This window comes from Ctenopharyngodon idella, chromosome 11, assembly GCF_019924925.1.
Source record: "Ctenopharyngodon idella isolate HZGC_01 chromosome 11, HZGC01, whole genome shotgun sequence".
Classification (NCBI taxonomy): Eukaryota; Metazoa; Chordata; class Actinopteri; order Cypriniformes; family Xenocyprididae; genus Ctenopharyngodon; species Ctenopharyngodon idella.
The window spans coordinates 2,176,767-2,287,309 of NC_067230.1; the positions used below are offsets into that span (position 1 = coordinate 2,176,767).

At 36.6% G+C, this 110,543-nt stretch overlaps 8 protein-coding genes across 11 annotated transcripts; 2 read left to right on the plus strand and 6 right to left on the minus strand.

The window, feature by feature from the left end:
• Nucleotides 1-10,622: 10,622 nt before the first annotated feature.
• On the minus strand, nt 10,623-18,695 carry LOC127522766 (dynein heavy chain domain-containing protein 1). The gene is made up of 10 exons (XM_051913040.1): nt 18,565-18,695; nt 18,358-18,449; nt 18,061-18,250; nt 17,825-17,950; nt 17,638-17,729; nt 14,412-17,550; nt 13,864-13,990; nt 13,495-13,684; nt 13,131-13,398; nt 10,623-12,738 (listed from the first exon to the last, which is right to left on the minus strand). The coding sequence occupies exons 2-10, from the start codon at nt 18,397-18,399 to the stop codon at nt 10,988-10,990; spliced, it is 5,925 nt and encodes a 1,974-aa protein (XP_051769000.1). The 5' UTR covers nt 18,400-18,449; nt 18,565-18,695; the 3' UTR covers nt 10,623-10,987.
• Nucleotides 18,696-19,564: 869 nt separating this feature from the next.
• On the minus strand, nt 19,565-26,932 carry LOC127523034 (dynein heavy chain domain-containing protein 1-like; the record flags this gene model as incomplete). Its single annotated transcript, XM_051913486.1, has 10 exons — nt 19,565-19,770; nt 20,408-20,651; nt 20,790-21,019; nt 21,110-21,185; nt 23,535-23,678; nt 23,796-24,047; nt 25,848-26,004; nt 26,110-26,220; nt 26,317-26,520; nt 26,697-26,932. Coding segments are annotated over 10 exons (1,860 nt in total), but the record flags the coding sequence as incomplete, so codon positions are not given.
• Nucleotides 26,933-28,627: 1,695 nt separating this feature from the next.
• On the minus strand, nt 28,628-35,123 carry zgpat (zinc finger, CCCH-type with G patch domain). Its single transcript, XM_051913041.1, has 7 exons — nt 34,979-35,123; nt 34,042-34,634; nt 33,309-33,442; nt 32,883-33,050; nt 31,254-31,376; nt 30,752-31,157; nt 28,628-28,948 (listed from the first exon to the last, which is right to left on the minus strand). Exons 2-7 carry the CDS (start codon nt 34,587-34,589, stop codon nt 28,810-28,812), a joined length of 1,518 nt encoding a protein of 505 aa, XP_051769001.1. The 5' UTR covers nt 34,590-34,634; nt 34,979-35,123; the 3' UTR covers nt 28,628-28,809.
• Nucleotides 35,124-36,521: 1,398 nt separating this feature from the next.
• On the minus strand, nt 36,522-56,466 carry rtel1 (regulator of telomere elongation helicase 1). Its single transcript, XM_051913141.1, has 33 exons — nt 56,087-56,466; nt 55,499-55,697; nt 55,204-55,297; nt 54,452-54,533; nt 54,285-54,345; nt 54,070-54,145; nt 53,818-53,902; nt 53,183-53,248; nt 52,948-53,101; nt 52,373-52,411; nt 52,169-52,247; nt 51,920-52,017; nt 51,754-51,809; nt 51,600-51,671; nt 50,918-50,999; nt 49,556-49,688; nt 49,365-49,478; nt 49,058-49,098; nt 48,869-48,954; nt 46,600-46,677; nt 46,386-46,463; nt 46,143-46,289; nt 44,578-44,693; nt 44,369-44,492; nt 44,089-44,260; nt 43,570-43,727; nt 40,736-40,831; nt 39,527-39,722; nt 37,654-37,791; nt 37,433-37,555; nt 37,097-37,318; nt 36,879-37,001; nt 36,522-36,777 (listed from the first exon to the last, which is right to left on the minus strand). The coding sequence occupies exons 1-33, from the start codon at nt 56,186-56,188 to the stop codon at nt 36,722-36,724; spliced, it is 3,546 nt and encodes a 1,181-aa protein (XP_051769101.1). The 5' UTR covers nt 56,189-56,466; the 3' UTR covers nt 36,522-36,721.
• A 1,221-nt stretch (nt 56,467-57,687) lies between these two features.
• Nucleotides 57,688-70,598, plus strand: txlng (taxilin gamma). 2 transcript variants are annotated; one of them, XM_051911835.1, is made up of 10 exons: nt 57,688-57,706; nt 57,881-57,945; nt 59,121-59,364; nt 59,540-59,631; nt 61,548-61,718; nt 61,802-61,996; nt 64,381-64,500; nt 64,829-64,996; nt 65,453-65,548; nt 67,604-70,598. In XM_051911835.1, the coding sequence occupies exons 2-10, from the start codon at nt 57,895-57,897 to the stop codon at nt 67,922-67,924; spliced, it is 1,458 nt and encodes a 485-aa protein (XP_051767795.1). In that variant the 5' UTR covers nt 57,688-57,706; nt 57,881-57,894; the 3' UTR covers nt 67,925-70,598. The 2 variants fall into 2 exon arrangements, with proteins under 2 accessions (XP_051767795.1, XP_051767796.1); XM_051911836.1 differs by lacking the exons at nt 57,688-57,706; nt 57,881-57,945 and adding an exon at nt 58,014-58,217.
• Nucleotides 70,599-70,730: 132 nt separating this feature from the next.
• On the minus strand, nt 70,731-81,994 carry rbb4l (retinoblastoma binding protein 4, like). 2 transcript variants are annotated; one of them, XM_051911842.1, is made up of 12 exons: nt 81,819-81,994; nt 81,235-81,379; nt 81,007-81,152; nt 79,956-80,129; nt 78,435-78,550; nt 77,689-77,849; nt 75,831-75,957; nt 73,407-73,484; nt 73,228-73,304; nt 72,988-73,045; nt 71,323-71,433; nt 70,731-71,202 (listed from the first exon to the last, which is right to left on the minus strand). In XM_051911842.1, the coding sequence occupies exons 1-12, from the start codon at nt 81,832-81,834 to the stop codon at nt 71,134-71,136; spliced, it is 1,278 nt and encodes a 425-aa protein (XP_051767802.1). In that variant the 5' UTR covers nt 81,835-81,994; the 3' UTR covers nt 70,731-71,133. The 2 variants fall into 2 exon arrangements, with proteins under 2 accessions (XP_051767802.1, XP_051767801.1); XM_051911841.1 differs by having other exon boundaries at nt 79,956-80,132.
• Nucleotides 81,995-82,545: 551 nt separating this feature from the next.
• zrsr2 (zinc finger (CCCH type), RNA-binding motif and serine/arginine rich 2) lies at nt 82,546-87,840 on the plus strand. The gene is made up of 11 exons (XM_051911828.1): nt 82,546-82,769; nt 82,874-82,953; nt 83,094-83,163; nt 83,250-83,358; nt 83,525-83,611; nt 84,112-84,150; nt 84,253-84,368; nt 84,465-84,678; nt 86,407-86,462; nt 86,556-86,665; nt 86,767-87,840. The coding sequence occupies exons 1-11, from the start codon at nt 82,669-82,671 to the stop codon at nt 87,654-87,656; spliced, it is 1,872 nt and encodes a 623-aa protein (XP_051767788.1). The 5' UTR covers nt 82,546-82,668; the 3' UTR covers nt 87,657-87,840.
• A 4,680-nt stretch (nt 87,841-92,520) lies between these two features.
• Nucleotides 92,521-96,793, minus strand: ap1s2 (adaptor related protein complex 1 subunit sigma 2). Of its 2 annotated transcripts, none has more exons than XM_051911851.1 (5): nt 96,627-96,793; nt 96,075-96,253; nt 94,810-94,918; nt 93,576-93,713; nt 92,521-93,471 (listed from the first exon to the last, which is right to left on the minus strand). In XM_051911851.1, the coding sequence occupies exons 2-5, from the start codon at nt 96,251-96,253 to the stop codon at nt 93,424-93,426; spliced, it is 474 nt and encodes a 157-aa protein (XP_051767811.1). In that variant the 5' UTR covers nt 96,627-96,793; the 3' UTR covers nt 92,521-93,423. The 2 variants fall into 2 exon arrangements, with proteins under 2 accessions (XP_051767811.1, XP_051767810.1); XM_051911850.1 differs by lacking the exon at nt 96,627-96,793 and adding an exon at nt 96,367-96,491.
• Between the last annotated feature and the right edge of the window lie 13,750 nt (nt 96,794-110,543).

Here is a 110,543-nt window from a genome sequence, read left to right on the forward strand (position 1 = left end):
TAAATTATTTGTATCTCCTGCGCTGCATCAAGCCGCTAGTATAGTAGCTGTCAAATTAATGTCAATTAAAACTCAAATTTTTGCACCGTTCATACTAACTGTATGTAATGTGTATAAGGCTACAATAAAATTATGAGATTCCCTCACAAATAAATATCTCAATGAGTAAAACTGGCTTTGTCTATTATTAGAGACTACACAACATTATATATATATTTTTTCCAAATTAATTTTTAAATTCTTATTATTATGTACATATAAACATATTTATATATTTTTTTAACTATTAATTTCCCTGGTTCAATTGGGTGCTCTTGTAAGAACATAGCAGTGGCTGGGACAGACTTTCATCTTTAAAAAGACTCAGTCTAATCTTGTTTACGTGATTTAGGTCTGCTTCTCTTCAGGTTTGAGCTATGGGCCTGTGCTGTGACAGCAACTCCAAGATGAACTTCGAAGAACCTAACAATCCTGGATCATGTCAAATCATCAACAGTAAAATCCAGATAGCCGTAATACATGTATGAAGAATGCCCTGATTTTGTCAAATATAAGTATAATATCATTCAAAAGTCTGAGGTAATTTTTTTTAATGTTTTCGAAGGAAGTCTCTCTTGTGCTCACCAAGGCTGCATTTATTTGATCAAAAATACATTAAAAATTAACATTGTGAAATATTATTACAATTACAAATAATTTTCTATTTGAATATATTTTAAAATGTAATTTATTCCTGTGATGGCAATGCTGAATTTTCAGCATCATTACTCCAGTCGTCAGTGTCACATGATCTTTCAGAAATCATTATAATATGCTGATTTGCTGCTCAAGAAACATTTCATATCTTTCTTTATTATCAATGTTGAAAATAGTTGTGCTGCTTAGTATTTTTGCGGAAACCATGATACTTTTTTTCAGGATTTAATATTTTTACTCTCATTTTTGATAAATTTAATGCATCCTTGCTGAATAAAATAACTAATTTTATACCCCAAAGAACAGTAGTGTAAGCTCAATTATATTATAGTAATTTTCTCCTATATTATAGTAATTTTCTCCTATAGATTTTCCAAACAAGACAAAAACCCAGGAAATTGAAGTAATATCAATACAGGTAAAATTAAATTTAGTTACTTTTGGTTTTTAACATATTAAGATATAAATGACATTAAATTACTGCATTCGCTAATAAAAAGATTTTAGAAAGGCTAGATTACTTACAACAACAGCCTAAACAGGACTGAAAAGATATTTGGCTATACTGGTTATTATTTTCCACATCCTTATGGCCTACGTGACATCAGTTGAAAAGGAAAGTAATTTCAAAAGAGGGTTAAGTTGCATTTCAAAAAAAGGATGCAAAGACAAATTATATTATTTTTATGTATTTTTTAATAACCTTCATTTGTGAATCATTCACACTAATACCTGGAATATGCATTAAAGGGTTAGTTCACCCAAAAATGAAAATGATGTAATTTTTTACTCACCCTCATGTCGTTCCACACCTGTAAGACCTTCGTTCATTTTCAGAAGACAAATTAAGATATTTTTGATGAATCCGATGGCTCAGTGAGGCCTCTATTGCCAGCAAGTTAATTTACACTTTCAGTGCCCAGAAAGGTACTCAAAACATATTTAAAACAGTTCATGTGAGTCGTTATTTTGTCTTTTTGGCACACAAAAAGTATTCTTGTCGCTTTATAATATTATGGTTGAAACACTGTGCTCACATGAACTGCTTTAAATATGTTTTTAGTACCTTTTTGTGAACTGAAAGTGTAAAGTAACTTGCTGGTAATAGAGGCCTCACTGAGCCATCGGATTTCATAAAAAATATCTTAATTCGTGTTCCGAAGATGAACGAAGGTCTTACGGGTGTAGAACGACATGAGGGTGAGTAATTAATGACATTATTTTCATTTTTGGGTGAAATAACCCTTTAAGATAATAAACCTGATTAGTTTTATTTTATGTTGACTTTTTCATTACACCATGGTGCAAACATTTCACTGATTATGATGTGTAATAATGCCTACCTGGGATTGAGTGAGGTCTGTCACCTTTAGTTATGAGCCACAGTCTAAACTGGGGATGCACAAGTCTTCCTGCACTTCCACCGCCATCTGTCTTCAAATCTGTCAAATGCCCAGGTGGTTTAGAATGAGATAATGAAGTCTTGTAGGTGTAGTATGTATGGTTATTAGAGTCACCTTTTGTAGTGCAGGACACTATTTGTGTTAACTTGTTCACAACTCTGACATCCCAACAGTCCAGCAGATGACAGTTGTTCAGGACTAACCACTGGCCATTATGGACAGCGCTGTCCAGTGCTGTGAGTACAGCATTTCGATGGCAACCAGACCCGAAAGAAATAACACTCAGCTTCACCTGTTGACAATAATGACAGGCCGCTACATAATTTAAAGGCAGAGTTATATTCATTATAAAATGATAACCATGATTTAAATTTTTTTTTTAAATAAAAATGATATATATTTTTTTATTTTAGACCTTCAGACCAGTTTTCATCAGCCACTTTTCCACAGTCGGGCCGAACGGTTCTAACAGCAAGGAACGGTTCCAGTTATATTTCCACTTGAGCTTGGTTCCTTACCGGCAGAGCCAGAGCAGCGCGGAATGGAACAGTTAAGCAACAAGATATGTTTGGCCTGACGGTGGAAAAGCGGCTATGGACAGGGAGATAGAAAGGTCAAGAGCTGATGAGGAGAAGAGGGGAAATGTCAGAAGTTGGATTGAGCAGCACAGAGCACATGTGCTAACCACTAGGCCAAAGCTATGACTTTTAAAATGGGATTTTATTTATTTCCACATGACTAGGCCAGTGAATTTTGTTTCCACAACATCCATAGAACATTGTCATGACCTTACTGCATTGACAGTCCCCCTGGAGCAACCTAGGACTAATTACCTTGCTCAAGGACACAGTGGTGGCTCCTTGAAGGAATCGAACCAGCAACCTTTTGGCTATCAGCCATAAGCCTGAACCACTACACCATCCATGGTAATTTCTACTAACCTTTGTGTTATTTTAGTATTATTTATATACTACTATAGCATTTATTAATATTTTGAATTAACTTTTATTTTTATAGTTTCAGTTTTCATTTTCATTTTAGTTTAAGTTTTAAATTATGTTAAATGTTTATTAGTTTTAGTTCTTTTATATATCTATTTATAATTAATTGTGACCCGTGCTAGCAAAATGAGTTGCAATGAGCAAAAAAAAAAAAAAAATAGTTTTGTTATTCTCACATTCTCATAAAAAAACCTTCAAAATGATGTATGATTTGTTGGAATTTGACAAAAAATGACTGAGCTAAACCTCTTTGAAGTCAATTTTGAGAAAAATCGAGTTTTCTGAAGGTTCCAAAACAAAATTACCTAGCAACCATACCTTAAAATGGTAATACCAACAAATTTGGAACAAACCAAGTCAAAACCCATATCTATAGGAAAAATATATATATTTAACTTTTTTCCATGATTCCACAATTGTTTGATTAACATTAATGAAACAGACAGCCTATATTAAGACCTACTGTACCACACGGATCTAATGTTACACATTAGATGTTTTTCCCCAACAGTTAACCAAACGCTCAATTAAGACATAACAGATAATGTTTGTGTGAATACTCGTCAAGACAGATTTTTTTTTTAAATACTGTAATTCTGTGTATATGTGTATATCTGGATCGCACGCCATCTGAGGCGTCTTTGTGCGTGCGCTTTGGATCTGTCAGTCAGCGCGAGTAAGATCGTTTGAAAATTACATTTCATTGGTCCAAACTCGTGACATCGAGAATTCCCTATGAATATTCACAAAGTTGGAATGCTGCACTTTACAACTATACCAAACTAGTGCTGAGGGAAGCGGCAGAAGTCAAGAAGCGAGCAGAGAATAACGTCATTTTTCATGGACAAAGAAAAGGTACTCCTCTCAGAAAACGTACAAATAAAGATACTTTTATTTGTTTAATTGCTATTTGGAGCATTAGGATCGCTAGACGAGGACTTGATGAACTAATTTTTGTGAAAACCTCAATTTCGACCAAAATTTACATTTTTCAATTATTTTTTGCCTGTAGCTCGAAATGAGTCAGTGCGCATTTCGACTCATTTTGCCAGCACGGGTCACAAATGATTTTTATTTTAATTTTAGACATTTTAGTACTTCATCTAAAACTTATTTTATTTCAGTTAGTGGCCTAGACAACATTTTTAGCTTTTGTTTGAGTTTTTTTATCTGATATTTATATTTTATTTAATTTCATTTCACTTTTATTTCAAGTAACTTACCCCTTTGTTGTCTGCTTGGCATTGTGCAACTTGTTTAATCAAGTGGAGAGGGTAGATGCTTACTGGCACGTTTTTATCTGGTAAATGTACAACTACAGGACCTTCATTTTTGGACAAAAGGTTGGAGATCATTTCCACAGAGCCCAGGTCTCCAGTAAATGAATGCAGCATATGTCCTTGCGCACAGGCTGTAAGGTCCTCTTCCACTGCTGCTAGCCATTGAGGACACAGCGTCTTCCACAGAATAGCCCGCTGCATTGTGGACAAATGAGAGTGAGACTGACAAGGGACTGGTCCAATCACTGTGGAGGAAGGAAACCGCAGGTATTCCCGCCATAGCTTGGATGAATTTACCAGAGATGATACAAGACCCCTGAAGGGTGCAATCGTCTCTAACAGATAGACATCATCTTGAGAGTGTGTTTGAATCCAGCTTGGCAGCTTGGGGATAGACTGTGTGGATGGTGATAAAAAACACTCTGAAGATTTCCAGTTGCTTAATCCTCTGAGGAAAGTGACTCGTTCTACTTCAGGGCAGCCCTCATTGTGCACAATAACGGCAACAGATACCAATAATCTGAATAAAGCAGAATGGTTCTGGAACAAGCGAGGCTTATACTGAGAAAAGACATGAGACAAAATTCTGTAGGTAATCTCTGATGCATTGGGCTCCACATCTCTATGAAACTTCATGTCAGGGTTCTCCAGAGCTAAACCTGACTGAAAAGTGAGCAGGAATCCGTGAAGAGTGAAAAGATAACATGGTGAAAGTCGGGCCACGTCCTGCAGAGCGTTGTAGAGGGACGTGGTGAACTCTGCTATTCGATAAAAATCAGCCATCAGGGGTTTGTGCCGATCTATCTCTTGAGATAGCTCCTTGATTGCTGTCTCAAGTTCAAGAGAGACACTCTGACATGTATACACGTGTGGAAGGAACTCGGGGTCCTGGAGAAGTGGTGCGGATGCATTCATGACATACTCCATCAGGGAAACCTGCAATCATAATAAAAAAAATGACATTAAGCTTTTAAGAATATTTCATAAAGCTTTGCTTTCCAAAAAAGACGTAAACTTCTTCACCAGCCAACCTTGTTTTGAAAAAGTTTATGCTGAAGTGTCTGTTTTTGTGTTTGTATTTGGTGATGTTGTTTCCACAGTTCTGAGCACTTAGTCTGCATAAGTTCTGTCAATATAAGTTCCCGAACTTCAGATGTGCTTGGAGAAAGATCAATCATTTGAACCTCCTCCAGGAAAGAAGAGTGAATTTCTAGCAGAAAATGTGGAAAAGGAATGGAAAACATTAGGCAACACCAGGACTTACACACTTACAGCAGGAGTTTTTAAACCAGTTCATTGGAAACCAAATGGGTACTGAGGGTCCATGCAGGGGTGTGTTTACGTTATTGGGGGCCCTAAGCAAATCTCCAGAAGGGGGCCCTGCGATCGCGTCCCAGGGGGAGGGGGGGGGGGTCCCCCTGCAGTAGCCGCGTTCTGCTTTTTGGGAGAAATCGTGGGGGGGGACCCCAAGCCCGCAGGGCCCCACGCAATTGCGTGCTTTGCGTGGTGGGTAAACACGCTACTGGGTCCATGTAAATGTGTGAATGGGGAAAAAAAATAAATAAATTTAGGGCTGTAAAAGTAATCATTTTCACTTAAGATATTAAGATACATATACATACATATATAAGAATCATAGTTATTTAACAGTAAGAAATACATTTTGTGGCAAAAAAAATCTACCAATATATTTCTTAGCATGAATACATTCACGAATACAGTAACTTTACAGTATTCTACAGTAATACAGTAACTACAGTAACAACATATTTATGTTGTATTCGTCTACAAAGTTTCTGTTGCCTTTATCTTGCTCACTGTGGGTTTTCTCTGTAAAACTGCTTTTTGAACTATATTTATTTTGAAAAAAAAAAAAAAAAATATATATATATATATATATATATATATATCTATATATGTCTTCAGCTTTACACATCTAACATTAAAAGTGTTTAAGAAAAAACTATTAAGTAAATATTTTCTAAATAATATTTAATAAATGTAAACAAGTTTAGTACAATAATATAATAATACAGTTCCATATTAATATAATATAATATAATATAATATAATACATTTATTTTAATTTAGATGAGGTACATAAAAATATGTAGATGACCTTATTTTTTAGGAAGGGGTCCTATCATCAGATTTGGGGGTCCATGGTTGGAAACTTTTTTGAAAACCCCTGCTTTAGAGACTTTTAAAAGGATCATATCTTGTAGAATCAACACAAAACACATCCTCAATCACTCACCATGTATCAGAGTTTGGACTGGAAGGGAAGTGCTCAGAACGAGGCGAAATTCAGGATGAGCAGATTTAACTGTGCAACTCCGGCCAGGAGAACTTGCTGGTGTAACAAACTCCTGAAGGATTTGTAGGTTTGATATTGCTTGTTCAATATGCGTCACCAGTACTCTTAGACCTGCAGTGGATAGAAGCAAGGTGAGATTACATCATTCACAGTGTAGATTTAAAAATTAAAACCGAAGATCAAAGCAAGGAAGACTTTGCAGATGACTGACCTTCTTTTGCCCCGTGGTTAAGTTTATCAAGTAACTCTGGATCATCAGCAGAAACTGTAAGTCCATATTTATCCTTCTTATGACCTTTTTCTTCACCTCTTGTATACTGACCTAAAAAGAAATTTAACTATAGCTGAAAGATATTTCTAAGCAGTAAGACATATAAAAAGACAGACTGTCATACTGACCAGGAGGAAACCATGTCTGAGATTCCTCATCTTTATGATGATCTGCTAGTAGAGGGCAGCGCTGAGCCCAAGCAACATTCCCCCAGAGAAGAACACTTCGGACCAGATCAGAGGAATCTCCATGGATTCGATCCAGATCTAGTCCAAGTATTCGATTTAAAGCAATTTGAAATGTCTTACTGATGGGAATGGCCATGTAGTGGTCACAAGTTGTGATTGGAGCATCATCAAAAAGTGCTGCACATGGGTCCTCCCGTTTCATGTTAATTTCACCAGTCAGACAAAGTTTGTGCCACTTCTGGAGCAGCTCTTGTCGAACATCAGGCCTGAACGGACCCAAGTAAGTAACAGCAGCTGCCAAAATCAGGGCGTCACCTGCAATGTGTTGTTTAGCCAACTTTGCTTCCTGTAATACACCAAAATCAAATGTCTTGTCTAGTTACATTTGAACAATATGCACATTGAAAAATTCTGTTGAAACAGCCATTGACAACTTTAGCTACCTTTTCTTCTGATGTCCAATCTTTAATGTGATGTTCAACCAGTTTCAGAGCAGCATATGACTCTCTCTCTTGAGCCTCTGCAGTACTAAGCTGGGCGTTCAGCAACTCCATGTCTCGTCTGTTGAGCTCCTGTTGTCTCTCCAATTCAACTAGTCTTTCCCAATCTGACTCCTCCTGCAACTTCGCAACCTTCAACCTCGCTCGACTCGCTGTAATGAGCTTATCTAAATTGCACTTTTTAGCCTTTTGAGGTGCCATGCGGCGCTGTTCGCAAGCATACTGGTATACTGCTCTCACACAGCGACACAAAGATTCACAAGCCCGGCTCACATCTCGCACAGAGCTTGGCTGAAAGGTTGGTGCCTGTATTATATGACCCAACTTTTGAATCGTCTCATCAGTTAGTTTAGAGAAGTCGAAAAATTCCAGTTCCTGGTGGAGCACGAGGAAAATTATACAAATCTCAAAACAATTATTGCTTCATAGGGTTCAGTATGGGTTTTTTTTTTTACCTGAAAGCTGGACTGCACCAAAAGTTGCTTTCTACTGTCCCAATCACATGGACGGTTGAATAACATGCATATAACGTCCATGACCATGACAACTCCATCAGGTGGCGTCCTGTAGTGTCGCATCTCATCCAAGTCAGACTGGCTCAAAGCCTGCAGTGCCTCCACAGCTGCTTGGTACAGCGGACTCACCTGCACACAAACAGCAACAGTGAAAATCCCATTTCAGTGTGTCCAATGTGTGATCATGCTAATCAAACCAGACCTGACTAAAGGCATCTTGAACTTGTTGCTGAACTCGATGTGACTGGTTCTCTAGTTTGGAAAGCCGTTCTTCTTCCTGCAAACTTTGGTGGCGGGTTTGTTCCCAGATTTTTTGTGCCATATCCACTGATCTCTGCAGCTGGTCTAGACACTGCAACAATAAATGAATGCATACTGTACAATAGTAAAAAAAAAGGACATTAGGATTATTTTGGATCTGAGCTATTGACACAAAGGTTTCAGGTTCAACCTTTGCTCCATTTTCTTTGAGCGCTTGAACAAAGTAAAATAATTTCTGAACATCATTTACAACTATATCCTACTGCTTCTCCATTTAACCATTGCTGCTGAAACGTACCTTCTGTTTATCCTCGCATTTGGCCCTAAAGCTCAGAACTTCCGCAGAACTCTCGGTCATGACCTTCACATCTGCTAGAACCTTTGCTAACCTAACAAGTAAATAAAAAACAAGAAATAAACACAAGAAAAATGTTTATAATATTTAATACACTACTGTTAAAAAAATTTGGTAACACTTTAGTTTAGGGTCCAATTCTCACTATTAACTAGTTGCTTATAGCATGCATATTACTAGGATATTGGCCATTTATTAGTACTTATAAAGCACATATTAATGCCTTATTCAGCATGTTCTACATCCCTAATCCTACCCAATACCTAAACTTAACAATTACCTTACTAACTATTAATAAGCAGTAATTAGGAGTTTATTGAGGCAAAAGTTGTAGTTAATAATTGGACCCTAAACTAAAGCGTGACCAAAGTTTTATAATGGTTTGAAAGAAGTCTTCAAGGCTGCATTAATTTAATAAAAATACTTCATAAATAATTCTGTTTTGGTGCTCAAGATGCATCTTATTTTTCTTTTCTTATTATTATCACAGTTGAAAAGAGTTGTGCTAATATTTTTGTGGAAACCATGATATATTTTTGACAAATAGAAGGTTCAAAAGATCAGCATTTATTTGAAATAGAAATCTGTTGTATCATTATAAATGTCAATTTTGTTCAATTTAATGCAGCCTTGCTGAAGCAAAGTATGAATTTCTTTTTAAGGAAAAAACTAACTGACCCCAAAGTTTTGAAAGGTAGTATATGTGTTTAAATACATCAGCTGTACTAGCAGTCCCCTCACCTGTTGTACTGAACTCCGCTTTGCTCAAAGAGTTGCCGGCAGAGAAAAAAGAACCGATCCATCAACTCTACGTAGGACCGAGGGCCAAATGGTTGAAAATAAAGCAGTGGGACAGCATATTTTGTAGCTAATAGATGTATTCCTGCCATCGCCTTAGAAATATTATAAGCTAAGCTATCCTTGGCAACTAGAAATGCAACAATAAAAAGGTACAAACTCTTTAAAACATGAAAAAAAAAATCACAAAACTCTCCATTTGATAAAATTAGGAATAGGATTATATTCAATAGATTTACCTGTACTATCTGTCTCGGGTATCTGACCACTGGCTTTTAAATGATACAAGGCACTTTCAGCTAAAGCCTCAGAGGTCCAAGGTTGGTACACTTCTACACAACAGCAGAGACTCACAGCCTTGGTGACATGTGTCTCCAAATCTGAATATTTTCTGGTTTGTATTTCACGATTGTCCGGGAGGAGAGGATAAAGCAGGAATACATGCATATTTCTTTGGATGTTTTTGAAATACCTGCACAAAAAGTAAATTATATTACAATATCTTTACTTTCAATTAGGAACAAATGCTCAATATCAGTACTATATTAGTTATCAGACATTATTAGAGATTTTTTAATTTATCGGTGCTTGATACTAAATATTTAATTATGCTTGCTCATTTCCCCTATTTTTACATTAAGATTGCTTTTGCCGTTGTCTAATAATCCATTGAGATTACCTTTGCCATCTACTAACTAAAAGTTAATCTTTGAAAATACTAATTCAAAAATACTGTTAAATGTAATTTTTAGCAGATCTCAATTTTTTTTTTTTCATATTGTACATTATAATGTACGGAGCCCCGGACATGACATGCAATAAAAAAAATTAAATTGTGCACACGATTTACTATTTCGTTCCCTCGATTTATAAATCATGTGCATGATTTATAAATCGAGGGAACGAAATAGTAAATCGTGCACACGTTTTAGTAAATCGAGGGAACGAATTAGTAAATCATGCGCACGATTTAGCCTACTATTTTTTTCCTGCATGTCATGTCCGGGGCTCTGTAATAATGTACTGAATATGTGATGCATAAATTCACCTGTAGCATTTAAAATGGTTGGTTTTAGTGTTTTTATTTATTTTTGTAATTTATTTAGACAAAACAGCATATAATAGTAACTTTAATATCAGTCATTTACTGGTTATCAGCCATAACATTAAAATAATTATTAATTTATCAGTATCTTCCTGAATTTTAATATTGGTGCATCCTTACTTTTAGTGACATGATCTGCTGCAAAAATCCCAAGAAATTCAAGTATGAAAATGCAAAAACATTTCAATAATCAGATACAAAACGATGAACACAAATTAATAAGCTTAATTAAACAATAAATTGAAACAACATCAGTATCTCAAGTAAACGATATGAAATGAAACTGATACTTATACCCTACATTTCAAGAGCTTGGTCATCCTTCAAATGGCACTGTGTATTTTTCATCCTTTTCATCCATGTTTTCATCCTTAGCTTCACATTCTTCAGTTCCTCATCTGAATACAGTCCAGGGATGGTTCCATTCGCCATCATTACCAGCAGTTCATCCTTAACAGCCTGGCTGGTGTCCTCATGAACCAGTAGAACCAAATGTCCAACATCCACTGCAGTTCCGCTCCAAATCTCTTTCATCATTTCCCACAACTTGGTCTCATTTCCATGATGAACCTCAATTAGTTGGTATCCCGTCAGAGCAGCTGCTAGACGTACAGTGGTCTTTCTGCCTGTTTTCTTTGTTGCTCCAAACAGAACCCCGTGTCCACCAGGAATGAGAAAAGCTCGGATGACATGCACAAGCTGATGTATATTCTGGTGATGCACAGCCCATGTAGGACTATAATAAGTGTCATCAGACTTTTGCTTTTTTTTTTCTTCTCTGCTTTTAATGGTATGAACCAGTTGGTCCATCAACATATCTACATCTCTTTCCTGATACACACAGTTGCGTTTAAAATCATGATGCTGAAGAATGTTGTTCAGCGCCTCACAAAGTTCTGGACTAAAGACAACATTCTGGAAGAAAGAAGTTGTTTCCTGTAGAAGCTGCAGAAACTCTTTGTGTGCAGCTGGTTTTTGGTTTATGTATTCATATCTGTTTTCACCAGAATGAGAATGAGAGGAAAACATCATTTGAAATGAACAACTTGAGGATTCAGTTGCAGATTCAGATTTACACTCTGATGTTACTGGTTCACTCTCAACATTTCCATCATCTTCTACTTCATCCTTCATGTATGAGGATCCATCTTCATCAATTCCTGGACTATACAAGCTGGAGTTGCTCTCTACAACATAGCTCTCTTCTCTTTCTGGCTGAACTTCTGCCATTCCAAGCAAAGGAGACACATTCTCTTCCAACTGGGAAGGGGTTGAATCCAGTTGCTGGTTTACATTATGTGTGCTTGATACAGATGATTGATCTGTAGGGCTTGATGTATCTGCTGAAGGTGTCTGGGATTCAGCTGACAATCTAGTGCCAAAATTCTTCTCAGAAACTTCAGCTAAAATTGAGATTAATTTTCGGCATGCCTCCTCTGAAGATAGGCGATCACCAAAAGTGCGCAAACACTCATGCATCCACAGACGGGCAATGTTGAGATCAAGAGCTACATGACCAAGAGCAGATGGAAAAAAGACTTTTTTCTCAGGTGAAGAGAAACTCCTAAAACCCAGACTACTCTGAAGAGCCTGCTGGACACCAAGCCTTGGCCTCCAGAGGTACATCCCTTGAAACACTTTGTGAATATCATGCAAAGAAAAGATGAAGTTTGGACTGTGTGAAGCAGCAGTAAAACATTCACGCACTGAAAAATACACCTCCAGAATTGAGGTTATGATGCAGTTTGCTATATCCACAACTCTCTGCATGGGTTGTATTTCTTTCAACCATGGTTGCAATTTCGAGAAATGAATAGAAAAAAGGATTTCAGAAGTCATGCTTGGGAGAGACAACGTGGTGAAGAGTCGAGAGAGCCGGAGAGACATCCGACTGCTGTTGTCTGCGTTAGGAGCACTGCAAGTGCCTAGATAATTAATGGCTCTTGATTGAAACAGCTTGAAGTGAGAGCCATCCGATGTCAACACTTCACCTCTAGAAATACATTGACGCAATGTCTCTAGAGTCATTGATGTTTTTCCATAAGCATCTGCAAAAAAGAAAAGAGACATAAGCTTAAGTGCATAAATGTTTCCCTTGTCAATGAAATTACTAAAAATATTATGTTAAAGTTTTTGAATATAAATTTTGTCAATGATAATGAAGATGGAAAATGTGCATCATGATGATTAATTTATTTTAATTAAAACATACTGTTGACTAAAAGATGAGAAGTACTACTAATGTTTTTGAAGAAGAAAAATCTTTAAAGAATACAATATATGATATGTTTACCATATTGTACTCATTATAATTTTTTGGGAGCTCAAGTAAATAAATATATGAAGCATAATGAAAGATAAATATGCATGTTTTTATATTTTGGTTTATTAAAACAGACGCCCCAGCAGCTGACTCAATGTAACTTCTTTAAAAACTCACCAAATGGTGCTTCATGAAGGTCATCAATGAACAGAAGTAGGTCTGGCTTCATGTTGTTTAGTTGAGTGTCCTGGTATCTAACTTTCTTGAGTGCCTTGCACAAGTCAGAACGGTGAAGGCCTGGACTGGCAGGTAAATGGATGTGTGGTCTTGCTTGTGATATTAAAGACTTGCACAGCATTGTTTTGCCAGAGCCAGACTCTCCCACAAGAAGTGCTGGCTGTTGAACATCCAGCAGCATGTCCAGTAGATATGCATGTATTTCGTACTATATCAAGGGCAAGAAGTACAATTTAATCACCTGCTGAATGAGGAAAAATATAATGTTGATGTTAATATGAACTCTATGAGATAAAAGGCAAACCTGAGGCACAGATGTGAAGAAGACCTGTGGACTCTTACGCCTACTGCGGTTGATGAAATTGGTTGTGTCTCTCATTTCCTCACTGAATTCAAAGAAATGCTCAAATACTGTGCCTTCTGGTGGAGTCTCAACTTCACAATGGCTCTTATACAGGGCCTCCCGCGCAAAAAGATCAAAATGTGGCCAGTGTCTACAATGAGAACAGGCATATTCTTTTACATACACTGTAACAAAACAAGGATTATTGGAGTATGTTTTACAGGAAAATACTATTTCATTCTTTCACTTCAAGTAAATCCTACACCATTTTTTTAGTGTATATCATAACAACTTCTAGAATTTAATATCTTCACATATGAACATGTATACCTAGGGTGCAAATGTCCTCCAAATCCCCAAATGTAAGCTACAATAAAGAGGTTTCTTGCTTGTAACCCCCATTGAGAAGAGGGAGCCATGGGATCACTGCACGGTGGCTGGAGAACTTGTGCATTATCTGGTGAACAGAGAATGTGGAAGCTACATTTATATGCATTGTTAACAAAAATGATTTATACAAATGTGATTATCAGTGTCTTAATTAAATAAAACATTTCAATAGGTCAAACAATCATATTCTCTGAACCTACAAGGCTGTTCCTTCAACTATGGACACTCTATAGGGAGTTGTCTCTTTAAAAACTTTTGTTATTCTCACTAGTTTAGTTAATTTGATTTTGACAGTTGAAAAGTAATAAAATAAATGAAAGCAAAAAATGTTTCCAAAAATGTTTTAATGTGCTTTATCATATAACAAAGATAAAGTTAAAACCTGTTCCTTTTAATAAAACCCCCCAGCTAAGTGCCCAAAGCTGAAAAATCAGCCATAAATGCATATATTTGTACAACTGATGAGATGGAATTGAGTGGAATTCTACCTGTTGTTTCAGTTTTTCTTGAAGTGTATTTCAAGTCTTCTGCTTTCCCAGAATGCACCAAAAGTGCATGAAGAATCTTAATAAAGGACATTATTTCCTGCAAACCATCTGTAATCCTAGATGAATGTCTGCCTTCACGTCCATCACTGGCCAGCACTGAAGAAAGTGCTTTGTTTTTGAGAAACACTAGTGTGTCAGGGAAAAGGTCTTTAGCAAGGTGACTCCACATTTCCAGAGTAACTTGGTCCACATTATGCTCCCTAGAGAGCACATCCATCTGACACTTCCACACAGATCTCCACATGTTCTCTCCAGAAACATATACCAGACTACAGTGTGTCACTACAGAGGGGGTTGAATCACCAAGGTTTGTGACCTCAGCTAGTATTTTCAGTCTTGATGGCTCAATTTTCTCTCCTGATGAAAGGTAAAGATGAGGATGTTCAAGATCGCAAAGAGTAATCAAAGAGTCCATCCAAGCAGGTCTGCCAAATGGATCACCATCCAGCACAATCCATTTCACTTGCTGCATTTGCACAGTTTTCTTTCTTTTGAAAGGGTCGATGGGCAATGGCTGCTCTGAGTGTCTTAATGCTTTAGTGAAAGCTCCATCAGACCAGGAGTTGCCTATGCCAAAATAACCACCAAAAAACTGTTTGTGGGACAAGGTATTGGGGAATATGACCTCGGTGCTAACAGAGCCCCAACATGACATAGACAAATGACGATAGATGTCTTTAAGATCTCCATTAGGATGACAAGCTGATTCAACCTCCAGATCCCTGGAAAGTTTTTTAAGTGCACTCACAAGGGCTTGATACAAAATTGTTTTGCCACTACCTGCTGGTCCAACGAGCACTACAACATTGGAGAGCTTCAGAGCTTGATGCAAGATCAACACATTTTGAAGCATTTGCGTGTCTGGATAAAATCCTTGTTGTTGTGACTCGTCTTCCACTACATTTCTAAGCATACTTTGTTCCTCTTGATCAATGAACTGTTGTAGACTTGGAAAGTACCTCACTTTTGGAAAGATTTCCTCAAATAATATATGAAACTGTGATGCTCTCTTTGGATCCGAGACAGTATACCGCATGACTGACAGAACTCCTTTGATTGCTGCTTGCTCCTCTAACTTCGCATTCTTAATTGCATTAGACTGATTAACAAACTTGACCTTCTCTGGCATTGTTTCAAGGTTTGTATTTGCAGATCCTGTTTCATTCTGACTAGAAAATGTACCCTTATCAGTTTCTTCCAAATGACGAGATAGATGTAAATGTGTTCCAGAGGCAACAATCACATTTTTGAGAAGGACAAGCCAAGAGGTCTGATATCCACTGACAAAATCAGGGAGGCAATGTGAATCCTTAGCAAGGCTAAAGAGAGAGTCCAGGCGGCGACTTATTGTAGCTGCTTCAGAGAATCCGAATGACACCAACATCGCTTCTGCAATGATTCTGTAGTGTGGCTGCATCATTGCAACAGGCCTCATTGCAGCTCTCAAAATTTCTGGTATCTCAGTTGAGTAGCCATTATCTGAGATTGTGATACATCCATAAGTTAGCTTGGCCCAAATATTTTTTCCAGCAATGTGACATTCCACCTCATTCACTGTACTGTTGTACTTTTTGATGAATTCTCCACTGCTACACTTTCCATCTGTGGAGGACAACTCATGTCCTTCCTTTTGTGCTTGTCTTTGAACTGCTGATAAATGTTGATGAATTTCGGTCAAATGTTGTCCCAGCTCAGACAATGTCCCTTGTCCCAACAACTCCACGGAATCAAGCACAAGCCAAGCTCCAGTTTGAAAAGCACCTAGAAGCATTTGGGAAACAACTGAGGAACCAGTACTTAAACAACACTTCAAGATGACCACTTGTCGTCCCAGTGCATAACCCAATTGCACAGCGGCATGCTGTTTGCCTGACATGTGGGGTCCACTGATGAAAGCACACTTGAAGCTTGATAAGGCAAGAATTATGCCCATGTAAGCTTGCTCAGTTGAAGGGGTAGTCACCATCGTCCAATTCTTAGGTCCAATGTATTCATAGCCATATGGCAATTGTGTGCTCAGAATGTCAACACAGACAGTCTGATCCTCTTGAGATGGAAGTAAATCAGAAGTCGTTGCATCAGCATTTGGGATAATGTAATATTTCATAAGCTTGTGCCATTCAAAAGAGGACTCCAAATCTCCTTTTACTTCAACAAGCCCATCGGTTTGGCCAGAGTGCTTCATGATCATCATAACCAAGGCACGCAAAGCTGTCAAAGTGCGTTGGGATGGTTTTTCATTTGAATTTGCAGCGTGTTCTTTTATAAGCTGGCACAAATAGTGCAGTTTTGCTGCACTTTGGGACTTGATTCTCATCCACATGCCAGTGGTAGTACAATGTGATGACTTCTGGACCATACTGCACCACAAAACTTCCTCTGCCACCAAAAGACATTGCAAAGGAAACTGAGATATGAGTTTCAACAATGAAGGAGATTCATGAGTTACTTCTGAACTGTTCCCCTTGCTATTCCCAATCAGGTCTGGGGTGCCAGGAAGCTTTTCAAGCATTGAATTTTGATGGACAGCTAAGCATTTCAGAAATGTCTGTTTCACTGCTTGATACAATTTTTGCTCAAAGAGATTAAGCCAAGCCACAGGACAGAGGTTTGACTCAAGAGGACAGACGAAGGGAACATGTTCACCAAATTCTCCATGTACACCATGTACCCACATTTGTTCATTACTTAGAGCTGATAAATAATTTTCACTGCAAACATCATCTTCAACTTGAACATCAAGCTGTTTCACTCCCTTGAAGCATTTCTGCACCATAGGTAAAAGGGAGGAAGGTGCTGGGAGCTGTAAAGAGAGAAGTTTTATCACCTCTCCATCACTGAGATAGTAGAGTCTAGGGAACTGGCTTCGTGGTGACTCTAAGACATAGAGTAAATGACTGGAAATCTCCTCCATTGTTGTGAGTCCATTCATAAAGGCAGCACATAGACTCTGTCCTTGTAAACTGTCACTGGCCTCTGTTGATTCACTCAGTTGAACAAAACTGGACACATGTGGGTCATTAACTGTGATCTCAATGATTTCACGAAATACCTTATCCACTGGGTGAAACTTCTCTTGCTACAATAGAAGAAAGTTTGATCAGTTAGAGAAAATTGTTTCACTTAAACTGCATTAAACAAACTAAGCATTACATCAAAAACATACCAACTCAGACTTCCGGAAGCGTATTTCATTGAATGTTCTGCTTAAAAAGATCCATTTCTGCTGATATCGCTCAAATATATCAAGCAATTCACCTATAGTTAAAGGCAAAAGAAAACAAGAAATTAACATTTCTTAACACTCTCTACTGTCCAGATACAAACTGTTGACACATATGTCAGGAATATACCTTGCTCTTGTAAAAGCAGCAGCCAGTGTTCAACATCTTTCTGAAACTCAGCAACATGTTGAGAACGCAGCATATCAGAAAAGGTCAGAACACTTTCCTTAGTCTTAGCCAAAAGCATCTCTAAACCTGAAAGAGATAAAAAAAAAAATAAAAAAAAATGTTATATATGCATGTAACTGTACGATCTGTACTAATAGTTGAGATTAGCTGTATAGATGGGAGAGTATATAACTTACCAATAATGGTGAAGGTTCCACCATCACGAATGTGATGCTTTGGTACATTTTGACTGGATTGTTGTGGGCTCTGCTGTTGCTGGACAGTAATAATGAACCTGGTATGATGGAATTCTGCCCCTTTCCAGTGTCTCTGAAGTGCTCTGAATGTCTGTTCCATGTCTGCCTCAGCTTTGGCATCTAGGCAGATCTGGAAGCCAATGCACATCCATACCCCATAGCTTATAATAACTGAAAAGCAGTTAATGTTAAGTTTTCACATTACATGCTTACAAGTGTGAACAAGTTCTACTGAACCTTGTTGATTTTACTTTGATGCCTCTGTAGCTCTTTGGACATGAGATCAGCCAGCGTTACTTCGCATTCACGGTCATACAGCAGACCAACTCCTACAGAAACAATTATATTGATGGTTGGTCCCTAGTATATATGATATTACAGGTTCCTACTAATTAAAAACTATCTGAAACTAACCTGACACTTATGTATGTTTGTATCATTTACCCTTTGAGATGTTTCTCCAGTGCTTCTCTTTCAGTGTGGGGCTTCTCAGCTTATTCAAAACAGGGAGTAGCTGGTTGAACCCCTGCAAAATCTGTAGGGTTTTCTGTAGCAAAGCATCATGGGAGGGTATAATTTTTGCAAATGCCTCTGCCTGCTGTAGCCATTCGCTAACCTTGTCTTGGGTTTTAGACACCTCAAACTGCAAATGCAAGAGAAGCATTATATGCAGAATCAAAAAAACTGGTTGGTGTTAGTAACTACATACCTTCCTGAACTTCAGTAGCTTCCACTCTTGAATTTTTTTGGACGACATGCTCATCAGCTCCCAGAGCCCTTTCCTTGCTTCAATATTCTGCTGTGCTACAGTCACGAAAGTGAGATCCAGTTGGTGACCTGAAAGAATAAATGAAACCACTGACATGAAACCAGTGCATTAAAACCACTGAAAGAGAGTTGTTTAGGATCCTGAGCACATTGTCTTACCTCTCAGAATTTCACTGGCTCTGCTATGATCATTCAACTGCTCAGCAATCACATAGAATTGACTGCACAATTCTTTCAGCTGGACAGGCATTTCTTTGCCATTCTGGTCAGGGTCAAGATAGTGTCCAGAGGTGGCTCTTGAAACCAGGTTGTCTAATTCGTTTACTAATGAGGAAACATTGCTGTCCAGTGTATCAAGCATAGAAGGAAGCTGCTGGGTAACCACTTCTGCAGCTTTTTTCAGGAGTGGAACAAACTGATTCCACAAGTCAACTACCTGCAGAAATAGCTGACTGTTAGATTTTGCAACTCATTAAAATCAATGAAATAAATGACATATTTTCACATCTACCTGCTTAATTGAGAGAATATCATTTGAAGTCATGTGTGTATAATTCCTTCTCACAGTTTCCTGTAGGGAGTGGAGGTTTTCCAGCCTCTGCTGCATATCTCCTGACATTCTCTCACAGCACTTTACCTGCATAAATATAATAATGTTGAATGATTACTCCACAGTTTACACTGATTGATCAGCACTGACAAAGCAGTATGTCAAAGTCAATACCATGTTTGAAAAAACTGTGAACTTGTGAAAAGTGTTTGGCTCAGATTCCATGACTTCCACGGCTCTTTTCAGCTGAGAAGTGAGATTCTCAGTGCGTATTTGCAAATCTTCACACAGTAGCTTTAGCACATCCTGGTCAATGGTGATTAACATGGAACCTTAACACAAAAACAGGACAAGAAATGAACATACCAATATATATCTCATACCAATGCCTGATACACAAACTTAATAGCTTTGTTTCTAAACTGCACAAGAGACCAACACTTCTGTATAGAAAAATCCCATTCATTTTCTTCATTGAAAAAAAACAAATTCTTCAAATTCTCTTCAAACACTTTGTCGCTACAGATAAAATTTGTGATTGTTGTGCAATTATGTTGTGATGTTAGGATATTTTTAAATCCCTAAGGAGACAATGAATGCAAAAAAATATGAACCAAGAATCAAGAACCAAGGCCTCTGGAAAAAGTGAGTTTTGGTGTTAGCGTGTTGCTAAGCTAATGTAATACACTAGTAATAATTACAAGTGCATACTGTAGGACACAAATGTTGGGTCAAATAGTCCATTTTTAATTATATGCAACTAATGTTACTTGTAGATTTCTGTATTGATTAAAATATAAGTAAGTATATAATCAAATATCTTTTTGAATGTTTTTTTTTTCTTTTCACTGAGCAGTTGCAATGAATCCTGGGATTGCCTATAAAGGCTGGAACTCATTTATCTTTTATTAACAGCCATCCAAGTACTGTAGCTGTTTTATCATGAATTACAAAAAATGGAAAACACACCAATATCCTTTTGGATGTTGGAGAACTCAAGAGTAAACAACTTATTTGATGTAGTGAAGAACTGAGGCATGCTGTGAACTTTGTCCATCCAAAAATGAAGTTTCTTGATTAGCTCCTCATATTTCAGAGGGGAACATCCACGCAAGGTCTCTAGAGAGACTGAACCCCACTGACTGGTGAACAAATGAACGTCTATCAACCAAGAGTGGCTCTCACACAGCTGGTGCACCTCTGTAATGGCGTCCTACACAAGAGAATCAAGGCATCATAACTGCAATGTTTATTTTGTGGTGTAAGCTTCTAGACATATTTGTACTCTTCTAGGCATGGTATTATTTTAATTCAAAGCTTAAACAATGTCCATAAGAAAAAGTCAGAATACCTGTGCAATCTTTTCCTGCTTATTCTGAATCTCTTGTGTTCCAACATGAACTTTTAAGTTCCACTCCAGTAGTCTCCGTGGCAGAGGATGATAATGGCCTCGCACTCTTTGTGCCTGAACCCTGAGAGGGTTCATTTTGACAGGCACTACAGATTGGGGTGACATATCACGCTTCATTTGGGAGGAAACACTGTAACGACCTGTTACTTCACAACCTCTGGCTTTAAATTCTGAAAAGAGAATGCTGAATGTTATGCTGTAAATGCTGATTTTTAAAGAAGAATGTTACTTTTTTATTTAATGGTGCATGCTCTGAGTACCTGCCATGATGTCTTCAACACAACTTGTGGGCAAACAGCCTTTAGAGTCACATGACAAACCGCAGGAGTCAAATACCTGTGTAGATCACATCACTAGTTTAGCATACCCTTGTGAAAAAGACGTGTGCTTAATGTATTGAATATGTACTTGCAGTGTACTTCAAATTATAAAAGATTTTAATAAAAACTGTACTCGCAGATAATACACTGCTCAAAAATTAAAGGAACACTTTTTAATCAGAGAATAGCATCAAGTCAGTTAAACTCCTGAGCTATTGTCAGTTAAGTAGCAGAGTGGGTTGTTAATCAGTTTTCAGCTGCTTTGGTGTTAATGAAATTAACAACAGGTGCACTAGATGGGCAACAATGAGACGACCCCCCAAAAACAGGAATGGTTTTACAGGTGGAGGCCACTGACATTTTTTTCCCTACTCATCTTTTCTGACCGTTTTTCAGTAGTTTTGCATTTGCCTGCTGCATCATTTTTTGACTTTGATTTTCGGGGTGTCTTTGAATTCAATCCTCTGTAGGTTGATAATTTTCATTTCCATAAAATGATGTGGCATCCTTTCGTTCCTAACACATTACCCAGTCCATATCAGTATAGATATCCAGCATGATATTTTTCCCCATTGAGATCTGAAGTGTTTTCAAAGTGTTCCTTTAATTTTTTTTGAGCAGTGTAATTAATAAATAAAAGGCCACTTAAGAGTATTAAAGAGAGTGCACTTTTATGACTATGTAACTTAACACACTAGAGTACACTTTAAAAAAATTGCAGTTGTACAGTAATAATGTCAAATTTAGTTTTCTTTAAATTTAAATTATTCTTTTAATCTTTTTGTCAAGTACACTTATTTTAATTAACATACTAAAGCACATGTAAAGTACTTGATTATAATTATACTTGTAGTGTGTTTTTTCAACATTTAAAGTTAATATGTGATAAACTGCAACATCATCACAAATGTGTAATTACCAATATATTTAAATACATGACATACACGTTTTAATAGAAATTATTTTAAAGTATATTTTAGTTTACAGGTACCTTAAAAGGTTAGTTCATCCAAAAATTAAAATAATGTCATTTATTACTCACCCTCATGTCGTTCTAAAAAAAACATATTTGAAACAGTTCATGTGAGTTCAGTGGTTCTATCTTAATATTATAAAACGACAAGAATACAAAATAATGACTTTTCAATAATATCTAGTGATGGGCTGATTTCAAAACGCTGCTTCATGAAGCTTCGGAGCTTTATGAATCTTTTGTTTCAAATTAGTGATTTGGATCTCCTATCAAATGGCTAAACTACTGAAATCACGTGACTTTAACGCGCTCCGATCCACTGATTCGATTCGTAAAGCTCCGAAGCTTCATGAAGCAGTGTTTTGAAATTGGCCCATCACTATGTATTGTTGTTATTTTGTTTTTCTGGCGAACAAAAAGTATTCTTGACGCTTTATAATATTAAGATAGAACCACTGAACTCACATGAACTGTTTCAAATGTTTTTAGTACCTTTATGGACCTTGAGAGTTTCAATGGCTTTGCTCTTTATAGAGGCCTCACTGAGCCATCAGATTTCATCAAAATATCTTAATTTGTGTTCCGAAGATGAACGAAGGTCTTACAGGTGTAGAACGACATGAGGGTGAATAATAAATAACATTATTTTCATTTTTGGGTGAACTAACCCTTTAAAGTTTACCTGGTTCTTAACCAGGGGGTCAGGGCCCTCTAGGGGGCCTCAACAAAACTTCCAAGGGGGCCTCAAGATGACTTAAAATTATTTAAAATAAGACAAAACAAGCAGGATATACATCTTTCCAGATATGCCAAAGCTCTAAAATATTTTATCGGGTAGAATATTGTTAGTTGGGGGGAGGGGAGGGTCTTCAAATATTGTTATGGACAATGGGGTGGCCTTGAAGTCAAAAAGGTTGAGATCCACTGCAATACTTTTCAGTATATTCGGCAGTACACTTTAACCATATTTCATTGAGGTCATTTTGAACACATATAAAGATGTACTGTACTTACAACCTATTTAAGTGGGTCAAAAACTTTTAAATAAATCTAAACTACAATATATTTTCATTAAATTGCAATTAATATTTATGTCAATTAACTGTACGAAAACATTACATTGAGATGAAACTAAAGAAAATCCTTTTAAAGTATATTTCGTACTTATTTTTTTACATGGATATTCTTGTCAATACTTACATCAATGTGGTGAAAAGAGTCCTTATTTGTATCAGTAGACTAATACTAATAAAAAGGATTAACACAAAGGTGACAAATGAAATAATAAGAATGACTATGAAAACCATCTGCTGAATGAGAAATAAATAATTGTAAAATATGAGTACTTCCCACATTATAGCATTTTTCTTTGACCAGCTGGTGACTTCTCACCTGCAGGACAGAGTCTGCTACTGATAACACCGCTCCAAGCAAAACCTCTTGAAACAAGTGCAATGGAGGAAAAACAGCAAGCTGATCATCTGCTCCAAATATAATCTCTGCCTGGAAGAGACCACCCTGTTGCTCCCGTTCTCTCTGAAAGGTTTAAAAAATAAAACATTTGTAAAAGAGAAAATTAATTCCTACAGTACATAAAAAATAGACTACATTTATTTCTCAAATCAAATCAAGAATTAAAAGCTTGTCCCATACTTTTAAAGCATTGTTTAGGAATGCTGTGATCTCATGCTTTGAGATGGTGACAAGGTTTTGAACAGTCATGTGGTCAGCTAGAGCAGCGAGGTTTCCCAGCGACTGTATGGCTTGCTCTGCCTTACTGAGTTCTTTCTGTAGGTTTCTAAAGTAAGAGAGCTGAAGGTGTAGGAATTGACTGCTCCGGTAGAGCTTTATGTGTTCCACTTTCATTTGGAGCTCCTGATGTGCTTGGTAACTCTTATCCTTAACCTGCAAGAAGATAATGTTAAGTGCAGTGTATATTTATTAATATTAAAGGGTCAATAATGAAAATTATGTCATTATTTACTCACCCTCATGTCGTTCCAAACCCGTAAGACTTTCGTTCATCTTCAGAAGACAAATAAAGATATTTTTAATGAAATCCAAGAGATTTCTGTCCCTCCATTGACAGTCTACGCAACTACCACTTTCAAGCTTCTAAAAGTTCATAAACGGATCATAAAACTAATCCATATGAATTGAACGGTTAAGCTTGATTGTTTTTTATGATGAACATTGAATTTAGGCTTTTATTCACATATAAACATTGAACAGTGCACATAAACAAAAGCTCAACCATACTTGCTTGATGCGCGAGAACAAACCTCATTGGTTGTAGCGGAAGCTCAAACATAGCCGCTTTTCCACCGTCGGGCCGAACGGTTCTCATTGCGTAACCGTTCCATTCCGTGCCGATCCGGACCAGCTGGTACGGTTACGGTTTCATTTTCCACTGTGGGGCTGATAACGGCCGCTTTTTGGAATGTAATATAAAAGCGTCAGTCATTGCCTTGGTAACACAATGGTTTACTTATGATATGAGATGTAATAATGGCCGCGTTATGGAGGATGATTAGAAATTTTATTATTAATTTGTGTTTACGTCATTAAAATAGAGCGCTTCGCCAGCTAGGGAGAAATTGGTAGCCAGGCAATAGACAAGTGAGCAATCCTGTGTGGCGACGTCACTTCACGCATTCTACCAGCACGATTCAGCACGGTTAGACAACCGTGCCGAGAATTCCCGGCTGAGAACGGTTTGTAATCGTGCCGTGCTGTACCAGGCTCCAGTGGAAACACAACTGGAACCGTTCCTTACCATTCTAAGAACCGTTCGGCCCGACGGTGGAAAAGCGGCTCATGTTGTGTAACACACGAGAATGAAACATTGTTGATTCTCACACGTCAAGCATGCATGCTAGAGCTTCCATTTACCACAACTGATGTGTGCATTGATAAATGTTTATATGTAAATTAAAGCTTAAATTAAATATATGGTCATCATTTAAATCGATTGTGTCTCTTTAGAAAATTTGGACTGAACCACTCAATTCATATGGATTAGTTTTATAATCTCTTTTTAAAGCATCAAAGTGGTAGTTGCGCAGACTGTCAATGGAAAGGGGCAGAAATCTCTAAGGCTGCGTTTACACTGCAAGTCTTAATGCATTGCACAGATCTGATCTTTTGACCATATCTGATTTTTTTGCCCCGCCTGTTTACATTCACTTTAGATTTCATTAAAAATATCTTCATTTATGTTCAGAAGATGAGCAAAAGTCTTACGGGTTTGAAACAACATGAAGGTGACTAAATGATAACAGAACTTTAATTTTTGGGTAAACTAACCCTTTAAAGAGATAGCTGACCCAAAAATAAAAATTCTGTCTTCATTTATTCACTTCTGTGTCATTCTGAACCTGTGTGACTTTCTTTCTTCCGTGTAAAGGCATGTTTAGACCAAGAATTATAACTATATTAGTGTCCACACCAAAAGAACGATATTGTTAAGTTTATTCTAAGCACACACTGCAGTTTTGTCATATACCACTTTAAATGTTCAAGCTCTTTAGAGCAGGATGGATTCTGATTGGCTATGGTCAATATTCAACTACATTGTATGGAAAAGAGCAACTTGAACATTCTGCTAAGTAACTCCTTTTGCATTCCATGAAAGGAAGAAAGTCCTAGAGGTTTTGAATGACATGAGGAAGAGTAAATTAGTGAAGTGCAACTGTTATACCATACCATATCAAGTATTGCAGAACGGCAATGTAGGAAACTACGTAAAGAAACTTGAGCTGTCTGATTCTTTTCCAGGAGTGCGCTTTGGAAATCTAAGAGTGTGTAAGTCCTCAAATCATCCTGTGGCAGCCAACTGACTTGCTTTAGCTCCTCAATTAATCTAGAAAAAATATAAGGCTTTTGAGATAAACAAAATGTAAATATTTATAGCAACACAAATCTTTAATTTCAATTTCACTTTTAACATGTCTTGGGGGACAAAAACCTGGAGATATGTAATAAGGCATTCCCGAACTGGGGCACTGCTGTCAGCAGCTGAGATGGAAGGCAGTCAATCCTGCGTTCGACAGTAACATTGTGTACATTTCTGTGCCATCTGAAGAAAATTGTCAATTAGATAACTGCTTGTATAAAGGTCTGTATAATCAGACATTCCAAAGTTAACATAACATTAAAACTAAAGTTAAGTCACCGTTTTAAGGTCTTGCGCAGTAAATAATCTCTGAAAAATGGGATGCTTCTCACAGCTCCCCAAAGCACAGACTCTCGATACCACTCTGCCACGGTACTGATTTCAACGCAGAAGCCATCCTGCGTACGTATTACGGTTGTGGGGGAAAAGCTGTAGTAATCTGTGCCCGCTGCACTGCGTGGGACCACTCGCAAGTCATATGGCCTGAAAAAGAGCATATCATTTTCAAGAGCATATCATTATCAAGTCAAGTCACCTTTATTTATATAGCGCTTTTTACAATGCAGATTGTAAGATTGTACAGATTTTACATATACAGTATGTATAAAACTGAAATACTGTACTGTAAATAAATAATTTAAAATAACTTTGATTGGCACCTGTAAGGACCATCTTCAGAAGCCTTCAAGTAGTAAAATTCACGTTCCCCCAGATGCTTTTTCTTGGCTAATATATTAACTACCTCAGTTCCAGTGAGTGGTTTGTATTTGGGTTTGCACTCTTTCCTTTTTTTAGTCTTTTCCTTTGGGACTGCAGGCTTCTTATGTTCAACACTTGGAAAAACAGACAAGCTATTTACAATCTTCAAAGCAAAACAGAGAATAGCTGAATGAATGGAATAAGTTGGCAATAGTCAATGTACCTGAATTGTCCGACACTTGAGTGCTTAATTTCTTTGACAGGTGTCACAAAACAGGGTCCTTCGTTCCACACAGTCTCTCTGACTGCCAGTCCAGTGCCCATCTGTAATACCAGCTGAGGTAGTTTAACAACAGACAGATCATTTTGTGGTGGAGACAAGGTACTGAAACTGAGGGCGCGAAAAGGTGAGGGTTCACGCTTAAAAGCTGGTGTGGCAATAAGAGATTGACGACTTAGCAGTCGAGGCTGAGAGGCTAAAAGATCAAAACTGCAATCTGATGAGCAGTCAGGCCTGTTTTCTCTTTTGCTTTGGGTAATCGCACGTCCTGTAAAGCCATTTCCTTGAGGTTCTCTCTTGGGTGATGACATGGTGAAGTCAGTTTGCAATAGGCCTATCACTGATTGCACAGTGAACTTGTGAGGAAGTCTTCTTCAAGCCCATCTTCTGACCAAAAAAAAAAAAAAGCATGAATCAACTGTCTAATGACCGTAGATCAGTTTAAACTGACCACGTAATACTGTATTATTAAAAGCAAAATAAAACTTCCACGACTACATTTCAATTAGCCTATTTAGGTCTACAGTTTTGAGAGAAAATTGATAAAATCTAAAATAATTACAGTTTTAGGAACTCGAAGCGACAGTCCATAGGAGCACATTAAATTAACGTAAAACCACACGTATTTAAGTACACTACACTACGTTAATACAAATATGTTCTATTGCTATTTTCAGTTTATAAGTTACTTAACATTACTTTCTATCCTACCGACTAAATGTCTATGCTGCTCGGATACAAAGAACGAGAACAATAGGAAAGTTTGTTGACGAGTCAGACAAAAAGATAACAACGCTGTTGTTTTGCTAGATTGGTGAAGAAAAATAAGCATTCAACATATTTTAAATATAAATACATAAGTAGTGAAGTAAATTCGTCCTACCTGGGATCAAATCTCAGTGCATCGGTGTGTAGGCCTACTCACATTCTGTTCCCATGGAAACAGCAGCAAACTCGATTTTCTGTTTATTAACGGTTACAGTAAATACTGTTCGTCGTAAATTTCTTATTTGGAAAATAAACTATCATGTACGAATATGGAACAGATTCATGCTGCAGGAAAATTAAAACTAACATTCAGAAAAGGCCTATTTAAAGGGACCTTGGAGTCAATCTGTTGACAATAGCCTACATGAATGATTACGTGCTTAGAAATGCTTTAACATTAGAAATGGCAAATAATAATATTAAATAATATATTTAAAATTTTTACAGACTCCAAAGGCTCACCACTAGTTGCAGACAGTTATTATTCCTACGTGAAGAAAAAAAATGGATGGATTGCTGCTCTTACCAAAGTTAGTATTATAAAATAGTGTAATAGTGTTTAGTCTGTTTCACAAGGGATTTCTCTATGAAGGCTTACTGTGGTGTCTGCTCCATTAAGCAGCATTACTGACCTACATTTTAGATGGATTAATAGTTTAACAATAAGACTGTCTTTTTATTGTGGCTTAAGATTTCGGTTCTACATCTAGCTATCTTCCAGAAAATTAAACTCTTCAGAAACTTACATGAACCACATTGTTTTATAGTTGTGCATCCAAATGGACTGAATCCTTAAAATAAACATTGAAATAAAAAAAATAAAAAAAAATCAATGAATCAGAATTTGAATTTCACATGACATTCTTTATGTGAGATCTGATATTAGAGACCAAGATTCTAATGGGCAATGAACATAAAAATACATTTCACACATTCATTATGTAGAATTTTTTAATACCCAATTAATGTTTAAACACACTAAACAAAATCCCAAATAACAGTATAAAAAAAAGACAGTAGTTTTGTCAGAATTCAGTCATTTTCTTGTGTGTGTCTGCTTTCTTTTGCTCTCTCTGGATGGACTGTTCCTGAGCCTTCAGCTGCTCCAGCAACTTGCGGGAAGCAGTAAGCTTCTCTTCTATTCGACTGACCACTGTAGCATCCCTGAGGACAGAGAGGAAGGAAAGACTTAAAGAAACTGAGAAAGAGACAAAAATAACAGTGTTGGGGAGTAAAAAACTAAAAGCAGCAATACGGCTAACTTCACTTTTTCAGTAGCATGACAATGGCTAATTAACAGCAGTTTTCGCAATTTTTGGAAATCTGTATCATATGAGCAACTTTATGGCAGAGCAAACAGAGGTAATCAAACATGCTCTCCAAAAAAATTGTCCTAAAATGTTTGATTAATTTTAATTGTACAACTGTTTGAGATTATTTCTCTAATTCATTCAATATTCGTATATTTATCAATATCTATTCACCCAGTTTGTTCGGACAACTCATTTAAATGGTTTAAATGAAAGAAATGAGTCATCAAAAAGTCTGACTCATCAAATTGGTTCATTAGGACAACTAATTTAAATGGTCTACATTCAAAAATGAGTCGTCAGAAAGTCTTAGGCTGCATCTGAAATCATATACTTCCCTACGAATTCACAGTACTCATAAAATAGTAGGCAAGATGTACCCGGATTACCACCTACTAACAGCAAGATTCTGAAGCATGTATACGATTGACACTTTACTATCCCATGAGGTCAAGGCGGAGGATTTGTGAATGACAGTGAAGCGACGCAACTGACGCTGGTAGGTCACATGATAAATGACCATATGGCCAATGTAGTTTGTCCAGTTTACATTCATACTATATAGAATGTACTGTTTTAACGCTTTTGAAGTAATTACTTATTTTGAATAAGTCGTTATTTTTGTTTTTGCTCACAAAAAGTATTCTCGTCGCTCCATAAAATTAAAAGGGTCCTATAATGCCCCTTTTGCAATATGTAATACAAGTCTGGTGTCCCCAGAACGTGTCTGTGAAGTTTCAGCTCAAAATACCCCACAGATCATTTATTATATCTTGTCAAATTTGCCCCTATTTGGGTGTGAGCAAAGACACGCCGTTTTTGTGTGTCCCTTTAAATTCAAATGAGCTGCTGCTCCCGGCCCCCTTTCCAGAAGAGGGCGGAGCTTTAACAGCTCACGCTTCGGTTGCTCAACAACAACAAAGCTGGAGAATCTCACACAGCCAAAACGATGACTGTCAGTAATGGTGTTCAGCCTTACATTGGTAAAACCGGAGTCGGACACTGATGGAGAGACTCTAGAATGCAACTGGACATTTCTGAATGGTTAGTGGATAAATTTATGTAGTTGCTGTGGAGTTGATGGTGTGGAACGACATGAGGGTGAGTAATTAATGACAGAAATCTTCATTTTTGGGTGAACTAACCCTTTAAATGGTTTAAATGAAAAGAAATGAGTCATCAAAAAGTCTGATTCATCCAACTGGTTCGTTTGGACAACTCATCTAAATGGTTTAAATTAAAAAAATAAGTCGTCAAAAAGTCAGATTCATCCAATTGGTTAGTTCGGACAACTCATTTAAGGGTTTACATTCAAAAATGAGTCTTCAAAAAGTCTGATTCATCCTAACGGTTAGTTCGGACAGCTCATTTAAATTATTTAAATTCAGCTTAATGCTGCTCTTAATCACTCAACTCAATTATATAAATATGGTGATTTGGAATTATTTCAATTCAAACTAAATGATTTGTTCAGTTGAAACGAGGAAAATAATTTGTATGTCCATATGTCCCCAGTCAGCTTAAAATTTACAAAAGAGCAGACAGCAGTTGAACTGCTTCCACAACACTGGTAAGAGTAATATTGAGAAAGAAGGGGTGATGAAAGGGAAAGATAAAAAAAACTGGCCAGGTGCAAAAGAAAATGAGGAAAGCATACCTTCCATTTCGTTTACTAAGAGACTTAGTGAGTTGCTGGATCTCCCTCTCCACTTGAGCGACTTTCTCCGTGGCCTGGAACAGACGAACATTCAATGAACGTTTAATGCTCTTTCCGCCCCTGTAGGCCTCTGCACCAGTGACGGATGAGCTTGATGAATGAGATGCAGGCTGAGCTCCATCACCAAGCTTAGAGTTCAGGAAATCAAAAACATTGTGGCGTGTTGATGTGGAGGCCTTCCTCTTCCTCTGTTTAGCCTTCGGTTTACGTGAGGCTGGATTATTCTTAGCAATAGCGGCTGCAGTCTTTCTCTGAGTGAGCTCAGCACATATGTCCAATGAGCGGCCTTTGGGAAGAACCACTGCCTGAACTGGCTCTACACGACCAGAGAGGGTTTTCCCCAAACCTATGCATACACAAAGACACTTGCTTCAAATGTATGGACAAGACAGAAACATCTGTTCTGATGGTTTTTAGACTGACGTCTGTTATGGTCACCTACCTTTACCAAGCTCATAACCCATTTTCAGCAAGAGCTTGGAGCCAATGCCACGTGTGTGAGCCTCCCAACCGCAAAACTCTGCACGGTTTACCTGGGCCATATCCTCCTCCATTGATGCTAATACTGCAATGAGATACAAAGTCAACTTGATTTCAACAATGCCCTGTAAATGTGTTGAAGAGCTCTACATCTATGCATCTGTATTTGTGTATGGGCAGTGAATTCCAGCAACCTGCACATCTGCTCTAATAACTTAAAAACTGCAGATAGACATGTTAATGTGGAGTTAATTCATCTGACCTTTAAATTGAGCTGACATTTTAAAATTATTTTGAAAAAAGGCCCATGTTGCTTAACTGGAAAGAGTTAACATGCATGCTAACATTCTTTCAATTGTAATCTGATGGGTAAATCTCACAATAATAAATCCAATCCACATTTAAAGGGAACATAATTAGAATGATTATTTTAGTACCATTAAGATTTCTTACATATGCCGGGTTTCCATTAGAGATTTGCGCAAAAAATTTGCAATATTCTCTAAATGTCTATACAAATTTGCCTGAAAAACCACCTCATGCGAGTGTAAGAACTTTTTTGCGATATATATAGGAGTTGAGAAATTGACGTGTTTCCAATGGGTGCATTTTCAATTTGCGCAATTTGAAGGGTAATGGAAATGCAGCTACAGATATTATTTTCTTGACAATTAAGAACATTTTTGGTCCCCAAGATTTACTGTAGTTCACCTGGATGATTTTTTTGTAATTCCCATTATTTTCAATATAGATTCACATTACTGTAACACCTGTTTTTAATACAATAAACACAACCATTCAAAACTTTGGGGTCAGTAAGATTTTTTTTAAAGACATTAATACTTATGCAGCAAGAGTGCATTATATTGATCAAAAGTAACAGTAAAGACATTTACTATTTTGCAAAAGATTTCCATTTCAAATAAATGCTGTTATTTTGAACTTTATATATTTATCAAAGGATCCTGAAAAAAATACATCAGTTTCCACAACAATATTATACAGCAAAACGATTTTCAACTTTATTTCTTCGGCACCAATTAGCAAATTAGAATGATTTCTTAAGGGTCATGTGACACCGAAGACTAGAGTAAAGACCCAGTCACAGTAATCCGTGTGTTGGTGTGGAATAAATTCAGCCTTGGTGAACATAAGACTTTTCAAAAACATTAAAAATAAATAAATAAAAGATTAATAAATAAATAAAAGATTCTTACTGAATCTTTTGACCAAGAACTGACTCCAAACTTTTGAACAGTAGTGTATATTACCATGATGTGTAAAAGCTTTCATTTAAATATAAATTTTTCACATTACAGTAATGATATATATAGAATAATATTGTTTTATATGTTACATTTATGAGAATTGAGGGAAATGTGCTTATTTGTAATGAAAATTAAGCCAAAAATATGCTTTGTTTTTGTTTTGTTTTTTAAGCAAAAATATAATTGATTTATTTTGTTTTTGCAAAGAAATAAGACCTGGACAGTTCTTTCAAGAGATTCACACAGGTATATTTTTCCTCAGACTGTGTGCATTGCAGTATATAATGCACATCCCAGGGAATGGTGTAATTGCGCTTTAGCACCTTTAGCATAGCCGGCATCACACTGATCAGTATCATCCTCAGAGTCCGATGAGGAAGAGGAGGAACCATCATCCTGACGAAGAGGAGGAATGATCCCATCAGCCTCCAGCACAGCCTCTTTCAACAGCAGCGAGTCAAATTTCACCGTGTAAAAACCACCTTCAATCTCTGGAAACAGAGAAGCAAAATGTCTCATGCACACCTTTAATGTCTTGCACTGATTTATCAGATCGAGTGAATGTATTGTTGCATTTTTGTACAGTCTATAATTGAAGCTGCTATTTTCCATGAAATTTCCCCTTGAGGATCAAATATTCTCTCTCTGTTTTGTAAACTGTGGGGAAGGAAACAAACAAATGATATAATGTAGCAATATCTGTTCTTCCTTTTACTTTTTTGTTGGTGGTCAAAAAACTAGTATTGTACCTGATATTCTGGCTGGATACCAGATGCCATCTTCATGCTTGGCCAAACACGCAGAGCCCGACTCCATGTTACTGATGTCAGCCTCCAGGAAGTCTCTGAGCTCTGATACACACACCACCTCACCATGAGAGAACCTGATAAACACACACACTAGTCATGACGGTGTGTCAAAATCAATATGTTTCTTAAAATATCAGATAACTTTTTATGAAAGGTTAAATTAGTTTGTTAAAATGTATGTGGTGCAACTCTGCATAAAAATATAATATTTTTAAATTAAATTATTAAATGTATGATTTTATATATATATATATATATAAAATATTATAAAAAATATTATATTTTTATGCAGAGTTGCACCACATACATTTTAAATAAATTTTTTTTTTAAATACACACACATTATTAAATGCATGCTATTTATATATAAAAATAATTTTTACCTTAAAAATATAATTACATTTTTAATTGAAAAAATAATATTTTTATTTAGGTAATTACTAAATGCATGATAATCATTTTTAATCATATTTTTATGTTTTTACTCAATGTAGGCTCATTTAAACTTTTGTTGAAAATGGTGTACAAGTTTTTCAAACCTCTTTGTTGAAATTTTTAAATCTGGCAGTCAAAAAAAAGAAGTCAAAACTGCCTCCACAAGTTGCGTACCAAGTATAAATTAAACGTGAAAAAAAAAAATGTGGAAAAAAGAAAAACTCATAAAATGAAGCACCTGCAGTTGTCCATGAAACGGCACTTTCCCTCAAGGTAGAAGCCGCAGGGTTTCATAGATTTGTTTGTGGGATGAAGGTAAAGCACCCGGACTCGAGCCTCTTCTCCTTCTGGCTCTTCGGGGCAAACCACCATGGCGTTATGGTACTCTAGGGTTCCCCATGAGGTACGGTAAGGTGCACATACCTTAGTTCCACTAAGTGGAATATCCTCCTCTTCCTCTTCAGGTTCAGTGTTTTGTTTTACCTCAGCAGAGATCTCTGACAGTTCTGCATTGAAAGCAGCAAACTCATCATCCAAAGCTGTTTCTTGAGTAAACGATGTGGGATTTTGGTTTGTCGAGGGCTCCTCCAAAGAGGCCAGCAATTGGCTTTTTCTGACAGACAGCAGGCTGGATTCTGTGAGCTCAATGAGCTGCTGCAGGTCCTCCTTTAGCTTCAGCAGGTCAGCCTGCTCCGCTGAGCCCAAACCAGCAGATAATGCCACCTCCACCTGCTGAAGCTGAGCACTGTAGGTCTTGATGGCTTCTTCCAGACTGCTTTCATCCATAGTGAGGATCAGGCGCTTACATGACAGGAGCTCACTGTGGTAAAACTGCAGAATAGAGCAGGCAAATAAAGGGCTCGTGCAGACGTCACATTGTGCAAAACATACTTTTTACAGATTTCAAAATCAGCTCCTAATTAAAAAAAGAATAATAATCTGTTCTTGTGTTTATATATATATATATATATATATATATATATATATATATATATATATATATATAGGATATCTCGTGAGTGTGGTGTGGAGAATATGTAATGATGCCGGTTAGCTTTAAAGCTACGTTAAACAGCCCAATAGTTAGCATTCTCTAGCTAGTTTCCTCCTATCGTAATTCAAATATATGACTTTACGTTTGTGCCAGGTAAAATTGTTAAAAATCACAGACTTACATTTTAAATCTTCCGATGATCGTGTTCGTAGCATTTTGTTTCAATTTCTCTCACTGCGGCTCACTGGGAGTCAATCAACTTTGACCTCGCTTTCGTCATCATCGGTCAACGCTTCCTACATCCTTTTTCAGTGGTGCATGAATTCCATAAAAAGAAATGGGCTCGTTTCAAACCTTTTTTTTTTTTTTTTTTTTTTACATTTTATAAAGGACTAAAAAAATATACATAACGCTTTTGTAACACATTAAAAACTAAAAAGTGCTGCGGCGAGTTTTAAAAGCACTAAACCTATTTATTCTTTTTTTCTGTTTGGCGGTTTATGTTGTTAATAAATATGACGGTGTAACGCCTTTTGTGGCACTGAATAAAAACAGTAAGTGCATTTAACTTTGGATTCAATATTTTGTATTTAATTGCTCTATACTATACATAATTAGTACTGTGCTTAGTAAAAAGTTCCAATGGGAAACTATTACAAAATATTACTAATTCCCAGACACTCCTTTTATTGTTTTGAGTCTATCATATTTAAATTAATAGTTAAAACACTCAAAACTCAATAGTCTTATAAATCTTTTACTGTACAGCACTGTGCAAAAGTCTTAGGTCACCACCAGCTTTGTTGTTTTAGCAATGTTTTAATGACCATCAATATTTATTTTTTGGTCTTTATTATGATACAAACAGAACATATGTACACAAATGTACAATTAATTCAGAACAAAATGGCTTGTTTAAGCAAAAAAAAAATCAGTATTTAATGTGACCTCCTGGACTTCTTCCATCTTCTCAAAGAAGAAAATCTGAGAAACGTATATTTTGAAAGTTTTCTTGGCCTTCCTTGCTATTGCTCAAGTGTAAGGGGAGGTCACTAAATACTTGCCACTTTAGCCTATAGAAGTTGTTTTTTTCTGGGTTTTTTTGTTTGTCTGTTTTGTTTGTTTGTTTTTTTTTCTTGTTTTTTAATACTGCATATAAATTTCCTGTATGGTCTGGTTATTCTAATAAATAGACTGAGAATTAATTATATATGGTCATTATACCATTGCTAAAACAACATTTGATGGTGGCCTAAGACTTTTGCACAGTACTGTATGTAATATTTTTCTAAGCAAATTTGACAACTATAAGCCTATACTGTTTTTTTTTTTTTTTAGAAAACTAAAATAAAATTGTATATCCAATCAATTTTAACTTCTAAATAGTTAAATGTTTTTATAAAAACTGTTGATTATTAATATTGATATTATCTTAGCATCGTACTTTGCGTTATATAAAAACAGTTCATGATTCATTCATCAATAAATTTTTCCTATGAGCTTTGTTTATATAAATGCATTCAGGAATATATATTTTCTTGTGAGAATATATTTTAATCATTATTTATGATTAAAACTATAGTGCTACTTCATGGTACAGGGAAGAAAGCTGTCAGATGACTAAAAATCACAAACTATTTTTCCATCTAAAAATTAAACACTTAAATTAAACAAAAAAACAAAAAAAAAAAAAAACAAAAAAAAAATTGTAAAACACCATTAAATTGAAGTATAAAAGCCATTTATTTATTTCATGTAAAGAATTTATTGAAAAATGCATATACACGTCAGTTTCATTTAATTCATTTATTTTTAAGTCAGTTAATTCATTTTTTTTAATCACTCTCCTGCATAAATCTCTTCATGCATCGCATATGTAAAAAAATATAGAGATATTGATTCAATATCTCAGTCCTAGCAGCATTCAAGAAAAGAAGGATGATATCTTGCTTTGAGTCTTTCCTGCAGATAACTGAGATGCTGCAAAGAAAAATACAAATTTTTTAAGAATAATTAGCATACTTATCTACTATCCCTGTTACAGAATACAATATTTACATACTTTTATTAAAATAAAATACCTTGATTTGGTGGACTTAATCCCATGTCTGAATCGTGATTTGCTATAGAATCATTTCCAGTCAAGGATTTTAACAGCTCACCGAACTGCTTCCTGTGCTGTGGTCGAATGAGCACAGATAAACCTAGACCAAACAGAACAAGTTCAGTCTCTTTCCCAACAGATACACATTTTGATAAAGTAAAATGGTTATGATGAACCCAAAAGAAATGGACTAACGTTCTAGTAGAGCGATGTCTTCATCCCTCTCAGTCAATAAACTCACAACGGTTGACACCATCTGTTCATAATTGTTTGATGTTTTATACGCCTGCAAGGCTAAAAACATCTGCCGGGTTTTTTCTGCACCGATGGCCTGTTTTATGTCTGACAGCAGAGAGGAACACGATAGACCTTCTTTGATGGATGTTTGGGGCTTCTGGTCTTCACTTTTTGCATTCACTGTAAAAATTCCACAAACTTAATCAGAAAATGTTCTAAATGTACAAGTGTTAGCATCATAAGTGAGGAGCAGGACTTTTTAATAACAGTTAGAATCAATAAGCTCCAATATACCTCCAATTTTACCATCCCCTCCATTAAGTTCTACGGTTCCCAAGTGAGGGCCACCTTGGTTCAGCTGTCGACTCGAATTCAGTTGCTCGTTGGGTGGATTTACAGGTGACATCTCAGCTTTCGCTAGAAAAGTAACAAAACAATGTTATTTATGATTATGGAGAGATAAAATAAGGCCCAAATGTTTCCTGTAACTGCTACCCACTATTTACTAGTGTTACCTGAGTTCTGCCCAAGAGCCTCTCGCTCCTCCCTAGACAGTGAATGCTCTTGTTTATAGCCACAACCTTCACCTGTTAACTCCAAGCAACGCTCATCAAACTCTTTCTTATGGTGTGGTCGGATGAACTGATAAAGACCTTGAGAAAAAGATCAAGGAAAAAAGGCAAAGTTAAATTTTATTCCACCTATTGTTTGTTGGTTTGTTAAAATAACTGATTCATTGAAAGAAGATGATGCTCTTTATCTACCAGTTTTGATTTCAGTCACAATTAGATATCATTGAAGGTATTTAAAAATATGTTAATAGGCATTTTGATTAAAATGTGTACTTCAACGCTGGCAAAATGGCTTTTCAATAAAACTTGGCTGCCTATACAGTAGAAAGGCAAAAGACTTTTTGAAATCTGTGCTACCTGACCAGAGAAAAACATTTTTGTGGTCTTTGCTTTTGCCAAATAGGTCGGAAAATTTCAACACCCATAATGCACTGGGCACATTGTCATCCAAGGCCACTCCCACCAGTCTGCTCTGGATACACTTGACCAGTCAAATACCGCCTTGCTTTAGTAGGAAATACTTCTTAGCAAACTTTTAGTCATAATGGTGTTGACTTATATTGTTCCCGGGTGCAAGAATTCAAAGAGTAAATGTTTAGCGGAAGTGGCTAAAGGCTGCAAAGTAGAGTTGTAAAAAGTACCGACTTTGGTACCAAGTCAGTACTTAAATTTTATATGTATGACTCTTTGAGTGCTGTTGAGCGGATTTGTAAACAGCTCTGATTGGCCACTGTGTTCATGCGCTCATCTGATATGTCTGTGATTGGCTACAATGATCAACGCTTCAAAAACATGTTGTCTTCATGACAACATGAGTGCTAACACAGATACACACGGGAGCATTTGAAAGCAGGCGTCTATCGCAGACTAGTCCGCTGATAGACGCCTGCTTTCAAACGCTCCTGCTTTCAAATTCAAACACTTCCGTGTGCTTTCAAACGCTCCAGTGCGTTGATCATTGTAGCCAATCTCACAGATATATCTGATTAGCGCATGAACACAATGGCCAATCAGAGCTGTTTACAAATCCGCTCAACAGCAGTCAAAGAGTCACATTTTTAAAATTTCAGTACCAACTTGGTACCAAGGTCGGTACTTTTGACAACTCTACTGCAAAGAATCATAAATATGGAGAGAACACTGTGACAGAACATATGGGGGAAAAAAATAAATAAATTAATAAATAAAACAAAAATTATATAAATTATATAAAATAAATAAAAATAACAATACAATAACTGTTCTGTTTATAACCCTCTATCACTCCAACTGTCTGTGGGCAGGGATACAAAAATGCGGAAGTAAAATCTGCACATAAACTTTACAATAAGGTCTCATTTGTTAACATCAGTTAAATGTATTAACCAAAATGAACTAACAGTGAGCAATATATAATATTTGTTAATGTAAGCTAATAAAAATAAAGTTGTTCATGTTAGTTCAGAGCATTAACTAATGTTAACAACTTTTGATTTTAAAAATGTATTAGCAAATGCTGAAATTATTATCAACTAAGATTAAAGTCTTGATGTAAAGTCTTGTTCATTCTTAGTTAATGTTACCTAATTTAGTTAACTAATGTTAACAAATGAAACCTTATTGTAAAGTGTTACCTCTGTAGTTCTGACGAAAGCCCTGGAGCTGGCAAAAGACTTTTGCTGACAAATAAACGTGATTTTCTCGGCCCAGGTAACACAGAGAACAAGTAAATATTGTTCATTTACATATAATACCAACAATGTAACAATACACTTTAAATCAGCAGTGAAAACCTAACTTGCATTACACATGGGATGGATATGCTGAGATTCCACACCTCTGAGCAGACTGTGTGTGTTGTGATCTTGTATGAGAGGTTCAGCCACATTAGCCAGAAGGTTACTCAGGTCATCAGTTGTCTTGTATGACTGTAGCGCTTCCATGATGAGCTTGAAGTTCTCATGACTCAGGCATCGTCTCAGCTCTATCATGAAAGCTTTGCCTGTTTTCGCAGTACAGGAAGCCATTGTTTTCTGAAACACAGCCAGCAGAAGACAAAGAATACATTTACTTTAATCAAAAGGATCAAAAGAGAAGCATGGCCTGTTCCTTTTAATGTCCAAATCCATTTATTTTGGTAATCTACTAAATTAGAAGGTAGTGTCATTTCTGCATCGCCAAATTTTGAACTGCAAAAATAATGAAAGTTTGAGGAAACCTATAAACAGCACTACACTACTGTTCAAAAGTTTGAGGTCTTTAAGATGTTTTTGTCTTAAGAAATTAATACTTCTAAAAAGCGAGGACACATTAAATTAATCAAAAGTGACAGTAAATACATTTATAATGTTAGAAAACATTTCTTTTTCAAATAAATGCTGTTCTTCTCATCATTATATTCATCAAAGAATCAAATGTATCAGTTTCCACAAAAATATTAAGCAGCACAACTGTTTTCAACATAGATGAAGAAATTATTATTGAACAGCAAATCAGCATATTAGAATGATTTCTGAAGGATCATGTGACACTGAAGACTGGAGTAATGGTGCTGAATATTATCTTTGCTACCACAAGAATAAATTACTCTAAAAATAATAATATATTAATCTTATTAATTTTAAATAAAAATGTTTATAATTATTATTATTAAAATATATTAAAATACAAAACAGTTATTTTAAATTGTATATTTCGCAACATAGATGTTTTATGTATGTATGTATGTATATATATATATATATATATATATATATATATATATATATATATATATATATATATATATATACACACACACACACACACACATATATATATATACACACACATATATATATATACACACACACACACACACACAGACATACATACATATTTATACATTTTATATATATATATATATATATATATATATATATATATATATATATATAGTACATTCTGATATTGTAAAAGAATGTGAAATGTTAATGGTAAAACAATCCAGTTTCTGCATAGTCTTGTTAAGCACACAGCTCACAAAACTTCAATCAAGATGCCTCACCCGCTCTTGAACCACTTTAATTTTCCGTTTCCCACCCCTCGATTCATCATCCAGACGTTTGTCATGCTGGAGGGAAAGAGTAGACAAGCGACTCGCCTGCAGGGTCACAGACCAATGAGAGAAGAGGAAAATTAGCAAAAAGATTTCTTCACATAGTTACATTACGGCATATGAGAAATTTTATAGACCTGCACAATGAGCTAATCTGATGAAAGTAGAAAGATTTGAGAAACAGATAATAAGGGATCAAAGGTGTCATTCAAAACCTTGATCATGATTTATGAGGCAATTCTTCACCATTCGTATCTCATTTATTCAGCAAAATTCATTTTCTAGGTTATTCACTTCCAATTTCTCAGAGAAATGTGATGTCTTATGCCTACACAAGTGTTTCTCACAGTAAACTATGAATATGAATTCAGAAGATCGGAAAATGGCGCAAACTTCACATGGGACTTTTTTTTTTTGGGACCATGGCAGTATACATCACCATTATTATTTGGAAAAAAGCAGCTCTGACAATGTAAAGAGAAAATAACACTGGTTCGGAAAAAGTGCAACAAAGGCCCTGTTTACACCTGATATTAAAGGGTTAGTTCACCGAAAAATGAAAATAATGTCATTTATTACTCACCCTCATGTCGTTCTACACCCGTAAGACTAGGGGTGGGCGATATGGCAAAAATATCATATCACGATTTTTTTCAGGAAAATCACGATTCTTCATGTTGTTTTTTACTATTTTGCAAGTGACTGAGCATTACAGCCAAACTAATTTCCCTATTTTAAAAACAAAGCCTTACAAAATAACAAAATATAAAATAAAATTAAAAATGGCAGACATTTAGGCCAAAGTGGCGAGAAGATCAAAATCTTTGTCATTATTTTATCTTTGTTATTAAAAAAGAAGAAAAACATAGGCTACACATTATACAAATGAAATTAATAAAATGATTTATTTTTTTCAGCTACAGTAGATGTATTTAACAGTAGCATTCAAGTAAAAAATTAAATGAACAAATATAAAAATATAACTTCACTGTATAAATTATACATTGATTCTTAATAAAGCTAATGTATTAAAGTTCCCAGTCAAGAGCAAAAAGTTATTTTGAAGAATGTGACCAGACAGTTGCTGGTCCATAGTGACTATGTTTTTCCTACCATGGAAGTCAATAGAGACCAGCAACTGTCCGGCTAACCCACATTCTCCAAAATATTTTATTTTGTGTTCTACACAAGAAAGAAATTAATACAGTTTTGAAACAACATTACAGTGAACTATCCCTTTAAGGACAAGCGACCGCATGGTTAATATTAGGCTGCTCTGTCACTTTAAAGACCTGCACGTATATCTAATACACAGCCACGCATCCAATTTTCTCTCAAATGTTTACTTTCACTTCAGACATAACCAACTGTGTTTATGTAAATTTTGTGCGTATTTGACAGTATTAGAGCAATCGGTCTCTAAAGATAACTTAGTAATCAGGCGCTGTTTGACAGGCTTTTAGTGCCTGTGCGCTTCGCGTGAACGCGCTCTGAAAAACGCATGTCAGAACAGCGCATCAGCACACGAAAGAAAAGTTTAACCGGCAAGGCACATGAAATAATGAACTTTTGTGGATTGAAGTGTCCCGCGAATATTACTCTACCGCTGCGTTAAAATATGACGTGAATGTACGTCACGTTGAACAGTATGCTGAGACGGAGGCGCTGGAACTGCAACTGATAGAAAGCACTGTAGCACGATACTACGATATTTCTTCATGAGCAGATTGTGGAGACATTTTAATCGTCCACGATCAAAAATCGTTATATCGCACACCCCTACGTAAGACCTTCATCTTCGGAACACAAATTAAGATATTTTTTATTAAATCCGATGGCTCAGTGAGGACTGCATTCACAGCAATGACATTTCCTCTCTCAAGATCCATAAAGGTACTAAAAACATATTTAAAACAGTTCATGCGAGTTCAGTAGTTCTACCTTAATATTATAAAGTGACGAGAATATTTTTGTGCGCCAAAAAAACTGAACTCACATGAACTGTTTTAAATATGTTTTTAGTACCTTTATGGATCTTGAGAGAGAAAATGTCATTGCTTTGAATGCAGGCCTCACTAAACCATCGGATTTAATCAAAAATATCTTAATTTGTGTTCCGAAGATGAATGAAGGCCTTACGGGGGTAGAACGACATGAGAGTGAGTAATTAATGACATTATTTTCATTTTTGGGTGAACTGACCCTTTAAGATGCGTTTTGGTCAATCGGATCACAAGCAGACGAGAGAGACACACTCCGTTTACACCTGGTCTTTTAATCCATTTCTTTTGTCCACTTTCAGCCACTGCCATCTTGATTTCTTCGAGGGGAGGGTCTATGGGCAGGTAAATGTATGGGCTTTTTCAGATCTTTCAATCTAATGGACGAAATAAGCTCACACAGTTTACATTATGAATGCGACTGGAGACAACGAACACATGGAGAACAGCAGCTTTCGTTTCTGCTCTGACAGCCGCAAGACCACGACAAACACTGTGAGTGAGTGTTAGAAATCAGGAATGGTGAGAAAACATTGTGCTTGGCACATTTTGTGTCTTCAAACTAAATTTAGGTCTTCAGTCAACAAAGTTTAAATCCAGTCTAAGAATGCGTTTTCGACTATCTCTGGAATTGGTCGAAAGTGGACAAGCTCAAAATGTTTTAGACCCCATTTACACCTGTATTTAGCGTTGTCCACTTGTGATCAGATTGACCAAAACGCATCTTAATATCAGATGTAAACAGGGCCTAAATCATCTCTCACAATGTAATTCTTGTCTTACCCTTTCTTCCCCAACCATGGTGTCTTCCCTTCCTCCTTTGTTGGTTGTGTCATCCAGGGCGTCCAGCAGGCTGACAGGTTTCCTTTTACTAGTCATCTCCATCTCATATTGAATGCAAAGTCTGGCTGCCCCATCCCTTCCAGAGTGCTCTTCTGAATCTAAAACAACACAATAATTTTAGCTGACTTGTCTTGTACTGAACTTAACTGACAACAAATTGTTAAAAATTAATGCGTCAAAAAAAAACCAAATCTGAGGGCTCTTCTTCCGTTAAAAGATAGATTAGGCTCCAAGCATTATCTAATGTTAATGTTTGACTTGTTTTTAATAATGAGACCAAATCATAACTTATCGCTTAATTTAATTGACTTTTATATTGGTTACCGTTTAAATTAATTAGCGAATCAATGACGACATAAACTTCCAAGACCTGGTATATGTGTTAATGAAAAACATATTCATCCAAGAGCCTTCAGGCCAGGAAAAAAAAAGAAGAAAAAAAAATAGAGGTGATCTCACCTAATTTTCTTCTTTTTAGGCTGGGGACATGTGAGTCTAGAGTTTTGGCCTTTTGAGAGGTGTCGCTGAGCCAGACACTCTTAGCAGGACAGCTGGAGCCTGTGTTGAGTGGCCTGGTGTCTGCCTGATTCTTACTGCCCTCTGCTTTTCCTTTCGTAACAGGAACTGGTCTCTGACACACAAATCCACCAATAAAATGTGCACGTCAGCTCTTATTAGTGTAAAAACTGCCTTGCAGATTTTCATGGTACAGGAATACACAAACCAGAAATGGACATACAGTTTTCTGCGCCGTCCGAAAGAAATGAGCCACATCACGGACCATGGTACCGAAGTTATCATAAATCTTAACATATGGCCTCACCCAAGAAGGAAGCTGATTACGGGCTTCGGTGCCTCTGAACCTGGATTAAAATACCAGAACATTAATATTGGAGTACATGCTCGCCAGTCAAATTGAGAATTGCTGTTCTAGTAATTAGTGCTGACCTGTGATCACAGAGGAAGATGGCTCCGTAGTCTTCTCTGTGGCGAATCACTCTGCCAATGGCTTGATTCACAGCTCGAGAGGCCTGCTGTCTGTACCACTCCTGCCCAGACAGATACTGAACAAACAGACAGACCATAAGAACACTCAACTGTACCTGAACCATACGCAATTTACTGCCATTTTTCTTTACATCTTGATCTTAATCATTATTTAAAAAAATAAATTAAAAAAAATAATTAAAATATGTAATATTTAAGTAAAAAACTATTTAAAAATATCTTCAGGTAAAGTTAAGTTTTTTTGATGAACTATTAATTCATTAATATCACTATGTATTTGGAGAGTTGTACCACATGACATTTTATAACCTGAATATTGCCATGTCATAAAAAGGTAATATCTGATAATTAAAGAGACTTCCTCTATATTATATTATTACCTGTTTTATTTTCTTTTCCCTGCACATTTCTGTACATTTGACTTTAATGTACCATATGACACCATATGACTTTAATTTTGGTAGACACAAATTTTTCAAATAGTTTATTATTTTGACAACAGTATTTTTGAGTAATAATCAAAGATTTCTTAGGTTTTTCTTTTCAAGAATTTCATCCTTTTATGGGGGGATTTTTCATCAATATGTCATTAGGACATATGTACCATCCTGATATTTTTCACCTTCAAAATATATCAAAATGAATGTCAGTTCAGGAATTAAATCATGTTCATTATAAAAGAGTTGCATTCATTGTCATTATTTGTATGAATTTAATGTAATTTTGAATAAATTAATAGACATATTATTAATGATGGTAACACTTTTATTTAAAGCCTTAATGTAACATCTAATGGATTATAAATATATCCATAATGTATGTTATAAAGCATTATATCTTTTCATAAATAATTGTAGCCAAAGTTAAAATGCATTATAATATTTCTTGTTAAATCTGAAATTGGTTGTAGTGTGTTCTAAATGCGTAATATCACAAATAATAGATAAGCATTATAATGTATTATAACGGTGGTTACAATTATTCATGAGGCCCTACAATGCATTATAAGTATTACAAGGCATAATTAATGCATTAAAAATACTTTTATAATGTATTACACATAAATGTTTTAAGTAAGTAAGATTAATTAATTTATATATTAACTAGTGTTTAAAAGATTGGCATGGTAAAGATTTTTATTTATAAATGTTTTTTAAAACATTTACTGCAAACACATTTTATTTTATTTGCAAATATAGTAAAAACAGCAATATTGTGAAATATTATCAAAATTTAAAATAACTAGTCTATTTTAATATTTTAAGAAGTAATTTATTCCTGTGATGGTAAAGCTAAATTTTCAGCATCATTACGCCAGTCTTCGGTGTCACATTATCCTTCACAAATCATTCTAAAATTTTAATAAAATAAGAATTTAAATAATTTTATTTGTATTAAAATTACAATAAATTAACATGTTAATTGACAATCTTTATGTCAGGAGTCGTTACATAGGTACAATATCTGCATTCCATTAAAAACCACAGTCTAGCATTTTGAAGTACCTTCACTCCACTCATTTTTTTTCTGCACATCTCATCCAGATACTGCATTTTAAGCACCACTCTGGGGTCCATCCTGGGGGGGAAGGGAAGTCCAGTGATCACAACCCCTCGACCATATGTGTCAGCAAAATCCAACCCTTCGCTTGCCTTGGGGAAAGATGAAAAACAAAAAGAAATGTGTTGATATTACTGGTGTTGGTTCATAATAAAGTATTTTACTCCATCAAATATTTATAGTCTTACCTTTCCTCTACATACAGCAAAGAAGCTGCCTCCACTAGAGTTTGGGTCATTCACCTTATCATAATAACCATCAATCACCTGCAAGAAAATCCAATTTCAGAGCAGCACTGACTGACATCTTGTGCACATCAAGCTATGCTGGCATTATGTTAGCATCTATATCAAATAATACTGAGTGCACAATTATTACATGACTGATACCCGTAGCGGTTACCTCAGTAAAAGTGCCTTTACCCCTCGGTTCTACAAACATGGGCTTCACATTTTCAATGCGATCTGCATGTCCATTAGCCTGAAAGAGTGAAGGGGAATGGTGCAGTTACTTAAATGCTAAAGTTGGCAAAAGATGAAAAAGGTAATCATGAATCTACAGACTGTTAAACGAATCATTGTTTTGGTTCTCTTCAATGAATCAGCTGAACCATTTCATAAATTTCCCTGAACATTTTTTTCCGAATCAGACTGAATCAAAATCATTTTGGTCATACTTCCAAGACTACAATCTATGATTCCGAAGTACAGTATCCACCGGTGCGTTGACTGACAGCCACACATTCTCCTCAAAACATTAGATTCATCCACGCTAAGAAGTCGTGCCGAGGCACAACCCACGTAAAGATGATAATTCCGCAAATAACTGTAATGGACTACTTGCACTGAGCTTCGTGACGCACATCCAGTTTGATACATTACGGCTCAGTTGTTTCCGGTTATATCTATTTTCAAAGCGCTGTTATCACATAGCTAACTAAACGCCTCTTAAAATGAGAGTCCTCGGGATGAAGCGATATTCTGATGATTACCGTGTACAGACCTTTCCAAACTCAACGGAACTTTAAGTTAAGTTTTAATCCAACATAAGCCGTGATTCTTTCACCACAGGGTGTCAGCGCTCAACTAGTGATCGCGACGCTGCAGTGTGAGACGTGATGAATAAGATCAGAATAAACATAATATTTTAGTCACTATTCTGTGCCATTTTTTACTGACAATCACCTGTATGTAATTCACACATTTATGCCAAAAATCCACTATTTCAAACACTGGAATAAAAGAGCACCAACGCAAGCAATACTGCTCGTATGAAAATTAACCATAGTTACTACACTCTTACTACAGTAAAACCATGGTTCGCCTTCATAAGTATTTGATTAATTATAACTATTATATGAAAGGTAAGTTATACTGCTGTTTAACTGTCAGCTTGGTTTGTTTGTGCATGTCTTGTATGCTCTTCTGCTCGTTTACAGTCAGAAAGCAGCTAGCACGCTATGCTAACGGTGCTAACAGACTTTTGCAGTTGTCATTCACAGATTGTCAGGAGGGAATCAGCGATTCTTGACAGTTTTAACTTGTTTTTGTTTGCAGTGTAACTGTAACGTAAAATAGTCTAGCCATCGTGATAATGCGTCGTCACCCATAGTTACTACACTTACCATAGTAAAACCATGCGCTTTCTTAAGGGTGTTTATTCAGAATGCGCATTTGGAAGTGAAATATATTAATAAACATTTCAGCAGGTTGAAGATAATTAATGTTAATGCAGAGAATATGATTAATTGTTTAAAAAAAAACATTTGGCAGCCCTAATACGTAGTAATAATCTGCGTTTTCATGAGAAGCTCTCTGTATATAAGTGCGCTGAACGCTGACCGGAAACGCTCGAGCCGTAACAAGTAGAACGTGGAAGTAGTTGTGCAAGTAGTCTATTGCAGGTTTCAAACAGAGATGGCGACAGAGACAAAACTTACAGACTGCCGCTTTAAAACTCTATAAATAATAATATGTAGCTTCCGGCAGATGGCAGTACACATCAATTTATGCCAAAAGAGTAAGCTCTGACGGGACGTAGGATGTAGGAGTATCGTAAGCGCAGACACCTCTCGTGGTTTAAACAAATAGGGCTGTACAACAAACTCAAGCTCCTCTTCTCTTATATCGAAATCCTCTGAATTATTATTTTTTTTTAATTTCACGATTTAGACTGCTAATTTGTGACCGGTGTTTTGTTCTATCCTCCGCGCTTCCGCGTTCGTCAATATGTCATGCTTCAGGTCAGTGGTTACTCTTTCGCTTGTAAATCGATGTGTACGACCGTCTGCTGGAAGCTAGTTATTATAGTTTATGAAGTTTTGAATATGGGTTTTTGTAAGAAAAATATCCATCGCTTCACTTCAGGCCTTTATTAACCCACTGGAGCTGTATGGATTACTTTTATGATGGATGGATGCACTTTTTTGGGATCCAAAATCTCACGCCCCCTTCACTACCATTATAAAGCTTGGAAGAGCAAGGATATTTTTCAATATAAATCTGATTGTGTTCGTCAAAATAAGATACACCTAGGATGGCTTGAGGCAGAGTAAATCATGGGATAATTTTCATTTTTGGGGGAACTATCCCTTGAACTAAAAGACTCATTTGAATTGGTCAGTCAGCTACATACTGTGAATCCTTAATCCATTTAGACTGAACACACTCACCCTCCAGAACTCCAGAGTCTTATCCATCACCGGATACGAGGGAAAGAACACCAGCAGTCCATGAGGCACCACCCGTGTCAGATTGACTGCAAACCCAAACATATGAATATAATCACATTCATCATCAGATCATTATTGAGAAGAGATCAAGATCAGATCGGCTGCTGTTTCAGTGTAAGGATCTCTCACCAAGAGTGTTTCCCATAGACGACATGTTTTCAGGAACAAACCTTCAAAAAACAAAAAAAATGTTTACACTCCTCCTAATGGTTCACAAATAGCTTCAGTTGCCTTGGAATATAGCAAATGAGTCAAATGAACTACTTCTATGGTTCTTTTTTTTTTTTTACCTTGACAGCCTATGGTCAATATAAATGCCATTTCTTAGATAAAAATAATAGCAACTGGGTTTGAAACAAAATGAGGGTGAATAAATAATGACAGTTTAAAGCAGAGGGTGTTGATGCGACTAAACAGCCTTTAATAAAACACTCACCTCCTGTCAAAGGCTGTGCTCAATTGCACGCCGTCCGGACCTTTTTCAATGATACTGACGAAGATCTGATCACGCTGGATGACATGAGGATTCTCCAAGGATACAGGGAAAGGACTGCAGAAAATCAGCAAACAATTAGCATCCAACCTGCATCAACTCAGATGGGACAGCTAGAGGAGAAGAGCACGAACATTTGCATTTCACAGGTGAAGGATGAGAGCGGCGAGAGAGTTCCACTGGTCAGAATGATGCTGCGTACTCCCTGTCCTAGCAACTCCTGCATGCTGAACCCCGGAGAAAAACACCAGAAACTCAGCACATTCCCTATAAAATATACACACACCATTTCAGTCTTTTACGGCTTTGGCATACAAAGTTAACATGGAAGATAACTTTTTTTCAGCATTTCATTGTGGATGTGATTTTCATGTGCAGCAATGTGACCAAATAAGCAATAATACACATTAGGGCTGCACAATATATCAAAATGAGTAAAATCTTGCAAATGTACATATCGCTATATACATATTGCAATGGCTTGCGATAACTGCATGATTTTAATACTCCAAAATAATACAGAAAGTCCAAGTTTTGGGTCGAGTCTTAAACTGGAAGTGTGACATGCTTTAAATGTTATTAAATGCAATAAGTGAAGTACTCACGCGCACAGAAAGCCGTCTCTCGGACAGCACATGATCCCGAATTCAGTTCTCTTCCGCAGCTTATATGGCCAAATGCACACAAAATTATGTCAAAATGCCCATCTTGGTGAATATTCACATAAACGCAGTCAGTTTTGTCTTACATGGACTAAACAGTTGAGAAAGAAAGCGTGCATGTAACAACATATTGGATCTGTGCAGCTCTTAAAGTGACAGCAGCCTAAAAAACCTGCTTCCATTTGTGTGCTTAATATTAATCAAACAAAAGACAGAGAAAATCACTCACTGCTCTTGACTGTATAACTTACAGCTTTAATAAGAATCAGCATATATTTAATTCATACAGTGAAGACTAAGCAGTGTTTTACTTTTACATTTAATTTAATTTACATTTAATTTCAATTACATTTAATCAATTTCTGTTGTTAAATAAACCTAATGTAGGCCTAGCTGAAACCCTAAACCCTCCTGGTTTACACGGACATTAAAATGACACTTACTTCTTACTTCTCCTGCTACTTAAGTAGCTAATGCTACAGTAAAAAAGTAGTTGTAGGGATGCTTTCTTCTCACAAAAACAATGTGAAATGTATATTGATTGTATCATTTTCAGTTTTAAAATATACTTGAAATATAAATTTAAATGTATTTTATACAGTTAAAGTGTTATCGTATTGCATATCGAATATCGCATTATTTAACAAGTTATCACATATCGCCATCTTCTTCAATATCATGCAGCCCTAATACACATTATAACTTTCAGATTCTCCATGGCTGGTAAACCACATAAAAACAAAACAGAGCGTGTGCTCCAGTCAATAACAACTACCCTCTGAAAACATTTTGCTACACATGAGGTGTCTCAGAGATTGAATAAGAGTCTCATACCTTGTTTCTTGGTAGAGGAGGAAGCCCATACATCAGTCATCTGTTTCTTTTTGAAGTTGTTGGTGTCTGGATGAATGTGGACCTGATATCAGACACAGATTTGGGAATCAGAAGCAGAGAGGGAAGATAAAAGACAAGGATTTGGAGTCAGTACGATTTTTTTAATGTGTTTGAAAGAAGGCTCTTCATAAACAAGGCTGCATTTATTTGATCAAAAATACAGTAAAACAGCAATTCTATGAAATATTATTACAATTTAACTTTTCTATTTTAATATATTTTAAAACATCATTTATTTTCAGCAGATTTTACTCGAGTCTTCAGTGACATTATCTTTCAGAAATCATTGTAATGTGCGGATATACTTGCCTAAGAAACATTTCTTATTATCATCAATGTCTAAAATATTTTGTGGATGAAAATCTTTTTTCGGGATTCTTTGATGAACAGCATTTATTTGAAATTGAAATCTTTTGTAACATTATAAATATCTTTACTGTCAGTTTTGATCAATTAACATTATTTTGAATAAAAAAAAGAAAATTAATTGAAAGGGTAAGATTTTAAGATTTTTTTAATAAAATTTACAACATAACATTATTACTCACTCCAACTAAAACCTGATGTCCGCAGATATGTAACAATGAAGACAGCATGAATGTGAAAATCAATCGGAGCAAACCTTAAACTCCTTCATGCTGCTTTCCATCTGTGATTTCTTGCTGCCCTCTGTAGGTTCAGCTCCAAACACCAGCTGATTCAGCACAAACAGACAAACACAATATAAATACAGAAAATTACCAATTTATCTCTTTAACATGCTCTACACTTCTTACCTGGATTATGTCTGCTACTTTCTGTAGTCCGCTGGTGTTCAGAAATACACCAGGCCCTGCAAAAAATAAATAAATAAATATTACACATATGGGTCAATATTAAACTGATAAACAGAAAAAGTCAATTATACTAAGGATTTGTATAGACCAGCTGATTAATACTCACTTCCTGCTAAATATCCTGTGATCTGCTCCATGGCTTCCACTATAGCATTTTTAGTTTCAAAGTTCACATTAGCTGTTTGAAAAAGCTCATATATGAAGCTTTAAAAGAGGGAGACAGAAAATTAGCAGTTCAATTTAGCTGTTGTGCATCTAAAATTTTTTGATATTATAGTCAATATATCAAGGACACTCATACACATTCCCAGCACTAAACTGAATCAGATCACAGGTTCATTGATGCTTCACTCACCTGCCGGGTTTGGTGATTCCTTGATTATTTGCTGGCATCTCAAAACCGTTAATGGAAGATTCCAGATCCATCAAAATTTCTGTAAGATTATTAAGCAGTGCTCTCAGCAAAATGCTTCAGTACTGAAAAATGGATTCCAAATAACTCCAAAAATCCAATATTGTATTAAAATATATACATTTTAATTTTTGAAGAGTAACCTACGTTTTATTTTTGCAATTGTGGTAATATCCAGTTTCAATCCTGTAAAATAATATATAGGATAAAAACACGGGAAAACCAAAAATTATTCAGACACTAGATATAATTTCTTTTATATTTTTTTACTAGTGGGTGCAGGACACCATAGTTCATTTATGTAAGTGAGGATGGCAAAATAAAGTAAACTGTGACATATTATACCCAAAAATTCTTCATACAGTGGACTACCAGTAAAATTGATAAAAATTTGGAACCAAAAATTATTCAGACACTTTGACCTGACCATGTTGCTTAAGTGTTATCTGAAATTATCAAGATTAATTTTTTTCTGACACAGTTTAACTCGGAGATCTTGTCATATTTTATTACCATTTTTTTTTTAACTATAGCAAATAAACTGTGATAATGTGTGAAATGTTGAAGGTGTCTGAATAAATTTTGGTTTGACTGTATATGTACAAAGCATATATAAATAACATGCAGAAATATATAAACCATTTATTTATATTATGTTTAAAATATTAAAAAAAAAAAAAAAATTTATTAGAAACAAATTGCCAGGTTTTTGTCAAACTAACCAGAATTCAGTGATTCCACATTAAAATTTTCAGCAGAATCTGCTTTGCTAATGTCTGAGGCCTGTTCCCGCAGCAGTCGATCCACGGCTTCAATGGCAGAAATCAGGTCATAAGGGCTGAGGTCAAACGAGGTGGACTCTTCACACATCTTCTCCTAAAAAAACAAGACAACAAGTAGTAAACAAACAAGAATATAAAACAGCTATGAGGTCTCAAACAACAACAAGACACTTACAACATTATGAGCCTCATCAAAAATAACCACAGCTCCCTTCAGCTCTATGTTGTGTGCTCTTCGACTCTGTGAATCAACAGAAAACATAATTGTGAATAAAAAACAATACATATCAAATCAAAAAACATAATAATTATAATATAAACAAAATATACAATATCATCAGTTAATAAATTCAACATTACATAAGTTTTTTTCAATGAAGACTTTTATTCAGCAAGAACACATTAAATTGATCAAAAGTGACAGTAAATTCTTTTTAAAATGTTACAAAAAAATTTATTTCAAATAAATGCTGTTCTTTTGAACTTTCTGTTTCATCAAAGAAATGTATCATGCTACCCACAAAAATATTAAGCAGCACAACTGTTTTCAACATTGATAATAATAAGAAGTATTACTTGAGCATTAAATCAGTATATTAGAATGATTTCTGAAGGATCATGTGACACTGAAGTTTGGAGTAATGATGCTGAAAATTCAGCTTTGCCATGACAGGAATAAGTTATTTTAAAATATATTGTAATAATATTTCACAATATTATTGGTTTTTTTTTTTTTTTTTAACTATATTTTCGATCAAATAAATCCTTGGTGCGCATAAGAGACTTCTTTCAAAAACAGTAAACAGTCACCTTTGGGTCAAGCAGATAGTTGTAAGGCATGAAGATGACATCAGCGTGTTGTTTGAGTGAGCGTGACAGGTAGTATGGACAAACTCTACGGAAACAAACAGTCTGAGCAATGTCACTATTTACGAACACTCAAAGAAAAGATTCACATTGGAATCATGTCAGATGCAGCATCAGCAGGTCGAAGAATTGTTTTAAACGCAGATTTCTTTCAGAGCTTTAGTCAAGGCCATGAAACAGTATGCAGTGTCTCACCTTTGCTTTTTGCCTGTTTTTACAAGATCTTCCACATCCAGGATAGAATTAATTATTTCTTTGTCAGTGCTTTTTTCTAAAAAAAGAACAAAACCAAAATAACAGTCAGCAATTTCTTGTAGTGTCGCACAATAACAACTAAAACCATTATGATAGAAACTCTTTTATGTAATAAAGTCGTAAATCTCTATAGGTCACCAATGTTAGTCTCATACCATCAACATTGTTGTAGAAGACACAGGAGCGGGACGACACTTTTGCTCTGCACATGTGGACCTTGAAATAAGGCATAATGCCTTCATTAATATGGTAATGAAATACAGCGCTTGTATTTTAAGTGTCTGTTGTATACATACTCACAGTGAGGTACTGATCATCATACCTTAATGTGGTTACTCTCATGACGCATCACTTCCTGGTTAATGCAGAGCTGTTCTCTAGATCCCAAAACACAAATCTTTGGCCTATAAAAAAAGAACAATACTATCTGTTATTTTTAAGAAATTAATACTTTTAATCAGCAAGGTTGCATTAAAATGGTCAAAAATGACAGTCAAGAAATTTATAATCTTACAAAAGATTTCTATTTCAAATAAATGCTGTTCTTTTGAACTTTCTATTCATAAAATAATCCTGGAAAAAATTATCATAATTTACACAAAATATTAACATATTATTAACAGTGATGATAAAAAGAAATGTTTTTTGAGCACCAAATCAGCATTAGAATGATTTCCTCTTTTGTGAACCTTTTTTATACTGGTTTTACATAAAGAAGAATAATTTATGAATGCAGATAACATAATAATGATTTATGAAGGATCATGTGACACATACATTTTAAGATATATTAAGATAGAAAATGTTTTTTTTTTAATTGTAATTATAATAATAATAATAATAATAATTCACATTATTACCGTTTTAACTGTATTTTTGATCAAATAAATGCATCCTTGGTCAACATAAGAGACTTATTTTAAAAACATAAATGTTCAAACTGTAGCGTATGTATTATAGAATATGCTGAAAACATTTTGGTGGGATATAATCATGTTTTCATATTCTCAATGATCATGAATGGATGACTGTACAACATCCCCTAAATATGTGATGTTAACTCAGATAGCTGACCTGTATGATGTGTTCTTGAGCTCATTTATGACCTGTGTAAGCTGGGAATGGGTCCTGGAAGCATATATGATCTTGGGGATGTCCGTGTAATAAGCTAAATTTAAAAAAGAAAAACGAAAAAGACAAAACTCATGATACTGACACGTGTTTTGAAATATAATTCCTGGTTGTCCAGCATGTTAACTGTCACTATGATTAGGTTTCATACAAACAATTTAGCCTTTGAAAACACAAGAAATGTTTACAAATGAAAATAAATCATATTGAAATTGAATCAATAAATCAATGACAGTACTTGGAGTGTCTCCGTCAGTGGCTGCTGTTCCCCACGATGACATTGGTCTGTCAGGGAACAGCTCCGCACCGCCCATTCTCTCTGCTATCTTGCGGGCAGAGATGGTGTCTTTGAAGTTCTCTCTCCAGCCCAGGGTTGAACACAGCAGGCAGAGCGTTTTACCAGTGCCAGTGGGACTTTCAAGAACTCCATTGACTTTCTGAAAGAGTACAAGTGCGTGTCATTCTTATTAATAGGCAATGAATAGAACACTGTGACCTTAATGGAAGACCTTAAAATCTTTATTGCATTAGATTACAGCACCACAGCCTTCATATTATACAGAAATCAAAGGGTAAGTACAACAAAAATGTCATTCTACTTTCAGTAGAATGTCATTCTGCAGTTGCATTTTACCTCTAAATGGAAAAAGTGACAAAACTTTTTGGAAATAACAAAAAGTGGCAGACTTTTGTCTTTGTTAAGACTATAATATTTAAAGCCCCTTAAACTTTCAAAGTAGTTAGCAAATTAAATTAAAAGGTATTTCAATGACTATCAAGAAATGTAGATGCAATACATGTAGGATTGTGTGACTGAGATTCTCACATTCTGCAGGCACTCGATGACTTTGCTCATGTAGTCCTCCTGGCACGGGTATGGAGTGAAGGGAAAGTCCACAGTGACTCCTCTGAGCTTAATAAGAGGCATTTTCAACCAGAACACACTGATCACATGTAAAGAGCTGCCCCAAAACACTATAAAATTCACCTACTCTTAAGTCTAACCCCAGAGACAACCACAATCCCTTAACAAAGCTCGAAGAAATAATCATTTATTCTAGTCGGCTTTTTTTTTTTTTTGGATGTAATACAACGATGTTAAAGTCGCTAAAATAAATTAAATTTAAACCAAGTGACAAGTTACTCCAGTAGCGCGCCATTTGTTTTTCTCTTCTTCTTTTCCGCTCTACAGGAAGACTCGTGCCCCGAGTGTAATGCTGCCTCCTAAAGGCCACGCTGGAGAAGTGCAGCCAGTGATGCACAACAGGTCATGTCGCAGCATGCAAACAAACATAATACCTTTGCTTACCTGTTGTTGAGTAGAATTGGATCTTCTCGCAAAGTCAGAATAAATGCGATAACTTAAAATTGTAACTATTTTTAATCATTATTTAAATAAAATAATATTAAAATGGTAATCACTGTAACTGTTTGGGTGCTGTGTTTACACGAAACACCATTTGTCATGCCTAATTGTTTTTCAAGGTTTCTCATAACTGAAAAGAAAAAAAAATTATTATTATGAAATTATATGAAGGCATCTAAACATATGGCCATAAAAATATGACTTTTCAAAAAACAAAATGGTCTATGGCTCAACTTGCCCCATGCATGTTAGGGGTAATTTGAGCCAAGTCAAGAGGATGTTGAGCATTCTAGTAAAATAAAGACCAAACAATTCACTTTGTCAGGGAAAACTTAAGTTAATTCTAAAAAAAAATTAACAAATAACTTTTTTTTTTTTTTTGCTTTTATCATTCGTATTATATAAAAAAAACATCCATAAATCCACTAGAAGAGGGTTTATTTAGAATGTCACCATGAAATCAAAATTGACAGTTCATAATTTTATGGACTATTACAGTATTTATTATAAATGATTTATCCATGCACATCTTTAAAAAGAAATAATGTGCCCTCCTTTAAAATGAGAAGAACATTTTGTATTTTATAACAATGTTTAAAAAAACAGCCTTTACTGGATTTAACCATCAAAGAAAGTAACATGCAAATGTGTGTGTGTGTGTGTGTGTGTGTGTGTGTGTGTGTGTGTGTGTGTGTGTGTGTGTGTGTGTGCGTGTGTGTGTGTGAAACTATTCTACACTTCCACCATAAAATTTGCTAGGCAATACGTTTTTATAAGTGTTTCCTCCTTGAATTTGGATTTATCTTCACCAATGCCCCTTTAAACAAACCTTGCTGAATCTGGCTGAAATGTTTTCTATATATAGTCCCCTATATTCAAATCTGAACAGTCTGGATCAATTCTCTCTTCCTTAGAGCTCTCAGACTCTGAAGTATCAGAGCTCAGTGGGAATGAGTAAGAGCGTGCAGTCTGTCTTTAAGATTGAAAGTTTAATCCAAGGTCAATAATAAGATACTTATCTACATTTACTGTATGTAAATGCAAAATGAAAGAATACCTGGGAAGTGAAAGCGCGTGAGTGTAGGTGTGCGATATGCTGCACTTAAGCGTGTCAAAAAAATGACAAATTAAATAATAGCAAAAATGAGAAATATTTAGAATGTTTTCAATAAAGCATTTTATATATATAATAAATATTTTTGACTTGATTTTTATTTGTGTTCATCCAGTCTTGCCTTTATTTTCACTTCTCAGTATTTCGTCACAACATGGCGACGCACTCAGATGCCAGGCTCGAATTAAAGACTGAAAACACACAGGTACTGTACCTCAACCTGCTCTCTGTTGAACATTTATTTCAAATATAATATCATTAACATGTCTAACGCTATGAAAGACTCGCTATACGCATACGCAGGGAACCTGTCGCCATAAATGTGTGTTATTTACGAAGGAAGTAGCTTTAGCCCGCTAACCAGCAGACAAGCCAACTTAAAAGAGCACTTTCAACTTACGTTATTAAAATATCAAGGCTAAACATTGAGATCTACAGCAGCGACGTGTTGAACTTATAGCGCTGACATAAGTGACGGTATGGATTTTTATTTTGAAACTGTGATAATAAATGTTGAATGCACGCGCATGTGTGTGTTGAATGTGGAGTTAGCGAGTTAGCCTGTGGTTTACAGCTTTACTGATTTCACGCCAGGATTATTGTTGGTCTTAATATTTTATCTGAGTTATGGTGTACTAAATAAATAGACCTTTTAAACTTTTAACCAAGGGAAACTGATGAACATGAGGCTCGTTTGCCACCTATTTGGGGGTTTTGCTTGCCATAAGATTTAAAATCGGAATTAACGTTAATTATCTTTCTAAATAAACAATATATGCGCTAATATATGTTAGGAAAACTAAGTATGCTTGAATACATATTTTTATAACTTCATATTTATAAGTTTGTGGTGAATAATGTAATGGTTAGTGTTGACGCATTTTCTTATGCACAGATTATAAGTTGGCACGTGCTTTGAATAAATGCCTTGGTTGTCTCATTTTGTTCATGTCTTAACCCGTTCCGTCTCACTTATTTGTCTTGTTCTGGTTATAATGTAACTCTCTGGCTGTAAACCTAGCGAGCTTTCTGTCTAGGCAGCATTTAAAACATGCGAGATGGCCCAAAATGCTTCCTATGTAGGGAGTTCACTGGAATTTGACACAGCCTGATTCGCGTGTGGCTGCTCTGTGTCTGTAGCACGTGTTCATCTCTCTTTTCCTGTATATGAGTTTGTTTGTACTTGGCTCTGTTTGCAATAAAAATCTTGGCCACTGTCCTAGAACAGTATCTTTGTATTGGATGCGATATATGTCACTTAAATCAACTTACATGCAGTGAGTCAAGGGTTAATGTCAGTGTCAAAACTTCACATAGCTTAGCTTGGTTAACTTAAGTTTTTTTTTTTTTTTTTTCCTTTTTTTGCATTTACACCATCAGGGCACTGAAGTCATGGAAGAAATCATCGGGGTCTGTGGTTTAGAGGCCAGAGGACTAGTTGAAGGAAGCAGTTCACCCCTGGATGTGGAGACTCCAACCCAGGATAACATGGAGGATTTTGCAGGGCTGGTGAGCAGTGAAGAGGAAAGAGGGGAGACGCCAGGAAGGGAGGATAGCAACCCTGACCCCCTCGATGAGGAGTTAGACCCCAAAGCTGAGAAAACCAAGGACAAAAAAGCGTTTGGTTAGTATTCACCATTAAAGGAATGTTTCTGGTTCAATACAATAAATAAACAGGGCCCCATATGACTTTAAGCCGTAGATCTTTTTGTTTTGAAAGACATTTGTTTTGTTGTGATGGATGACTTGTTTGTCAACAACAGGTCATTCTATGCATAATTCTTCCCTTGTTGTCATAGGCAAAGAGGTTTTGTTGCTGATGCAGGCGCTTCATACTTTAGCCACCCCAGAAGAGAAACTTGCTGCCCTTTGTAAGAAATATGCAGACCTGGTATGTATTTGGGGCTAGATAAATGATATTGCACAACAATAGACATATTTCACATAATGTCCTTACAGAGAGAGTTCACCCAAAAAAAAAAAAAAAAAAACCTACATTTGCAATCCAAACATGTATGATTTATTATCTTTCTTTATTGAGGACAAAAGGAGATATTTAGAAGAATTTCCAAGCTGCTCAAAAGTGAAAAGGAAATGGCTGCACAAAGTATGAAATACTAATAGTGATATGTTGAAATGCATTTTTTACCGAAGCAAAATTAAAGTTTTAATTTATCTAAAATCATAAAAAATAATGTTTTAGTAATTAAATTTGGTTAATTCTGTGTAATTACATTTACAATTATGCATTTGGCATTATGCATTTAAAGGATTAGTTCACTTTCAAATGAAAATTACCCCAAGCTTTACTCACCCTCAAGCCATCCTAGGTGTATATGACTTTCTTTTTTCCTGATTAACACAAGAAATTATAATAAATATCCTGACGCATCCGAGCTTTATAATGGTCCGTGTTCTATTTGTCCCGCCCTTCCTCCACTCTGTTTGGATGACTGGCTAAAAAGTGACAGTGATGAGGGCAGTGTTTTACTCAAAGTTGAACATTCTTCAACTTAAGGCGACCGGTAAAAAATGCAGAGTGCTCAGCGCTTGAGTGTGAAAAAAATGCTCAGCGCCTCGTTGCGCTCCTGCCGTTTAAAAAATGCGGCGCTCCCATTAAATACAATTGGAAAAGTATGCTAGCCGCTGGAAAAAATGCTTTGGTGTACACACGGCCTAAGCATTACCAAATGAATATGAGCTGAAGAAAGTGTCTTCATCCACATCCATCCATCATAAACATATTCCACACGGCACCGGAGGGTTAATAAAGGCGAAGAAAGTGTAAATCTCTCGCAGTTCAAAAAGCTTACGCTATGTCCTACGCCCTTCCCTATTCCTACGTCCTTCCCTATTGAACTTACGGAAAAAGTTTACACTTTCTTCATAACTTGAATACAGAAGGCGGTCTGGCAGAAGCTAGATATTTTACTTCATAACTTGTTGAATATGGATATTTTTTTTTTACGCAAACGCATCGTTTCGCTTCAGAAGGCCTTTATTAACCCCCCGGAGCCCTGTGGAATATGTTTATGATGGATGGATGTGGATAGAGACACTTTCTTCAGCTCACACTCGTTTGGTAACACTTACTGCCATTATAAAGCTTGGATGCGGCAGGATATTTAGTAATAAAATAAAATTAGTATATAATACGATTGTGTTCATCAGAAAGAAGAAAGTCATACACACCTAGGATGGCTTGAGAGTGAGTAAAGCTTGGGGTAATTCTCATTTGAAAGTGAACAAATCCTTTAAGGTTTTTTTTTTTTTTTTTTTTTTTTCTTTTTGTTTTTTTAAATCAGTTCATGCATTCCCTGGGAATCAAACCCATGACCTTGGTGTTGCTAGCTCCATGCTCTACTGTTTGAGCTAAAGGAATATTGTAATTGAACTAAGAGCTCAGGATGTCGTGTTCTTGGGTGATAAAGTAAAAACTAGTTGTAGTAAAAGGGGGTTTTTTTGTTTGTTTTGTTTTTTTTTTTTTTTTTTTTTTTGGCGCAATGAGCCACCTCAATATTTAAGCCGACCAATACTCTAGCATTATTTTTGGTCCACATTTCTGTTCAGCTGCATGCTTTTTCATGTTGTGTGCTTGAAATAGATGTTGAAACAGTCAAAACGTGTCCTCAGAGATGTGCTAATTAAATGTCACTGTTTCAGTCAATGATTTTGACCCTCCAAAACAATTTTGGCCAAAAATGATAATTCTCTTTTTGTTTTTTTGTTTTTGCTGTTTTGACCAAATATTTTCTGTTGCTGAAATTTCAGTGCATCACTAAATACTAATGTGTCTTCCTGGGACAGCTGGAGGAGAGTCGCAGCATGCAAAAGCAGGTGAAGGTGTTGCAGAAGAAGCAGAACCAGGTGCTGAAGGAGAAGATCCACCTGCAGAGCGAGCACAGCAAGGCGGTCCTGGCACGCAGCAAACTGGAGAGTCTTTGCAGGGAACTTCAGCGCCATAACAAGAACCTCAAGGTAGAGCCACCAGAATTCATGCACATTTGATTTGAAGATTCATGTTGGCCTTAGTTTAACCAGATAACCGTTGGTGATAACAGGAGGAGAACTCTCAGCGGTTCAGGGAGTATGAAGAGCGGCGCAAGGAGGCAACGCTGCACTTCCAGATGACGCTCAATGAGATTGAGGCCCAGATGGAGCAGCACAACTTGCATAACAGCAAACTGCGGCAGGAGAACATGGAGCTGGCTGAGAAACTCAAGAAGCTCATTGAGCAGTATGAGCTCCGGGAGGAGGTGAGGCAACATCTGCCAAATATGTAAAATGGCTGTTATGCTCTGGTTGAGTCTTTCAAGTCCTCTGAGAATTATGAGGTGCAGAGGTTTCATTTGTTCTGTACTCTGTAAATGTTTAGGTGTTTCATTCATTCATTCATATTGCTTCTGAGATATGATATTTTAGTAGTCATGGCTCGCTGGGATGGTATATATTAGCTGCTGTCACATTTCATGGTTTTACATTATATTTGCTTAATTCTAAACGTGTTCCTCCGACATGCGGTGTCCTCAGATGTTTTGCATGTTTGAGCTCATCCCAAATGTGCAACCTCAAATGAAATCATTAATGCAGCTGGTTCACAGTAAACGCATAATCACATATCTATGTATGCAGGATTATGCATAACATACACTGCTGGTGATTTTAATGTTTTTGAAAGAAGTTTCTTATGCTCACAACAAGGCTGCATTTATTTGATCAAAAATACAGTAAAAACATTAATATTGTCCAAAATACTGTTTTCAACATTTATAATAAGAACCATTATTATTAATTGAGCACCAAAATTAATTGAGCAGCATATTAGAATTAGATATAATATTAGCATATTAGATTTATGAAGGATCATGCAAACACTGGAGACTGCAGTAATGGCTGATGAAAATTCAGCTTTGCAGTCACAGGAATAAATTACATTTTAAACTGTATTAAAATAGAAAACAGTTATTTTAAATTCTGATAATATATGCATCAAACTATTACAGCAGCTTTAAGAAATCTTAATTATTCCAAACTTTTGACCGGTAGTACATATGATCACTTTATCAGGCTTTAGTGTGGATATAATTTGTGAGTTTACAACTAAAAAGAATATTTTATAATTGGTCATGGTGTTTCAGGCTTTGAGTAACAGAATATTTTTAAAGGGGACCTGTTATGCAAAATGCACTTTTACATGGTGTATGAACTTAAATGTGTGTTGGCAGTGTGTGTACACAACCAGTCTATAATGGTAAAATTATTCCACGCTTAAATCATAAACGGTGTCTCAAAATGAGTCATTCCTTTTTTCTATACTGTAACAGTCTAACACAAGAATGTTTATATCACGTAGCTGAGACAATCTAAATGTTCTGTTGTTGGCTTTATCAATGAACACAGAACACGTTTTTCCATTCTACTGCATTACTTATCAATTGATTTTCTATGTAAAAGCGCCAGACGGACGTGTTTAACCATTTGCCATTTGCCATTTTCTGAGATTTTATCTGCATTCTGAGCAGTTTTGAGATATTGAGCTTCAAGGTTTTTGCATTCCATACTGCTTTGTGGACCCTTTTTGTTTTCTAAAAAAAGTCCCAAAATATACACAACTTTAAAAAAAAACACAATGTAAATAAGTTTTAATTTAACTTTTAAAAACGCGTCTCTTTGTTTTCCACTGCCCACATCTTGCATTTTTAAATGCAAAGATGTGCTGTTCGTGAATGCAACGAATAGGAGAGAAAAAAACGCAAGGTCAGTCTAGCGTGTGTTTACATAGAAAATAATGGAAAAGCAGTTCCTTTTAATGTTCTGCATTGAATTAAGAAGTTCAAGGTGTTTCTGTGGCTTATTTTTCAATGGAAAAGTAGTAGATTTTCTATGAATATGTGAGACTTCCATTTCATTAGCAGCTAATATAAATAAAAGCGATGAGAATACTTTTTGTGCGCAAAAACAAAACAAAAATAACGACTTTATTCAACAACTTGAGCCGCTGTCATACATAGTGAACTCAGTGCTGCGCTTTCTTGTTTACGTCAGAACACAGACTCATTATTGGCCGGCTCTTGCGTCAGCGTCACATGCATGCGTCATGCTGTTAACGTGTTCAGCTTCGGCCAATACTGAGTCGGCATTCGGATGTAAACACAGAAGCCTGCACTGAGTTCACTACGCATGACAATGATTCAAATTGTTGAATAAAGTCGTTTTTTTTTTTTGTTGTTGTTTTTTTTGCGCTCAAAAAGTATTCTCGTTGCTTCATAACATTAAGGTTGAACCACTGTTTTAACCATGTTTTCAACTACTTTTCTGGACCTCAAAAGGTGCAATGTCTTTGCTGCCTATGTATGGTTCAGATACCTTCGGATTTCATAAAAAATATCTTAATTTGTGTTCTGAAGATGAACGAAGGTCTTGCGGGTGTGGAACGACATGAGTGAACTAACCCTTTAAACCCCTATTTATATGGCAACAAATACCAGTTTGCAGTATCAAGCTTCATAATGTTTTTCTATAACTAAAATATCTAGAAGTGGATGGCACTGGAATTCTTGCGCTTTCAAGGAAAGTTGTAATTTTCTAAGCAAGTGATCTTTTGAAGAATACTGTAAATGTGACATTTGTCTTTACCCAGCATATCGACAAGGTGTTCAAACACAAGGAACTGCAACAGCAGCTGGTGGACGCTAAACTTCAGCGGACGGCCGAGCTGATGCGAGAGGTGGAGGAGAAACAGCAGAGAGAAAGGGAGTTTGTAAGTATCCTTGTAATAATCCTAATCCTGTTTCTGAGCCAGTCTTAATGCTGAAGGATTGGTACTTAAACCAATAATCTATAGAGCTATAATATGTGGGTAAAGCTATCCTTTAGCATTCCCATTCATAACAATGGCAGTTGCTTGGCTTGAGACCACCTGAAGTATGAAAATCTTATTTGAAATCTTTGCTCATTGGCGCTTAGTTCTGCAGCCAGGTTTATCTCAGCCAATTGCCTAAACCATAAATACCATGTGACTAAACACCCTTGACTCCAGGAAAATTGTCGTCATAATACTGATTGGTTGATCTACATTCTCTGTTAAGCTTCTGAAGGATGCGACAGAGTCGAGACATAAATGTGAGCTGATGAAGGAGCAGGAGCATCAGTTAAAGCAGCAGCTCACTCTGTACATGGACAAGTTTGAGGAGTTTCAGACCACCCTCGCTAAAAGCAACGAGGTCTTCACCACCTTCCGACAGGAGATGGAGAAAGTGAGTGTGTCCAGCAAAAATCTTTTATGTTCACCAAGGCTGCATTTATTTGATTCAAAAAATACAGTAAAAACAGTAATATTGTCAAATAATATTACAATTTAAAATAACTCTTTTTCTATTTTTAATATATTTTAAAAATGTAATTTATTCTTATGATAGCAAAACCATTACTCCAGTCTTTAGTGTCACATGATCCTTCAGAAATTATTCTGATATGCTGACTGGGTGCTCAAGAACTATTCTTTTTATTATTATCAATGTTGAAAACAGTTGAGCTACTTAATATTTTTGTGGAAACTGATACATTTTATTTGTCTACATTTTCACCCAAGCATAAAGCTTTCAGACAATAAAATGATCAGTTCTGATTGTTTGAAAGACAATCAAAGTTTGTAGCAAAGCTTGAAGAATATGATGTTTTGCATGACAATTTTATTTTCTGTGACTGATCAGATGACAAAGAAGATCAAGAAGCTTGAGAAGGAGACCACACTATGGAGGACCAAATGGGAGACTAACAACCAGACTCTACTGCAGATGGCAGAAGAGGTAAGAGGAATAATAGAATGGTTGAGTTTTTAAAGCACACAGAATTGGCTAAAGTCTTATTTCTAAATTCTGTTTAGTAATTTAAGTTGTAGAACAAATGTGAATGTTTCTTCTTTCTGTACTGTAAATCTACAAGTAATTTTAACTACAGACTCGATTGAAAACTGAACTGATGGCACAAAAATGCAAATTTTCTTCCTGATTTTAGTACTACAAACTGAACAACTATAGTATACATGTCTCGACCACTCTCTTATTAATAAGACATACATACATGCATATTTCTTATAAGAGAGTGGTCAAGACATTGTGTATATATGCTACTGTTCAAAGGTTTATATACACCGATCAGGCATAACATTATGATCACCTTCCTAATATTGTGTTGGTCCCCCTTTTGCTGTCAGAACAGCCCTGACCCGTCGAGGCATGGACTCCACTAGACCCCTGAAGGTGTGCTGTGGTATCTGGCACCAAGATGTTAGCAGCCAGTCCTTTAAGTCCTGTAAGTTGTGAGGTGGGGCCTCCATGAATTGGACTTGTTTGTTCAGCACATCCCACAAATGCTCGATTCGATTGAGATCTGGGGAATTTGGAGGCCAAATCAACACCTCAAACTCGTTGTTGTGCTCCTCAAACCATTCCTGAACTAGTTTTGCTTTGTGGCAGGGAGCATTATCCTGCTGAAAGAGGCCACAGCCACCAGGGAATACCGTTTCCATGAAAGGGTGTACATGGTCTGCAACAATGCTTAGGTAGGTGGTACATGTCAAAGTAACATCCACATGGATGGCAGGACCCAAGGTTTCCCAGCAGAACATTGCCCAAAGCATCACACTGCCTCCGCCGGCTTCCCATAGTGCATCCTGGTGCCATGTGTTCCCCAGGTAAGCGTCGCACAGGCACACGGCCATCCACGTGATGTAAAAGAAAACCAACCCGTTCACATGAGAATGTGTATCAATAGCACGCGAGTGTAATCTCGTAGAATAGATACGCCAAATGAGTTTTGGCATGCATATGATACGAAGTTTTTCGCGTGCATATAATACGCTTGGTAGTCTTGGGTAGGATTAGTGGTGTGGGGTTCGTGCCTATTATACGCCGTAAAGTGCGTATCATATGCACGCCAAAACTCATTTTGGCATATCTATTCTACGAGATTACATGTGCGTATAGATACGCATTCTCATGAGAATAGGTTCAAGAAATTGTGATTCATCAGACCAGGCCACTTTCTTCCATTTCTCCGTGGTCCAGTTCTGATGCTCACGTGCCCACTGTTGCCGCTTTTGGCGGTGGACAGGGGTCAGCCTGACTGATCTGCGGCTATGCAGCCCCATACACAACAAACTGCGATGCACTGTGTATTCTGACACCTTCACCTATCAGAACCAGCATGAACTTCTTGAGCAATTTGAGCTACAGTAGCTTGTCTGTTGGATCGGACCACACGGCCAGCCTTCATCCCCATGTGCATCAGTGAGCCTTGGCCGCCCATGACCCTGTCACCGGTCACCACTTGGACCACTTTTGATTGATACTGACCACTGCAGACCGGGAACACCCCACAAGAGCTGCAGTTTTGGAGATGCTCTGACCCAGTCGTCTAGCCATTACAATTTGGCCCTTGCCAAACTCGCTCAGATCCTTACGCTTGCCCATTTTTCCTGCTTCTGACACATCAACTTTGAGGACAAGATGTTCACTTGCTGCCTAATATATCCCGCCCACTAAGAGGTGCTGTGATGAACAGATAATCAGTGTTATTCACTTCACCTGTCAGTGGTCATAATGTTATGCCTGATCTGTGTGTGTGTGTGTGTGTGTATGTATGTATATATATATATATATATATATATATAATGTGTGTAATTTATTCATGTGATCAAAGTTGAATTTTCAGCATCATTACTCCAGTCTTCAGTCACATGATCCTTCAGAAATCAAATATGCTGATTTGCTGCTCAAGAATAATTTTTTTTATTTTTATCGATGTTGAAAACTGGTTGTGCTGCTTAATGTTTCAAATTGTTACTTTCATTTGTCTCGTAGAAAACAGTGCGAGACAAAAATTACAAGGCCCTCCAAGGCAAACTGGAGCGTCTGGAGAAGCTTTGCAGGGCCCTGCAGAGAGAACGCAATGACCTGAACCAGAAACTCCGTGACCTTCAGGGCCCAGTGAAAGATCCTGAGGAAGAAGGTACAGGGCCTCCTGACCCCCAGCCACTGGGCCTCTACAGCCAGCCCTCCAACCCAGAGATGGAGAGAGAGGTAGAGGGAGAGATGGAGGGTTTGGTGCCTGAAACAGAGCAACTTGGGCTTCAGCCTGAGGTATCAGGCACCACATCATCCAGACAACTCATTGACGACTGAGCCTGGCCTTCTGGTGGCCTTTCTTTTTTTTTCTTTTTTTTCGTGGAGGTATATATTTTTGTCTAACAATTATTATCATAAAATTTGTGAGGAAAAAGCAGGACATTAGTGAAGACGCTAACTGCTCTATACGTTGGTAATCCGCTTTGTGGCGAGCACTTTTTACTCCCTTTTTTCTATCACATTGTATTTTCGTAGGAAATGGTCATGTGGTCCAAGACGGCCGCCATGCAGCTTTGTTCTGTATGTTTTTCTTTTTTCTTCCCCCTCCCCCCAATTCTGTTTTCAGCCCTTTCCTGCTGAGCTGTGCTGTGGTTGCGCGTTTTTCGTTTCTCTTTAATAAAAATGTAGCTCTTCGCTCTGACCTCTAGAATCTGAATAAATCATTTTGGATGCATATAATGTTTAATATTGCTATTTGAAAATAACCATACATAGTCAACTAGCCAGTCCAGCTCTAGATGACCAGATAACCTTGAGACTGGAGAAACAGGGCATTAATAATGGAGGAGAGATACATTAACACACACTTACCTACTCATTGGCACTTTGAGTCAGAGCCAAAACTGGTCCATAACAAGTCATTCTTCTATTGCTTTGATTAAAATGGACATGAAATGGAATTTAAAGGAAGATACATGTCTTATAAATAAGAGAGGGGTCAAGACTTCTCACTGCCTGTGACTGGTTTTCATATGAGAATCTGATTAAGGGCTAGTTTGGTTTTGAAAAAGGCTGCTACATCTTTAACAATTATGTGAAATACTAGGACAGGGTCAAACTCTCACTGAGATTTCTATGGGAGGGAATTTTTTTGTTGCATGACAGATGAAGAGAAATGCATCTTTTCAAACAGAAAACTCAATAATGATGGTAAAATGCCATGTGCATTTATATTACATTAATATTCAGTTCAACTTTGCAACCCCATTTATTTAAGAAACAGGGTAGTTTTTGTTCAATCAGGGTATCCAAGCCACTTCAAGCCAGTAGGATTTTTTCCCCCTTAAAAGCAAAAATTGAGAAAAAAAAATTTTTTTTTATTTATTTACCAAAAATCTCTTTAATACTTCAGATTTTTTGAAAAATAGCATAATGCTGTTGATTAGTCCTGATGACAGTTATTGTCTTAATGGGATTTTTTTTTGTTGCAATTTTTTTATGTTAAAAGGGTATTTCACACAAATGTCATAATTTACTCACCCTCATGTCTGTCTAAACCTGTATGACATTATTTTTTCTGTGGAAGTATTTCAAAGATTTTCAAAGTTTTTGTCCATATAATGAAAGTTATTGATTGACTTTCATTGTATGGACTGAGGAAAAAAAAAAAGACATTTTTCAAAAAAAAAAAAACAAAACAACAACAACATGAAGGTGATTAAATGATGACAGAATTTAATTTTGGGGGGTGAACTATCTGATTTTTTTGTTTTGTTTTGTTCATTTGCCTGTCTGAAATGGACAGGTTACAATTTTTTACTCTTTAACTGGACACAACTTTCTCATTTTAAAAGGGGCCTTGATGTATTTGATACTGGATATGCTGAATGTGATTCTCTTTTTTTTGGACTTTATAATGAACAATAAAATGTCTGTAATTCAAATCTTTACATTCAAAATGTTCTGAAGAGCTGCAAACATTCTCAATATTGCATTGTAAAACTATATGTCAAGAACTGTACTGATGAATGTAGAAATTGCCAATTTCACGTCTAAACAAACAGCCTCACAGCCCTTTAAGATCTGGGCTGTGTTTATCAAAAACATTGTGAGCTAATTTGATTTGTGGCAATGGTTCTACTATCTACTTAAGCTTACTATGCTTTTGGGAAATGCAGCACTGGTCATTATCAAGGACACAGGGTCTAGAAACACTTGCCTCTTCAGGTCCATTATAACATCTGGTTCTGTTCATGTCCTGATCTGAACCTCTCACACTGGCCAGTACATTCCTCAAGACTGAATCAAACAAAACATACAGCATTTTCATTCAGTGCGCTTTGAACATGATAATCTTTTAGTTGAATTAATCATATTAACCACAAATGGTGTGTTTTGTAACCAAATGTAGTGGATGAATGCAAAGTCACATAAGTTCAGAAGGACAAGCTGTTTTCTGAGAAACTTGTCTGAATGTTTAACTTGCCAAACTGTAAAACTCAACTATGGAAAGGTAGATCTTCACCAGCTTCCATCACTTGTTTTTATCTATAAAAAAAAAAAAAATCCTGTATTTTTTTTTTTCCCCCTCCATTGTCTAATAAAATCAAAATTCTTATCCAAAATTTGAGGTTATTATAAAAACATCTCAGCACTTGATTTGTGTGGATTTCCTCAATGTAAGTTTCACCTCACTGTCAAATATTTTCTTATCTGCAGAAGTCTGTGAGCAATTATTTTGACACATACATCTGTAATTGTGGTCATGTTAATTCTAAATTTGTGGAGTTGTTGGTACTGTCATTTGTATACTGCTTCTTTTTTTTTGTGGCAAAGCCCCGGTTTGATTCTCAGGTTATGCAAGAAATCTACCTCTTCAGGTATGACGTACTGTGAAAGATGCTCAAGAGAGCTTTTCTTTCTCCCCAAGCTCAGCCGTGACCCCTCTGAGATTGTACAACGCTCTTGTAGTTCTGTCTTGCTTTTCAATAAAACATTTTGTAGAATTTTCCGTACTGTGTCATACCTTGTTTCACCTCATCTTCACATGTCCAAACACTAGTACTATTTAATGAACTTTAAAAACTGTAGCATTCACAAACTCAAAATACATAGCTTCATATGTCGAGACAGGAAAAAAATCTTTAGTTGATCTGTACTTTATTTTCATAAGTGAATTAAGTACAGACAATTATCAACAATTTAGGAATACAAAATCATTTTAAAAGTTATTACAAAAGATTTATTGCAAATTGACACCAGGTTTATGCAGAAAAACTTAAACTGTGATGAGCCACACCAGGCCGTAACTTCTCAGAAGTGATTGAACAAGTGGTGCAGTCTTTCTCCAAACCATCTAAGGCCAAACTTCTCTAGTGAAATGGATGAGGGCTGAACCTTTTAGTCTACAGAAGGACCCTGTAATGGGTAAAGTATGGTATGTATGGAGTAGGAAGTAAAAGGATGGATTTTACGGAATAATACTGAAAAGCAAAAGCTGAGGAGTAAGAAGCCATGAAAGGGTTGTAGATTTTTAATGAGATCAGTTATGACGCCTGGCCCTCCAACTCTGATGCGGGGGTGTCTGGCTCTTCATCATTGTAGATGTTTTCAGCCTAAAATGAGAGAAGTTAATGATGTCAGCAAAAAGTCCTAATATCAGATACTTTAAAAAAAAAAACATCATAAAAATAAATAATGAAAATCGTAAGAATCTACAGTTTTGCTGTACTTACCATCTGCCATACTTGCATAATGTTGTCCTCTGACACAGAACAGATTACCCAGGGTTCATTTGGGTTCCAGGAGAAATCAGAGATCTTAGCTGTATGCCCACCATGAATGAACTGCCAAAACAAACAAAATTCAAGTATTCATCTCATTATACGCTATTAGAGAGTCACAAGTACTGACTCTTTGGTACCAAGCTGATACTAAAAGTTATTAAAAAAAATAATTTTGTACAGGATCAGTATTACCTTGTACTCAGTTGTAATGTTGTCATGATATTGGAATTTCTAACTTCAGTATGTTACAATACCACGGGGAAAAATTATATACTGCCTGCCATATAGATATTTTTTATAATATCACAGTTTTTTGTACATCCATTGAAATTCTAGGCAATATTTTCAAGCTTCAAAAAGTATGACACATCGTAACAGTAATCCACAGGAATCGAGAAGTTTATTTCAAGCCTTCTGAAGAGAAGATTATGAACAGATTTTAATTTTATTCACATTGATCTATTACCAATATAAATATCTCTTGAAATACTACAGAAATTGTAAAAAGTACTCAAATGTAAAAATATCACTAGGTAGTCTTCATTGTAAAAATAAAATACAGATTAATCCTTAAAATTAAAGTTTGATGAGCTTTAGAGACTTTTTTCAAAAACATTACAATCCTACGACCCCACAAATAATGAAAATATAATAATATATTAATAAATCAATATATATATATATATATATATATATATATATATATATATTTGTTATTTATTTATTTATTTGTTATCAATTTTTTGTTATTTATACTAATCTTTAACTTTTTAAACAGAAGAGTGTCATCAATAGTATGTTTTTTGCTGTGGTATTGAAATAGTTATCAATATTCATTAGGGGTGCAACGAATCACAGTTGATCCATGATCCATACGGACCAGGCCCCACGGTTCGGCATTATTAAGATTAATTCCTAAATTTAAACATAATTTCACATTCAAGTGATTTCCAACCATTGGAGTGCATGAAGAGGCGAAAGAGAACTCGATCGCACACTGTTATCTGAGCATACAGCCGCACACACCCGAAGTGTGTGTACACACAGAGGCGCGTTTCAGATAGCGCGCAAACAACAAAAAATTGATTCCTCTTTCACGTCACCTTGCACTTGAACGGACAGATACACAAAATTATGTCAAAATACCCATCTCGGCAAGTATTCTTGTAAACGCAGTCAGTTATGTCTTAAGTGAACGTAAACAATTAAGAAAGAAATCGGATGTGTATCATTAGCTATACTGGATCCTTTTATTAGGTCTTAAAGTGACAGCAACCTATAAATACCTGCTGCTATGTCATTAATGTTAATCAAACAACAAAACACAACTTTAACTGTTCACTTGTCCTTAATAATGTTTAATTATTAAAAGCTAGATTTTTGCTGTGGTATCGAAGTACTTAAAGTGGTGTTTAGTAATGAAAGAAAAGCAAAATTACATTAACCCCCGATTTTTTTTTTTTTGCTGAACCGAAAAATTATCTGATTGGGGATAAAAAAAAAAATAAAAAAAAACTTAATATAATCCAAAGCATGAGTTTAGTGACTAATATTCATAACATTATAGCTCTGTCTGTCAGAATACACATTTTCAGCAAATCTATCTCGACTCACCAGCAGCTCAGGTGGCCCGTCCTCTGCGTCCTCCGCAGACTGCTCTTCTCCAATTTTACTAGAGGACATAAATGTAACAATGCAATCAATATCTGATAAAGGCATTTGTGGATCCAAACACAGTTAGCACCAACAAACTGTTTACATTAAACCAGGAATGTGCATTAAAAAAGAAAAAAAATGTTAATTTTCAGAAATGTCCTGAGATCAATTAAAAAAAAAAGTAGTAATGCCTCATACCTCAGGTCCCAAACATTGAGGCGTCTGTCTGTGCCACTGGAGGCCAGGATGGTCTCGTTATGGGGAGACCACTGGACCTGTCAAGACCATCAGCATTATTATTACAATATGTTATGTTTACATTCTTTAAGAAATGTTACATTGTAGCAGAATCGTGAGTGTTATTTTTGGAGTGTTACCTGGAAGATTTCATCCTTATGTGACTCAAAAGAGTGAAGCTTCAACTTCAGGTTACGCAGATCCCACAATGCAACAGTCTACAGCCAGAAACAAACAGTGAGCATGTTACTTTTTTCTTTTTCTTTTTTCAAACCATTTTTTTTTTTTCATTTTTAAAATGATTTATTGATTTTTTTTTTGTCTTAGAATATAAAAATTTAAAATATAAAAATATATTTGTATACCCTATAAATATATAAAAAACAAATATAAATGAAAATTAAAAGTAATAAATGATGAAAAAGTGTATTATTGTATGAATTTAATTTTTTTAAATGATTAAACAGTTGCCTTCAAAATTGACCTCACAAGTTTCATCAGGATCCCTGAAGGCCAAAGCATGTACAGGTGCTGGTCATATAATTAGAATATCATCAAAAAGTTCATTTTTTTATTATAAATTATTTTTAAAAATGAAACTTTCATATATTCTAGATTCCCTACATGTAAAGTAAAACATTTCAAAAGTTTTTTTTTTTTAAATTTTGATGATTAGAGCGTACAGCTCATGAAAGTCCAAAATCCAGTATTTCAAAATATTAGAATATTTCCTAAGATCAATCAAAAAATGGATTTGCAAAACAGAAAAGTTCAAGTTCTTTAAAGTATGTTCTTTTGTGCACTCAATACTTGATCGGCAGGACATATTACAGTAAATGACTTGCTCCTAGCACAAATTACTGCATCAGTGAAGTGTGGCATAGAAGTGATCAGCCTGTGGCACTGCTGAGGCACTATTGAGCCTTCAGATCATCTGTATATTGTTGGATCGACTGTTTCTCATCTTTCTCTTGAAAATATCCCATAGATTCAGGTCAGGCATATTGGCTGGCCAATAAAGCACAGTAATATCATGGTCAGCAAACCACTTGGAAGTAGTTTTTGCACTGTGGGCAGGTGCTAAAGTCCTGCTGGAAAAGGAAATCAGCATCTCCATAAAGCTTGTCAGCAGATGGAAGCATAAAGTGCTCCAAAATCTCCTGGAAGATGGCTGCATTGACTTTGCACTTGATAAAACACAGTGGACCAACACCAGCAGACGTCACGGCCCCCCCAAATCATTATTGACTTCAGAAACTTCACACTAGACTTCAAGCAGCTTGGATTCTGTGCCTCTCCAGTCTTCCTTCAGACTCTGGGACCATGATTTCAACATGAAATGCAAAATTTACTTTTATCTGAAAAGAGGACTTTCGACCACTGTTCACTGTCCAGTTCTTTTTCTCCTTAGCCCAGGTAAGATGCTTCTGACGTTGTCTCTGGTTCAGAAGTGGCTTGGTAGTCCTTTTCCTGAAGATGTCTGAGTGTGGTGACTCTTGATGCGCTGACTCCGGCTTCATTCTACTCATTGTGAAGCTCTCCCAAGTGTTTGAATCGGCTTTACTTGACAGTATTCTCAAGCTTGTGGTCATCCCTGTTGCTTGTGCACCTTTGCCTACCCAATTTCTTCCTTCCAGTCAACTTTGCATTTAATATGCTTTGATACATCACTCTGTAAACAGCCACCCCATTCAGTAATGACCTTCTGTGACTTACTCTCTTTGTGGAGGGTGTCAATGATTGTCTCCTGGACCATTGCCAAGTCAGCAGTCTTCCCCATTAGTGTGGTTTCAAAGAACAAAAGATACCCGGAATTTATACTGTAGGGATGGTCATTTAATGAAACTCAAATGTAAATATTCTAATATTTTGAGATACTGGATTTTGGACTTTCATTAGCTGTACGCTCTAATCAACAAATTTAAAAAAAAAACCTTTTGAAATGTTTTACTTTACATGCAGGGAATCTAGAATATATGAAAGTTTCATTTTTTAAAATAATTTACAATAAAAAAATGAACTTTTTTACGATATTCTAATTATATGACCAGCACCTGTATGTGTAGCCCGAAATTTCTAACCATTTACAAAATCTAGTTTAAAATCGAGTTTAAACAAGTAAAAAAACATTTTTATCACTCAACCTCTGAAGAAAAATAGCGCAGACACTGGGTAAGTATGAAACTTTCTAGTGTGCATGTGTAAAGCGCCTGTGTTCATGCACACTATCAAATAGAGTATACTTTAAAAGTCTATGCATCAGGCTGTATGCATATGCTAAGCTGAGCATCAAAACTGAGGTGTACTTTGGGCTTAAAGGGTTAGTTCACCCTCATGTCGTTCCAAACCTGTAAGACCTTTGTTCATCTTCGGAAAACAAATGAAGATATTTGAATGAAATCTGCAAGATTTCCGTCCCTCCATTGGCAGTCCACGCAACTACCACTTTTATCACTTTTTAATTTTTGGGTGAACTAATTCTTTAAGGGAATTACGTCCCATCCGCATAAGGAAGGATCTCTAAAGCAAATTTTTCCTACAGATGTATGTGCAATTATGCAGACCTTGTCTGCTGAGCCAGTGGCCAGAATGAACTCGCTGTATGGGTTGAAGGACAGGCAGTTGACTTCGGCCGTGTGGGCATCCACAGAGTGACTGGGCTTTGATGTGTTATTGGATCGTGTGTCCCAGCTGTAGAAGACAGACATTTCATTGTGTAATACAACTTACAGTGCACAGCATAAATGAGTACACCCCCTCTGAAAGTCAGCAATTACTCAATTACTTAGAAGACATGTTAGGGTTCTTCAGAGATGTAATGTTCCAGCAAGTCTGCTTAATCAATTTTCAAAGATGCATGTCAAAATTATTCAGGAAAATAAGATTTTCTTATCAAGGTGATAAAATTTTGTGTAGCAAAAATGAGTACACCCTCCTAAAAGTTACTAAATAAAATGAAATAAAAAGTTTCTGGTGTAAGTTTAAGGCAATGTTTGATCAACAGGTAAGTATGTTGAACCAAAACATTTAAAGAGAAGTAATTTCTTGACAATTAAGTGTTATATAGCCCACTGAATCCTTCTCAGACTTAATGCTGACAACAATGGAAGAGAGAACTGTCAGGAGACTTATTTCTTAGCACAAAAGAGGACAGTGGTACAAGAGGATTACCAAATCATTGTTTTAAGTGTGAAAATATAGCAAAAGTAACACAGACATGTGACAAGGCTCTGAAATAAACAGGCCTTCATTTTAAGCTTTCATTTAGTGAGGAGTTATTTTTTTGCTAGACAAAGAGCAGGAGAAATACCAAGCGAGTGTCTCAGAGCCAGCAAAGCTATGAAAAGAGTGACTGTTTATCTCACAGAGTAAGATGCAGCCTGCAGAAATGACATGCATGGTTGTTGTTCTCACTGGAACTACCTACTGTAGCCAAAGCACAATAAAGTCAGTTAGCCATTTCCAAAGCTGATATTTACAAAATATAGATTCTGTGAATCAATACTCTGGTCTCATGAGACCAAAATCAATCATTTTGGATCTAACAGCATCCAAAATGTTATGGTGTTGCTAGAGGAGGAGTACAGTGAGAAGTGCCTGGTTCCCACAGTAAAGTTCAGTGGTAGTAAAGCTCTTATATAGGGATGTATGAGTGCTGAAGGTGTGAGGGAGTTGTGCTTTATCAATGCTGTCATGAATTCCCACACCACTGTGTAATTTAATATACAAACTTGAAACAGATGATGTTACCCTTTCCTTATTCCCTGCATTGTTGGGCATTTTTTTTTTCAACACGACAAGGAGGATATGCATTCTCCCAAGGTGAAAAACCTTCTGTGGGCATGTATTGCACTCAGTCTTAACACTCTTGAGCACCTCTGGGGGATTCTGAAGAGACAAGTTGAGCAACACTCCCCATTAAAGATCAGGGCATTTAAGGAGCTCATCATCCAGGAGTTAAACAGGACAGATGTGACAATTTGTCATGAACTTGTACACTCCGTGCCAAGAAGGGTCAGAGCAGTATATTCAAAATTATGGAGGGCATACTAAGTACTAGAATATTATACATTTTTTGAATTAAATCTAGGGTTTACTCATTTCTGCAATCCTTAATTTAAACAAAATTGGCTAATTTACTTATTTTATGGCTATTAATGACATATTTCTCAGTTTTTATTATGTATATGTTTAATACATTTAGTTTTGCCATCTTTCCATGAATTGTATTAGTGATCATAAAGAATACATCTTTTGTATTTGTTCTGAGGGGGTGTACTCATTTTTGCTGTGCACTGTAGTTAAATGTTTCTCTTTTTATTTTTTATTTAAAAAAAAAAAAAAAAAAAAAAAAAAAAATTGTCCTACAGTTTCACAGATTCCTGCACAGCAGAGGGAGACCAGAACACTTTGCTTACTCACATCATGAGTTTCTGGTCATCAGCCACAGAGCCAAACAGCGATTCATGTAGAAGGTGCCAGGACACGTCCTCCACCACAGCTGTGTGCCCTGTGAAGATGGTCTTGGCATCTACTATCTTCCCCTCCTTTGGAACAGCACTGATGTCCCACAGACAGATTGTCTAAAGTTGAAGAACAACAGATGATCTTACAACATACAAGTTTCAAGTACGGATGAGTCGATCCGATACTCAGTATCAGAACCGGTCCTGTACGGGCCTTTTTTGTCAGATCAAGCATTTTTATGCATCATCTGAACATAAAGGTCTGTGCTTTTGTTTAAAAGGACTGTATTTTCACTCACTACCAGGTCTGTTAGATTAAAGCACTGGAGCGGTAGATTGAATGAAATGCGTCATTCACACGCATATAGTAACTGCTATTTAAAACTAATGAAAAAGGCTCAGTAAACTGTTGGGTAGATGCAATACACCAGGTGCTGCGCACACACAATCTACTGCTATTCCTGCAGTTCCCGGATGCGCAATGTTGAATTTTCTGTCGAATTTGAACCACTGAAAGTGAGGTATAGATTTTATAAACTGATCAAGAAGAAAACACTGAACTAGTATCGGATTGGTAGCGGTATCGACATACTCAAGGTTGCAGTATCGTTATTGGTATCGGACATGAAAAAGTGATATCGAGCCATCCCTAATTTCAAGTACAAAACTATGTTAGGTCAGTTTGAATGCAAGATCACTCACATGGTCGTCTGATGCACTAAGTAAGTTTCCACTCAGGTTGGGGTTCCAGGACAAACCGTATCCCTCCTTCTGATGTCCCCGCAGTCTCAGGTCTGGACTACACTCTCCACTGGGGTCTGCAAATAGACAATTTAGACTTATTATTCAAAGCAAATGGCTTCACACATAATTTAATACAGGGCTGCAACAACTAATCGATAATATACTAATCTGATTATTGACTGTCGACAGTCACGTCACTTTAAGCCGGGCACACATTTAACGACTAGATAAAACATTCTAAGACTGAGCTCAACACACAGCAATTACTTCCTTTGACTGAAGCAGATTTAAATACTTACACATGGATTTTGAACACTGACTGTAATCACTGACTGAATGCAACTGGATCTGACTGGACGCATTTGAGCACGATCAGTTATAAGTATCAATTTACATTCATAATCGGCCTTACAATCGTTAAGTGTGTCCCTGGCTTTACATTAGTGAATAACATTTCTATTAACAAAATGCATCTGAAAAATAATGGAAGCCAGAGTGTGAGCTGATGCGGTGCCAAAGTTGTCCTAAACATGAGCTTAGAATCTTTATATTAAGCTACAAACAAACCTAAGTATTTAACATGACTTGCCCTGTTCAGGAGCTCAGCATATGCGTGGACACATTAGAGACCAGTTTTCCCCAGCATGCAACTAAAGTCACGCGAGAATTTTCATTTTGCAAAAAGGCTCGTCCTGACATCAATCGAGTCTCCATTAAACTTCACAGACTTTAGTGAAAAAGCACTGCCGCACACATACGCACTAAACAGACTGTGCACAACAGAAGTGCAATAATTCTGAATTTTATATACATTTTGTATATAAAATATACAATCACATTGGAAAGGTCATGCGTGACGTAGGCAGAAGTACCGCAGTAGGAAGAAAACCCCCATCTCATTTACTCCTCCAAATTCAAGAACATCCAACAACGTTGTTTTCTCTTTTTTTTAGTAAAGGCCATTTAACTTAGTCTTTGCTCGTTTGCATTGTAAACACTTGCTCGGTACTTCCGCCTATGTCACGCGTGGCCTTTCCAACGTGATTATGTAATGCGCATCGCAGAGCAGTGCAAGACGAGCATTTGTGGTTAAAAAGTATATATATATATATATATATATATATATATTTTTTTTTTTTTTTAGAAAATGGCTGATCGTTTCACTACATAAAAAGACTCTTATTTCTCAGCTGGGATCGTGTAGAGCCCTTTGAAGCTGCACTGAATTGAATTTGAAGCTGCAATTTGGACCTTCAACCCTTTGGTAACTGTTGAAGTTCATTATATGGAGAAAAATCCTGTAATATTTTCATCAAAAACCTTAATTTTTTTTTTTTTTTGACTGAAGAAAGAAAGACATAAACATCTTGGATGACATGGGGATGAGTAAATTATCAGGAAATTTTAATTCTTAAGTGAAACTTAAAGCGAACTTTAATATATTGCAGGGCTTCTTCGGATCAACTGAAAGGCACTGACCTGGTTTAGATGGGTGTTTGGTATAGTCAAACACCAGCACGTCAGAGGTGGGGGTCTTGGTGGCGATGATGCAGGGGTTTTGTGGCATGTATCTGGCTCTATTCACTTCTCCTTCATGGTTGATCTTAATCTCAATCTCGATCTTTCCGCTCACTGATCCAAACCCTCCAAACTCTGGAAAAAGACGATTTACAATCATTAACAATGTCCAACTTCTGATCTCTGTCCCAGTTTTATCAACTTTATTTGTGAAAAGTATCAGTTTGTAGCATTCAACTAAATAAAAAATTAACAGCCAAATTCATTGGCTCAGTTTACACTTGGTATTAAAGGGATAGTTCACCAAAAAATGAAAATTGTCTTATCATTTACACATGCTCATGCCAAAAACCCATAAGACTTACGTTCATCTTTGAAACACAAAAGAAGATATTTTTAATGAAACCTGAAATCCGTATGAATCGAGCGGTTTAATCCAAGTTTTCTGAAGAGACATGATTGCTTCATATGAACAGATTTAATTTAGGCTTCACATATAAACACAGATCAACACACAAACATAAAGCAATTCTCAACCGTGCCTTGCTTTTCATAAGGATTACTTCTTGATACTTATTTTAAACTAGGCAATTGTGGATGCATTTTACTTTCAATTGAGAGACAGAAATCTTAAATATTAAAAATATCATAGTTTGTGTTTTCAAAAATGAAGAAAAAAAGTCTTATGGGTTTGGAACAACATGAAGTTGAGTAAATGATAACAGAATTTTCATTTTTAACTGAGCTATCCCTTTAACATCCATCTTGGGTTATAAACACTAAATACATGTATAAAAAAGATCCATCACATTCTCAAGTTGTCAAAAATGCATGTGGCCGCATCATATTTGTGGAATGATTCAGTCTTATTGATCAACTGAATCTGGATTTCCCCCCAACGTCCTGACCATACCTGCTGAAGAAACATACATAAATTTGATTTTAGTATAATGACTTCTACGCAAACAATAATACAAAATTAGCATCCAATCATTGTCAGATCAGCTCTAACCTCCTTTCTCGCTGTCGTAGTGGGACGCATCAAATTGAGCGTCGTCATTAGGGATCTGAACACTGGCGATGACTAAGTGGTTCTGCTCATCTGAAGTGTGTGTGCCCAGCACCAGCCGATGAACTGCATAGTCCTTTCCCTCAGGCCTGCACAATGATAGACAATGATTTGCAGAGTCCTAGTCACCTGTTATGTTTCAGAAGGTGGACAGGATAGTTCCTGGATTACCTGTTCACATCAGGAAGCCACTGCACCGTTAAACTCGGCCACTCAAGTGCATGTGTCATAACAAGATCGTATAGGAACGGTGTGTTTTTCTTCCAGATCTTGTATTCCTCATTTATTACTCTCTCCTCCACTGCATCATCATACACTGAGAAGAGAGAACAGAAGGATAAATTCAGGTCATATGCATCCAAATGAACATTTCACACATTTCACAATAACTGCATTGTAGGATTGCAGTGGGCAGCAAGAGCTTGCTTTATTCTCATAAATGAGCAGTAACTTAAGTGTAACATGATAAAGTTGCCTAACTTATAGTTACACCGCAGCATATGAACGATGGAGGGAACTTAGAGAACAATGGCATTTCGATCTGCTTTGAGAAACCATTATCTGTATTATTCAAGTCAGTAGAATCATTTAATAATGCCAGTAGGTTTAAGTTAACCGTGAGTACTTGGTACAGTAACACTCATTCATTCTCATGTCTGTATGTGGGTCACATCCATTAGCACTTTAGGCTAAAGCTAGCAAACTCTGTCAAAGAAAAAAAAATATGCACGTAATTCACTACGCAAAAAGTTTACCTTCTTTGTCTGCCATTTTGGCGTGTTCTTCTGCGGGTAGGCCACTGAATGAATTATGGAGTTTAAAACCAAAAAACAGGGGAAAAAACAGGTTTTTAGGGTTTTACGCTCACGCCTCCGTCACTTGCAATACCAGTTCGCGCATCCCAAAAGCGTAAAATCTATGAGCTAGAGCTGTCCGATTCATAAGCGAGTCATTCTTTTGAACCGACTCTTTTTTATGACTTGGTCAAAACGATTCACAAAGAGCTCGTAAATCACTTACAGATGGCTTTTGGTGTTTGGTGATAAACGTTTAGTATTTCATTCAGTTATAATAATTGCTCATTATTATATTCATGAAGTCAAACTGAATGGAAAATATCTATGTTTAAACGATTTAAAATTGACATTTAACATATCTCTCTTGTTTGTACAATATGCTTGGTTCTCAAAAAAATGCTTGATAGCCAGCTTTGCTGAGTAGTAAAACTGTGAAATGTACTCATTGGCAATATTGTGAATAATAAATATGAATTATTATTATTATTATTATTATTATTATCAATACTGGGAACAACAAAGGACAATGATGAAACAAAAAACATCAGTGAACATTTCAGTTCATTCAATTGATTCATATTCAATCGAACAGGTAATTGAAACGAGCGTTCATATGAATCGACTCGCTAAAGTGAATTGTCCTCCCAATGCTAATCTGAGCATGCGCGTTTACACGCTTTTAGAGTACGACGATAAATGTGATGTCATCTTTGCGCGCGCGTTATACGATTCGTGTGAAATGTGTTGCCTTAATGGAGCGCTTTTGCCGTTGTTGTCTACCTGCGTAATGTGTAAATAGTGGTTTAAAATGACAGATAATGATTGTTGCTCGATTCAGACAGACCCGTCAGAGACGCAGGACTCTGAGAGTCGCTTAGATGAGTGTGAAACTGCTGCTGTTGTGCTCAGGTGTTGTATGGGGATTTCTATTCTGTAGCTATGTTTAAATTATTATCAGAATTTTTTATATTTTTGCTATTTATTTATCACCATTTATTTAAACTCATTTTTAGTCAAAAACAACGACGAGCTGTTCTTAAACGAGAGAGAAGGAAAAGGAAACGTCAAGCTCTTGCTAAAATAAGAGAAGCAGGTAATTTATATTTTGATTATAAGTGTGTGTGTGTGTATATATATATATATATATATATATATATATATATATATTATGCAAACATAACCATGACGCCTGCATTTGTTGTCAGCTGTAAGTAACAAACTCATCTTTTTCAGCTCTTGGTCATTCACAAAATGAAGAGTACAAGCCTGAAGATGAGGAGGAGCAGAAGGATGATGAGCAAAGGTTTGTCATCTTAAGTTCATATGATAAGATAATATTAATTGAACAAAATACAAATATATGTCACACTGTTTTGTTTTACAATCCAGTGAGCGATTACACCAGGAATGGATGGAGAGAGAAAAGATTGCGCAGGAAGAATTTAGGCTGAAGAGGGAGAAAGAAGAGGCAGCGCAAAAGAGAAAGGAGGAAGAAGAGGTGAGCAATTTCTGGACCTCTTGTTTATTTAATATATATATATATTTTAAATAGCAAGAAAAGTCCAATTGCTGACATTAAATCCATGACATTCTGCAATGGCCTGGACAAATCTCAATTAAGATATACATATAATGCTCCAATATCTGCTTTTCTGTAACCAAAGAGGAAAATAAGAGAAGAATGGGAGGAGCAGCAAAAGAAAGAGAAGGAGGAGCGGGAGCAGAAGGAACAGGAGAAGAAACAGAGAGAGGTGATCCCTGCATTGGGAGGATAAAGATGCTGATGTCTACATATATCCTCTATCAGATATCAAAACATTTCATGCTACCTGCAACAAATCAGCCTTTAAAGTTTCAATCAGTTTGTCAATCATGGTTTTACATACACACCACATGCCAGAAGTCTCTGTTTCATGTGTACAGTGTGTGATTTTGTTTGTTTAGCAAAAAAATGTCTTCATTTCCTTAACTAAGATACACAAAATCGATTTAAAATGCAGCAAGTGTCCACTTCCAATGAAGAACATGTATCTTTTCGTGTCAACTGGGTGCATAGTGATAATTTTGCTTACTGATGCCACAATAGAGAACATGTTTTGTAAACAGCCAAATTTGAATGACAAAATACTTATAATATCAGTCCATAACGTACAAATTATCTGCCAGATTGTCTTAACCAGTTCTAACAGACACGTGCTTGCACACCACACAATTTCACCCGCCATCCTGTGTATGTTTGCACCATTTATAGGAAGCGGTACAGAAAATGCTGGATCAAGCAGAGAGTCAGGTAACTTCTTGCTTTCCATGTCAAATGTATGTTAGAAAATGCAGTTCTATGTTTGCAATAATCATGAAATCATGAAAAGTCTCCTTGTTTTGTTGCATTTAGCTGGAAAATGGTGGTCCTTGGAAAAACCCTGATGCCCCAAAGGATTATGGAACTGAAAAGGACAAGGCAAACTGCCCCTTCTTCCTTAAAACGGGTGCTTGCAGGTTTGGAGACCGGTAAGTGTTTATTAAACTGCTCTTTTAAGAGTTTGCCATAGATGATGTTCTAAATGATGATTTTTTATTTATTTTTTTACTGTGCGTAATGAACAGGTGCTCCCGAAAGCATGAGCACCCAACATCCAGCACCACTCTGATGGTGAGGGGGATGTTTGTGACGTTCGGGATGGAGCAGAGCAGACGTGACGACTATGACACTGATGCCTGTCTTGAGTACAGCGAAGAGGAAACGCACCAGCAGTTCCTGGATTTCTATGAAGACGCTCTGCCAGAGTTCAAGAATGCAGGGAGGGTGGTACAGTTCAAGGTAACTAAAACAAAAAGCCTAAAATGTTTTAACATAATAATAACATTTGAAAAACAGCTGTTAACATATCAACTTATCAACATAAATTAAAAAATATTATTAAAGTGTATCAGTCTGGTTTGATCCTGATGCTTCTGTGTCATGTAGAGCAATTAAGGAGTCTATTGTTTATCTGTATGAACTTAAGCATCTTGTTTTTCGGAGGTCCTGCTTAGGCAGTGTAAATCACAGTTTGTCCTAATGTTACTCATCTCCTCTCCACATGGAGGGAAGTCGAACAGTTTACGGTCTGGCACAGGCATTCGCCTATTTTTCACAATCTTTTGTTGGACGCAATGGGCGCAAAACAAAGTAAATACTTTGGGTGGTGTCTATGATGATAGTGGTCTGAAATTCTTTCAGCTCATTAAAGCCCAATATAATTTACCAGGTACTTCTTTTTTTATGTTTTTGCATAACAGATCGGCCCTTCTGGCATATGGGGTGCCTTGGGACTCCCATTTACTTATTCACCTTTTGTGTAAAATTCTTCCTTCTAAGAAGTCTCCCTCTTCTGTTTCAGTTATTTATCTCAGGCCCGGTTTCACAGACAGGGCTTAAACTAAGCCAGGATTAGGCCTTAGTTCAATTATTTAAGTAGCATTTATAAATGTGCCTTAGAAAAAAACATTACTGGTGTGCATCTTGAGACAAAACAATGGCACTGGCATATTTTAAGATACGTCAGTGCAAGTTGCTTTCATTTAAAACAGCTCAAACATATATTTTAGTCTGGGACTAGCTTAAGCCTTGTCTATTATGAAACTGGGGGTTTATCTTCTTGAGCATTCCTACAAACCCTTATCTATTACAACTATTTAGGCCAAGGATCTTAATGAGGATGCGCATGATTTATTTTCTGATCAGTAATTTAAGTTGTCTTATAAGAACCTTAACCATAACAAAATATCACATAGCGTTTAATCAAATCCTCTGAAGTGATACCATATGGATTTGACATTCTCTTCTAAGTGTAATCTGTGTTCTCAAGGATCTCAGGGCACATACAGTATTTGCACTTCTTCTGGGAGTTTCCCTCTCTCACACCTTTTTGGACTTATATCTGTTGGGCACTTACATATATTTGACTCAACGTCATTTCTTTTTTGAATGATTTTTGGGATGTTCCCTTATCCGTTCAACAAAGATGTTTAATGTTAGCTGCTCTCAGAGCAGCAAAAGAAAAAAAGCTAGTTAACCGCTGGAATCTTCCTCACACAATGGACAGATGACTGTCTTTGTTGGAAGGTATCGATGGAACTCTCAACTTCTCGTATACATGGATCCCACGTCAAGACTGTGAATATATGGCATGCTGCTTTTGATATTTTGTCGATGTTTTATCTTAAAAATCTGTATTGTCTTTTTTTAGTTTATTTATTTATTTATTTATTTTATTTATTTTGTATCTAGATTCTGTGTTTATATTCTATTTCTCTATTCTTGAAGTCTACCAGGGGTGGGTTCTAGGTTTGTATAGTTGCTTTTTGCTTTCTATTCTTGTTTTTCTTTGTCTATAAAAAAAAATAAAAAAACTCAATAAAACAGTTGTTAACAAAATTATTTAAAAAAATTATAATTTAATAATAATTTAAAAAATATTAAATAATTTACATTTTTTATATTATATTAATAAAAATAATTTAAGTTTTGTAAAATTAACAAAATTATTTCCCCATATTTTAATAGGTGAGCTGCAACTTTGAACCTCACTTGAGAGGAAACGTTTACGTTCAGTATGACACGTAAGTCCAGTATTATTACAGTCACTGCTGTAGAGGAGAAATTACAGTTGTTGTAAATATTATTTTATTTTTGATATCTCTGTATGCCTGCAGAGAGGAGCAATGTAAAGAGGCTTTCATGATGTTTAATGGCCGCTGGTATGCTGGAAGACAACTGCAATGTGAATTCTCCCCAGTAACTAGATGGAAAACAGCCATATGTGGTAAGGAAAAGAGAAGTAGTACTTTCTTTGTCATTATTTTAAGCCTTTTTTTATTTATTAGTTTTTAATACGCCTATATTTTTTTTCTTATATGTTCTCAGGACTTTTCGACAGACGGAAATGTCCAAAGGGGAAACACTGCAACTTCCTCCATGTCTTCAGAAATCCAGACAATGAATTCTGGGAGGCGGACCGTGATCTTCACATGTCCCCTGACCGCGGTGGAGGCTTTTCTAGTCGGCATTCGGGTGGCAGAGATGGAATGTGGTCCCAGCGTGGAAATAGCCCTGAACGATCCCAGCGCAGGTGGACGGATCGAAGGAGTCACAGCCGTGAGCGGTATAGTTACAGAGGAAGGCGGAGCCGCAGCAGAGAGAGGCGGAGTCGCAGCAGAGAGAGGCACAGTCGAAACAGTGAAAGGCGGAGTCGTAGCAGAAGCAGAGCGAGAAGGAAGTCAGAGCAATCAATAATAAGGAGATCTCAGAGAGAGCAATCCAGAAGGAGCAGGAGCCGATCCCGCAGCAGAGACTGGTTAAAGCAAAGCGAATATTCATCAGCAGACTCGAGAAGAAAGAGGTCAAAATCAAACAGTCCGGACCATGTTTCTAAAAACGGTTCTGTGAAACGGAGTCACAGAAGGGAAAGCCAAAGCCCAGAAAACTCTGACCGAACGGATACACGTCAGCACAAGCACTCTAAAAAGAGCAAGAAGAAGAAAAAGGGTAAAAAGAAACACAAAAGAAAGAAGGATAAATCACACAGCTCAAGCTCATCTGCGGGGTCTGAAGAAGACTCCCCGAATGAGGAGTGTAACAAGATGGCGTCTAAATCAGAAGCTCCTGCTGAAGAATGTACAGCTGTGGCGTCCAGCACTGGTTCACCAGAAGATAAAGTTGAGACCTCAACTTTGGAGTTTCATAATCCAGTAGAGGAAATCCAGTGCGTGGTTACAGACATTACCAAATCCGATGGCATCACACAATCTGGATAGATTACCTAAAAACACATGAACTGTTTCTGTTGTCTTAAAGCAGCTGTTATTTTAGTTTGCATAACAAAATGCTTAGCTTTCATGATGAATACAATGCCTGTACATTTGTAATTAAATCTAGCGTTTTCTGAAATCTTGTTAAAATTGTTGGTGATGGTGGTAAAAATTATATTTTTGTTCATTTTCATTGGGGTGCTCAAAGATGTTACATGAATAAGCAGTTCTTGGGGATTAATTTTTGCCATTTTATTTAAAGTTGCGATGTAACAGAAGTAAGGACAGATCATTTCTTCCATACTGTGACGTACATCGGAGTGAAACAGATTATTAAAAAAAGATATAAATTTTGGGTGGGGGACTTGGTTCTATCCATTGGTTGTTGATTGGATGGACAAGGATCTGAATCCGAGCTTGGGTCGATTGTAAGAAAGAGGCAGGGTTTAAGCGGGCTAAATGATTGGAGAAGTCTGGCATACATCACTAGAGAGAAATCGTTCCAATTATGACATTTTGATTAAAAAGTACGAGCTAAAAAAATAACTCAAATAATTTTACAAAATGAATTGTATGCATTAATTAATTGTTCACAATAAGATCAGGATGCATTTAGATCAGAGATTCTCAACAAGTGGGCCGGGCAAACTCTCAGGAGGGCCACAATAAGTCTAAAAATTAATTTCAGATAGTCTTTTTAGAGTTAATTCATTTAAGAAATAAATTGTGGGCACAAGCCAGATTTTCAAACACCCCTGCTGATTGGTCTACATTTAAAACACGTGCACATTGATGATTAGAAAGCCTAAATCAGAGTCTTTTGTCGAATTCTAAAATTTGGAAAGCTGCTTATGTTCTCCCAGTTTTTTAAAGGTGGTGATCCCTCAGACATGAACAACTACCGTTTGATCTCCAAACTGTCAGTCTTGGCCGAGATTCTTGAATCTCGGGTAAATATACTGTTAAAATAGTTTTTATTTGATAATAATATTTTAAACTCTTTTCAATCCGGTTTTAAAACTGGCCATAGTACCATTAATGCTGCTACAGTGGTGATAAATTACCTTACTGGTGCCCTGGATCGAAAACAGCACTGCGCAGCCTTATTTGTGGATCTATCTTAAGGCGTTTGATTCAGTGGTTCATGAATTGCTGTTGAACAAACTTAGCAGTGCTGGTTTGGGACCAGGGACGGTGAAATGGTTCAGAAATTATTTGGCAGATGGGACTCAAGAAAATCTGATTTTCTTGATGTATCTAAAGGCGCCCCACAGGGTTTCATTTTGGGACCTATTTTGTTTTCTATTTATATAAATGATTTGGGTAAGGACATTCAAGCAAAAAAACATTTTTATGCCAATGATACTATAATTTATGCACTTGCTCCATCTGTAACGCAGGCGGTGCAAGAGCATTACAGTCATTGCAAAGTGACCTGGTGAGCTTAAAATTGGTTTTAAATTCACAGAAATAAAGGTAAATAATAATACTGTAACAGGAAGTTCAAGAATATCTGCAGCCACTCTCTGAAGTGGTGCTGTCACTGCCACTGTTTTCATGGGTGCTTTTTGACCAGGGATTGGAGTGCGTCTGGCATCACAAGGAACGCACTTCTTACTCCACTCACATATGTCCCGGGACATGAAAGGCCAGAAGCAGAGTTGTTGTGCCTGTTGCAAGACTTTTTTGGCTGATAGATGACCAGCAATAGGGTTGCCATGGAGGGACTGAAGGACCTGCTCCCTTAAGGTTTGAGGTACAATGACCTGAAAAGTCACAGATTTGGTGCCTGGACTAACAATTTCATGACAGGAGCCCATTGTGTAGTGTTAGCCTGAAGTATTCTTTCCACAGAATTCTCTCCTCTGACGACTGTCTGTTCATCTTCCTATATGGTGGTTTGCGGCCTTTGAGATTCCAACTCACAACTTCCTTTAAAACTGGATCCTGTCATTGCTGCTCTTTGAAACTCAATTCAGAGGTAGCCAACTGCAGAATGAAAGAGGATGTTCTCTCGGTCATGCCGACTGACTGAACCTGGTCTTTCAGTCCCTGAATAGTTGCTAATTGACAGCTGCCTTTTGACAGTGGTGCACTAAGATCGGGTTGATCAGATGAAGAGGCTGTGTTTCCAAATTCTGAGCCTGAGTCTTGACGACGTGACAGGGCATCGGCATTGGCGTGACTTTGTCCTTTTCTGTGTATGACCGTCCATTCAAATGGATCTAATTCAAAGGCCCAGCGGGCTCGCCGACCAGTGCGATCACTGTCAATAGGGATTTTCCTCAGGTCCAGGAGGGGTTTGTGGTCCGTAATGATGAAGAAGGGCTGCTTGTACAAATAGTGGCGGAAATGTCTGACAGCCCACACAATGGCCCAAAGTTTTCTATCGTACATAGACCACTCTTTTCAGCCTTTGTGAGGACATGGCTGGCATAAGCTACTACTGTTTCTTGAGTCCCTTTTTCCTGGGCAAGGACAGCACCTATAGCTGATGCAGAGGCGTCTGTATACAAATGGAACGGCCCGTGAAAATCTGGGAAAGAGACAATAGGTGGATGAGATAGGGCATGTTTCAAATAAGCAAATGCATCATGACATTCAGCAGTCCAATGGAATCCAACATTTTTCTCTGTCAATCTATGGAGTGGGACTGCGTGGTGAGCAAAGTTCTTAATGAATTTCCTATAGTAGGAGCACAATCCTAAGAATGCCCTCACTTCAGTAGGTGAGCATGGGATAGGCCAGTCCTGAACACTGAACATTTCTTGGATCAGGTTGAACGCCAGTTGTCATTGTCAGGTTGTCATTGAAGAACGCCTCTTCAATGACATCTGCTTTTAAGAGTTTTGTCACTTGTTGCTGTATTTCTTGTCTTTGTTCAGGTGTCACATGATAGGGCCTTTGTTTGATTAGCATGGCCTCCCTTGTCCGAATCCCGTGCTTAATTATTCCAGTTCTACAATCCAGACCACATATCGGGGAGTTGCCTTTCACATGTAAGTCTGAACAGTTGTTTCTGGTTATATTTGGTCATTATAACATTGTTTTGACAGCTAGTTGACCACCAAAGTCAGACTATTAAAAGCTAACGACAATGCTAGTTATCTATGAAAACTGAGATTTATAAGAAATAATATAAAGTTCACATGATTTTTATTAAGTCTGAGATTATATTATAGTTTATATCATTAACTGATCATCAAAATCGCAAGTGAGTCTTCCGTGCAATGAAGCCAGAGGACTTTGACAGGACAACTCAGGCTGTCAGAATTACAGATAGACCTAAACCGACTCATCTCCGAAGAGCAGGTGATTTGATTGATCTAATCGTGGCTCATTTATATTTTTACCCCAGTTTAGCCAGTGGAACCAGGACAACACAAACCTCAAGGAAGGCTGAAGAAAGCCTGTCAGCGGACTGTTCTGTGCTTTTCCAGAGACCTTGTCTGCCTATATTATATTATTATACGTCTTATATTATTATATGATTGTACTATTCACTATTTTATTTGCTGTTTTTATTTTATTGACTAGCTATATTATTTTACAATTTATGATATACTATCTGCTATTTTATTCAGTTATTTTATTACTACTACATTAAACTATATTTTACTGTAATACTCAATTGTATGTTTAGGCTATTTATAATAATAATATAGGCTAATAATAATAATATGCTATTGAATAAAACCACATACAATTTATATTGTACTGTAATTGCTAATAAAAAATGTTCTACATTTTTTTTTATACAAAGCTGTGCTATTAATGTTGTCCACTAGAGCGAGCCACAGGATAAGAAATCTTTTAAGCCCAATCCTTTTATATCTTGTTGCAATCCATTTGAATCGAAATAAATTCATTTAGTACTTTATCTACGGTGTACTGACATTAAATCTGTGAAATGCTTAGGCCTATAGATAATTAAACGATTAATAAGGTTTTGAGATGCAAATTATCTTCATATTTATTTGAAATTGTCCTGTGATGTGATTCAACAGGAAAAGCTAAAGGCACGAGGGAAAAGGCTATAATGGCGTTGTTGAAGACAGAAAAGCATTTCCACAATTAAAATCGATGTGCACATTTCATGTACATTAAATTATATTGCGTTAGGAACATCTCCACAATTATTAACCTTGAAAAATAAACCAAATCTATGCTTGAGAAGCGTGAGTTTTCACAATTCCTTATGACAATGAATAATTTTCAAGTTCAAACTAGCGAGATTCTGAGTAATTGGAGACAAAACCTTTTTTGTACTCCACGCAGATCATAAACCGTTGGAATCGGTTGAGAAATGTAAACTTTATTGCGCTTTTTGTCCAGAAAAGCCGCAGCTCCCCGTTTACTTGCATTTGTTTAATGGGGAATCTTGCCCTGCACAATGTGGCGGACTCGTTGACGTATCGCAGCAACAATCCAAAGCGGCCAACAGGGCGTCTATGTATTTATTATATCTATGGTCTGTTTACTCACTCACGTGCTCAGCGCTGACAAAAACAACACCAACTTGCGTTTCAGGCAATCAGGAAACACAAAGATGAACACTGAAGTAAATCAAGTTTTTGCACAAGAACACAGATTCAAGACTTTAACCCATTATCTCCCATTTATATAACTATATATATATATATATAACCTTACAATTATCTCCCATTTGTATAACTATATATGTATATATAAAACCTTACAATACTTTAATTAACATAATTTTAATTAAAATGCTTAAAAACACTAAATTGTAAACAGAAGAGCCTTCGAATATTGTCCTCGACAAAGGGGGGGCATTGAGCCAAAAAGGATAAGAACCGCTGATTTAGATGCATTTGGGTACCAACTACAAAAATAACTAGCATACATATCAAATAATATTCTTTATTAGTAAGCGATCGTCAAAGATTTGGACAACACGTTGCAATATCTGACTTTTATTCATCATTTGTTTTGTTTAAGCTTCAAAAGACATGTATTTTCAAGAGGAAGTCTGACAAACAGTCCAACACAATAGCATACAAAGACGGTTTTATGGGAAAAAGCATGAGGATGGTGGAGAAAATTCTTTGGCATTAGAAACTAAACAACAGAAGAATGGCAAATGCCCGATATGCCTGAACCAATTAAGTGTTCACAGGAACAAATCATTACAGTGTTTTTGGTCAAGAATTTACTAATACTGATGTTTACTTGTGCCTACAATCATTGAATTTATGCCAAAAATTCTGTATGATAAATTTACATTATCTGTATTTCCCCTTTGGAGCTGAATAAGAATGTCCGTATTCCGTAACACTTCAGCAAGTCCTGGTCTTGAACCTCTGACTTCTACTGGATCTACTGAAAGTTGCAAAAAATACTGGCAAACAATGTGTGAGCTGGAAATGAGTGTTTTAAGGCAGCTGAAGGTGAGAGGTAATGTTTTAATACAGAGAAGACATCATGGGAAAAGTGGCGATGCTGATGCTAATCTTTGCTACAAATGTACTGATCCAAACCTGACTCCCAAACAGTCAAACACTATGGGAAATTTGCATAACTACTAAGATAGTGGTGCAGATTAATTTTTTGATGACCTTGATTCCCTTAGATGTTTGGCAGTAGAAAAACAGGCATCAATACCTTGCTGTTTATGCAGGAAGTGCTGATTATTTTAAACACTACTTTTGCCTGCAAGCTAACCTAAAATACAGATATAGAGAAAATGCCCACAGAAAAAAGAAAGGATTATGTGTGTTAGTGTTTTGGTAGGTTTGTTAGTCCTCAACATTTATGTCAGTCCAATCTCCTCCAGAACACTACGTGGCGTCTCGGCTTCCTGTTAGAGTTCAAAAATCAGAGAAAATCCATTCATATATTAAAAAACTGGTGGTATTTTTTTCCCCAAGCATGTTTAGAATGAGCGCTATGTGTAATCCTCACCTCCTGCAGCATATCAGCCTGCTCTATGGCCTTCAGAACATTCTTCTTTGATGTCTCCTGGGCTTCACCACCCAGGATAAACTCATCCAGTATGTAATAGGCTTTCTCAAAGTTGAAGATAATGTCCAGTTCACACACCTGGTGTTCAAACACACAGTGAGTATCACAATGAGTTTATGTGAAACTCTTAAAATATAGCAACAGATCTGGTCATTGGTTTAAAGGAAAAGTTAGATGAAAATTCTGACATTATTCACGGAACGCGAACCATTGAAATTTCGAAACACTTGTGATGTAACGAAGCCTTGTTTACTGAAATCACATGACTTTCACGCTCCGAACCACTGATTCGAAACAAAAGATTTGTTAAGCTTCGAACCTTCATGAAGCAGTGTTTTGAACAATTTTGTTTTTTGGTGCACAAAAAGTATTCTCGTCGCTTCATAATTTTAAGGTTGAACCATAAAATTAAATAAGTCTTTAGTAGCTTTCTGGGCATTGAAAGTATTAATTGTCTTGCTGGCAATGGAGGCCTCACTGAGCCATTGGACATTATAAAAAAATATCTTAATTTCTGTTCTGAAGATGAACGAAGGTCTTACGGGTGTGGAACGACATGACGGTGAGTAATTAATGACAGAATTTTCATTTTGGGTGAACTAACCCTTTAATGGTGGTCATTTGTACTTTTTGGAGTGATACAGTCATGTATCTTTGGAAAGACATAAGGGGCAAGTAAATGATGACAAGTTGTCTTTTTTTGGGGTGAATTATCACTTTAAAGTCAGCATGAAACGGAAGTTGCGATAGTCTTTTCTTCACTATTGTGACATATATCAGAGTGAAAAACCTAGGGCGGCATTTGATTTCGTCCTCCGGGAATTGATTGGATCGCCAACCAAACTTCCTTGGCAACTTCCTAAATGCAGGCAGATCTAAATGCCAGTTTGCAGTCAGTTGGGGAGGATATTTAGTCCCACCCTCCGCTGAGACAAACGTCATGAAGAGAACAGTTAATGGTCAACGGTTTTGATTAAAGATTACGAGGGCATATGAATTTTTAAACAATAATAATGTGCATGGATAAATCATTTATAATAAGCACTGCAACATTCTGTAAAATATAATAATTGTCAATTTTGATTTCATGGTCACTTTAACATGCCAAAAACAACAAAGTCTCCCATTGCTCCTTGAGGCTGAAAGGCAAAAGCTGACATAAAACTTTACTCACACTGCCAAAATATTTGTCCAGCAGTTCCACGTATCTGTGGATAATCTCCAGGGTTATCAACTCGTTTTCTTGGTCCTCCACAGCACAGCAAAAGTAAAGGCTGGCATATCTGAAATGCAAAATAAGCTCACCTCATAAATACTAACAGTACAAAGAAAGTGAAACACTTTTCACTGTTCCTCTTTCTGTCAGGTCACAGAACAAAACTACACAGTGTTACAAACTATCAAATACAGGATCTTTCTGTTCTGAGCAGTCATTCTCATTTACCTTGTTGACAATTTCAAACATATATGACTGTTACTCTCTGTTACTGTAATTAAAGTAGGACTAGGCAATAAAATACACCGAAAGTTGAGATTTGACTTTATAAAAATGAATTAATAAATTTGTGTTAAATGAAAAAAAAATAAAAATAAACTCAACCATACTCAAATATAACACGAAAGGAAATGGCACTTTCCACAAATAAAGAACATCAGTCTGTGTCTCTACGTAAAAATCCTTTTAATTTTCTCCAAAGGGGGATTGATTTTTAATGCAACTTATAAAAGACAAACCTTCTGTGAGTTACGAGGTGGTTAATTGATGGTAGCTATCAGCCTACAATATTTCAAGTTATTTTTTAAATAATCATGTTTAACGGTGGGAATCCTGGTAAGAAACTCGTGCCAAAAGAACACTTGAGCACCCTCATTAAAGCTTTTAGGTACACAGTCTTGTACCTTTTTCTTTTTGTTCAATTTTCAAACACATTTTTGCTTCATATCCAAGTTTGTAATGGTGTGATTCAACTTGTAGCTGGTTGGTTTAACTCTTTAACGATGACTTTTAAAAAATCCCTATGAAAAATGAATAGAAAAAGTACCTCCAGAACCAAGGCCTCTGAAAAAGTAGACTTTTATAAAATAAAAGTAATAAAGAAGTACTTCTTTACTAAAATGAACTGAACATGAATTCAACATATATCAAAATCACATTCTTGTTATTTTAATTGCTGAATACAGTTAAGAATGTCTAAGGTGGCATGGACCATGTTCACCATTTTAAGGGGGAGATACGGACATTTGAAGTGTTTAAAACTAGCTACTTTTCTTGCTAGGTTAATTTTATGTCAGGTAAATAGTTTATCAAACATGCCTCAACACAAAATTTGTGCCTTCAATAAAAAAAATCAGGAAACACCCACATCGTGGAAAGTGCCAAATACAATAGATCTGTTGTTCCTTCCATGCAATCCCTATCGTTCAGTGTCGTTTCCTAACCTTTTATAGACTATTTTCAGATCCCTCCATTCCAGGAAACTGCACATTTTGGGTTTGCGTGCTAGCACCATCTGAATGACCTCACGGGAGATCTTCTTCTTCTGTGTGTCAGACAGCGGCACGTACCATTTCTGAAGCCGCAGCTTCCCCTGCCTGCTAAAGAGCAGCATAAACTGCATCTGAAAAGAGGGAGAAACAAAAAGAGTTTCAAACCTAGACATCGTATTTGTGTATCATCATCACCATATGTGCCTAGTCAAGCCAAGCCAAAATAGTATTCAGCAAATCCAACCATTCCGCATGGAAACGTTCATGTCGGCTATTTCGAAAGTCAGTTCATATTTAAAATGACCAAACCGAAGCTTTGTCGTGTTTCCTGAATTACTTGTTTGTTGGAACAAAAGAGGAAGGATCGCGTTAGCAAGAAGGCTACGGCCGTGTAAATGTTAAATTTATAAACTATCCACTGTATTAAAACACAAGTATTTGCAACAGCAAGTCCAAATAACCCAATAAAGTCTATAAATGCAAGAGATCAATTTTTGCTTTTACCTTTGAAGTTTATATTACACTCGATTCCGTGAGCATGGGCTTTGTGGCTGATGGCAGTAAACGCAGATGTGAGAGGAGTCCCGTTACATGGACACATCGCCCTTTTGCTAGATTATTGGAATCGTGTCCTCTCATTGGCTCCATGACTCACCGATGACACTCTGTATTGGTCAAGACTCGAACAGGATGGGTGAAGCTCTGACTGAGACGGAGGTTTTGTTATGCAGTGAAATTTATAATAGAAATCGTGACTCTGTCATTGAAATAAAATAGACATATTATAAGATCCTATTTTAGATTCATTGTGCTGGTGATTTTTAAAACGTTTAAAATAGATCCCTGTGACTTTTTGGAAACACTCTTAGCCCATTATTTTTTGGTGGGCGTGAAAATTATGATAATATTAAATAAGTTTCAATAATTTTTTTTTTTTTTGCAGCGTTTTTTGTTGTTGTTGTTTTTTTGTTTCAGTCACTCTAAAAGTGTGAAGTAAATTGCATTTGTTGTCTGTATGAAAATATGGTTTTAACTCACAGAAGTGAGTACACCCCTCACATTTTTGCAAATATTTTATTATATCTTTTCATGTGACAACACTGAACAAACAAGTCTGATCCATGGAGGTCAAACCTCGCAACTTACAGGACTTAAAGGATCTGCTGCTAACATCTTGGTGCCAGATACCACAGCACACCTTCAGTGTCTAGTGGAGTCCATGCCTCGACGGGTCAGGGCTGTTTTGACAGCAAAAGAGAGACAAACACAATATCAGGAAGGTGGTCATAATGTTATGCCTGATCGGTATATATATATATATATATATATATATATATATATAGGGTGAATTAAGGGTGATTGGGACAGTTTTTGAATTTCCGCCTTGTGCAAGGCTTTTTGTCATAAATGAAAAACATCAGCTCAACACATGATACATTTCTGTAATACTGAAGATGTTAACTATCCATTTGAGGAGGAAACAATGGTATATTATAATGAAAAAATTTTTTTTTGGTAACATTTGGGTGATTGGGACAGCACATCTTTCCACTGATTTAGGGTAGTGTAAGCATATTTACTGTATTGCACATGTTAGTTCATATTTTGATATCATTTTATATGCAATATTTCCTTTTCTGTTCATCATCATTAAGAGTCCATGTTTATGTTTGTTCAACTCTGTTTCTCAGTTTGTAAATCCTTCCACAAAAGAAGGCTGATTTGCATATAGAGCATATACAATTTTAAAGTACATTAAAATAGAAAACCATTATTTAATTGTAATGATGAAGAAACATGTCAAAAGGTCGATATCGAACTTTGGCACTTTGATACGCGCTCCGTACTACTGAATCAAAACAAAAGATTCATAAAGCTTCGAAGCTTCATAAAGCAGTGTTTTGAAATCGCCCATCTCTAGATATTGTTGAATAAAGTTGTTATTTTGATTTTTGGTGCGCAAGTATTCTCGTTGCTTCATAACATTAAGGTTGAACCACTAAAGTTACATGAACTGTTTTAAATAAAAAATCTTTAGTAGCTTTCTGGGCATCTGAAAGTGTTATTGCTGGTTATGCAGGCCTCACTGAGCCATCGGATTTTATGAAAAATAGCTTAATTTGTGTTTCGAAGATGAACGAAGGTCTTACGGGTGTGGAACGACATGAGGGTGAGTAATTAATAACATAATTTTCATTTTTGGGTGAACTAACCCTTTAAACACATCAAGAGTCTATTCCCCAGAAATGTTGTAGACTAAATACATAATATGTATTATAACAAATGCCTGTAGAGGGCGCCAAAAGCCTGGTGATTGTTGTTGTTACACATGATCAAATTCTTGGTTTTGGCCAAACAGCATTTAATTAAAAATATAATATTAATTTTAAAAAGAAAATAACAATATTCGGCCACTTCTTAATGACAGAAATACTATAGCCACTGTAATTTCTTTAATAAGAATATGTGGACATCAAAACATGCAAACTCAGAGCGAGGATTTAAACTTCTATTTAGGTATTCTCCTGTGTAAGCGTAGATTTAAAAATGATGGCATTAAATCGTGCATCCAACTGTCTAATGCGGTTCATGGATTCGCGTCTGTGGAATGCTCCACTTCTGGTATTGAAAAACTTACAGATATCTTTACCATGGTTCAAAACGCACTGCATTGCGCATTAAAATAATTTAAATTATAATATGACATATATTGCATTAGTATCAAATCAGGCAGATGCGTTGCTGGTGGTCAAATTATTAACGCGGTGTTACTATAAATAATCTCACTTCTCACCCTTCAATAGCCAAAACTTTCACGTTTGTGAACATACATAGGCTACCTGAAAGAGATGCACGGGATTCATCTTGGGCTTTTTCTTTTTCTTTTTCTTATCTCATCGCAAGACAGCTGTTGTCTTTTCCCGGGCATAGTTGTTACAACTTGTCAGCCAGCAAACATGAGGTGGGGCGGGGCGCGCATGCAGAGACCATACTGAATGAATGGCGTGTCGAGTGCGTTCACAAACAATTTTTTTCTATTTATGTTTATGTTAATATAAATATAAAATGAAAGGGTTTCCCCCCCCCCGGGAGTTGATGCCCTACGCAAACTGCGTACTCTGTGTTTAGGGAGTTTGACAGGGTAGCTGTGCGGAATATATAGGCTATAACAGGAATATATACTATAAACACCAGCAACGATACATATAACGATAACTATAACGATAACTATACTTCTGTTATTCTGTTTATTCTAAACTCACGCGCTGCTGTTTCAAAGTGTGTACAACATGTTTTTGCTGTTCTTGTTGCATTTACACGGCTTTAACCAGCAGATGTCCTCAAAATGCCATGTTTCGAGTGAATAGCTATAGTGTGATCGATCTAATCTAACGGTGAATTTACCTGATGAAGTCAATATAGTGGAATAAAAACGCCTAGTATTTTTCACAGTGCTGTTTGATCATCCAACAATGTCAAACAAAACTTGTCGATTTATACTATGTTGAATTAATGAGCATCCCATACAGTGACTCTGATGTTTATCTCGGTTAATCTTCTTTCTTACAATCCTCTCTGTAGAGACCTGCACATCTAACACATGCAGATTTTTTGCCTTGTTTAATTTATTTTTGCTGTCCAACATAGATTGAGAAGATAGTTTCCAATGATGATTTAAAGCAAATTAAACTGACCTACGATGTAAGTATTCAAAATATTTAGATTATTTGGAAATCTAATTTAAATGATCTAAATATGTTTTTTTTTTTTTTTTTTTGTTCTCTTAAATAGGAGTTTGCAAAGGCTCAGGTTTTGAAAACTGCCCAGGTTTGAAAGGAGTTGTAAGTATGATTGCAACCATTGTGTTAAAAATACTGTAAAAGTACTGTACTGAGAGGTTTATGTGTTCAGTTATATCCTGTTGCTTGTGTAAATGGATTAACGGAGACCCAAGGCCTAAAATCTTTATGTATGATTATACAATCTTTTCTATCTCACTTTCTTCCTGCATATGAAAAACCTTTGTGGGCAAGTGGGCAAAATGGGTCTCGTTGCAAACATTTTCAAACATAACATTTATCATGAAATAATGAACATACTTCCAAAGCAAATTCTATTTAAGTCGTTTTCTCTTTCTTTTAGCATGAGTTCTGCACATACGTATACCTGGAAAACGAAGTGAAGGAAGAGACACTACGTCGCAGTAAAATGGCAGCCTTTGTATTGCCAGCTAAGGTTAAGTTACTAAAATGCGGGAAATGACAACGTTGTGACTCTTAGAGAAGATGGTATTGTTCACTTCTGGGCCCCAGAGCTTAATTTGAAGAGCAAGAAGAATATGCTTGTGGGTTACATTTTATTTGTTTACGTCTCATGTATTGCTGTTCCTGCTATGCTCCATTTTTTAATTATATGAATCCCATATTTCATTTGAATCGTTTCTCTTTGTCTATATCTAGCCTGAGAGATCGGTCATTCGAAAACCAAAATGGGCTACAGATTTTGTGCCAATGCCAGATTACAACAAACTGATTATTGGAACCGGGTAAACTGCTCTTAAAATACATTTATTTTTACATAACAGTCTTTATAATACACTGCAGTGTACAGAATCTTCTATGGAAGATTTTTGCCCATGGCATGCTGTTTCAAATGAAGATGAAGTAGTCAATTTGCAGATGCTTTTATCCAAAGCAATCTACAGTTATTACAGGGACGATTCCCTTGGAGCAGTCTGGGGACTGCTCTGCTATTCTGCTCAAGTATACCTTGTAACTTTGTGTTCTTGGGAAAAACACTTTTTTATATAACAGCCACATCTGATCTCAGCCTTTCCCTCAGTCAATCCAAACAACATCTCTTCTCTCACTTTACAGATCCAGAGAAATCCAGTTTTATGAGTTTTTCTATTTGGAGCCTTGCTGTCAGTTGAGTGAACTCGAAACTGTGCCTTCAAACCTGGATTACTGGTGACCAGGGCAGCGTTTCCCAAAAGCATCATAAATCTACCTAAGTTGATTGTAGCCCCATTGGTAGCAATGGTTCTACGATCAACTTAGTCTTACGGTGCTTTTGGGAAACACAGCCCAGATCCATGTCAGACATGTTGATGTAATTGCTGTTTTATTGATAACATTTTTAGATATTAGTTAAAAAAAAAACGAATTTGCTCTGCATTTACGATGTAACATTATATTAGATAACAGATCAAATAAAATAATAAAGGTATTCTATGCTGCTCATGCAATTTTGTTTTCTACTGAAATATTTAACAATAAGAACACACTACGCTCTTTGATGATATGTCAATGTTTGCTTTTCTTGTAATGAAAAATTTACTCTAGCTCTACTGGCCCAGATGAATGTATCATTGTATATGGTACTCAGGTAAGTAAACAAAGGCAGTCCTACACATATTAATTTCATGCAATACAATGTATTTAACTAATCCCAATGCTTTTGGCACTCTAGGGCTGTGTGAACATCTTGCTAATAACATCGATCAGGGAGAAACTGAGGTAAACAAGGTTTCTTAGTAGTACAATTTTTAAAAAAGACCAGAAAGGTACTAAAGACATTGTTAAAACAGTCGACGTGACTGCAGTGGTTCAACCTTAATGTTACGAAGGGACGAGAATACTATTTGTGTGCAAAAACAAAACAAAAATAACAACTTTATTCAATAATATCTTCTATTCTATGTCATTCTCGTATGCTGTTTACGTTCAGCGCTTCCAGGTTCTATGTCAGAATGCCGGCTCATTATTGGCCGACGCCGTTGACGTGAGCAGCACGACACATGCGTGTGGTGCTGAAGCAGGAGCCGGCCAATAATGAGTCTGCATTCTGACGTAGAACCTGGAAGTCGTTATTTTTGTGTTGTTTTGTGCATAAAAAGTATTCTCGTCGCTTCATAACATTATGGTTGAACCACTGCAGTCATGTGGATTATTTTAACAATGTCTTTAGTACCTTTCTGGACCTTGAAAGTGGTGGTTAAATTGCTGTCTATGGGAGATAAAAAACCTCTCGGATTTCATCAAAAATATCTTCATTTGTGTTCCGACGATGAACGAAGGTCTTATGGGTGTGGAACGACATGAGGGTGAGTAATTAATGACAGAATTTTCATTTTTTGGGGTGAACTAACCCTTTAAAATACATATTTATTCTGATAACATAAGCAAAAACCAAACAGTCAAAACTCTCAATGTAATGAAGCTCCGGTTAAACTCGTTTGAATAACACACCATGACTCAGAAAGAGGGGAAAAGGGCTCTGAATCTGTCAGCTGTGATCTGTTTGAGTAGATATGCATTTATGAATGTTTGACAATCTTTTTTTAATTAGGGTGGATTCATCCATCAACCTACATGCAAGAGCAGATATAGCGTTGCCAAAAGTGAGCGAAAAGAGAAAGTCCACGAAAGTCAAACAGTCTTCACCGTTCCTAAAGGAGTCATGACCTTTGATTTCTGTGAGAAGCAAAAACTTTTGGTCACCGGTGGGATGGACACGCTGTTGTGTATGTGGAATCATCATGTCCCTAAGTATGCCTTATATCCTTAGGATAGCTTCTCTCTTTTAACCATCTTAGACAGTTTTTATTCTTTTGGACAATTTCTTCTCTGATCTATATAGGTGTCAGAAAATATGAAATATACATAGACAATACTGTGTTATCAAAAACTGATATTTATTGCCAGGCTAGTAATTTTACATTTTGAAATGGCAGAAGACCAACAGGGATTTTGAAAGGTCACAAAGCCCCAGTTTCCTACCTCTGTATCTCCTCAGAAGAAGGGCACATTTACTCAGTCTCTAAAGACAAGACTGCAAAGGTGAGGAATAAATTACTAAAATTAAAGTCAAATCTGGATTTATTAAATCAAAAAAGTGTTTTAAATCTTCTCGATATGATAAAGCCAAGCATTAAACTGAGCTAAAGAAAACTGAATGTTCATAATTAGTAAAATCAAATGCAACATTTATAGACTGTACCACTTGTTTATTAAAGAGAGAGTTAAAACTCAAGCTATTGTAAACCCATATGACCTTCTTTCATCTATATGCTGAGCACAAGATTGGAATTTTTAAAGCATATTTTTATCACTCTTGTTAGTAATGAAGGTGAATAAGAACAAGACTGTCAAGCTCCAAAATTACAAAAAACAAACAACAACAACAACAAAAAACAGCCCAAAAAGATCCATGACTCATGCACTGTATTCAAAGTCTTCTAAAGTCAGAAATAGTTAAATCCACTCAATTTCTCTTGATGTCTTTATGAGAAAAGTAATGTCCAGTTTGTGAATGAATCGTTCTTTGAATTAAATCGTTCTTTTCTATGAATCAGTTGATCCAGTCCACTAAACCAGTTTGAATGATTCGTTCATGATTTGGACTGATCTGGTTCTATTCATCACGCAAAGCTATTCAGAAGACTTGCAATCTTCAAAGCTTGACAGCCCCAGCCCTCATTTATTTTCGTTATTTTGAATACAGAAGGCAGATTATTGTTTAAAATTGGTTAAAATTTGTGATTCACATTAGAAAGAAGGGCATAAAGGTTTGGAACAACATAAGAGTGAGTAAATTATGACAGAATTTTAATTTTCTGTGAAATATTCCTAGAGTGGTGCAACATAAATATGAAAATGTATTATTTTTTATGATGACATTTTATTTATTTATTTTTTAGAAATGGCACATTAAGGATGAGACATGTCTGTTTACTGCCAATCCAGATGCAAGTAACATCTGGGGAGAATTGTCTGTGTGCCTCTACTCTTCAGCTGTAAAGGGACTCTACAAAGTATTCTTGTTGCTTTATAATATTAAGATAGAACTACTGAACTCACATGAACTGTTTCCAGTATGTTTTTAGTACCTTTATGGACCTTGAGAGTTTGAATGGCTTTTCTCTCAATGCAGGCCTCACTGAGCCATCGGATTTCATCAACAATATCGTAATTTGTGTTCTGAAGATGAACGAAGGTCTTACGGGTGTAGAACGAGATGAGGGTGAGTAATAAATGACAATATTTTAATTTTTGGGTGAACTAACCCTTTAATTGTGTTTAATACAATTTGTTTCAAACTAATTAAGCTTTGGGTATTATTGTTTCGTATAAAACATCATGTTATGAAGCTATGATAAAGACAACATTTGATAAAGATAGAAAACCGTTTAAAAATTTGCAGTTGGTACGATTTTAAAATGTTCATTTATTTATAGAGCACATTTAAAACAGCCACAAGACTGACCAAAGTGCTGTACATTAAAATCAAACCGTAAGCAAACAAAACAATAAAAAGAAACATACATTTTAAACCAGATAGATAACAAATAAGCAAGACCATAATACAATGTAATAATAGTAGGATATTGGAAGGCCAGAGCAAACAAGTGTGTTTTTAGAAGAGACTTAAAAATGGATATGGATGGTGCCACTCTAATCTCAAGTGGCAGATTGTTCCATAGTCGAGGTCCAACCACAGAAAAAGCTCGATCCCCTCTACGTTTAAGTCTGGACTGAGGAACAAAAAGTAGATTCTGATCACTGGATTGTATGTTGTGTTTTATGTTGTATGTTCAAATGTTTTTGAAAGAAGTCTCTTATGCTTACCAGGGCTGCATTTATTTGATCAATAACACAGTAAAATAGTACCACTGTGAAATATTATTACAGTTGAAATGTAACTTACTTCTGTGATGGCAAAACTCATTTTTCAGCAGTCTTCAGTGTCACATGATCCTTCAGAAATAATTCTAATATGTTGATTTTCTGCTCAAGAAACATTTCTTATTATTATCAATATTGAAAACAGTTGGGCTACGTGATACATTTTTTTCAGGATTCCTTGATTTAAAAGTTGAAAAGAAAAGCATTTATTAGAAATAGAAAGATTTTGTAAGTGTGAAAGATTTGACTACCACTTTTGATCAATTGTGTCCTTGCTGAAAGAATTAATTTCTTTACAAAAAAAAAAGCTTACTGACTCCAAACCATACGTAAACATTATTTTGCAGAATTATTATTCTTTTTTTATTTTCACCAGGCTAGTGACTGGTGGAATAGATGGCTGCCTTAAGATGTGGAACTTCAACAATGGCCGGTGTGTGAAGATACTCAAGAAAGGTAAAAATTTCTTTATAGTTTTTAATGTGCATTTGATTGATTTGCTTTGCTCTGTACAACTGTACTCTGATGAGTATAGAGTGTGAGTATGAGTATGCTCTGATTATTCAGAGTATTAAAGATATTATCACACATTCCCTATAAAGCTGAAGCAAAGCCCTGCATTATATTTTTCCCTAGATGAAAAATGTGACCAGATTTGTGACTGCCTCTATCTGAAACTGCACAGGAACGCGTGAGTCTCTGCTGACTGTGAGCGCCATAATCCTCATGGATATTATCCTCCTCATTTTTTTGTCTGAGGAGCTTTTTTATTTGTTTTGGCAGATTTGTGATTTCTGTTGGTTGGGACCGCAGGATTGACATTTACGGGGTGAGTATAAAGTGACCAGCCTGCTTCCCTCACAACCTTATTTTATATCAGTGTAATTCCCCAGATGGCTCTCATAAAATGTTTGACTGCCATGACCTGTTTCTTCCCCCTGGTACTCTCGCCTTTATTGCTGTTCACTCCATTTCCATTTACATCCTCCCTCCTCAAAAGTACTTGAGTGCTGTTTGATGTGGTTTATTCCTCCATTCCCTTCTTACAGTCAGTTATGTAATTGATTATGTTCAAGATACCTTGATTTATTCATTCTTTCAGTGGTAGAGGAATATTTAATGTGAAATAGAGAACAGATCCCACTGTCCTCTATAAAATATTACATTTAGGACTGATTCTACTTGTGAAAGGGAAAAAGGTTAGGTTTACAACCTTCCAAAGGAATATACTCCCCTTTTTGCATATCTATGTCTATTAAATATAAAACAAATATTTGCACATATAAATAATTTTTTTATTTCAGTAAACACATTTACTTAATGGGGCTATATGTATATGGATTTTCATGTATTAATCGCTTTTTTATTGCCAATGTGTGAACAGCTTTTAACAAAACTTGAAAAATGAGACATTCCTCAACTTCATAGGTTGTCTATAAAAGCCTTCAGACTGATTTTTATGTGAAGGACTCGGGATGTTTTTGCCGGGAAAATCAAAAGGATGTGAAGCTTACACATGCTCCCGAGAACCTCTCTTCGTTTCAATGACGCATGAAACAAATGCTTATACAACATTCAGGATAATGCCAAAAGAGCTATTCTGTATGGTAATGTCAATGTGTCATGCAAAGAAAAGGTATTAGTCTCACATATGCATAGCCAGATCTATATAGTCTCTATAGTCATGAATGCGAGCATGAGCAACAAGTTGCTGGCTGCAGTTCACTTAATGACCTCCGGTGTCGCTAATAACAAGGTTTATAGTTTATGTGAACTATTCATTTAAGAGTGAGATGGATTTTCATTCTGTTCATTTGTATTTGTGAATGTGTTTTGAGGTGTTGATGATTTTTTAATCATATACAGTATATCACTGCACAACTGTGCAGAGCCTAATCTTCTTCAACACTTATTCAGTGGTTCCACAACGCTGTTATTAAATCTATGTTACCAATGTAGTCTGATTCCGGAATAATGACTCTTGAGTTGGTTATTTTTATTGAATCAAAACCATTCAGCACAAGTGTAGTCCAACACCTGAACGAACAACGCTAATGAATTGGTTCTATTTCAAGCTGCGATCTGTGGGACTACTAAAATGTGCAGTGTTGAAATCAGTGGTGGACGAAGTACACTATTCAAGTACTTGAGTAAAAGTACAGATACCCTAATATAATATTACTCTAGTAAAAGTAGAAATATTTTAAATATTACTTGAGTAAAAGTACACAAGTAATTGATTTTTAATGTACTTAAAGGGTTAGTTCACCCAAAAATGAAAATTCTTATTTTTCTTATCGTTTTTTATTTAAGACATTTTAGTTGAAATCCGATGGCCTTCATAGGGAGCAATGACATTTCCTCTCTTAAGATCCATAAAGGTACTAAAAACATATTTAAATCGGTTCATGTGAGTACAGTGGCTCAATATTAATATTATAAAGCGACGAGAATATTTTTGGAGCGCCAAAAAAAACAAAATAACGACTTATTTAGTGATGGCTAATTTCAAAACACTGCTTCAGGAAGCATCGGAGCACAATGAATCAGTGTATCGAATCTGCTGTTCGGAGCGCCAAAGTCACGTGATTTCAGCCGTTGGCAGTTTGACACGCGATCTGAATCATGATTCGATACACTGATTCATTGTACTCCGATGCTTCCTGAAGCAGTGTCAGATTCGTGAATAAATAGTTCAGTGCAATTTGTGAACCAAATCGACAGGATCACTGGAAAGAATTGGATTGTTCATGAATCGATCTATCGCATCTCAGCTTGGGTATTGGGTGGTGATATATTCAGTTCAAAATAATGAGGAACGATATGTTTTTATTAAATTAAGTAGAGTAAAAAGTATGATTTTTGCTTTGGAGTATACGGAAGTATAATCTTGTTAAAGTGACCATACCTTTACTAGACCTACGGGCAACTACTTGAAATGATAAAATCAAAATTTTCAATTCGTAGGTTCACAAGACAAGCTGTATGTGTTTGATTCACTGAAAAAAAAAATCTATTTATTAGAGTCATTTGTTCAGGAATCAAATGAAGAACAATCTAAACTACATTGAACTCCACAGGGACATTTGGACAACATAAGAAGTGGAGTATTGACACACCATCTTCTGGGAAGCACCCGGAAACTAAAAATAAAAAGAGTGTGTGGTTAGGGGTTGTTTTATAAAGCTCTGTTTTTCACAAGAATGGCTCAGGTGGTTTTTCTGAGATTAAAATTTGGCTTCTAAAACAATCCTAATGTGCTTTAATTGCAGTTGGATGTCCTCATCGATGAGAGTGACCCTCCAATGACCCATCTCGAAGATGGACCTAGCAGTTCCTGGTGGCTGTCTGAGCCGGGCAAGAGGTTAGTGTGAAACAGGCTCACAGGCGCGATCCCACTACTGATCGGCATGGGGGTTTTGACCTGGGCCAGTTCACCCCTCCACGACGTGGTGGTCCCATATCGATACCGAACTTAGTGCGGACACCCAATCGACATAGTCCACTGCAGCCCAGAACCCCTGAGCTCAAGCGATCCTCCAGCCTCAGCCTCCCAGTAGCTTGGATTACAGGCGCGCGCCACTGCACCCAGCGAGAGCTGCGAAAATCAGTGCTGCTGGATCACTCTACACAGAAACATCCACGTTTCTGTCCCTAGCCTTTACAGAAATATTACACTTGAAAAACACTTTAGGATTACAATTTCTTTATATTTTAAAATGAAACAATGTGTTATTTGAACAATTCAACTGCCGGGCCAGGAAAGTAGGATGAATTCTGTACTGTGGTGGTAGTTGTAGTTGGTAGGTGACCGGGTTGATCTGCTTGGAGATGGTGAAGGGACCAATGAATCTGGGACTGAACTTCTTGCAGGGCAGACGCATTCTGATGTCCCAGGTTGACAGCCAAACCTTCTGACCAGGTTGATAGGCTGGAGCTGTAGAGCGTCTCAGGTCGGTTGTCATTCTGCGTCTGCATAGAGCTCGTCGTAGAGCTCATAAAATCCACTCCTAGATGTGACCAGGGTCGGTTGGGAACGGGCACAGGATACAGATTGCCAGATGGAAGGTGGCAAGGGCTCTTTGAGATGGCGCATTCGGCGCATCCCTGCACGTACCTTCTCACATCCCTGGCCATGTTGGGCCACCAGAAGCGCTCTTTTAGCAGCGAGAGGGTTTCATTGGCCCCTGGGTGACCAGTGCCCAGAGATGTGTGTGAGGAGTGGATGAGTGGAGTGCGTTGAGTCCGGGTGACATACTGCAAACCAGGTGGGCAGCCCGGCGGAGTGTTGGCAAAGGCATTGGAGGAGGGGACAGAATCTGCAGACCAGAGAATGGGACTTACGATAATATCCTTTGGGAGTATAGGTTTGGGTTCTTCACTGGCTTCTTCGGGAGTATACAGACGAGATAAGTCCTTAACATTTTTGGGACCAGGACGACAGGAGATAGTGAAGTGGAAGCGTGTGAAGAACAATGCCCAACGAGCTTGTCGTGAATTGAGTCTTTTGGCATCCTGTAGGTACTCAAGATTTTTGTGGTCGGTGAGTACCGTGAATGGATGTTTGGCACCCTCCAGCTAATGCCTCCACTCCTTGAGGGCTAGCTTGATCACTAGAAGTTCTCTATTGCCGATGTCGTAATTCCTCTCTGCCGAGCTGAGTTTGCGAGAGAAGAAGGCACATGGATGGAGTCTGGCTGGATTCCCCTGCTGCTGAGATAGCACCGCTCCTACTCCGGTGGTGGAGGTGTCTACCTCGACGATGAAGGGGCTGTCTGGATCTGGATGGACAGGGAGCGGTGCGCTGGTGAATGCTTCTTTTAGTCTGTTGAAGGCTTCAGTGGCAGATGGTGACCAGGACAGAGACTTGGGCTAATCGATATTGACCAGGATGAACTTATGAAGAAACTTCCAGAGCACCTCATGTATGAAGTCCTGGAATATGGAGGGGGCGTTGACCAGGCCATATAGCATAACGCAGTACTCGTAGTGTCCAGTAGGGGTCACAAAATCTGTCTTCCATTCGTCCCCCTCACGTATCCAGATGAGGTTATAGGCGCTGCGGAGGTCTAACTTGGTGAAGACAGTGGCACCGCGTAGATGTTCTAAGGCCGCTGGGACGAGGGGAAGAGGATACCGGAACTTAACAGTGATCTTATTGAGAGCCTGGTAATCAATACAAGGCCGCAAGCCTCCATCCTTTTTGGCCACAAAAAAGAAACTCGAAGCAGCAGGGGAAGTGGAAGGACGGATGTAGCCTTTTTGTAACGCCTCTTCGATGTACTCCTCCATGGCCTTCTGCTCTGGGATGGAGAGTGGGTAGATCTTCCCACGGGGCACTGGTTCACCCGGAAGCAGATCAATGGCGCAGTCCCATGGCCGATGTGGAGGCAGCTTAGAGGCTTTCTTCAGGCAGAAAACATCACTGAAGGAGGCGTAACATGGGGGAATATCAACTGACTGACTACGGGACTCTCAATGGAGGTGGAGCAAACAGGAAGTACCTTGGAGCGTGGAACTGGAGGTCGAGGAGTGAGAGGAAAACAGTCAGGAAAACAGGTGTCGCCCCACTTCAGAATCTCGCCAGAAGACCAGGAGATGATGGGTTGATGATTGTGCTGCTCTAGCCACGGGCGCCCTAGAATCACATCAGTGGTGGAATCCTCCAGAACCAGGAGATGTAGATGTTCAACATGGAATAATCCAACTTGGAGTTGTAGAGGTCCTGCACTGA

Excerpts from the sequence above, each read along its gene's own strand:
- ap1s2 (XM_051911850.1), bottom strand. Across the intron at positions 94,919-96,074 it reads CTGAAAATAGTCTATAAAAG|ATATGCCAGCCTTTACTTTT; the intron begins GTTAGGAAACGA and ends TTTGCATTTCAG. Across the intron at positions 93,714-94,809 it reads TGGACAAATATTTTGGCAGT|GTGTGTGAACTGGACATTAT; the intron begins GTGAGTAAAGTT and ends TTTGAACACCAG.
- rbb4l (XM_051911841.1), bottom strand. Across the intron at positions 81,153-81,234 it reads TGGCTTCCTGATGTGAACAG|GCCTGAGGGAAAGGACTATG; the intron begins GTAATCCAGGAA and ends ATCATTGTGCAG. Across the intron at positions 77,850-78,434 it reads TTAGTGCATCAGACGACCAT|ACAATCTGTCTGTGGGACAT; the intron begins GTGAGTGATCTT and ends CTTCAACTTTAG.
- rtel1 (XM_051913141.1), bottom strand. The coding sequence starts at position 56,188 with ATGCCTCTTATTAAGCTCAGAGGAGTCACTGTGGACTTTCCCTTCACT. Across the intron at positions 44,261-44,368 it reads TTCGGACGGCGCAGAAAACT|AGACCAGTTCCTGTTACGAA; the intron begins GTATGTCCATTT and ends TTTGTGTGTCAG. Across the intron at positions 37,556-37,653 it reads GGCTCTTGGGCAGAACTCAG|CGAAAGCTGAGATGTCACCT; the intron begins GTAACACTAGTA and ends TTACTTTTCTAG.
- zrsr2 (XM_051911828.1), top strand. The coding sequence starts at position 82,669 with ATGACAGATAATGATTGTTGCTCGATTCAGACAGACCCGTCAGAGACG. Across the intron at positions 82,770-82,873 it reads ACTGCTGCTGTTGTGCTCAG|TCAAAAACAACGACGAGCTG; the intron begins GTGTTGTATGGG and ends ACTCATTTTTAG. Across the intron at positions 86,666-86,766 it reads ATGGAAAACAGCCATATGTG|GACTTTTCGACAGACGGAAA; the intron begins GTAAGGAAAAGA and ends ATATGTTCTCAG.
- zgpat (XM_051913041.1), bottom strand. The coding sequence starts at position 34,589 with ATGGATGAAAGCAGTCTGGAAGAAGCCATCAAGACCTACAGTGCTCAG. Across the intron at positions 33,051-33,308 it reads GTATCCAGCCAGAATATCAG|AGATTGAAGGTGGTTTTTAC; the intron begins GTACAATACTAG and ends CTCTGTTTCCAG. Across the intron at positions 31,158-31,253 it reads GGGTTATGAGCTTGGTAAAG|GTTTGGGGAAAACCCTCTCT; the intron begins GTAGGTGACCAT and ends GTGTATGCATAG.
- txlng (XM_051911835.1), top strand. The coding sequence starts at position 57,895 with ATGGCGACGCACTCAGATGCCAGGCTCGAATTAAAGACTGAAAACACA. Across the intron at positions 59,365-59,539 it reads CAAGGACAAAAAAGCGTTTG|GCAAAGAGGTTTTGTTGCTG; the intron begins GTTAGTATTCAC and ends TTGTTGTCATAG. Across the intron at positions 65,549-67,603 it reads TACTGCAGATGGCAGAAGAG|AAAACAGTGCGAGACAAAAA; the intron begins GTAAGAGGAATA and ends TTTGTCTCGTAG.
- LOC127522766 (XM_051913040.1), bottom strand. The coding sequence starts at position 18,399 with ATGTCCAAAGAGCTACAGAGGCATCAAAGTAAAATCAACAAG. Across the intron at positions 18,251-18,357 it reads ATCAAAGTAAAATCAACAAG|ATCTGCCTAGATGCCAAAGC; the intron begins GTTCAGTAGAAC and ends ATTGGCTTCCAG. Across the intron at positions 13,991-14,411 it reads AAGAAAAACTGAAACAACAG|ATAATGCACAAGTTCTCCAG; the intron begins GTAGAATTCCAC and ends TCTGTTCACCAG.